Source organism: Periplaneta americana, chromosome 16 (genome assembly GCF_040183065.1).
Source record: "Periplaneta americana isolate PAMFEO1 chromosome 16, P.americana_PAMFEO1_priV1, whole genome shotgun sequence".
NCBI classification, from domain to species: domain Eukaryota; kingdom Metazoa; phylum Arthropoda; class Insecta; order Blattodea; family Blattidae; genus Periplaneta; species Periplaneta americana.
In genome coordinates, this window is record NC_091132.1 from 184,210,741 (window position 1) to 184,332,636 (window position 121,896).

A 121,896-nucleotide genomic window follows, 5' to 3' on the forward strand; every position below is an offset into this window, starting at 1 on the left:
ATCGGTAACACTGCTGCAATCCTAAAGGCCACCAGCGTAGCTCAGATGACGTTTGCCTGCTGATCTGGAGTTGCGCTTGGGCATGGGTTCTATTCCCACTTGGGCTGATTACCTGGTTGGATTTTTTTCAGGGTTTTCCCCAACCATAATGCAGAAAATAGAAAAGACTGGAGAATGCTGGGTTTGCAGTGAAAGATCTGCCCTTGGGCAGAACACTATGAATGAATGAAATGCAAATGTCAGGTGAACTATGGCGAATCTTTAGTCTCATATCTATACTATCTCACTATTACCAATCCCAACAATGCAGAATAAATTAGTAGTTAACACAACATCGATAAATAGCTTGCTTACTGGCTTTTAAGGAACCCGGAGGTTCATTGCCGCCCTCACATAAGCCCGCCATTGGTCCCTATCCTGAGCAAGATTAATCCATTCTCTATCATTATATCCCACCTCCCTCAAATCCTTTGCTGTGGTCATGCCGAGAATCAGTTCCATTCCAAGGCTTATTTTGAGGTTTCGTAACAAGCTGTTTTTTATGGTGATGGGATGTTAGCCCTTCGCCCAACCCCCAAGCTGAAGTATCACCCGTCATCGGCTGTCCGCGACTGCTTATTCAATATATTCACAGCTACCCTCCATATCTGGAGGCCGTCTCCTCTATCCGCAACCTGAGGGTGCGTCATGCCGTGGTGATAGGGACCCACAATACATGCATCGATAAATAGCTAACTAAAAAAATATAGTACTTTAAAATTCATATTTTCAATACAGGGCTCCCATAAAAGACCATGCCGGTTGCGAACAGATGTAACTTATGCTTAGGAAAAACTTGGATAATTAAAATTGATACCAATAGAAAGATAAACTCAGAACATTTTGTTTCAGTTCATCACATGTGACATGACTGCTGTGTAATAGCATTTGTTTTTTGTTGAGACGAAATGGCTGCTACTGAGAACAGAAAAGCTCTTTGTATCTTTGATTTTCAGTTAACCAATCAGTTATTAGTGTCCGAACATAGTTTGGTGCAAAGAGAAAATCAACCAGATGCCTGCCAGTAAATGAAGAAACAGTTGGTTGAGTGTGTCCGTAATGTTTCTCACGTAGTCCACGAAAAACTACCACAGGGAGCTGCAAATACCGAAGTCAGCTGTGTCAGAGAAGAGCTGAACAACTACCAGCTGGGTTGGGCTGGTCGCAATGACTGTCAACTTCTTTGTTGGCCTTCACGTTCTTCAGATCTGGTATCCCTTGATTTTTTTTCATGTGGGTGTTAAAATAGTCTGTTTGCCTCTCTTACCACAGACTGCTTGATCTACAAGGTGGGCCAGTCAAACGGAAAGATTTGATGGGAGTATGCTGTTTTTCTGGAGAGGGTAAGAATGAATTTAACTGTCTCTTCTCTACCTACTTACTTTACACTTTATGACTCCTTAGGCGGTGATGTCACTATCTCCGCGTTCCTAGTAACCAGGGGCGAATGCTAGTCACGAAAGTTAGGCTTGCTCTTTTATTCATAGGGGAAGATTGGAGGATATAATGATTCATAATTTATAAAAATAATCAGACCCACATAAATAATTTATTTTATAATTATGAAATCATTATGAGCCATGGATCGTATTCGCTTATCAGATGTAGAAGTTCGATATAATATAACAAACATGGCCAACAAAACAGTTTATTTAGTTTTTTTCGACCCTGTCAACCAATGCACATTGTTGTATTGAGCTGCACTGAACGAGCGCACATATTATCTATGTCTGTCTTCTCTTGAATAGTCCCTCGGGAAAATGTATTTAATAATGTTTCAATAACACACAATTCCGAACTCATTGCAATACTTCAAATTAATGTTTAAGAATTAATAATACATGCAGCAGCTAACACATGCATTCCGCTCACACAATTACATTGCACTCGCAAATCACAGCACATTCCCGCTGTCAGTACTGCTCTGTGTAACGTTAAATAGTCGTTGGTGTAGCTCTCAGACCAGAGCTTCAAACAACACATAACAGAAGCATGTGCGCCTAGGACGGACTAAGGAGGAAGGCACTTGTGCGCGCATCATATTCTCGCTGTTTCTACGTCTTTCCTGTAGCTCCGAGAAACGAGCGTTGCGATACTTGCGGTGTGCAACCTGCAGATGGTATTACGCCTATACAGTATTCCAAAAATCAAAATAAAATTTTAATGTACGTAACGCCATTTTGAGAAATACACATTCTACGAAAATATTGGGCTTGCGCAGCAAGTATAGCATGCCCGGAGAAATTGCCCCGGCTGTTCATATGGAGAGGGTGAGAATGAATATAACCGTCTCTTCTCTACCTACTTACTTTACAATTTATGACTCCTTAGGCGGTGACGTTACTATCTCTGCATTCCCTAGTAACCAAGTTGTTTGTCTCTACCATGTTTTGTTAAATGGTGCTCATCATTACTGCAAACTGCAATTAATTGATTTCACTTCATGAGAAACCCTTCCATGCCCAGAAGGTAACAGTATAGTGTATAATTCCATCAACTGTGATAATTGGCCCATTCTTTTTTGAGAATGAGGCCGGAAGTGCAGTGACTGTTAATTCAGTGATGATACAGCACCTTTTTACACCACAACTCGCCCATTTTCCAGTGAATGAAAACACACTGTTTCAACAGGATGGAGCAACAAGCTACATCGCAAGAATTTCGATGGATGCTGTGAATGCTTTGTTCCCGGGCTGCGTCATTTCTCGGAAAGGGGATATCGCTTGGCCACCTAGGTCACCTGATTTAACAGTATGTGATTTCTTCCTGTGGGGACACCTCAAAATTAAGGGGGCAATCTACCCAGAACAATTCCAGCCCTAAACCAACGTATACGAGAAGAGGTCACTGCGATACCTGTCAATATGCTGAGAGGAGTTATGCAACAGTTCGTGACCAGACTCGAAGAATGTGTGCGTTTCAATGGAGGTCACTTGGCTGACATAATTTTTAAGAAATAATTTTTTTTCTTGTTGCATACCTAATGGTTACTCATGTACTTGTCATTTCTACTCATTAAGTTGATATATAATAGTAACTTTTCATTCTTTTTCTGCGCCTTGAAATCTTTCCATTTGACTTGTCCATCTTTTACATGCATGCATCACAGTAGCCATTGCATCTATTGATCGTGATATGCTTGAATGTAGCTGGGAGGAACCTGACTACAGAGTTGATGTGTGCCATGTTGCCATGGGGCTCACATTGAACATCTTCGAGGTAAGGTACCGGTACTAAAAACATTTTGAGTATTTCTTTCTATTGGTACTGTAACATGGGATGTAAATCCGATCAAAATTTTCAGTTTTCTAAGCTTTAACTATGTAGGTCTAAGGTTACATCCTAGCGAAGCACCAGTTTAATTTTATAATCTTTTATTTTTTTTTTTAGAATTCTGTGTACCAAATGTAAAATTGAAGAGTTTGCGGGAAAAACGATGAATGTCACAGTTTTCTTAAGGTTGATGTCATTATCTAATTCAATGGATCACTACGAAATTTAATGTTGTTCTTATGAAAAATAGTAAAAAGGAGAATTATCACCACGAATACAGTAATCCTTTGCTTTATTTTCTATAGAAACAGCACTACATCTTGCAGTTATAGACTCAATCATTATCTAATCATTAACAGAAATGTGACATTCATAGTTTTTCCCGCGAACTCTTCGTTGTTTTCAACTGCATTTTTTAAAACTCTTGTTGTTGATTGGTGTCACTTCAATAGGAGGGGTGAATCCGATCACAGATTATTTTATTGCTTAAAATCGAATACATTCAACTGAATGTGTGAAAACGGTCACTAATTGAAGTTTTAAAAACGTTTTTAAAGAAAGTTTCAATTTATGACAAAATACGGGGTCACTCATAAGTCTGTGAAACATTTAAAAGTTTAATAACAAATAAAGTACGCAACATATCATGGTAATTGACATGCTGGTAGAGAGAGAAACTCTCCAAGTTTTTTAATGAGAAAAGCCCGTTCTTAGTTGCCATGATTTATCGCTAGGTGGCATTAGTTATCAATAATGGCAAAATGACGTTTACTAAACTTGAGCAATCGTTTTGTATGTTGGAATATACAAGAACCTCGTCAAAGATTTGAAGTAGACGGTTTCGCTGACTTGCTCATCGCGACGAAGCAACTTTTCATCTCTCAGGAAAAGTGAATCGGCACAATGTGCGCATATGGGGAACTGAAATTTCTCGCGCAGTCATAGAGCATGTGCGAGACTCTCCTAAGATGAATGTCTTCTGTGTGATTTCGAAAGAGACTGTGTATGTACCATTTTTCTTTGTAGAATCCACCGTCACTGGGATGATTTACTTTGACATGTTACAAAACTGGCTGATTACAATGATTACATCTCTCAGGAAGATGGATCTCCCTGTCACTATCACAACAACGTGCGAGAGTATCTTAATCAAAATTTTCCACCCAGGACGAGAAGATGACGCGTTAATGAAGTGGCCACCACGATCACCAGATTTAACTCCGTGTGACTTTTTCTTGTGGGGATTTGTAAGGATATTGTCTATGTGCCTCTGCTCACCGCTGATCTCCAGGAACTTCGCAACTGGATTACAGCTGCCGTGGCTCTGGTCAACCGTGACATGGTGGAGCGTGTATGGGGCGAGATGGATTACCGCATGAATGTATGCCGTATTAGCAAAGGTGGAAGCATCTATGAGGTATGTAACAAAACTTGGAGATTTTCATTTTGAAAAGGTGGTATAGACTGATAAGCAATTAAATTAGGTGAATATAGGTTAAACGGGTCCGTCTTCTTGCTTATCTAGTAATGTATAGTCTTAATTATTAACTATGTCACATTTATTGATTGGATTAACGTTTTCGGTAATTATTTGCCATAATCAGATCATCATAAGTATCATGTTATACATACTGAATACTAAATTACAAAATTAAGTGGAATGAAGTAATATTCGGACAAACAAACATGGTTACCACTAGACTAGATAAATGTTACATTATAATTAGACGTGCACTGACTCAGCTGTTTACATGAACAATATCATAATGTTAAGATTAGACACAAATGGAATTATGACGTGCAATAATTACATATGGTTGTCCGAATATTACTTCATTCCACTTAATTTCGTAATTCAGTATGTATAACATGATACTTATGATGATCTGTTGATGGCAAATAATTGCCGAAAACATTAATCCAATTCAATAAATGTGACATAGTTAATAATTAAGACTATACATTACTTGATAAGCAAGAAGACGGACCCACTTAACCTATATTCACCTAAAACTTGGAGGGTTTCTCTTTATTCTAGTGTAAAGTAATTTGTTATCTGTTTTGTAGTTTAGTAGTTATGAATTTTTAAAATGTTTCACGAACTTACGAATACCCCTGTATTAGGTGGTTACATATCAACATTTATGTTACGCATATCTCTGTGAAATCAGTTTTAGTAAAAGTCGATTTTTGCTCCAGTTACAAGACAATGAAAACTGCGATCTTTTGCAAAACTATATTCGCTCTCGATCGTTTAAAGCAACAGTCGATAAACGCAAATTACACATTTTATATAAGCAGAATAGCATACGCAACATACGACTGGATACCAATTTATATTTAGGTTAACAATGTAAAACGTATATTACAAGAAGAAGAATAAATTACTAGTTATTTACAGCACGGCAAGCTAATAAAGATTCTCGTGGACGGAGATTACAATGGAACATAAGTGGCGCGAATGAAGCAGAGTTTTAAATTGAAGAGTTCGCGGGAAAAACAATGAATGTCACATTTTTGTTAAGGATTAGATAATGATCTAATTGAGTCTATAACTGCAAGATGTAGTGCTGTTTCTATAGAAAATAAAGCAAAGGATTACTGTATTCGTGGTGATAATTCTCCTTTTTACCATTTTTCATAAGAACAACATTAAATTTCGTAGTGATCCATTGAATTGGATAACGACATCAACCTTAAGAAAACTGTGACATTCATCGTTTTTCCCGCGAACTCTTCAATTGTAATAATGAAACTAATTCAAATAAGATACTACAATGTTAAAAAAAAAGTGTAGCATTGAAATTAGTGCTAATATTTTAAGGAGAAATTTATTCATATTATTACTTTTAACTCCAGAGTATGCCATTAGGAAAGTCCAGGATAACACAGAGGGTTTGGAATTGAATGGGTTACATCAGCTGCTTGTCTATGCTGATGACGTGAATATGTTAGGAGAAAATCCACAAACGATTAGGGAATACACGAGAATTTTACTTAAAGCAAGTAAAGAGTTAGGTTTGGAAGTAAATCCCGAAAAGACAAAGTATATGATTATGTCTCGTGACGAGAAAATTATACGAAATAGAAATTTATCTTTTGAAGAGGTGGGAAAATTCAAATATCTTGGAACAACAGTAACAAATATAAATGATACTCGGGAGGAAATTAAACACAGAATAAATATGGGAAATGCGTGTTATTATTCGGTTGAGAAGCTTTTATCATCCAGTCTGCTGTCAAAAAAGCTGGAAGTTAGAATTTATAAAACAGTTATATTACCGGTTGTTCTTTATGGTTGTGAAACTTGGACTCTCACTTTGAGAGAGTAACATAGGTTGAGGGTGTTTGAGAATAAGGTGCTTAGGAAAATATTTGGGGCTAAGAGGGATGAAGTTACAGGAGAATGGAGGAAGTTACACAACACAGAACTGCACGCATTGTATTCTTCACCTGACATAATTAGGAACATTAAATCCAGACGTTTGAGATGGGCAGGGCATGTAGCACGTATGGGCGAATCCAGAAATGCGTATAGAGTGTTAGTTGGGAGGCCAGAGGGAAAAAGACCTTGAGGAGGCCGAGACATAGATGGAAAGATAATATTGAAATGGATTTGAGGGAGGTGGGATATGATGGTAGAGACTGGATTAATCTTGCTCAGGATAGGGACCAATGGCGGGCTTATGTGAGGGCTGCAATGAATCTCCGGTTCCTTAAAAGCCAATAAGTAAGTAAGTATTACTTTTAATGCCCTCCAATATTGCAGCTCAGCGAGTGATGACATACAGAAAATCAAACAACAAAGTAGGCCCACTGTTGTCAGTTGCTGACACATACACTGGAGATCCCGTTGAAATTGAGATATTAAATTCAGACCTGTATCCAGGAGATAATGAAAAGAGCTACATTGCGAAAGAAGATTATGGTCAGTAAGGAGAAGGACGTTTTGAACCTCATAAAGTATTTTAAAATACCACAGTTAGCGGAAGAATTTTTCAAAATCATTACTGGAGATTCATATTAAGGGAGGGCTCCACTGAAAATCATGAAAATTTTTTTTAGCTCATTCACTTATTCAGAATTTATATTTTCATACCCCAAATGGATTCAGCTCAATTCTGATTACAAATACTCGTATGTTTACACTTCTTAAATTAAGGCTGGAAGGGGGCGTGGAATTTAAAGAGCTGTCAAAATTGTTTTTCATCGAAGAATTCTTTTTTAAAATGTCTGATTACAAATCTAGTAACTTTTTGTTGGCTCCCTGAAGTTACTAGATGAATGTAGCGAGGAGAATATTAATTTACATAAATATTCATTTTATTTTCAAATCTATTTTTCTGTGTTCATTTTTGTTGATTCAACACCAACTTTCTTATGCCAAATATTAATCAATCTGGATGAAATTTTTACTGCAAGTATTTATGAGGTAGCTGCATGTTTCTGTGCATTTATTTTGTGAGAAATGCTGCTAGTTTATTTTATTAATATTTTTCTTAATGCTGCTAGTTTATTTTATTAATATTTTTTCTTAATGCTGCTAGTTTATTTTATTAATATTTTTTCTTAAGAAAAATATTAATAAAATAAACTAGCAGCATTTCTCACAAAATAAATGCATAGAAACATGCAGCTACCTCATAAATACTTGCAGTAAAAATTTCATCCAGATTGATTAATATTTGGCATACGAAAGTTGGTGTTGAATCAACAAAAATAAACACAGAAAAATAGATTTGAAAATAAAATGAATATTTATGTAAATTAATATTCTCCTCTGCTACATCCATCTAGCAACTTCAGGGAGCCAACAAAAAGTTACTAGATTTGTAATCAGACATTTTAAAAAAGAATTCTTCGATGAAAAACAATTTTGACAGCTCTTTAAATTCCACGCCCCCTTCCAGCCTTAATTTAAAAAGTGTAAACATACAAGTATTTGTAATCAGAATTGAGCTGAATCCATTTGGGGTATGAAAATATAAATTCTGAATAAGTGAATGAGCTAAAAAAAATTTGGAAAAATGTTCATGAGTTTCAGTGGAAAAGGTGGAATGTTCAGGTACATGTGTTTTGGGAAAATCTATAACAATTTTCCTTATTTTACACTATGAATGCTTCGTTGGTTGTCACTGTTACTTGGAAACTCTTAATATTTTATATATAAATCACTTAATGTCATCATTTCCTAATCTTTTTATAGCTTTGATAAATTTTCGCACATTACTAGTTAATGTAACACCAGCTGAATAACTTATTTGAGGACATCAAGTAAGATTTAATGATCTAGGATTGTTAGCTATAGAAAAGGAATTGTGTGAAAAGTTAAAATTATCTGATGTTACTGATGAATTGGCAAATGATGCAAGAAGAGCGTTGTTCTAACTTAATGGTTAACAGTTGCATCTGTTTCATAGAGTGCTTCGTACATTTCGGACTTTTTTTTTTTTTGTTTTATTAATAAAATTAAAATAAATATTGTGTATAAACTATTTTATGGATTTTCCTTTGCCAAATACATGGTTATGTCACTACCACAAAACCATACTAAGTCTCTCATATGTCCACTACTGTGGAGTAATGGTCAGCATATCTGACTGAAAACAATGGGCCTGGGTTCAAATCTTGGTTGGGACAAGTTACCTGGTTAGGATTTTTTTCCGGGATTTTACCTCAACCAATTCAAGCAGAATTGCTGGGTAACTTTCGGCATTGGACCTCGGACTCATTTTCAGCATCATCAGTTCACCTAACATCATTAGGCTTGCCAACTTTCGTAAGTAAAAATTAGGGACACAAACATTACTGACAATTTTATTGCACTAATTATTATTTCTATCTATCAATGTATGTATTCAACAGTAGTACTTTTATTATGTATATATATCTATATATATAGCGCGTCTGGCCGCGAAACCAGGTGGCCTAGGTTCGAATTTCGGTCGGGGCAAGTTACCTGGTTGAGGTTTTTTCCAGGGTTAGGCAAATGTTGGATAACTATCGGTGCTGGATCCCAGACTCATTTCACCGGCATTATCACCTTAATCTCATTAAGACGCTAAATAACCTAAGATGTTGACACAGTGTCGTAAAATAACCCACTAAAGTATATTTATTTATTTTAACAGAACCACCTTGATTCATATATAAAAAAATGACAGAACTTACCAAAATCACCACAAAACAAGTTGAAAAACAGTATAAATCTGCATTCTGTGTATAAAATTAGAATTAATATTATATGTTCTGAATTTATGAGAATATAGTTTCAAGTTTTATTAAAAAAAAACTGGGTATGATATGTGGGTGTACAGCGGTCAAGAGGTAAAAAAATATATTCCAATATAAATTAAATATTACATATGTACGATGCTGAAACTGATCAGAAAGAGGAGAAGGAATTATATTTTCGTTGGGTTTTACTTTGTTTATAGTTTGATTTTTCTATTACTTTATTTGTATTTCTGGCGGTGTGGAAGAGAAGGCCTAATGGCCTTAACTACACCAGAATAAATAAATAAATAAAAACAAGTAAATGAATAAATAAATAAATGTAAAACAACAGTTGATGAAATGTTTTCTTTTCGGTGCCTGATTTACAACTGTTTTAAATTGAGTTAACCCTGGCAGACATTTGGCTAAGGAGTTCATAAATTCATGTAAATGACGTTAAGTAAAGATTCATCTTTATGGCCAAGGGAAGCTTAGTAAAGACAATTCGTTTTGGTTGTGTATAGTTAGGTTTCCGAGATTTGCAAAAATATAATAACCAGTTTAATTAAAAATAGAAGCAGGAAGGAAAACCCGGGCAATGCCAGGTGCTTTCAGCTAGTTCCTTATAAAAGAAACTAGGAACCCATCATATTGATGTAAGTACTGTACTAACCAAATATAAACTTAACATAAACTGAACTAACACAAACTAACCTAACCTACCTACACAAAAGATTTCAGCCACTCTTGGAAAACACGGAGACGTTTACGTGATTTATCACCAGAGGTATCACATCCTATCACACTTGAAGGGGTTGCGGTATTTTACAAGTCTTTCTTGTTGTCCTCATTGATATCTATATTTATCGTAATAGTGGTTGTATAAATTTTTCTTAATTCCACTTTTCCTCCGAAATCATTGAATGACGCAGCAAGTGGAACAAAGTGGACATAATACTGAATGGCGCCAAACTGAAGTCATAAGTGCATAAGATGAGCACAGAAGATAGATGATTCAGTTAAGTATCCTGTGATCAAATCTACACTAACTTGTGTATTATGATCATTGCACCTGTCTCTCTGTTGACACATCAACGAGAATTAAATTTCTGCCTTGAACGTACTAGAGTCATTTCTCCATTTCGTCACATTACAAGCATGTCTGTATGGGACTGTGCGGAAATATCTTCAAATCTAGACTAAATCCAACAATATGATACGAACGAAAATCAGCTGTAAATGTCTAATATGCTATGAAATCGGGACATTTTGATGTGTATGCAAATTATTTAGTGATGCGGGACGCAATGCCCGAAATCGGGACTGTCCCAGGAAATACGGGACGGTTGGCAAGCCCATCATCCATATCGTAGCCCGGGTTCAGTTCACGGTGCGGTGTGCTGTACTTGTGCAAGAGAGCGACCATTAGGCTACCCAATCATTCACAGAATAAGAGTGGTAACCATAATAAGCTTCAGGCTGCAGTATAGCTGGCGCCAGCGTTTTTGGCGTATGTCCTAGAGTATAGTGCCTAGTTTGTGAGCATTTTGCTAGTGCAGCTGAGAATGGTACCACTTCATATACACGCCACATCAGCCATTTGTCAAACACAGTTGTCAGACTGACTACACTAAAGGTAAGACACTAGCACTTAACGTCCCATTACTTATTTCACATGCCAAAAACGGTGACGCAGACTATACAAGCCTTTGAGTCCCTCTTCATTAAAGAGCAAAATTAAAAAATAGTCTCTCATAGGATGCGATAGGTTATAAATTTACTCGTGATATGCATTGTTAAGTATTGCCAATTATCTGTAGCGTAGAGGCATCTGACAGCCCAAAACCGTTATAAGTAGACTTTTTCTGCAAGTATAAAAATTTGGGGGGAGGGGCTTTATAAAATAGTCTAATTTATTTTTCCATTCCAGGATCAGTAACGTATACACAGAATGGTAATTCTCCAGAAAGACTACACTGTAGGAGGCACCATTTTTTTTGTAGTATTAATAGGTAGGTACTCTATATACAGGGACATCATTTTATTTTTATTTCAATTTTTATTGTATCTGAGTTTTTGAATGTACTTCACTCCCACCCCTTCTACTAATGAAATTCAACCGTCCTCCACACAGATCCAAGACCGCATATATACAGTCGTAGTAGCCTTACGGTCATAGTAAACAGTATGTTCCAAAAATATGTTCTCGTTTTCCAGTGACGAAAGAGCTTTCAATATTGAATCATTTTCCATTTGCCTACGTCGCATCCCGGTTTCCCCCACCTGCTTCTATTCGCCTCTCTGTAAATGCTAGTGGCTGGGCTGTCTTAGCTCTTTTCTGAGAACATTAATTTCTGTTAGGAATTGGACGTCTACGTAATATTATACCCATACAATTGTTTAAATTAACTTAAATAAAAGGGCCTCATTAAGTAATTAACTGTCACGTGATTTCCTCCTTTTCTACTATGCTGCGACATAACCACTTGGAAGGACAGTAGATAGCATGTCTGAGTAATTTTATCTTTTCGGGTCGGGCAGAAGTGAAGACTGAATGTACAGTATGTAAGGTACTCTTTTATAGAGTAGGTACAGAATATTATTTCAACATGAGTTACTGATACGAAGTACGAACCTGGTAATTGGAATTACGTACAATAGTCTATAGTGCGATAATATGCACATTAGAACTGAAGCCTGTATCGAAATGAACGGCCACCATTTTCAAATATGTTTTTAAATATGCATATTATGATTATTTTTCAATTTAACTTCATTCTCTATATTGTACGCTAATGTGCTGTAGACAGTATAATATACACTGCATAATGAATACGTCCGCATGGATAGCTCAGTTCGTGAGTAAAAACACTCATTGTTAATACTGTATTGTATTTTGATTAAACAAAAACGTAATGAAAAAAACTCAAAATCGCGATATTTCCTAGTTTACGTAAATGGATGAACTACTTTTCTTCCCTCCTATACCTAGTAAAGTGATTTGTTTGTATATTATGCCAGTCATGGAAGGGGGTAGCAAACGGTGTTTCCTGTTCTTAAGCGTTGATCCAAAGGTATAGCCAGGTTAATATTAGAAATGTTAGTAAAAATAAAATAATGTCCCTGTATTTAGTACCTAGGTATAGCCTAGTAAGAAAGAAGATCATTTATAAGTGGTTCTGCTTAATATAGCTAAAATATGGAGGTCTGTGACAAGTGTTTGTGATAGTATTACGCAGTGTAATATTGCCGAGCCTTTTTTTTTTTTTTTTTTGTTTTAGTAAACGTTATAATGATTTTGACAATAGAATACATATCGTCAGGGTGCCAATTAAGATTTCTGATGGGGGGGGGGGTAGATTCCTAGGTAGAGAATACCATACATAAAATTATTATTATTATTATCCTCATTCAATATGGCTCAACGCTTCGTCGCATTGAGTTGCTTGTCTTGCATCTTGACCATAATGATAATTATACAGGGTGTAAGGGGTATATGTGCAGTTCTTTTCACAGTCGTCTGGGACGGTCTACAGAATCAAAAAATGTCCATACAACATAGGGTCAAAACTTGATAGTTTTCCCAGAAAAAAATATTTCTTCTCTTATTTTATTCACGTTATACTGCTTATATCGTTAGTAAAATTATGAAAACAATTACATCAGTAGGTTTATCTAGCAATGAGTTAATATTAGTTTAAATACATATTTGTGTGTTCTATTACGTTTTCGTGAAATTAAATAAAATTGCATGCTTAAATTTGTTAATATTCTGGCGTGAGAGACATGGCAACGTGTTCAGCAGGCAGTACTCTGCACAGACGTACATACATGTCAGGTGAATTCAAGCTCCCTATCCATAGGTCTACTGCCAAGTGGATGACAGTTCAGTACAGGTATTCGAAAAACAACTTACAATGTTATTCACAGTTTAGGAATATGTTATTAATTTATGGAGAAAGTCGTCGTAATTTAAGTGAGGCAAGAAGATATACCGTCAATGTTTTCCACAATGAAGGTTCCTAGTGGGCAATCTTGGAAACTAGAAGTCTCTTACCTCGTTCGAAAATCACACAAACAGAAATTTCTTAAAAAATGGTACTGCATTAAGGAAGCGGGAGAGATTAAAATGTTGCATTTTAAAAAAAGTTCGTGTGATTTTGTGCACTAAACTATTATTGTTTATTTTTTAGACGTAAGATAAAAAAAATGGACCAATATTGCCAATATTGTTAAATAAAATGGAAATTTACCATAAAGTTCTATTAATGAGATTTGAAAGTTTGTATATGCTACTTGTTTTATGTAGATAACGGTCCGCCCCTGCATTAGAACAGAGCATCTCTTTTGTACCGGTATGTCTGTATCCGCTTGAGCTGTACTGTGTATTTGTAAACTTCCTCCTCCCCATCTAGCAACATTGTCAAACGCCTGATATTGTAAACTTTAATAATTAGTTAAAATTAGAAAATAATTGTGAGGACATTTTTTCTTCCTCATGACATGAACAATCATGAGTTAAAATAATGGCACATACCCCTTACACTCTGTATTCGTGAGCAGACTTAAGATAAGATATATAATTCCTAAGTTATTGATTGTTGTCAGCTTGCCGGTGATGATAATACAGAAATATTATTTTCTTTGCTTACTTTATACTTTATAAAGTACATATACTCGTATTAAAACCATTATATTTTGTGAGGGGGGGATAGAAGTTATCCCTGGCAGGGATGTTAATATGAATTAATGAGAGGGGAATAACTTTCCAACGGGGGGGGTGCCCCCCCCCCGTTAATTCGCACCTTGCATACCGTATATTCGAATGAATTCGAGGCCTAACATAACCTAAAATAAAGAAGGGGAATGTTACAAAGATCGGTTGTACTTCTGATTGGACTAACGCAAAACTGATATTTCCAGCTGCCCTATTGTATTCACATCTATTAAATTACATACGGGTTGTAATAAACTTAATAATTTTTATTGTGAATGGCTCATCCTTTTAATCAAGATGTTTTCGTGATTTGTTATCTAAAAATTCGATCACGGCATGTAAGAGCGTACAAAGAAATCGCATTGATGAGCGTAGGTGTCAGGTAAAATCCTAATTTAACTTCAATTGAAGTTAATTATTATGATCATGTATACATCCATAGTAATGTTACAATACGCAGTTGAATATTTGTATCTTTTATTTTTTATAATTGTTTCGTTTTGTAGGTGTTTGGTACCATTATGACGGAGTTACGAAATACGTGTGTTCCTTGTGCCGTCTGTCAAACGTTCGCAAAAACGAACTTTGATTTTGATATTCAGCGAAATTTGTTTATCTAAGCATAATTAAATTTTAATTTAATGCAGGTGGGTAATTCTTCAAAACAAATTCAGTATTAATACGACATTGTGATGATAATATTAAGATTATTGAATTATTTTTATTTTAATTGGTAATTAAAAATTTGATTTAAGTGCAATATTCAATTAGAAATGCTAAAAAAATTAATCTTTCATTATTACTGACTGTATCGTACTATTGAGTCACTCTGACTGTCTAATCCAATTAAACTTCGGCAGGATGAGTAGAACCGCTTTAATGTTTTGGACATTAGAAGAAACGAATATATGTCACATCACCGGCGTGAACCAGTGATGCCTGGTTTAGGGCTGTGTGTATGCGTGCGTTTTTTTTTTTTCTTCACAGAATGGTGAATAAGACTGACGGGATTCCCCTAGGAGCATTTGCTGTAGTATTTTTCCATTTTTAATTCGTTGTACATCACGTTTGTATTTTTCTGTTCTCACATGCTCCTTAACATTAAATGTTTTCTCCATGGTTACTCTTACGTCGCACAGTTTACATTACAGTTTATTTCTTTCACTCGAGAACACTTTCTCACCATATCGAGACACTAACTTTTTTGAAGACAGGTTCCAGTAGCTACTTGCTTGTCGCAACAAAATAGGTTTACACAAAAATCTGTTCACTGGTACGTAAGGGTAAAGTCCATATTGTGAATATAAACGAAATAGGGAAAGAAGGTACATTTTACCATTTTCCAGGAAACTAAATGCGATATGTAATTCTAAGAAATTTAACATCTCAGATGAACGTGGAAGAAAAGAATTGTATGAGAAAAGTTCTTTACTTCTTGAAAGACTGAACATATGCCGAATATGACCATTAAATTACTAAAATATGCTCAATCACATAGAAATGATCAAATATGCATAAATGTGACTTAACGAAGTACTTTAAATCATTTAGCTTTTTCATAACAAGCATTTATATATAAATAATTGATTAAATGGCGATCTTATTCGTGTTAATTGTGTAAGCATGTGCGGCTTACAGCTGTTTCGGTGCTTCTTCACACCATCCTCAGAGCCTACTAGATCTCGGCGTCATCTCGAACTTCGCTGCCTGTTGTGTGGGTGTGTTCGATTGTTGAAAAGTGTTGAAATGTGGTGTGAAATAGTGTGTGTTCTGAAATTGATCTGTGTGTTGAGAATTTGATCAGGGTATGTTTTAGTGTGCCTGTATATTTCATATTGTTCTAGTGTGTTGAGTTTTTGGGTTATATGTGTAGGATTTCCATGTCTGTATTTATGTTATTGTGTGTGTGGTTAGCATTAGTTATGTGTTCGGCATATGTAGATGTATTGTGTCCTCTGGTTATTGCTTTAATGTGTTCTTTGTATTGCGTTTGGAATGATCTGTCTGTCCAGTGTAGAAACTGTCGCAATTATTGCATGTGAGTTTGTATACGCCTGTGTGGTTGTGTCACATGCAATAGTTGCGACAGTTTCTACATTGGACAGACAGGCAGATCATTCCAAACATGCTGCAAAGAACACATTAAAGCAATAACCAGAGGACACAATACATCTACATATGCCGAACACGTAACTAATGCTAACCACACATACAATAATATAAATACAGACATTGAAATCCTACACATACAACCCAAAAATCAAAAACTCAACACACTAGAACAATATGAAATATACAGACACACTAAAACACACCCTAATCAAATTCTCAGCAAACAGATCAATTTCAGAACACACGCACTATTTGACACCGCATTTCAACACTTTTCAACAATCGAACGCACCCACACAACAGGCAGCAAAGTTCGAGATGACGCCGAGATCTAGTAGGCTCTGAGGATGGTGTGAAGAAGCACCGAAACAGCTGTAAGCCGCACATGCTTACACAATTAACACGAGTAAGATCGCCATTTAATCAATTATTTATATTCAAGTGTTAAAAGTAGTGTACGAAAGATCAACATGGATTATCATTTATATATATTTAAGGAACATACTAGTCTTACCAAAAAATATATGCTACATCATAAAATGCCTAGCCCTAATCGTTATCCACATTATTATTATGGAAATATATTTCAAAAATTTTTATCTAAGATGAGGATTATGCAGCGGGGGGATGTTCTGATAACTTTGACAACCATTTTCCTAAATTTGTGTTTTTCTCTATAAAATGTACTACCATAATATCTTAGCTTCTAGTGGTTAGATTTATTTCAAATTTTCTATGTGTATTTAATTCGTATTGTAACATAAATTGAAACATGGTTTCTTTTTAAATAATAGTTTTATAACAGATTTCATGAAAAAATATAGCAAACAATTAGGTAAAAATTTACATATTCAGAAAAAGAAATTATTTTTGGAATCCATTCTGTCAGATTACTTATAACATTGTCAGACATAAGCTGTAAAAGTTACATTGTTCTACTCCCAACAGTTTTAGAGAAGAGATACAGTAAATATCAGTAATTGTATTGTATCTTATTCTATTTATTAACATTCCATGGTATTCATACATTGCTTCAAAGCTAGAATATGGAACAAGTCAAAAAACTTTATAAAGTCTGAAATTATAGGAATAGTAATAATTTAACATGTGTTAAGATAGGAGGTTCCTGGTCCTCTTAAGGGAGCATTCTCAGCATATAAATTAATTTTACTGATGAATAGAGGCACTTCACAACCTCGAAAAGACATTAATTGTATACTGCCGCAACTACTCTGCTTCAAAAGTTCAAGCGTGTTTCCTAAATAACTTATGTATGTATGTATGTATTTATTCACACTGCAATGGGTATATACCCGGTGGCAGTGGTAACTAATTACACTCAATAATGACAATAATAAACTTATTAATTAAAAATACAATTAATGATAATACTAATAATTAATACTAATAATAATAATAATAACAACAGGGAATATACTAAATTAAATGAAACGATCACTTAAAATAACATTTGAAATATTCTAATTTGTATCTTAAAACTAAGATCGAACTAAAACCCACGAGTATGATATGTTCATATCGGCACAAGTACCTTTCAACATTACACTCATTTCGCTGTCAACTCACTCACTGCACTGGAACTACGACACATTTCACTGATTCTATCCTGATTTCACTAACACTTCAAAAACATTTCACTGTTCAAATACTTTGCACTGCCACTATAACCTATACAGCTTCACTGACAGGAACACGTTTCACTTACACAGCACACTTCACTGACACGACATACTTCTTCACTGATACAACACACTTCACTGACACAACATAATTCTTCACTGATACAACACTTCAATAACAACATATCATTTACACCCTTTAAGTACTGTGTATAATTACCGTCTATTAGTAAGGTCCTTAAGCCTATTTTTAAATACATTTTTGGTTGTTGGTAAAGCCTTTAGTAAGTCTGCAGGTAAAGCATTCCAGTCCCTGATAGTACGATTGAGAAAAGAAAACTTTCCAGTGTCCAATACCTTACTATTGTTAGTATTTTTACTGTATATCTTTTTTTAATTTTCTGTACATATTTTAACAAATGTAAGTGCATAAACATATGCCTATTTTCCAACTTTTTAGTACATAAATATTCGCAGTCTAGTCATCAAAATAAAACGTTTATTACAGGCAAAGGTTTCCTGCTCGTCCGACGATGATGGATGTGATCAAAGTGGAACCTGAATGCTGTGAGGAGCCAGTCAGAAGCTCTGGACCTCTGAAGCGGGAACAAGATCCCCTGACAGTCATAAAGAGGGAGATTGAGGTAATACTACCAGGAAGTAACCAGCACAGTTCTCGCATACGATAAATTGAAAAAATAGTAGAGTATGCAGTGAAAATACGAAAGTGGAGCATAAGTCATGGCAACTATTTTTTCTTTTAAAGGTAAGGGTTGCTATCACAAAATGTCATACGTCGCACAGAAACCGTGCAATCATAGTGTGTGTCCACCAGTGGCGTAGCGTCCATGTAAGCTAAAAAGCTTAGCTTCCCCAGTTAATAATAATTTCATAATAAACCTGCAATTTATGAAGAAAATTATTTATTAATTTTAATAGAATTTATATTTACGCGTTAAATATTGTGATGCGGCAGCTCAGGATGATTTGTGATGCAGCAGTAAACAAGAAGCCTGCACACACCAGCTTCCAAGCAGACTGGTTTCTTCTGTGTAATCCACCCCGCAGATTTTCCATCCCTTTCTAAATAAACTACAAGGCTCGCAAGAAGCTAGCTTTAACATTTAAAATAAGTAGTTTCTGCGTTATCTCTTTTCGTCAGTTGTGTTCAGTTGAAGTGTTAGTGTGCATTGTGGCTAATATAATAAGTAATGAGCGAAATAACAGTTCCTGACACTAATTTACTTTAATTTTTTTAGGACAATTTTATTATCAAAACTGACTTACGAACAAAAGTGTGATTTAAAAAACAAATGACCCACTCCCTTGCCGTGAATGAAGGACACAACCAAAAGACAGACGCATACTTACGTAATGATACTAATATTGTGATTTCTCTAAGTATGACAGGGAGTATGACGTATACGTGTCTATTTGTTAAGAGATATGTGTAAACTGTGAAATCATATTTTATTACTTATCATTTGAGGTCATGCCTTATTGGTGTTACTTACTATGTTCCAACCAATCTTCGACTGCTGACTTGAAGTAGACTACTATTTCTTTTAAGACTGTATTTTTGTAATACGTTTTCTCATATTGCATGAAAGACAACTTGAGTTAGCTTCCCCTACTCAAAATTTCATGCTACGCCACTGGTGTCCACAACAAAAGATGGCTCTGTGCTTGTCTGTAATAGAACAGAGCAGAGTTGCCAGATGTGGCTACTTGTTGCCATTCTGGCGCCTTTTATGTTCCTTGTGGCGACGAAAATTTCCACTTGGCGACCTGGCTACTTTTCTGGCGTCTTTAATGTTAAAATTATGAAACAAATTCCCCCCCCACCCCACAAAACTGTGATCCCTTATACGTAATATTCTTCAGGACGTAAACATTCGACAGTTATTGTAGTCCTGTTAATTTTCAAAAGAAGGCAGAGTAACTTTCAAGATTCATACAAAACTTCCCCAGGCTCTGGCACGGGGATCTATAACGTGTAATGTCTATGATTTACAATAATGTTTAGTAACATAATTAAGTGGAATTAATGCATATAAATATATTACATTAATGGATTGAATAAGCGGATTTTATTGTCAATTAAACTTTCAGTTTAAAATATATGAAATTCATTTCTATGCTTTATTTCTAAATTTCGATAATTAATAGAAACGATGTTGAGCACTAAGTGTTAATTAATAATAGCGGGAATTGAGCGATTTACCGGGCCTCTTAGCAGATTGTTTCACTTGATTGCTTTCTTTAACTGTGATAACAATGTTTATGTAGAAGATGCCGAAATATGAGAGGTGCAGAAAGCACAACAAGGAGTGGGAGAAACTGCCCTGGGCTAAAAATAATTGTAGTTTAATTAAAATTATATATTCAAACCTCAAAATTTGGTACTGGTATTTAGTCATAATTCAAAATCACTACCATTTTAAAAAATACACCATTAGATTACAGACACACCTAATGCAGAAAATTAATATTTTCAGGCAGGCTTCAAGAGGCTACAGATTTTAAGAAAATTTCGAATGAACCAATTTGTAAAGTGTGTAATATCTCTAAACAACAGAATACAGGTTGAGCAAACAGCAAAATGCAAGTATCAGAGATACACATCATAACTGAATAATGCCATTTAATGATCATGTATCTTTGTATTAAATAATATTAACAATAAAATTGAATCGCACTTTTTAGAAAGGAACTAAGTCAAAATTTGTCATTTTTATTTCTTCTGATGAAATGATTAATACTTCCAAGACGCAAAGAAAAACAAAGGAAGGAACTTAAACAAACCTTTCCCTATATCTCTAACATCGAGTTGATGTTTATATTACGGCACTGGTACACTGGTATTTATTCGTGAAAGTAAGTTCTTTTGCTCTCCTGAAAAATATAACATTTTGACTTAGTTCCTTTCTAAAAAGTGCGATTCAATTACACTGTAGGTTTTTCTAAATTTGTTACTCCTTTCACTATTAACTTCAGAGATACCTAGCTACTTTCTGACGCCTTGTTGGTGTATAGTTGGCGACATTGATCCGGAATCATCTGGCAACCCTGGAACAGAGTAATGTTAAATCAGTTGTCAGTGTCGCTCCATGCAGGATGGATGTAACCCGTGTTGAACAACTCTCATATATCAAAATAGCCATTCTCTGTAAGAGGAATGCCAGAGAATTGGTAAAAGCTGTCGGGAATAATGCCCTTCCATACTGGAAGTTGCAAAGTGGTAGCTACTTTGAGGGCCTTTAGAACAGGTATGCGTGCTGTAATGATACTGATACAGGAACCCTGTAATGTTGTGGCAATGACCGTAATAAACATGAGGAGCAAAATGTTGGCGTGTTGTTAAATGTCCGTACATTTCGTCTATTTCTTTTCCTTTCATCTGTATATTTCATATTTTCCACCCACACTCGAATTCTCACAAAAAAAAAAATAGTTGCCATGACTTATGCCCCAACCCTCGTATTTGGAGCTAAGAGGGATGAAGTTACAGGAGAAAGGACAAAGATACACAATGCAGAACTGCATGCATTGTATTTTTCACCTGACATATTTATGAGCATTAAATCCAGACGTTTGAGATGGACAGGGCTTGTAGCACGTATGGGTGAAAGCAGAAATGCATATAGAGTGTTAGCTGGGAGATATGAGGGAAAAAGATCTTTGGGGATGCCAAGACATAGATGGGAGGATAATATTAAAATGTATTTGAGGGAGGTGAGATATGATGATAGAGACTGGATTAATCTTGCTCGAGATAAGGACTGATGATGGGCTTATGTGAGGGCGGAAATGAGCCTCCGTGTTCTCTGAAAGCCATTTGTAAGAGTTATTCATAGATTTCAAAAAGGCATATGACTCGGTTAAGAGGGAAGTATTATATGATATTCTTATTGAATTTGGTATTCCCAAGAAACTAGTTCGATTAATTAAAATGTGTCTCAGTGAAACATACAGCAGAGTCCGTATAGGTCAGTTTCTATCTGATGCTTTCCCAATTCACTGCGGGCTAAAGCAGGGAGATGCACTATCACCTTTACTTTTTAACTTCGCTCTAGAATATGCCATTAGGAAAGTTCAGGATAACAGGCAGGGTTTGGAATTGAACGGGTTACATCACCTTCTTGTCTATGCGGATGACGTGAACATGTTAGGAGAAAATACACAAACGATTAGGGAAAACACGGAAATTTTACTTGAAGCAAGTAAAGCGATCGGTTTGGAAGTAAATCCCGAAAAGACAAGGTATATGATTATGTCTCGTGACCAGAATATTGTACGAAATGGAAATATAAAAATTGGAGATTTATCCTTCGAAGAGATGGAAAAATTCAAATATCTTGGAGCAACAGTAACAAATATAAATGACACTCGGGAGGAAATTAACCGCAGAATAAATATGGGAAATGCGTGTTATTATTCGGTTGAGAAGCTCTTATCATCCAGTCTGCTGTCCAACAATCTGAAAGTTAGAATTTATAAAACAATTATATTACCGGTTGTTCTGTATGGTTGTGAAACTTGGACTCTGACTCTGAGAGAGGAATATAGGTTAAGGGTGTTTGAGAATAAGGTGCTTAGGAAAATATTTGTGGCTAAGCGGGATGAAGTTACAGGAGAATGGAGAAAGTTACACAACACAGAACTGCACACATTGTATTCTTCACGTGAAATAATTAGGAACATTAAATCCAGACATTTGAGATGGGCAGGGCATGTAGCACGTATGGGCGAATCCAGAAATGCATATAGAGTGTTAGTTGGGAGACCGGAGGGAAAAAGACCTTTAGGGAGGCCGAGACGTAGATGGGAGGATAATATTAAAATGGATTTGAGGGAGGTAGGGTATGATGATAGAGACTGGATTAATCTTGCACAGGATAGGGACCGCTGGCGGGCTTATGTGAGGGCGGCAATGAACCTTCGGGTTCCTTAAAAGCCATTTGTAAGTAAGTATGTAGCCAACTCCTCCTCGCCCCGTTCCGTGATCAATTGATCAATGTCAGCCCCCCTCGCGTATGTGGTACCTAAGAGGTTACGTCCAATTTCGGCTTCCCCTTCAAAATTTTCTAGAGCTCCTTCAGGGGAGCAGCGTAACCCGGAGTGAGATTAGTGGCCAACAGGCTTGGAGCTCACATATTTAGTTTTGTACAGCCCCCAACCCACTTGCAAGGACGCGTTTGCGTACCTTTTAAATTTTCCTCCCAATTCTCCTTCGATTTTTCGAGTAAGTATGTACATTGCTGGTATGTAAAACTTCTCTTCATTTCGTCGTCCTTAGTAACCTAAACAATGACTTTGTCCTTAGTAGTGAATTCTTAAAATTTTTAATCTCTCTCTCCTTGACAACTAACACATTATCAGCAGTAAATTTCACACAATCTTCATCATTATTCACAGACAGTATATATTACCAAGAATTGGTCTATAATTTAAAATTAAAGTAACATTTTCTGATAAGGGATTATTCATAAGTCCGTGAACGCAACATATCATGGTAATTGACATGCCAATAGAGGGAGAAACTCTCCAAGTTTTTTTTTTTTATAAAAAAGCCCGCTCTTAGTTGCTATGATTTATCGCTAGGTGGCAGTAGTTATCAATAATGGCAAAATGACGTTTACTAAACGTAAGCAATCGTTATGTATGTTGAAATATGCAAGGACCTCATCAAAGATTTGAAGTAGACGGTTTTGCTGACTTGCTCATTACGACGAAGCAACTTTTAATCTCTTTGGAAAAGTAAATTGGCACAATGTGCACATACGGGGAACTGAAATTTCCCCCGCAGTCATAAAGCATATGCGAGACTCACTTAAGGTGAATGTCTTCTGGGTGATTTCGAAAGAGAAGGTGTATGGGCCATTTTTCTTTGTACGAGTCCACCATCACTGGGATGATTTACTTGGACATGTTACAAAACTGGCTGATTACAATGATTACATCTCTAAGGAAGATGGACCTCACTGTCACTATTACAACAACGTGCGAGAGTATCTTAATCGAAATTTGACACACAGGACGAGAAGATGACGCGTTAATGAAGTGGCCACCACAATCACCGGATTTAACTCCGTGTGACTTTTTCTTGTGGGGGTTTGTGAAGGATATTGGCTATGTGCTTTTGCTCACCACTGATCTCCAAAAACTTCGCCACTGGATTACAACTGCCATTGCTCTGGTCAACTGTGACATGGAGCATGTATGGGACAAGATGCCATATTAGCGAAGTTGGAAACATTAGCATCTGTGAGTATGTAACAAAACTTGGAGAGCTTCTCTTTATTCTAATGTAAAGTAATTTGTTATTCGTTGTGTAGTTTAGTAGTTTAAAATGTTTCATGGACTTATGAATAGCCCTGTATAATCTGGGTTAGGTATCATTAATGCATAAAATATTGTATGCAATGCAAGAGTAAATCGATTTTATTCTCCTTTGGAAATAATTACTATTAGCTATGCCTCAGATGCTAAACTTTTCACTCATGAATACAATCCTACTGTACTCTCTTGTACTATAACGGTCTTACTAATAAAAACTCTATATACAGACGTTTAACTGTCTTATACTTATACGATGAGTAGCTCGTTTATACGTCGTGTGTAAATTCCTTATTAATGATCACTGCATACGTCGTGTATAGCAGTATAACTGTTACACAGCTACGTCATAGTTTCGTCATTACTTCGTTATGAAAGGTAATAGAATATCTGGGGTTCTCTATTGCATCCGGTAGGGCGCTCTAGTGTGGCGTGTTAAATATCGATAGTACAACTGGCTCTAATCGATTACCACACTACATTTTGGTCAAAGAGTACAAGCTACAGCATTATTATTCTAATAATTCTATGATCTTTGGTTTGTTCTTCTGTGGTTACAAGGTAACCATCATAATAAAATGACAGTCGATACGAACAGCTGTTACAGGGGCGGCCATTTTTTCCCTATATACAACGCTTAGACAAGGGGTTTCATGTATATAACTACTGCAAAGCAATTCCCATTGTATAGTTACAGACTGTTTATACGTCCATAGCTTATTCACGGTTTATTAGTAACGTTTTCTGTCTCAACTCTGCATAAGTCTCATATAAAAACTATACACAGCTTATTAGTAAGACTGTAAATCTCGAACTAGGATAGCTAGTAGTTTGTGTATATTCTCGAAGTAGCCTGCAACTTTATCTCCTGTGTTCTCCTACGAAGTCATAGGTTTCTGCTGTGTATCTTACTACATTTACATTGTCTCCAGATCACACAGTGGACTTACGAGGGTGGATCTTTTTGAAAATATCTGGCTAGTGTTCTCAGGACTCTGAGGAAGATGAGAGTGACTTGATGGCGCTGGATGACTGCCCAGAGTACTTCAAGCCTGAAGAAGAGTTTGAACGAGTGATGCTGCCAGCAGTTAAGACAGAGTTTGAGGTGAGATGATTATAGTCTAGGAGTGAGCAGAATTTTCTGCTTTGAAGCATAGGTACATCGTGAATCTTATCATATTGAACTGGTGTGAATTCAAAAAGCACCTTGTTAGAGGGGTTAATACAGTCGAACCTCGTACAACAATTTTCTGGGAGTAGGGTATGGATAAAATAAAAACACCGTAAAACATTTACTACTGAACTTTATTTGTTGAAACTTTGTGCATACAACACTGAAAGATGGGAGATTCCTCAGAGCTCAACATGACCCCCATTGCGCACCCTGCACAACTCATAACGGTGATGCAATTCAACCCATGTCCGTTGTAACATAAGAGGGGTGATTTGTTGAAAAGCTTGAGAAATTTGTACTCTCAGATCATCAATGTTCCTGGGTTTCTGTGAATAGACAATGTCTTTAACAAAACCCTACACAAAGAAGTCAGGAGTGGTTAGATCTGGGGTTTGGGGACCAAGCCAAGAGATAACTACTTCTTGTACTGGGTTTCGCCTGCGACATCCTGCGTGGTTTTTTTAACACAGAACCTGTTTCTACAAATGTTCCATACCACAATATTATGGAATCGTATATAGGTACATTATTTCCCTTTGAACTCTTTTAACACTCTCAAATTTAGCATACCAAAGAACACATTGTGCTCGCTGTTGATTTGTAGTAGCCATTTTATTCATTTACGATTTTCATTTGTCCTTTCAGACTATGCATTGTTGATTGTCATATATGGGAACTCTTATCTTTTAATCATAACATAACTAGCAAGAAATGTTTCCTACTATCATAATAATTAATGTTATCCATACCCAAATGGATCAGGCTGTAGTTGCTTTTAGCTTTTCCTTCCCATTTTATGTAAACCCCCTTTGAAGGAAATAAAAAAAGTAATCGCTCAAAGATTCGTTAAAAAGGGGTTCTACTGTATGTCATTTAAACAAAGAATGATAGTTCCTATTTAAATATGGCAGTTTCGTCAACATATGATAACCTCCAAAATATATGATGCTGATACGAGGCGTGTTCTTAAAGTAAGTAAGGGTGTAGTAAGTAAACGGGAAGATATTTACAACCCATTTTTGTTGCATTGTATTCCCCACACTTCAATTACTTCTCAACATAATCTCCACCATTATTGAGGCATTTATCGAGTCGTGGCACAAGTCTTTCTATCCCCTCATTGTAGAATTCGCCCGCCTGCGATGCGAACCACTCCCACACTGCTGTTTTCACTTCGCCACCATCAAAACGTTGACCACCGGGGAACTTCTTGAGGTGCAGGAAAAGATGAAAGTCACTCGGAGCCAAATCCGGGCTGTAGGGGGGGATGGTCAATTTGTTCCCAGCCAAATTTCGAGATGAGATTTTGGGTATCACGAGCTATGTGTGGCCGAGCGTTGTCATGAAGCAACACAACTCCATCGGTCAGCATCCCACGTCTCTTGTTCTGAATTGCACGACGGAGCATCTTCAAGGTCTGACAATAGGTTTCTCTAGTAATGGTTTCACTCCGGGGCGAGAATTCGATGAGTAGGACTCCTTTTCTATCCCAAAAAACAGTGCACTTAATCTTGCGTGTCGACATGGTTTGTTTGAATTTCTTTTTCCTTGGCGATGCAGTGTGCCTCCATTCCATGGACTGCTGCTTCGATTCAGGTGTCATGTGAGACACCCAAGTCTCATCACCTGTCACAATATGGTCAAGAAACTCATCACCGTGTTCACTGTAATGTGTGAGAAAGCTCAATGCACTGGAAGCTTTCCTCGGTGAGCATCTTGGGTACCCATTGTGAGCACAATTTTCGTATCGTAATCGATCTGTCACAATTTTGTAGAGAACACTCCGTGACATTTGTGGAAAATTCAAGGAAAGTGAAGAAATTGTCCTCATGAATTTTTTCATCGACACCAAATCGTCATTGATCAAAGATGGCCGACCGGTTTGCTGCTCGTCATGGACAGAGACGCGGCACTCATTGAACTTCCTAACCCATCTCCTGACCATTCCATCACTAATGGCATCATCACCATAACCTCACAAAGTTGACGATGAATGTCAGCTGGTTTGATGTTTCTCACATTCAAGAAACGGATAACAGACCGCATCTCACAGTCGGTGGGGTGCTCGATCACTTTAAACTTTTCAACTGATCACAACTAACCACACACACGGACTGAAGCTCTGAAACTGCATGCACAGCTTGCCTGAGGACTGAAGAAGAAAACACGCATGCGCAAAATGATTGCAGCGATGCGACGGCTATAATTGAAAACGGAACTTATTTTAAGAACACGCCTCGTATTTAAGAATAATTATCATGAGATAGGCAGTCCTGGTGAATGAAATGTGATATTTATGTAAACGCCTGCAGGACGAGTCCTGGGATGTGGACACTGTGAAGGTGGAACCGGAGGTGGAGATTGTAACACAGGACCATGCTGTCACCTTACAAGAGTGAGTATGGTGGGCACATTGCTGGGAGGATTGTTAATCTTGATACTTTGTGCTCTAAATCAAATTCTTTTTATATTCAACTAGATAGTACTCTCACAAGTTCATTAACAACTCCAACATTCACTGTATGTAATTGCAAAGTACAGTGCCATGTTGCAACCTTTGTTTACTATCCGCAATACTTTTCTTGATCCTTTTAACGGGACAAGGTCGGAGGGAACTACTTCACCTTTGCTTATGGCAGTAATCCAAACCAAAGGGAACTCAACACTGAACTAAATGGATAGTAACCTGTTTCGAATCGTTATTTGTCTGCCTCACGGTGAATAATTTGTTTCCAAGGAGTAGTTTGAAGGTGTTCCTGTGATGTGCCTGATATTTCCTCAGCCATTGTGACAAAAAAGTATTAGGCCTATGTTCGAAAACAAAATTTATTGAAATTATCAACGTATTACTTTACTGTGTATATCACCAACATTCCATTGTAAGATGTTTAGTTCATTCTGTACCATTAAAGTAGTCCCCGCCCAGAGATCTGATTGGGGGACTATTTTACCTCTGGATAATTTTACCTTAATGGTACTCATTTCATATTGGAGTGAAAAATGGCAAGTTGTAGCCAATTTAAGTGAACACCATATTTTAACGTTTTGGTGGCTACTTCATTCACACACAACCCCCAGAATGTCTGGAGGACCACACCTGCTGTTGGTCGACGGGTCCATTGGACCTAGCTGGGAGATCTTGTTGATCACCAGCTTTCCCTCCTTAAGCCACTGGAGGACGATTTTAGTGCCATAGCAGGTCAGCACTAGGAACAGAAAAGTAGAAAGAGGAGGAAGGAAAGGGAAATGAACCCCTAGGCCTCGAATGCTCTAATGCCGTCAGGGTCGAAGAAAGTAAGAGTTCAGTCAGAGGACTGGATAGGAAAGAGTAAAGAGGGAATTAGGTATTGGTTAGAGGAAAATTATACCAAGTTCAGTCATTAACTCATCAGTAAATTTAAGAATGCAGTTATATTGTCAGACTCCAAAGCAGCTATTCTATCAATAATCTCTAAACACACACCTTCATCTCAAACAGCAGAAATAACTAAAATGCTCTCTCAATTAATATCACTCAATAAAAGAATTGTATTCCAATGGATACCATCCCATTGCGGAATCCTGGGAAACGAGAATGCGGATGCTTTAGCAAAGAAGGGCAGCACTGCTACTTACAGACCTGTTACTAAATCTACATATTACTCTGTAAAAAGATTTATTAAATCTACATACTTAGACTTCAACAAACAAAATTTGATAACACAATCCCAAGGGAAAAAATGGAACTCTCTGCATCAAAATCCACAGTTAATTCCCGATTTACCACGAAAATCGTTTGTAGCTGCATTTAGATTGGCAACAGGCCATGATTGTTTGGCCAAACACCTGCATAGAATTGGAATATATCAGTCCCCTAACTGTCCGTTGTGCGACTCAAACCAAGAAATGGATTCGGAACACCTCAAAATCTATGCTTCAGTGGCTGGTCATGATAATATCTTTGAAAAATATTGGAGTGCAAGAGGTCAAATGACTTTATTGTCAAACGCCTGGCATTAGAAAACAACAACAACTTTACTGTGTATTAAACAACAATCTAGTAACCATAATATTCGAGGCTTTGCAATTATACCATCAGATGTCATGGAGTATGCGATTCAGTTTTAGATTTTAGTGGTTGCCAGTCCTTGTCATCAAAGATAACTGAACCTTACTGATTGAGTACTATGGAGCCCAAGGATCAAGAAACATTGCGCGCATAGTACTCCCTTCAAAAGGGTTCCTATTAACATGCACAAAGTTAAAGTTTCACATATTATCCCCTGCAAGGCAAAGTATCATAATTGCCACTTTTACCGAACATGAGTTATGGTGTTTAGAATAAATTTCCCAACACTGTATCGCGACTGTAAAAGTTCCGTGAGCTCCAACAGTTTTTTCCCCTGTGATAAGTTGGTTTAAACTTTGACTATTGTTGTTGTTTTCTAATGCCAGCCATTTGACAATAAAATCATTTGACCTCTTGCACTCCAATATTTTTCAAAGATATTGTCATGGCCAGCCACTGAAGCACAGATTTTGAGGTGTTCCGAATCCATTTCTTGGTTTGAGTTGCACAATGGGCAGTTAGGGGACTGATATATTCCAATTCTATGCAAGTGTTTAGCCAAACAATCATGGCCTGTTGCCAATCTAAATGCAGCTACAGACGATTTTCGTGGTAAATCGGGAATTAACTGTGGATTATGATGCAGAGAGTTCCATTTTTTTCCCTTGAGATTGTGTTATCAAATTTTGTTTGTTGAAGTCTAAGTATGTAGATTTAATAAATCCTTTAACGTAGATTTAGTAACAGGTTTGTAAGTAGCAGCACTGCCCTTCTTTGCTAAAGCATCCGCATTCTCGTTTTCCAGTATTCCACAAAGGGATAATATCCATTGCAATACAATTCTTTTATTGAGTGATATTAATCGAGAGAGCATTTTAGTTATTTCTGCTGTTTGAGATGAAGGTGTGTGTGTCGAGATTATTGATAGAATAGTTGCTTTGGAGTCTGACAATATAATCTTATCTCGAATGAGGAAGTAACTTGTTTTTCTGATATCCTCGATGATGTATGTAAAACATGTTAGAATTAGATCTTTCTTCTGTTTACCAGTGTCAACGATTTCTTGTTATATTATTGACTTGTGTTAACCTCTCCCTTTTTCCTTCGGTATTATACTGAGTGTCCCAGAAGTCCTTGTATTAAATGTAGTGAATGGTAGAAGAGGCCAAAACAACAAAAACATTTTTGTTTAGTTTGTATTTAGAATCAGGAATGTTGTTTGTTCGGCTTTTACGCTGGTTGGTCCTATTTTACTCCAGCCTGTCTCAGCAGGAAATCCTACCTGCACCTTCTCCAAGAATCCTCCCTCTTACTGGAGAAAGTTCTTTTGACAGTAAGGCAATGCTTGTGGTTGTAGTAGAATGACCACCCAACATATTTCACACACAATTTTCGGACTGTCTTTCCAGACAGGTGGATTGGCCACCAAGATGTATGTATGTATGTATGTATGTGTATGTATGTATTTATTCACACTGCAAATGGGTATATACCCGGTGCCAGTGGTAACCAATTGTATTCAATAATGACAATTAATAATAAACACAACTAATAAAAAACAATAATTAATAATAATAATAATAATAATAATAATAATAATAATAATAAAATAATAATAATAATAACAACAACAACAAGGAGCATCCTAAAATTAAAATGAAGCATGGTCACTTAAAATAACATTTAAAGTAAATCTAATTTGCATCTTAACCCTAAGCTCGAACTAAGACCCACGAGTCTGCAGGTTCATATCTGCACAAGTACCTTTCGGCACTACACTTATTTCGCTGTCAACTCACTCACTGCACTGATTCTACCTGATTTCACTAACACTTCTAACCATTTCACTGTTCGAATACTTTGCACAGCCACTTCACTGACACCAACACACTTCACTTACACAATAGACTTCACTGACACTACACACTTCACTGACACAACACACTTCCTCACTGATAGAACACTTCAAATAACAAGATATCAATTACACCCTTTAACTAGTGTGTATAATATACTACCGTCTATTAGTAAAGTCCTTAAGCCTATTTTTAAATACATTTTTGGTTATTGGTAAAGCCTTTAGTAAGTCTGCAGGTAAAGCATTCCACTCCTTGATAGTACGATTGAGAAAAGAAAACTTTCCAGTGTCCATCCTCTGTCTTCTTTCCCTCAATTTATATGAGTGGTCGTTCCTTGAAGAGTAATTTGGCGGCTGGAACCTATTTGTTATTTCTCTACAGGCAGACTCACCTCTGTTTTGAATATTGCGCATAATCGAATGAACATTGCGCATAATCTCCTGACCTCAATGGCATGGAGTTTCTCTTATGCGATCTCATGAATATGTTAGTGTATGCTACTCCAAAATGATTAGAAGGACCTAAGAAAGAGGATTTTGGTCATAGAGGACTCGATATTTCTATCTGTGGGTCCTTTGAGAGAGTCCAACAGGCAGTGGTTCAGTGCTGTGAGCTCTGTTCAGAGTTTCTTCTGTGCACAGGGTGGGCAGACAACAGAGTGACGTGTTTCAAACTCAAAGTTGTTCGATAAAAAGAAATTTGTTTTGACCTCTCCTACCATTCCTTGAATTTTATTCTCGGGAGTTTTGGGACACATTATATATACCAAACTTCTTTCATAGCACCTTAAATAAGAGGATTTTCTTTGCAGCAGCAGTGGAGAAATATTTGGTTCGAGTGAAAATCGCATCCAGTATCGAAAGAAAAATTTTTACTGTGCTATCTGCAAGAGAAACTTCACTAACGAGGCCTACATGCGACATATGCCAATGCACAAGCAGAACAATGTCCAACAGTTTAGATGCGAAATCTGTGGCAAAGACTTCGAAACCAAAGCAAAAATGACGGTGCATACCCGCATCCACACGGTCGAGAGGAGCTTCAAGTGCGAGAACTGCGACAAAGCCTTCGTGAGTCAGTCCCTGTTGATCAGGCACATGCGAACTCACACTGGAGAAAAACCGTTTAAGTGCGATCTGTGTGAAAAAGCTTTCGGCCAGCGGATAAGCTTGGTGAACCATCGTCTTATTCACACAGGCGAGAAACCTTTCAAGTGTATTACGTGTGACAAGGGTTTCATACAACGCGCTCAGTTGTTAAGCCATGAACGGATTCATACTGGGGAAAAACCATTTATGTGTGATATCTGCGGCAGAGATTTTGCGCAACGTTCAAACTTCGTTTCGCATTTGAGAATTCACACTGGGGAAAAACCGTACAAGTGTGGTATTTGTTCCAAAGAATTTGCGTCACGGGCAGGTTACATTACGCATGGACGTATACATGCAGGTGAAAGACCTTTTGACTGTGATCTGTGTGGGAAAGCTTTTCCAAGGAAAGTGTATCTTTTAAGACATATTCGTTCGCATACGGGCGAAAAGAATTTTAGATGCGATATTTGCGGAAGAATGTTTTCCCAGGGAAATCACTTGGCTACGCATAAACGTATTCACTCTGGTGAAAAACCCTTCCAATGTAATATCTGTGGAAGAGAAGTTTCAGACCGCGGAAATCTTGCTAAACATTTGCGTATTCATGGTGCAGATTAAAATAATGCTTTGTACTGACGTGTGTGCCATTTGATTTTAATAGAAACTGTTTGGCGTAGTCTTCATACATAACGAAATTTAATGAACTCTGAGTAACCTCGCATGCTGAAAGTGACTAAATTCCTTTTTTTTTTTTTTTTTTAATGGCTTCTGAATTTTGTGCGTTCTTTGGTAATTATCACGAGTGCTACCTGTCTATGTCAAAATTGATGACGTTATGAAATATTGATAACTCTCGCTAGAACTAGACCAAAGAAGACACCATTCGGGTCTACTGGAGAATACGATATGGAACTTCACGTTTTTTGGTAGATTTTAAATACATAATTATTATGGGGATTGTGAAGAACGTGTACCGGTAACTCGCGATTTTGAGATAGAAAAAGTTGTCGAAAAGTTGTTTTTTCATGAATGGAAGTTTGAAGAACGAGGATTGTAAAAATAGTTAAATTGATAAAGTTTCCGGAATTCATTTATTTTATTCCATAGATCTTACATGAGCAATGAAGTTTTAAGATGTGGAACAAGTCAAAATTTTACAATATTACAATTACAATTTTTTTAAATATTTACAGTTTTACAATTTAGTAATTTTCTACAATTTTTACAATTTTGTGCAATTTCTTACAAATTTTGGCGAGATGTAGTGAGATGAGGTGAGGTCTGAGGATTCACCAGAATATTACCTGGCATTTGCCTTTTGGTTGGGGAAACCTCGGAAAAACTCAACCAGGTAATCAAATGAAAGGGGTTGATGCCGAGGACTCGCCATAGAGTATCTGGCTTCAATCCCACGTCTGTGGAAAACCTCGGAAGAAACCAAAGACCAAAGGGGGATCCAACCCAAACCCGAACACAGCTCCGGATCAGCAGCCCAGCAAGTCTGCCGACTGAGCTACATCGATGGCTCTACTAAAAGTATACAATATATAGCCAATCAGATTATTAAATTGGGTCTATAATTAGCAATGGTACATTTATCTCCCTTTTTGTATATTGGTTTTACTATTGAATATTTGAGTCTTCTGGAAAAATACCACATCGCATTGACAAATTGCATAGATAACTTAACAGAGGGGATATTATTTCAGAACAGGCTTTCAGAACTTTACTTGGAATTTAATCATATCCAGAGGAATATTTTGTTTTTAGTTGTTTTATCACATGCATGATTTCTGCTGTGGGAATAAATTTGAGACCTAAAAACTCAGTGTTAAATGCATCAGTTAGGTAACCAAGTGCAGCTTTTTCTGCACAATCTTGAATGTTTAAGTTCTGAATAATATTTATATAGAAGTCGTTAAAATGATTTGCAATTGATTTTGGGTTATCTATTTTACTATCATTGATTGTAATGCAAGTAATATTTTCATTCTTTGAATATCGATTAGTTTCATTTTTAATAATATCCCAAATAGTTTTAATCTTATTATCTGAATTTGTTGAAATACTGCATGAAACCTGGTGATACAGATAACCTAAAACCCGTGAACATGTGAAATGAAGAGGTAGAACACTTCAAAATGAACGCGAAATGAACATTTCACTTCCTTAGTACATGCAAGGCGTACCAAAATCCTAAACTAACCTGTCAGATTCATATATGGAAGGCATACCAAAAGCCGCCAGTATTTTGGGTGACACTATGGCTGTATTGTATTCTTCAGTAATCCAACAATTTTTCTCTAACATTGCGTACTATTGCTGCCTCCATGGTCTAGTGGTCAGCATGCTGGCTTCCAGATCTGGAGGTCTCGGGTTCGATTCCCAGACTGGCTTCTCGGGGAATTTTTCTTGTTACCTTGAAGAAGAAAAGTTCCTTGGGTGTCTAGAGTCTGGGAGTTTGTATGAATGCGAGTGTGCGAATGTGTCGGGTTATTAATTAGCCAGTTTTCAAATAAAATACAAAATATTAGAAGACTCGCTGGGCAGAAACTTGAACACACGTTTTAACTTCACATTGTTCACAAGTAACATCATCATATGAGCTCAACCAGAAAGTACAAAGAGATGCTAGAGTTAACAACGAATTAGAAAAAAAAATCAATTGCGTACTGTGAATAATATAGAGTATAAAGCACGTAATTTAGTTAATACTTTCCACAGGATAACCTAGAACTATTAATCTATTGTATCGTCGCTTTATAAGTAAAACACATAAGTAAAATATGTTACTTCTGAGAGAAAGGCGTACCAGTTTATAATGTACATGTATAAACTTAGAATCTGAAAGTGAAATACACGTATAGAGAAACAACTTGCCAAAAATGCTTTGAGGAACCAGTTTTATGAAGAACTTTAAAACGCATTTTTCTCATATGTAATATTTTTTACTTACTGTGTTTTGCTTGTAAACCAACGGTATGTAATAATGAACTGATATATTGCCGCCATATTGTCGACATCAAACGTCATGAATAGAGCACAAATGTTTGGCAAAATGCCTTGTTTTTACTGGATGGAAGTAAATCATTATTTGCATAAATATAAATGTGAGTTGGGGTAAATCAAAGTGATAGGGCCAATTTCTATTTTGCCTTTTTAACCCTCTATGGCCCGAATTATTATTCTTTGAGGAAAAATTTTTTTTTCGTGCTATAGCAACTTATATGGGCTTAGTTAAGAATAAAATGAGATTTTTTGGAAATTTTCAATTTTGTATTTTTCAAAATCGGTTTGTGACTTTGAGGACACAGTGGGCTATAAGGTTATCATTTCGTACTCGCATTCCCAAAAAGAGTTTATTCCTTTTATTGTTTGTATACAAGTGAATTGACAATATTAATGTGGTAAATATTACAGTACAGATTAGAAGAAAAGTGATATGGATTTAAAAGAAAATCTGGATTGATTTGCAAACACGTAAAAGTTTTTTTCAGCATTCTGACAACTGCGTCTATGTGGTATGGAATTCCAAGAAACATTTGCTGGTTGGTGTGAAGCACAGGTGGACTTCGCACTTGGAACACATAACTTTCGGTGTTCTACCACACTTCGGCTTTTTGCAGCATGCCCTCTTTTCAGAGAAATGTGTCCAATGTGCTACTTCATCCGTTCTCACTACTTTATCCGGCAAAGTTGCACTTGATCCTCTTCTTTTCTTTACATCAATTTCGGCCTGAATGAGGAGAAATTTGATCTTCCTCGTTTCTTAGTCTTTCCTTTCTTCTCCTGACATAGGCAAGCTGCAACTGAAATTTTGAAGTCACGTAGACTGATCTGGTCCTTCGTGTTTACATTGCAGGATCTACAGCCTCTTCTATAAAGTAACCATGCGTTTACCACTGTCAGATGCAACAAGTGAAAGACAATGCGATGGTACCATTTCTTGGCTGTCCGATACGGGACTACAAGTGAATCCATAAGGTTGACACCTCCCATAATTTGTTGTAATATATTACAAGAGAGGGGCACTGAACATCGATTATTGTTTTTTCTTTCCTGTCTCATCTCTGGACAGTAGTAGTAAGATACATCCCAACAAAAGTGCTCAGCAAAAGAACTACTTTGTTGTCTTACCACTTTGTTGTCATGAGACTGATACCATCAATCTTCGTTATGACTTCTTCTACAGTTCCTCTTCCCTGTTACTTCATATCCTTATCAGAGGAGAACTTGCAGCACGAAATCTATTTGGTCTTACGGTACCAAGGGACAGAATACCAATCTTCGCTAGTTCCACTTGCAACTGAATACTGGTAAACCAGTTGTCAAAATAAACTTTATGAAAATGATTTCGTGGCACTATTTGAGTGAGACGAAGTATAACATTTCCTCTGATACCAAATCTGGTAAATTAGGATCATGCTCCACTGCACCACTATAAAGTTAGAAATTATGCACTATACCGAAGTAATCACACAATACAAAAGCTTTGTAGTCCCACTTTTTTTGTTTGTTCTTCATGTATTGTTTCAGCCTATGTCTTCCCTTGAACGCTATCATTTGCTCATCAACACAAAGATTTTCATTCATAGGAATGGAGTTGAGATTCTTCACTAAGGGATCTAGAAATGGTCTTATTTTGTATAATTTGTCATTACTCCTTTCTACGTTTTCATTATTATTGAAGTGAAGATTAGACTTTATTTTCTCCCACCTATTGCGCGGCATTGTATCAGCGACTGCTGGAACTTCAGTAGCTTCTTTCCAATACATTCTGGAACCCGGCAAGCCATATATTGCATATATTGACATATACAAGCAGCAACCAATGAACTGCTCAATCTCTTCTAGAGAAAGTTGTATTTGGTTCGTAGGATCAGGACTTGCTGCATAAAGGTTACTTTCATTCACCACATTGTTCAATATATTCTCATCCAATAGCTTTCTGAAATAATGTATAGGCTCATCAGGGCAGTTGGTTCCATCAGGAAGCCTCCCTTTCCATGGTTGAACTGGTTGTAATTGCCTACTTTGTTTCACTTTCCAAGTAAAATCAACTGTGCCACCACATCTTTCTGAATAATTTCCTACTTGGGCATTATCGTTTCCATCATCACTAGCATCATCCAAAACTAGGTGGTTACCGGCAACTTCCCCATTCTCATCTGTATCGCTTTCTGGAATAATTATATTTTCTTGGGTCCTAAGGTTCTGATGCACTTCCACATCTTCACTATCAGTTGCTAAATCAGGGTCATCAGATGCGTAACCTCCTACAGTTTTCACTTTAGTTTCGCTTCTCTTGTTATGTCCATAAAACCTCTTTGGGTTCATCCCCGAATAGGCTGTGTAAGAGAAATATTTACGGTGCTGTATTACATAGATACATTACAGTGGTAAGAAAATTACGCAAAATAAGGCTGAAAGTAAATATGTTATAACTATAAAATACCAATATTGTAAAATTTTACCAGTACCGTTATTAATTTGTTTCAGTAATCACGAAATGATCATAAAAGACAATATATTTTGTTTCAGTAATCACGAAATGATCATAAGAGACAATATAATATAATTATTGTTTAAAATTATAAAAATCAAATATATGACATATTGTAATATGAAGGCTCTGAATACAGTATAAATAGAAATAAAAAGAGGATTTTGACTGATCATTCTATATTTGCACTACCATGCTGCACATGCATATCCTCAAATGTAGTAGCCCAATGTTGCATGAAAGACACAAACGTATATTTATGAAATAATGCAAGATAAAATCGAGGAACTGAATTTTACATTGTATAAGTGTTAAATTTGATATTTACGAATACTGTGAATATTTTTTACCACTTAAATTCACAAAGAAATATCACAAAAAATAAATATAAAGTTCGTCGATTTCACAACCTTCCCTCTGTGAGCAAACGCTAGCTTTCCTATGCTATCTGGTGAGAACAAATTACACTACTTATACAAACAAGGCATGGATTCTTAGCTGCCATACTGTGGCTTCAAAGACACACTGGGATACAGTGGTACTTCATCAGAAACGTATACAAATTGAATAAAAAGGGATTGTTACTTTGAAGTCACATTGGGCCATAGAGGGTTAAGTTGTTTCTCACTAATTGAAAAAAATGGCCCCTTTTTTTTTTTTTTTTGTCATTTTAAAGCAATATTTCTTGTTTATTTGCAATTTTCTAATTAATTGTAATGTAATGTGTATGAAATTTTAATATATGAAACAGTGACTAACTTTACTAACAATAGTAAATAAAAGTAATTTATTTCGGTGTGCTTAATCTGCTAATAATCGTGCTTTAATACTCGAATTATGATCGATAATCCACAATTATAATTATAAATACCTATAATGTTATGTCTTCACGATACCAACAATCAGTTTTATAATTTTAAATATTAAGCCCGTTCTTGTAGAAGTTGTCACGTAGCATTTTCAATTGTTTGCTTTCATATTTTCTAATTTTACTGTTACAATTTTGTGCTACACGTGTTTATTATTGCAGGAGAAAGAAATTTGAGTGAGGAACAGTCAGTTATTGTCGGGTGACAGAAGGTATAAGATCGATTAGCTAGAATGCCTAAATTCAGTATACAATTGAAAAGTAAACTTCATGCTTACATTAGAGAATTTGGTACCCATGTGTTTTCAACTGATGGAACAGTTTTGTGATGTAATGTTTGTGAAAATACAATTAATCACGAAAAAAATATTTTATAATCAACATGTGTCAATTACAAAGTAAAAATGGGAGTTATATTGATATAATTTAAATTTATTCTCGGATATATTATGCTTTTTAAAATGTATAATGTCTTTTTCAAAGATTATTGTGCCTTTTTTTACGTTTTTATTGCCTTTTTTTTTTTGCCTGCAGATTTTAATTCTTATAAATGCCTAAACATCCGGGCTCTAGCCATGAGCTAATGGATCACCACTTAAATATAACGCACGATTATTAATTATTTCGAAATACGACCTTAGACAATAATTTCTATCTCCACTGTTAATACTTTCTTGTTGGTGCGATCCAGGTCTCAAAATACCCACTGTCCAGAAATCTATACCTGGATCTCTCGAGCAAACTTAAGTTTGTCTATTTATATTAAATGTCTCATCAGCACTTGCCATGTTGGCTGAATGTTAACACAACTCCCACTAGTTTCGTTTCAGAGGACGATGGATCGAGTCTATGTCAGAGAAATAATTTATAATAAACATTTGCAATTAAATGTATGTCGTGATTGTAGGAATATAACTCAGACACATAGAACATCAAAAGATAGTCCGAGAATTGGAGAGAAGAGAGATACAGACAGAGTCATTTAGTAATTAAATTTATATTCTAATCTGTCTTGATTTTGACATCTGATGTGGAAATTATGGCTGTGATACATCCATTCATTACCACGTACAACAGTTGAATATTTCTAGGTTATTCTGTGGAAATTGTTGGGTATTAAAAAGCAAACCCATAGGCTTGGTACTCTATACCAGACATGCTCACAAGCAAACAGTAGGGGAAGTATCTGGTGCCCCCAATCCCTCTTATACGCTTACTACTTGTACAAGACGATGTAGCTATCAGTGGCGGAACTTTGGCAATAAGTTTAACATGCACAGTTTTTCTTTTAAGGAAAATAAGTATAAATAGCTTCAAGACAACAAATAATAATTTTACTCTTTCAAACTCAAACAGATGGTGTCCCAGTTAGATAACGAGGCAAGCCTATGTGACGAAAATGAACTGTTTTTTTTTCTCTCGTAATCAGCTGTTTCAAAATGTGTAAGTTAAATCTGTTTACAAAATAAATTAATAATTAAACGTTTGTTTTTAAGAGCTCTATCAAATGGTATCCTATTTGACCTGACTCCCATTAGAAATTTTAAATGATACGCCACTGACCCTACTTCCTGTTCGACCTGATTGATGAAATCAAGTTCTAGTGAAAGTTACATGTGGTTTATTCATAAATATTTTCTCTCGAAAATTTTAATGCAATAGTTTCCGAAATAAATTACTTACGGGTGGTCCGAATCACCCATTGCTTCTCGTACATTTTCTCATTGAAAGAGTAGGAATTGATAAAAACGTTTCCTATGAAAGTTGTTTGTTTTGAAGAGCTCTATCAAATGATACCCTATTTGACCCCGACTCCCATTTGAAATTTTAAAGTGATACGCCACTGACTCTACTTCCTGTTAGAGCTGATTGATGAAATTAAGCTCAAGTGAAAGTTCACATATGGTTTAGTTATAAATATTTTTGTCTCGAAAATTTTCATGCACTAGTTTCCGAAATAAATTACTGTTACGTGTGGTCTGAATCACCCTGTATATAAAACTATCCTACAAAAACTATTGGCACAATTACAGTGATCCATTCTAACTTAAATTGTTCTACTAAAATATTTGACGCACAGTAAAATACTAATTTTTTTCTCCATTTGTATTATATTTTTGGTCCAGGGAAAATTCACTCCTACAAAAACACTCTTCTTTTATTTGCTGATTAATAGTATTACCGTAGATCACTAGCTTAGTGAAACTGTAATTAATAGACTAATTTTTTTAAATGTTACAATTAATACATTTACACGTAAAAATATTACATAATATTTATATGATTGTATGGGTCTCATAAATTGTGACATTACCAATTTCGTCATATACATGTAGCACTCATGATTATTTACCCATTATTCTTAAAAAGTTTGTTAAAAATAAAAATTCAAAAATCAAAATAGTAATAAGATACCGTGTAAACGTAAATGCAACGAAATGTATACATTTTATGAAGTCTAATTGTGTTTAATTTCCCCTTTTGTCCCGTGGTATCTTGAACCATAGTGTAGAAGGTTGCAGGTTTTCATCTTGAATGCAGAGGAAGCTCTTATACAGTCCAATGTGGTTATACAGGATTGGTGTTAGCATTCTTTGCTGGCAGACTGGAATATTCACGATGATGTTTTCTCATTGGATGTTCTTAAATCTTTTATTCAGTATCCATTGTTTGTCTTCTGAGTGTCCATTTTTTTCTTATCACTGGGAGATGCACCTTTACTTTTTAACTTCGCTCTAGAATATGCCATTAGGAAAGTTCAGGATAACAGGCAGGGTTTGGAATTGAACGGGTTACATCAGCTTCTTGTCTATGCAGATGACGTGAATATGTTAGGAGAAAATACACAAACGATTAGGGAAAACACGGAAATTTTACTTGAAGCAAGTAAAGCGATCGGTTTGGAAGTAAATCCCGAAAAGACCAAGTATATCATTATGTCTCGTGACCAGAATATTGTACGAAATGGAAATATAAAAATTGGAGATTTATCCTTCGAAGAGGTGGAAAAATTCAAATATCTTGGAGCAACAGTAACAAATATAAATGACACTTGGGAGGAAATTAAACGCAGAATAAATATGGGAAATGCGTGTTATTATTCGGTTGAGAAGCTCTTATCATCCAGTCTGCTGTCCAAAAATCTGAAAGTTAGAATTTATAAAACAGTTATATTACCGGTTCTTCTGTATGGTTGTGAAACTTGGACTCTCACTCTGAGAGAGGAACATAGGTTAAGGGTGTTTGAGAATAAGGTGCTTAGGAAAATATTTGGGGCTACGAGGGATGAAGTTACACAACACAGAACTGCACGCATTGTATTCTTCACCTAACATAATTAGGAACTTAAAATCCAGACGTTTGAGTTGGGCAGGGCATGTAGCACGTATGGGCGAATCCAGAAATGCATATAGAGTGTTAGTTGGGAGACCGAGGGAAAAAGACCTTTAGGGAGGCCAGACGTAGATGGGAGGATAATATTAAAATGGATTTGAGGGAGGTGGGATATGATGATAGAGACTGGATTAATCTTGCACAGGATAGGGACCGATGGCAGGCTTATGTGAGGGCGGCAATGAACCTCCGGGTTCCTTAAAAGCCATTTGTAAGTAAGTAAGTAAGTGATTAAAATAAGGCCAAGTGTGGTTAAAATTGTTTTTGTACTCAGTCCGTAAAGTAGTTGCTTTAGGCAGAGATAATAGCAAATACTTTACTATTATAATACCGGATAGCTAGCAGTTCTGCGCGCGAACGACGCTGGTGCTGCTACCTAGGCGGCCGGTGTGGAGATTCTCGCGAAACAAGCTGTAATCAACTGCAATGTATATTGTTGCTGGGTTAGTAAATAGTTTTATTAATTAGTGCTGTGTTAAAATATCAGGGTGTATATGTACTATTTATAATTGCTACAATTACAGCATTACAAATTGCTCCAAATCGTACTTTCGATTTCCAAGGGATCATAAAACGTGAGTCAACAACATTCTTTAGTAGGCCTAATTCCTTCGTCTTTGTGTTGATAGAAAAATACAAATTTGCTTTTTTATTTAGAACTAATAAATGAATAGAAGTTAAAATGTACGGTATTGGAAATATTAAGGTTTTATCAAATTAAGTTTTATTGTTGTCCACACCTCCACATATGCAGAACACATCACAGATGCTAACCACACCCAAAAGACATCAACACAGACATGGAAATGCTACACATCCAACCAAAAAGTCAGAAACTAAACACACTAGAACAATATGAAATATACAGACACACGAAAACACACACACTCTTTGACTCTACACTATACCACACGAACACACCCTCACAGAAAACAAAACGAGATGCCAAGACCAACAACGATCAGTTCTGAGGATGACCCATAAATAGGTCGAAACATGTAAACAAGATACGTTAGAATTTAACACAAGAAAGTCTTATCAATACATATTCCGAAGTAATAACAATAATAATAATAATAATAATAATAATAGCAAAATTTAAATGTGTTTAGTTACATGTAATTCCAAGAGTTAAACAATTACAATTTAGTGTTCAATAGGACAATTGATATTATAAGTAAAAATAAAAATCATATTCCACAAAAGTTATATTTGAAGAAAGATCATATTCTAGAGATGAAAAGCAATCTTTTTGTATGACTTGAGGCTTTCCCGGCGTTTGATATAGAATAACTCTTCTCGGGTTCTCAGCCAGGTGAGTTGGAGATTAGCTTCCAAGCTTTCGACGGCTAGCTCTGCCATCTTCAGGGACGAAGAAAGCTTGGAAGCTAATCTCCAACTCACCTGGCTGAGAATCCGAGAAGAGCTATTCTATATCAAACGCCGGGAAAGCCTGAAGTCATACATTATTCACCTTTACGGGGAGGAAATGCATCGCAGCACTTCGTCCCTGAAGAAGATGGCAGAGCTAGCCGTCAAAAGCTTGGAAGCTAATCTCCAACTCACCTGGCTGAGAACCCGAGAAGAGTTATTCAGCAGTCTTTTTGACAATCAGCTTTTGAAAGTAGTCAGTGTCTGCAGCCTCTTTATACACTATTTACAAATAAGTATGCTATAGTATTGTGAAATAAAATACCTTTCATTACAATATACAACACTACATAATAGTGTAAATAATGTTTGATCATTGTAGGCCTACATTCTTTATTATAGTGTAAAACAATAAATAGTGAAAATATCGTATTCTAGTGTACATAGATTAAACAATTTAAATAGTAAATATTAGTGTAATTGTTCAATCAATCAATCTTCTTAATGTATCCAGCTGTTTGCTGACAACATAAAGTCCACTGTAGTCTATTCAGTTGTTGAATAATTTCGAGGGAAAAATTGTTCTGGGGCTGGGCATCGAACCCGGGACCTTTGGTTAAACGTACCAATGCTCTACAAACTAAGCTACCCGGGAACTCTACCCGACACTGACCCAATTTTTCCCTCTATATCCACATACCTCAAAGTGGGCTGACAACACAATTTAAGTCACACAGAGTTAGTGTGCACTCAATGCTGGTTGCTTGACGGTTGTCAGCCCACTTTGAGGTGTGAGGATATAGAGGGAAAAATTGGATCGGTGTCGGGTAGAGTTCCCGGGTAGCTCAGTTGGTAAGTTTAACCAAAGGTCCCGGGTTCGATGCCAGGCCCCGGAACAATTTTTCCCTCGAAATTATTCAAATCAACTTTACAGGGAATTATACCTGAAAGCTTGATTTGCATAATACATGTCACTGTACGTTACAGAAAACCACAATTTAAGACACACAGAGTTAGTGTGTACTCAATGTTGGTTGCTTGACCATTGTCAGCCCACTTTGAGGTGTGTGGATATTGAGGGAAAAATTGGATCAGTGTCGGGTAGAGTTCCCGGGTAGCTCAGTTGGTAGAGGGTTGGTATGTTTAACCAAAGGTCCCGGGTTCGATGCCCGGCCCCGGAACAATTTTTGCCTCGAAATTATTCAAATCAACTTTACAGGGAGTTATACCTGAAAACTTAATTTGTATTCAGTTGTTTTTCACGAGAAATGAGGGGTATTTTGATCGGTGTTCATTATAGATGCCTGTTGCTAGTAGCCAGAGTCGGGGTGTAGTCAATATATACTGCAGGGCTGTGTCTTCTGCAACTGGTACCGATGACTTTAATTTACTTATTTTGTGGTTTATGTGTGGACAGTTAGAAGAATGTGTTCCAGATCATCATGATTATTACAATAGTGTAATTGTTAAAATGGTCTAATGTTTTGTTATGTCCAACTTGACCACATAGGAGACACTGAGTAAACACAAGTAGTACCCTTGCTACATGCATGCATCTTCATTCATTACGGTAAAAACTCCAGTAATACTTAACCTTGTAGCCTCCTGGGACAATGTGCGGTCCCTAGTTATTACGTTATAATATGGCAGTATATTGTGATCAATAACTGATATTTTGAGTCATGTGGTATATTGTTGCCATTTTGAGATTTGAAAGTTTGTTGGTTCGGAGTTGGACATGACATGTGATTGACCAATTTCTTGTTTCAGTTCAGCTCATAATTTGAGGAGCATGGAATGTTTTACTTTTTGAACTGAAGGCTTTATGTTTGTGCAGTGAAGTAGCCTATAAGGCATACATGGGCACAATTTTTGGTTACGTGAGGCACTCGATTTGAAATAATTTGTTTACTAGGAGAGGAGACTGCAGAGTAGGATGGGAAATATAAACTGCTGTGACCTGCGTCACCTTATCGTAATCGCTAAGGCGGTCAGTGGCGAATTATTAGGAAAGTGCTTGGTTAATGTGAGAGACTCGGAAACTTTTATTCAATTTGGCAAATTAATTCAGCGGCTTTAATCATAAACCTCTTTACTATTTCTCCATAATTGAATTTATTTAAATCACAGGCGATAAATTGCGTAACTAGCCAATAATATTCCATCACGTTGTCTACGTTTATTTTCTTGAATATTCTGGCGTCTATCAAGATTACTTAATAGATTTGCACGTTCTCGACCAAAAATAATTTCAGAAAATCATATTTCATTTTCTACGCACATTTGATATTTTTTTTCATAAATTTCTTTTGGAAATAATACGTACAGACAACATTTAATTCCTCGTAGCTTTTAATGCAGCGTGTTTAAGGTATAATGTCGTATTTAGTATACTATGCAAATGTTAAGATCATAAATTTTCTTCGGAATAGTACGAAAAATAACATTTAATTTGTCTTACCTTCTAATTCAGCATGTTCTTTATGACATAAGGAGTAATGTCGTTGTATATTAAATTTATTAATGCCTAATAGGATTTTCGAGCATAACATATATCGTATGTTCTCCCCTTCTAAACAGCAAAAAAAACTCTTCCTCCCATTTCTCATGAAATAATCATTTTCTAACGTGTACACACTGCTTTGATAATGCCATTATGCCACCACTGATATTGCTTATGAAACTGATATAGAACCTGCCCACACCTAGGAGCTGCGTGAGGGAGAAACGGGGACTGTGAAGATGATGTCACTCAGAGCAATAAGCTCTGTGAAGGTCAGTGAGGCATTATTTCTCAAGTGAGGCACGATGCCCATCTCTGCTATAAGGTAAGGATCTGTAAGCGATCTAAGATCTAATTCCTATCGATTCATTGTGTTGTTTGGTCACCCTGAGTGGCGCAGTCGATATAGCACTGGCCTTCTGTGCCCGAGGTTGCGGGTTCGATCCCTGCCCAGGTCGATGGCGTTTAAGTGTACTTAAATGCAACAGGCTCATGTCAGTAGATTTAGTGGCGTGTAAAAGAACTCCTGCAGGACAAAATTCCAGCACAGCAGCAATGCTGATATAACCTCGGCAATTGCGAACGTTGTTAAATAAACCATAAATTGTGTTGTCTGAGAAAAGATGACAGCTACTACGAAAAATACATTGATTTGGTTGTGGTTTTTTCTTTTATTCAAAAGAATAATGCATTGATTTATGCCCAGGTGCGTGGTTTAGTGTACATTGGAAGTCGCATGTTGTGAAATTGATTTAAATATTACAGTAATAAGGTCTATGATTTTGAATTTTGTTACTGTTGTCTAGTCAACTGTCCGAAAACAGGTCTGAACCTCACAAGTGATATCACTTATGAGGCAATTAAGCTAGGAAATAATGTGGTAGGGTGGCTATTTTCTTTCCCCCTCCATTGCATACATCGCTGACTAGCTACATATTACACGAGTCAGACTTCAGATGCATACAAACAAGTATTCTTCCTCTGACACACGTCATCAAATGAGATGAACTGCCTGATAATAGATGTATATAGCCTATCAGCTAGAACCTCAGTCATAGGTAATTTTTTATGGCTTAGTAATTTTTCTTAATTTCTTGTATACCATTATAATTTTTTGTGTTGTGTAAAATGGAGAACCATGACTGAATTGTTGACGTCACGAACATTTTTGTACCCTATACAGTGGTCAGATTGGATTAATTTGGTATAGTTTCCATTTTCGTAAGAATATTTGATATTACTTACTTACAAATGGCTTTTAAGGAACCCAGAGTTTCATTGCTGTCCTCATATAAGCCTGCCATTGATCCCTATCCAATCTCTACCATCATATCCCACCTCCCTCAAATCCATTTTTATATTATCCTCCCATCTACATCTCGGCCTCACCATACAGTAGTCTTTTCCCTTCAGCCTCCCAACTAACACTATACGCATTTCTGGATTTGTCCATACATGCTACATTCCCTACCCATTTGAAACATCAGGATTTAATATTTATAATTATGTCAGGTGAAGAATACAATGCGTGCAGTTTTAATTGTGTAACTTTCTCCATTCTCCTGTAACTTCATCCCTCAAGAAAATTTGATACACCGAAAATTTATGAAAACCACAGGATTTTTTTTTCCCGTTATGTTGTGGTATATCAGAAGTTTAGTTCATGCAGTGAGTATTTGGGGGTTTAGGGGTCGTAGTCCCCTACAATTTAGTACATTTGTATATTTTATATCCTGTGGTTTTCACAAAATTTATTACGAAAATAGCGACTATATTTAATCCAAAATGGCTGCCATACTGGTTACAAATACATTACCTTCCATTGTATCTTTAAAATTACTGCGTTTTTTTCTAACATGAATTCTGCAAAAAATTTAAGTTTATGGTGCTTATGGCTACTACTCATGAATGCTTCCAGATTTTTCTCTGAAGGGCATTCCCATTGTCCTTAAAAGGAGAAAAATAAAGGAACTTGAGATAAATGAATACTTCAAACATCTATCATCAACTTCTTTAAACTAATCATCATCATTTTCTTCTTCACATCACCACCACCACCACTTCATTTACTGCTTTTAAACATGACGCATAAGCAAGGAAGGTTGATATTAGGGACTGTCAGAAACATTCATAAGCTCTTTCAGATAAAATTTGTGGCACTGAAAAGAGCCATTGTACATTGTAATCATTGTGGACGTAGGTGTTTTATGGAATGATGACTAAACCTGAAAGGCTAATTTAGTTAAAATGGTGAACATCTGAAATGCAAGTCAAGAAAGCAGAGAATGAATCACTATGTCTGAAAGCATTTCTCCAAAGGAATTCGTGTAGATACGACGGAAAGAGTGCCTCTGATGTTCCATATTGCTTTCTGATCTTTGTCTTTATCCCCATCCATAAATTCTCTACATTCTCCATATGAATTTCAATATTATCCAAATCTACAAATTTTCTCTTCGCAACAATAACACGATGCTCATAAATGGCCCCATCTATTTGAGAAACATTCCTATATGCTGCCCGCCCATCCGAAACAATAATAGTCCCAGGCAGGATGAATCGTTGGATTACATCTGTCAAAGTAGTCTCTGTCTTGTCGGGTACTTCGACGAGAAAGCACTTCCCAGTCTCTCTTTCAATGCCACCAAATACCCAGTGACTCTCCCTCCACAGACCGCGATGGTATTTCCTGTGAAAAAATTTAGATTCGTCAATTTCCACGACTCTGGAAATACCATTGTCGTCCAATCCTCCAACAACGCAAGGATGGTCTTCGAGCCAATGCTCGCAAATTTCCCTGCAAAAGTTGGCCCAATCTACTGTGGTACGGGTACTAAAAGATCCTAACCCCGATTCCAAAGCACAGTCCTTCTGGGGCTTATCCCGTGCCCAACAGTATATGAATCGTATTAAAATGTGAAGGCCTAATTTGCTAACGGTGAAGTAAGAGCCGTCTCTCACACTTCTCCCAGTCTTGCAAACTTTGCAACGCCATTGGTATCCATCAGTGATACCTGTCCTTCGAATTAATGACATTGCATCTTTGCAATTCGGACATACAAACTCATTCCTTATTAAATTTCGAGCAGCCAACCATTCCAACACCTTAATCTTGTCTTTTTCTTCCCCAAGTGCTATCGTGAGGTTGTGCAGACTCCAATTCTCAGCTTGTACATCATTCCGGTCCATTACATGAGCGACAATTCTTGTTACTGCTGTTGATCGTCTTGTAGACATGGCTGTAAATAATATTTACCAGAGTCAAAGATAATATTCCATTAACAAATAACTGAAAAGTAAAAATAAACGGTAAATAATCTATTTCGCCACCTATCACATAAAAAAATCGAGTGTATCTCAGTTATCACGTATAGGCCTAACGGCGAAAATGACATTCCAATAAAAAATATAAATAATCTGTTTCATGACTTCAAACACAATAATAATATTCACATAAACACCTTAAATCTAGTTAGTACTTTCTCCTCTCGGCATACTATTTGTTTATAATTGACGACAGGATGACACTTTCCCGCCAAAACTTTTGACCCAAAATCGCTAAGCCAATAACATGTTACACAAGACATGATACTCGTAGAAACATTTACATTGACACCAGTGAAGACAATTACATTTAGTAGTATGTTCAGTAGATTTGTAATCTGATGTCAACAAATGCACGTCTTGTATATATATTTTTAAATACAGAATGGTTTTTGCCAATAAAAAAACGCCTCTTCCGCCTCTGGTGATAGAAAGAAGAAACGGAACAGGTAAACAAATGACTACCAAATAGCACAAAAACAGTGCTGTATTTCCTAATATAATCCTAGCGAATGTGCTTAAAATAATCAAAATTCGTCCAATCGTTTAAGAGAAATCTTTATATACAAATGGACAGAAGACGACAAAGACCAAAACGAATTTTGTGCGTTTTCTCAGTCGAAAACTTGAAAGTTGTCCTTTTTACGTTATCTGGGTGATTTTTAATTCGGCTTGTTATCTTTGGAAAAGAGTGTTGGCAGTGATCGGCCATCTGGCGTTTATGAACAGTTCTGGTGTTATTTTCTGGGAGGATAGAAATCCTCAAAGGTTATTTTCAATATTCATTTGTTCATAATCTTAACCTTTCTTCTGTACCACAAATTGGCGAATTTTTACCCTACTACTGTTTTGAATATGTGTCAACACTGCTCTGGTCAACACCCAAGCTATTTGGTCAACAGTATGGCAGGCTGCCAGTAGGCCTGTTTGAGAAATCTTAGTTCATCTAGAAAGTGACCATGACGTTCAACGTGATTTATGTGATGGAATGTTGATGCAATGTGATGAAATGGAGTAGCCGTATTTACAATGTGTGATCAAGACATTGTGAATATTTCGCGTTGATGATTTCGTTGTTTTGGAGTCGTATATTTTATTTACTAACGGTGTGATGTTTATTTGGATTTTAGCGTTAAAATGTCTGGCAAACACAAAAGTTTTGCAACTGGAATTATTTGGGCAACAGTCGGGTTAGGTGTAATGTATTTTGTTCGTAAATATAGTACTACCTTAATTCGAAATCTGAAAAGAATACGGACTTCCAGTTTAAGCAGTCGACATGAGAAAATAGTAATAGTAAATACTTCCGAAGAATGCCAACTCTCAACCGAAGAACTAAGAAGGTTAGTGGTTCTTTACATTGATTATTAAGTTTGAGGTTATAGTAGTTCCAAAATTAATTGCCATGTTAATAGTTACGAACACGTGGAGGCCGAGCCATTCTCATATACTTGCAGTATAATATGTAATGTAATGTATCTATGCAGTATATATTTAAAAGAGTAGTAAGCCTGCCTTAAGCTATTTAAAGATGCGGTTACATCTTACATTAAAAACAATGACGAAATTTATGTGGTATTGCTGTTAGTTTCTACGGTAAACCTATATCTATCATGTTAATAAAGCCTAATATTTGACAAAATTGCACTGTATTTTTCAGAAACTGCGCAGAATTTCGTGTTCTAGGATTCGACTGTGAGTGGGTGACAAAGGATGGGAAACGAAGACCTGTCGCTCTCATGCAGTTGGCGTCCAGGAATGGCTACTGCGCCCTCATTCGATTATGCTGTGTTAAGGAAATTCCACAAGATCTGAAAGTGGGTAGGCCAACTACTTAAATTCCAATTTGTGAATAGAATTCTGACGTTTCTATCACTGCTGCCATGCCATTCGGTACTTACAAGTCATTGTCTTGTTTTGATCAATATGGAGTATCCACCAGCCACTGAACGAATATTGCACACTTTTGTCACGTGCTGCCAGTGTGGCACTATAAACCAATTCTCAATACTTTTGTCACAACCACAGCACATTTCAATTCTTATTGTATTATAAGCCTATATAGGGGAAAATCTGAAAGAACTGATAGTAGAAGCTGTTGTGTTTTGTGTTATGCTAAACGCGTGAGTGTCACGTTTCATTAAGTATGGTGGACTTGGGAGTAAACCACCAGGATGGTGGAGGGTAGCCATGCAGCGAGAGTGGGGATAACTTCCCCTACTGGCGATGTTTTTTTTAGGTATATATATATATATATATATATATATATATATATGTATATATATATATATATATAATATAGAATTATGACTACATTAACACATTTAATATATCACAAAACATACATTGGACGAACTACATTGTAATTATTATGAAAGTTGCCATATTTCCTTCCTCGAATAACGATCCACTTCCACTAGATGGCTACCGACACGAAAAGCAGGGCTAGCAATACATGCAAACGAAATTATACTAAATGTGAGGAAAGTTACTACAGGTGTTTAGTATTATGTGACTGGTTAGGTGTGTAGGCTATTTTTTTTAAATGGGTTATTTTACGACGCTGTATCAACATCTAGGTTATTTAGCGTCTGAATGATATGAAGGTGATAATGCCGGTGAAATGAGTCCGGGGCCCAGCACGGAAAGTTACCCAGCATTTGCTCGTATTGGGTTGAGGGAAAACCCCGGAAAAAACCTCAACCAGGTAACTTGCCCCGACCGGGATTCGAACCCAGGCCACCTGGTTTCGCAGCCAGACGCGCTGACCGTTACTCCACAGGTGTGGACGTGTAGGCTATTGTGTGACAGATTAGGTTAGGTTTGATTAGGTGTGTAGTATTATGAAAGAGGTTAGGTTAGGTTAGGTTTGATTAGGTGTGTAGTATTGTTAGGCTACTATGTTGCCGACACTGAAACCCACTGTTACATTAAAGAAATATGACCGTATTCTCCATTCACGCGCGACAACTTTCGCATATAAGTAAGGTATGTATTTAAGGCGGATTGGATGGGCTTACAGCTCTCCTAGTGATCACATCAATTTCTACTAATCAATACCGGTACTATAAATTCAAGGTATTTTTATTAAGTTCCTATAGTGGCTGGGACATAAGTAATATTAGGTACTTCCCTTCGTTCTCCACTTATACACACCTTTATCTGTTTTCAGCTGTTTCTTCAGTCTTATCAACATAATCTACCATGACATTACGAAAGTTCCACGCTAGTGTACACTGGAATTTTTTACGTTATGTGTTTTGTTACTTTACGTTAGATTAGCTTTAGTTTAGGCTTTTCTTATCCCTTGCATATACGAATCTGTGACAGGTTAGGTTAGTTTAGGCTTTTGGCATGCCGTGTATGTACAAATCAGTGACAGGTCAGGTTAGGTTAGTTAGTTTAGATTTTTCAGTTTGCCTTGCATATACTCAAAATTGTCTAAGAAGGTGCCCTTTCTTGCTGTCCGCCATCCTTTGGTAAAGCTATTGTAAACATATACCCAAAGTTTATGTTATCTATGTATGTACATCTATTATCAGGCAGTACATCTCACTTGACTATATGTGTCAGAGAAAGAACAATTGTTTGTATGCATCTCAAATCTGATTAATGAAATATGTAGCTACTGATGGCAACTGGCCACCCTACGCCATGATCTCTTGGCCTATTTGCCTCATGAGTGATGCCCTATTGGTGTTACGAGGTTCAAACCTGTCTTCGGACAGTTGACTAAATAACAATAATAATAATAATAATGATAATAGTAATAATCATAATTATAACAAAATAGTAAAGTACAAAGCATACAATGAACAATATTTTTAGGTACATACAGCAAGGAAAATTATGATTATAAGTAGCTCAAGTGTCCCGCGCCGTGGCGTCGCGTTCTAAGGCATCCCGCCTAGGACTCGCGTTACGGAATGCGTACTGGTTCGAGTCCTCATGAGGGAAGAAATTTTCTCATGAAATTTCGGCCAGTGTATGGGACCGGTGCCCACCCAGCATCATGATGCACTTGAGCTACGATAGGTAGCGAAATCCAGTTGCGAATACCAGCTATAACGGCTGGGAGGATCATCGTGCTAACCACACGATACCTCCATTCTGGTTGGATGATCGTCCACCTCTGCTTCGGCATGTGGGCGTGAGGCCAGCAGCCGGCTGATCAGTCTAGTCCTTTCATGGGCTGTAGCGCCACGGATTATTATTATTATTATTATTATTATTATTATTATTATTGTTATTATAGTAGCTCAAGTTGTCACATTATAGATAGACTATACCATTATCGGGAAATATTAAACAAAAACAGATAAAATAAAATAAATGTCACTAGAATATAAAAAATGTAGTGAATATGTCGGAACATGCAATACAACATACATAAGTTAGTTTGGCAACTCGTCAGAAGATAATTTTCTAACTTGAATTTGAAAAATTCCAAGGTTCGGCAGTCCTTGACTTCAGTAGGATTTAATTTTAAGATGCTTTCAATTATATAGATTTTTTGGCATATTAGACGTCCTTAGGAAATAATAATTAATAACCAAATACAATAGAATTTCTGACATAGTCTCTTTCATTGACGCCATTTTCTAGCCTAGGCCAGTTTCCAAAACCCACACAGCCAGCAGTTCATTTGTCGCAAGCTGACAGTGTTAAGCTGTTGCGAGGCATTGTGAGACACTATAAAACAAAATGTCACATCGGGAAAAGACACGCCACATCTGATTCTTTGTTGTTGTTGTTTTCTAATGCCAGGTGTTTGACAATAAAATCATTTGACCTCTTGCACTCCAATATTTTTCAAAGATATTATCATGGTCAGCCACTGAACCACAGATTTTGAGATGTTCCGAATCCATTTCTTGGTTTGAGTTGCACAATGGGCAGTTAGGTGACTGATATATTCCAATACGTCATACTGCCAGCATTCCATTGTAAGGTGTTTAGTTGATTCTGTACCATTAAAGTAGTCCCCACCCGGAGATCCGATTGGGGGACTATTTTACCTCTGGATAATTTTACCTTAATGGTACTCATTTCATATTGGAGTGAAAATGGCAAGTTGTAGCCGATTTAAGTGAACACCATATTTTAACGTTTTGGTGGCTACTTCATTCACACACAACCCCCAGAATGTCTGGAGGGCCACACCTGCTGTTGGTCGACGGGTGCATTGCACCTAGCTGGGAGATCTTGTTGATCACCAGCTTTCCCTCCTTAAGCCACTGGAGGACGATTTTAGTGCCATAGCAGGTCAGCACCAGGAACAGAAAAGTAGAAAGAGGAGGAAGGAAAGTGAAATGAACCCCTAGGCCTCTAATGCTCTAATGCCGTCGGGGTCGAAGAAAGTAAGAGTTCAGTCAGAGGACGGATAGGAAAGGGTAAAGAGGGAATTAGGTATTGAATAGAGGAAAATTATACCAAATTCAGTCATTAACTCATCAAGCTGACCAGTGCTAATTGATGAGTAGCCCCTCCCTTTAGTTCAGCTTGTAAAGTTATGCTTACTAACAGCTGCACCACGGGAAGGTAGGGATGGGACATTGGGTATTTGTCCAGGTTGGTTCCTTAAAGCCTTCAATGGGAAGGATTAATGGGTCTCCCCCCTGTATCCAACAGATACCCTTGTGCACCTTGCCTTAGACTCTAATATTACGTAATGAAACTCACCTGTGAAATGTTCATGTTCTAAGAATATCCCAACGAAGGTCTTTAAAAAAAAAAACTTTCTAAGCACATCAACACAAGTTCATCTACTGAGTTCACACCAGGGGCGGTTTCCCAGGGCATGCTATGCTTGCTGCGCAGCCCAATATTTTCGTAGAATGTGTATTTCTCAAAAGGGATTACGTAAAAATTTATTTTGATTTTTGGAATACTGTATAGGCGTAATACCATCCACAGGTTGCACACTGCAAGTATCGCAACGCTTGCTCGTTTCTCTTAGCTACAGGAAAGACGTAGAAATAGCGAGAATATGATGCGCGCGCAAGTGCCTTCCTCCTTAGTCCGTCCTAGGTGCACATGCTTCTGTTATGTGTTGTTTGAAGCTCTGGTCCGAGAGCTACACCAACGACTATTTAACGTTACACAGAGCAGTATTGACAGCGGGAATGTGCTGTGATTTGCGAGTGCAATGTAATTGTATGAGCGGAATGCATGTGTTAGCTGCTGCATGTATTATTAATTCTTAAACATTAATTTGAAGTATTGCAATGAGTTCGGAATTGTGTGTTATTGAAACCTTATTATTAAATCCATTTTCCCGAAGGAGACGGACATTATAGAGAATATGTGTGCTCGTTCAGTGCAGCTCAATACAACAATGTGCATTGGTTGACAGGGTCGAAAAAAACTAAATAAACTGTTTTGTTGGCCATGTTTGTTATATCATATCGAACTTCTACATCTGATAAGCGAATATGATCCATGACTCATAATGATTTCATAATTATAAAATAAATTATTTAGGCTATGTTGGTCTGATTATTTTTATTAATTATGAATTATTATATCCTCCCATCCTCCCCTATGAATAAAAGAGCAAGCCTAACTTTTGTGACTAGCATTCGCCCCTGGTTCACACCAATAAACTGAATGGAAAGAAAATGACAGCCAGTACATCAGAAGGGCTGCCTTTTGCTGTCTGTACCATCAACTTAATGAAAATTATGTGTTGAGGTAGGAAATTCAATCTGTTCTAATGTGCCCCCTTGTCCCTTACATATAAATGCAAGGAAATTAATCTTTAAAATCAGAATGAACAAATTCTTCTTCTTCTTCTTCTTCGTCTTCTTCTAGCATGCAGCTCTTAAAGTTTAGCTAGTGCCTGCTTAACGATGACAGCCCATTCCTCTCTATTTTCTGCCTTCTTCCTCCATCTTCTAACGCCCATCCTTCGCAGGTCCTGCTCCAGTCAGTCCAACCACCTTAACTTCGGCCTTCCTCTGTATCTTCTCCCTCCTGGATTTCCATCAAAAATCTTTTTAATCAATCTGCCACCATCCATTCTGATGATATGTCCAGCCCATTCTATTCTTTTAACTTTCATCTCTGTTACTATATTAGGTCTCTTATACAATTGATTTATCTCCTTATTTGTCCTTATTCTCCATCTTTATCTTTTATTGGTCCATAAATTTTCCTCACTATCTTCCTTTCCCATCTTTCCAACTGGAGTTTTATTTCTTCCATCATAACCCAGGCTTCACATCCATATATAACTCTAGGTTTCATTACTGTGTTGTAGATCTGTAATTTGATTTCTTTTTACAGGTACCGTGTTTTTATTACTTTTGCCAAAGCAAAGAAACATCTATTACCTGCTGCAATTCTCTCTTTTATATCTTTGCTACAGTCATTATCATAGGTGACCAATGACCCTAAATACTTAAATGCTTCCACTTCCTTATAATTTACAGCATTTATTAATATTTCATTCAAGGTACCAGCCCTTGTTTTGGAGATGTTCATATACATTGTTAATGAACAACTTACTCAACAATAAATTTTCATCATAGTTAAAGTTACTTTGCGAAGGGCTAACAACCCATCACCGTAAAAAACAGCTTGTTACGAATCCTTCAAATGAAATCCACAAACGATTAGGGAAAACACGGGAATTTTACTGGAAGGAAGTAAAGAGTTAGATTTGGAAGTAAATCCCGAAAAGACAAAGTATATGATTATGTCTCATGACCAGAATATTGTAAAATATTGTACGAAATGGGAAAATAAAAATTGGAAATTTATCTTTTGAAGAGGTGGAGGAGTTCAAATATCTGGGAGCAACAGTAACAAATATAAATGATACTCGGGAGGAAATTAAGCACAGAATAAATATGGGAAATGCCTGTTATTATTCGGTTGAGAAGCTTTTATCATCCAGTCTGCTGTCAAGAAATCTGAAAGTTAGAATTTATAAAACAGTTATATTACCGGTTCTTCTTTATGGTTGTGAAACTTGGACTCTCACTTTGAGAGAGGAACATAGGTTAAGGGTGTTTGAGAATAAGGTGCTTAGGAAAATATTTGGGGCTAAAAGGGATGAAGTTACAGGAGAATGGAGAAAGTTACACAACACAGAACTGCATGCATTGTACAGTAGAACCCCAATTATCCATCACCCTATTAACCGATTGTCGGATTATCCGACTTCTTTTCCTAGTTTTTTTTTTTCTGCAGAAAAAATATGAAGTACTGTACAATATGTTTTAGGTAGTTTTCCGAAAGTACCTTTACCCTTATACAGTATATACTGTACGTACTTAGTAGGAATGCTTTGCTGTCGGCAATAGAAATAGTTACTTGTAAAATAGTCACTTCCTGCTTTCGAAGAAATTACCCCCAAGAACTTTTACAAACCCGTGTACCATTCAAACCTTATCCTTATTATTCGAGTGGCTGTAAATATAACATCTATGCAAAATGTTTTCCACAGTCTTCAAAAGAAAACGCATTCTGTTAACTATCGAAAAAATTACAATATTTGAGAGGATTGAGAAAGGAGAAACTGTGGTTAATGTTGCTTCAAAGCACGCGAGTATAACTGAAAGCAATTTAATAATAATAAAAAAGCGTAACGTGTATAAAATATGTAAATCTCCAACATGAGACTTCTACTATTCTTGTATTTCCACAATCAACCAACAACCCTTGGTTTTCAGAAGCCATCATTGACAACCGAACTTTTTGTGAACTCTTGATCCACTACAAAGCACGTTAAACACAAACGGTGTTACTAATAAAAACTCTATATACAGATGTTTAACTGTCTTATACTTATACAATGAGTAGCTCGTTTATAAGTCGTGTGTAAATTCCTTACTAATAATCACTACATACGTCGTGTATAACAGTACAACTGTTAACGCAGCTACGTCATAGTTTCGTCATTACTTCGTTACGAAAGATAATAGAATATCTGAGGTTCTCCATTGCATCCGGTAGAGTGCTCTACTGTGGAGTGTGAAATATCAATAGTACAACTAGCTCTAATCGATTACCACACTATATTTTGGCCAAAGAGTACAAGCTACAGCAATATTATTCTACTTATTCTGTGCTCTTTGGTTTGTTCTTCTGTGGTTACCAGGCATCCATCATCATAAAATGACAGTCGATATGAACAGCTGTTAGAGGGGCGGCCATTTTTTTCTCTATATACAACGCTTAAACAAGGGGTTTCGTATATATAACTACTGCAAAGCAATTCCCATTGTATAGTTACAGATTGTTTATACATCCGTCGCTTCTGCATGGTTTATTAGTAACGTTTTCTGTCTCAACGCTGCATAAGTCTCGTATAAAAACTATACACGGTTTATTAGTAAGACTGAAAACCATCAAGGACATCATAACGTTTTATTAAAATCTTTTATGATATGGATTATCCAATTTTTTCAATTAACCGTTCAGTCCACCCCCTTCATTACCACGGATAATAGAGGTTCTACTGTATTCTTCACCTGACATAATTAAGAACATTAAATCCAGACGTTTGAGATGGGCAGGGCATGTAGCACATATGGGCGAATCCAGAAATGCATATAGAGTGTTAGTTGGGAGGCCGGAGGGAAAAAGATCTTTAGGGAGGCCGAGATGTAGATGGGAAGATAATATTAAAATGGATTTGAGGGAGGTGGGATATGATGATAGAGACTGGATTAATCTTGCTCAGGATAGGGATCGATGGTTGGCTTATGTGAGGGCGGCAATGAACCTGCGGGTTCCTTAAAAGCCAGTAAGTAAGTTAAAGTTACTTTTATTTCATACCAGGTGAAAACGCGATGCAAGAATGTAGTTGTATTGTATTAGTTTTCCATATCTGTTTCCTCTCTCGGAAATTGTAACGTTTAACAGAAGCTGAGATAGTAGCTGACTTCACTGTAAGGACTTGTTCTTGCTGTACAGTTGCTGCTAGCAGACTCTTCAGTCCTGAAGGTGGGCGTAGCACCGTCTGACGATGCACAGTATCTGCTGCACGATCACGGCCTGGTGGTACGCGGCTGCCTGGACCTGCGCCACCTGCACACATCGTCCAGGGGACTGGGTGGCCTGGCTGACGATGTGCTGGGGGTGCAGCTCGACAAGAACTGGCGCGTGCGCTGCAGTGACTGGGAAGCCCCGGAGCTCAGCCCGCTGCAGCAGCACTACTCGTCCCAGGACGCGCTGGTCGCAGTACGGGTGTTTGAGCAGCTGGTGGTACAGAAGTTAGTGTCTTGGTGGCGTATGTGGGGCCCGGCTCTCCCGCAGTGGTCGCGCATCTTGCCTCTCTGTCAGCGTTACATCGATGTGAGGTACAAGGCAAAGCCTGGACCACCCCGTGTTGGCAGTGGTAGGCTTGTGCAGGCGCAGGGCAGGGCTGCCAACAAACCGACGTCACGTGCGTTCTCAACACGACAGAAGCCTCTGTACGACAACTGTATCTTGCAGGCTCCTGATGGCGAGGTGCTCAGTACCTGCGATGTTAAGAAGGCCGAGTGGTGAGTCAAAACAAAAAATATCACTTTTTTTTTTTTTCTTATTCTTCACTTAAATAAATTTTCCAGAAAAAAAAAAACACAAATTTAAAGTAAAATATAAACCAGTGTTAAGTATTATTTGCTGACCTTCAGAAGCCTTTAAATTCACTCCCATTGCTGTCATCGGAAGTCTCTTCTTTATTGGATCCATTGAACTTGTCATCAGAATAGAAATCTTCATCTTCAGGTTCATAGAGAAAATGATCGTCACTTCAATCTATACTATTTCCAACTAAAGATTGAAGTAGACATAAACAAAACTGAAATGTATTACTCCTCAATCGCAAGCTAGCTACCAAAGCAGCCACCAGGGTGCATTATTTTCAGCAAGTGAGCACGCAGGGCAGCCATCATCTGATATATTGCAGACAATATTTCAATACAGTCATTAAACTAACACGTAAAATGCTCACAGAGGGTTAATAACAAGACTTAGGCCTACATAATTTTAATAAAACTAAAATGTTATTAATATAATAATTAGGTTCTACTTACGTCAGTGTGTGAACTCGTATGCCATTAATCGGAACTTGATAGCGGCTCTATCCCCCCCCCCCCCATATCCAACACAACCACAACACTATAACACATGCTTCGTGTACTGACGGCTTTAACAATAGGTTACTACAATACAATACAATATAATAATCATTGTCTGCCACGAATAAACTATAACTGAGACACTGATCTCGACCTCAGATGGTGTGAGAAAGACGAAGTCGGGGATTCACAAAGGCATCTTTCACGCGATCAAGGCATGCATCTCTCACATGATCGTTCTCGGAATGCACACGCGCTAGAGGCAGAGGGGAGACGAATTTTGTGCTGACAGACACGGTGATTCAATAACAGGGATATCGAAGAATTTTCATTAGCTAGATATATGCGTGTTGATATCGAAGAGTTCATAATGTCTCTACTGGGAATAGTGGATTTTCTTTTTCTGTAGATTCGTGGTTAAATGTTATTCTTTGAAAAGCAGAGAATTTCTTTAATTCTACAGAAATTTCTTTGAGGTTGGCAACACTGAATCTTGCACTGTGTTATACCAGCTGTGCTGATGTGCTCTGTGAAGCTGCAGGTCACCTTGGGAGGAACTTAATGTCTATTACGCATGCGCATTGCCATAATATACGTTACAATGATTTATCATGCAATGTCTGAAACTACTAATATAAAAATATTGTTTAAATCGTAAGAAAGTGTTCTTTTAAGGATGTTTAATTTACCCGTATACCATGTATATTATACATTTTATTATTTTAGAAGTAACTATTTTAATGTGAGGAAGAAGATGACAAGCTTGAGCGTGGAGGCGTTGTGTGTTCAATAGCCAATCAGGAAACATTATGCCAAGTGCATTTATTTACATTTACTTCAATCTTTAGCTGGAAAGAGAGTAGGACGTTGCTGATACTACATTTCAAAAAAGACTTCACAACGATGTTCACACTGATCTTGGACTAGGATATTTTGACCCATTCACAAACTTGAGTTTAGACTGTTCAAGTGCTTCCTTCGGAGTCAGCTGATCCACTCCGCTATCCACCATCCACTTATTCCACTCTTCTCCTCTCTGTCTCGTTCATAGGTCGCATTGTTATCACTTGAATGCAGAGCATTCCAAATTCTTGGAAGGAAAAAACTGTAGTGCGAGCAACTATGAAAAATAACGGTACATGTAGGCTTACCTTCGATGTATAAGACGCAACCTAATTTTAAGGCCCATTTTGAGAACAAAAAAGTGCGTCTTATACACGACAAATATGGTATCTAATTTTCGTATTTCGCTTTTTTTCTCTGTCTGGTTTCCTTCTGCCTTCTCTTCATTTTCCTTTTCCTTCGTCTTTTTTGTTTTATATATTATATATATTATTTCAAAGTTTTAAAATACAGTCTGTCCACGGAAACATTCCGTGATTATAAACTGCTCTAATTTTGTAACTATCAGCGTATTCCGAATCTCACTGGACCGGTGTACAACAATGACGTCACGCTGCAGAAAAATAGGAACAAAACTGCTGGAAGGTTCAATGTCTATCATGACGGCTGTACAAGTTGTCTGTGGTACGCTAGCAAGATTTTGCGAAATTTCCGTACTGTCATCTCATTCAAAGAAAAGAGAGCTTAAACAATTTATTTCTTGAACCGGTAGTAATAACTGGTCCGTTGACATGTTCGCTCATAAGCCATTAACATATTGTTTTTCCGTTGTGCTCATTACAAACAATACAGCAGAACTAAAGCAGAACACACCGCCATGACACAACAGTGCACGATGTTATTCGTCTGCTAATTCCCGCCCTATACAAGAACCAGTCAGATTCACTGATGAAGACTGCCACTACCTCTGCAAGCTGATGGAATCAGTGCGACACCAGTGGAGCCTCAGTGATGTCATCATTGAAATTCGGAACACCATGATGCCATCAGATTGCTCAGCACTGAGATTCGGAATACGCTCTTATGCATATTATGAGATTCATACCAGTGTCATTAGAAAAAACGACTCAAAGATAATGGCATATATGGAGTTCCGTAGGAGGAAAATCATGCAATGTTTCCAACTTAATTTCGAATAAGCCACGCACCCGTATTTTTTACTTTCATATTTCGGAAAAAAAAAAGTGTGCAGTATATTCGAGAAAATACAGTATTTGGTAGCTACCAACTACTGTTTTATTAAATAGTTCTATAAAGCATTCTAATGATAATTCGTTTGCCAATCCACTGTCTAGAAAAAAACAACTCGAATGCTGCTTGCTCATTGCATAAAGTCGAATATTTCATTCATATTAATATTATAGGCCTATTCATAGAGAATTTTGCAGTGTTGCTAGAAAGTTTAGGCACACCTAATAATTTTTATAAAATGGTGCCCTGGCCTTAAATTATTAGAGAAACTAACAATGTTTTTAACTGCTGATTAACAATAGGAAAGACTAGTTACTAGTGCAATTTCGGTATTTATATAATGACTATTTAGGAATTTATACATTTTTCAAACAAAATTTAAAATTTTACATTTTCGGTATTAAAGTTGAAAACAAATGAGTAACTAATTGATGCACGATTCTCAACTCTTACTGGATGATGTAGGATATATTACTCTTTAAATTAGTAAAGATCAAATATTTGTAAAAAAATTTCTGTGTGAATGTCCTAGCAGTTTCTAAGGTTTGAAGTTTAAAAAAAAATGGGGAAATTTTGTTATTAGTCACTTCATCTGTAACTGTTCAGTGAAGCTGCATTCCTTGGGAACACAGTGATAGGGGGACGCAGTTGTGCAAACCTCACGGCTGTATACTTCACACGAAAACATGACGACCTTCCCTCATCCCCTTCACCAGTTAACTGGAGGCACGCGCAAGGGATAAACCCTTAGCCGAATTGCCAATTCTTGAAGTCATTGTGATTTGCGAACGTTTTTCAAACTGTGTTCCGTGAAACCGCGATTTTCAGCGAGACTGTATTATCTTTGTAAATATACCTTCATTTATAAATTACTAAAACAAAATTGGTATAAAAATGAACAAACTTATTTTAAAAACACTTTATATTTATATTTTCACTAACATGTTTTGCCTAAATAAACACACAAATGCAGAATTATATAATAAGTGTTAAATTCTCATGTTATTGAAGTTCCAGAATTTTATACTTAATTAAGGATGTTGCGCTGGTAAAATTTTCGGAAACTGTGATCATTGAATAGCAATTGATAGTACAAGAGAGTAAAATTAAATTTTACCCGCTTCGCCTTGGGTGTTAATTTCCACAAGCAATTAAAATGTTTACTCTAGTGTGCTATACAATATTTTATTCATTACCGTTATGTAAATTTAATTTTAAATTGTAGGTCTTTTCTTTGTAACGTGTTCTTGGCGAAGAAGTTCGTATATATTCATTTTAATTAATGCTAATATGTTGGTTGTCATGTAGAGAGTGATTTAAAAACATTTAATTCACTGCTGTAAGTTAGAAAACTTTTAAGCACTGCTGTGAATAATATTATTATTTAAGTTGCTAAGGACGGTGAAATAAAGACCAGTTTAGATACCAGTCATGGATAAATGTATTCCTTTTACATCATTTTTTCATAACACGAAAATCATATTAAAGCACAAAGAAGAATATATTTGTTTCTCTGCCAGTTTAGTTGCTGATTCGATGCAAATTTTCTGTAGGCCTAAGGAACGTTATAAGATACCAAATATGATTGAATTAATTAAGGGGGCATGTACACTTCTTATACTGTACCTTAAAATTCTGTTATGTAAAATATAGGCGTAATATAAAATTTAAATTTGTACACCAACTATTGAAGTTCATGGAGGTAAAACAACCTGTATTAGTTTTTTTTAGTTATTTAACGACACTGTATCAATTACTAAGTTATTTAGTGTCGATGGGATTGGTGATAGCAAAATGGTATTTGGCGAGATGAGGCCGAGGATTCGCTATAGATTATCTGACATTCGCCTTACTGTTGAGAAAAACCTCGAAAAAACCCCAATCAGATAAATCAGTCAGAGCGGGAACTCAACCCACGCCCGAGTGCAACTTCGGATCGGCAATCAACTCAGCCAACTGATCTACGCCAGTGGCTCTGTATTAGCTCTGAAGTTATGATTTTTAATGTAAAGTACGGCATTGGCTATAATAGCTGTTAAGTGGAAAACAGCATGAGGTTTTTTTTCTTCTTCGCAAACTATATTCCTTAAAAACCCTTTTCCTGGTAATTCCGAAAGTGCTGGATAGAATCGAATGAAATTTTTTAAACATAATGTACAAATCAGGCCAGAATATTTCCGTAAGTTTATTTGCTGTTGACGATATCTCTTTCACATACTGTTCGACGAAGTAAATAATGTATAAAATCATCTACCTTACCGAATTCTGTTTTAGTTTATTTTCTCTTCAGTGGTGAACTGTAATTCTTAATTTCTATGCCCCATATATAATTTTTTTACCAACTCCGCCGGTTGCGTCTGATGTTAAGTGATTAAGATTTGTACTTATCAAACTGCCTCAATTTTCGATTACTCTATGGATAGAATTTCTAACGTTAGAATAATTTTAACACTTCTTTTTCTTAGCTACGCTCCTCTACAAATAAGATATTCTGTTTTCTTCGACGGTGTTATTTGTTCTTGTCGTGATCTTCTGGTGAATCAGAAGGCCTGGCTGCGTATCATCTGCTCCAAAACTCATTAATCATGGCCGGAATAAATAGACATATTGAAGCGCACAACGGTATAAAACAACACGTCGACAAATGTCTAAAAAGATACTGAGAACGGGTGAAATCCAACAGGTAGAGGCAATGACTGCTAGATTTGGCAGTGCTGGGATCTATTGTATTTCTGCCACGCGGCTAGGGGTTGAGTAGAGGATGGGGGTTTATGAGGGATTACCAATTCCAAGAAGAGAGGCCGTCATGTTTTCGAGTCGAGTATAATTGCCTCCATTGAGCAGTTACAGATTAACCAACTGATAACAAAATTTCCCCATTTTTTTAAAACTTCAGACCATAGAAACAAAATGTTTTACAAATATTTGATCTTTACTAATTTAAAGAGTAATACATATCCTACATATCCAGCAACAGTTGAGAATCGTGCACCAACTAGTTATTCATTCATTTTCAACTTTAATACTGAAAATGTGAGATTTTTTATTTTGTTTGAAAAACTTATAAATTCTCTATAAGGACTAACAGTCATCATACAGGGTGATTCACGAGGATTTACCGTCACTTACTAAAGTTATTTCCGAAGACATTCTGAGCAAAAAAAAATAATATAAACATGTGTCCCAATTTCATTGTTTTCAGAGCTACACTAATTTGAAGTTTTATGTAAAAATACCATTATTCTCGAGTTTTAAGGTAAAAGAATATTACAGATAAAGAATGAACTATTCAGGAGTATCATTTCTTTAATTAGCTAGTATTCTGAAGTTAAAAATGTGTTGTGAATTCCATAGTTGCTTGGTACAAAATTTTTTTCCGATTTTTAACTACAAAATTACATTTTTTTTTTTTTTACGCATTTATCACAACAATTGTTACAAATCAAGCTTTTCTTTTAAATTCTTCAAGAAAGACTGTAGCCTACATTAGGATTCATAATTAAACTGTAAAGACTCAAGTTCCTAAAGTCTATGATTTGTAACAATTTTTGTTTAAGAATGATGCAATTTTTTTTTGGAAAACGTATTATGTCTTGCACGTGTTAAATTTTATGTTACCTTTTTAACATGTTTCGGCCTGCTATTGGCCATCATCAGAACTGGTTGTTGCTGGTCTTAGCACCTTTTGTTTTGTCTCCTGTGGGAGTGTGTTTGTGTAGTGTAATGTGGAGTCAAAGAGTGTGTGTTCTGAAATTGAGTTGTGCATTGAAAATTTCATTTGGATGTGTTTTTATGTGTTCGTATATTTCGTGTTCTTCTAGTGTGTTTAGTTTCTGGCTTTTTGATTGGATGTGTAGAATTTCCATGTCTGTGTTGATGTCTCTGTATGTGTGGTTAGCATTTGTGATGTATTCTACATATCGCTGGCTCAATATTACAAGGTTCTATGTCTATATCAGAAATATTACTACATACACCCTTGTAACATTTAGCCAGCGATATGTGGAGGTGTTTTGTAATTTTGTTATGACTGTGATGTGTTCTTTGTGACGTGTTTGAAATGATCTGCCTGTCTGTCCTATGTAGAAGTTGTTGCAGGTGTTACATTTGTGTTTGTATATGTCTTTGTTTGTGTTGTATGTGTGTTGAGATGTTCTTGTAGAGTATTATTTGTTCTGTATGCGATGTTGTAATTTAATTTCTTGAATGATGTTGCAATCTTGTGTGTGTTTTTGTTTTTGTATATTAGTGTGATGTATCTTTTGTTAAAAATTGAAAAACAAAATCTGTACAAAGCAATTAACAACACATTTTTAATTAATAATTTCGAGGGAAAAATTGTTCCGGGGCCGGATATCAAACCCGGGACCTTTGGTTAAACGTACCAACACTCGTAAGGGACAGAAAATTCTCATGAATCCCTCTGTATAAATACCGAAATTGCACTAGTAAATAGTCTTTTCTTTTGTTAATCAACAATTAAAAATATTGTTACTTTCTCTAATAATATAAAGCCAGGGCAGCATTTTGTACGAATTATAAGGTGTCCCTAAACTTTCTAGCAACACTGTATATCGCTTTGTCTTTCCCAATGCGGGCCTAATACTCAGCCTTGTTTAAATGTCTTTGGCCATAAACATAAAGTTCTTGTTGGCTGGCAGGTATGTGTTGAAGGAATTGGGTGTGAAGGTGAGTGATGACCCACTGACAGTGCGCCTCCTGTTCGAGCCATCAGGCAGGTCTGTGGATGAGGTGGGGCGTTACTACACATTGCAGAAAGAAAACCGCTGTGTTGTGTGTGGCAGCAGCAAATCCTACATCCGCAAGAATGTGGTGCCCCATGAGTATCGCAAGCATTTTCCAGGTATGCAACGAACTGCAAATATCTTGCTGGTTATATTATGATTAAAAGATGAGAGTTTCCAAATATGCGTCGACCTGGTTGGCGAGTTGGTATAGCGCTGGCCTTCTATGCCCAAGGTTGCGGATTCGATCCGGGCCAGGTCGATGGCATTTAAGCGTGCTTAAATGCGACAAGCTCATGTCACTAGATTTACTGCATGTCAGTAGATTTACTGACATGTGAAAGAACTCCTGCAGGACAAAATTCCAGCACCTCCGGCGACGCTGATATAACCTCTGTAGTTGCGAGCGTCGTTAAATAAAACATAACATTAACATCCGTATATGACAATCAATAATGCATAATCTGAAAGGACAAATGAAAATCGTAGATGATTAAAATAGCTACTACAAATCAACAGCGGGCACAATGTGTTCTTTGGTAAGCTAAATTTGAGATGTTAAAAGAGTTCAAAAGGAATTTCGATGTGTGTATGGTGTGCGTAATGTACCTGAATACGATTCCATAATGTTGTGGTATCGAACATTTGTAGAAACAGGTTCTATGTTAAAAAACATGCAGGAGGTCGCAGGTGAAAACGTACGTAGATCATATATGTAACAGATATGTCGGGGTTATAGCCTTTGAGGTTAACAACTTTTGTCAGGTTTACTATGCTGTCATCTAGTTGTTACGTAAGGAGTCACGTCATAATACCCATTTGAATTGCATTAGCGACTGTGCTGCCATCTCATGTTCGTTTACAGCGGATGGGTGGCGATCCTGGCGGTTGTTCTCTTCAAAGTGCTGCTGATTTTAACATAGTGAGGAGTTATCTGTTACATATATGAGCTAGGGTGAAACCCAGTATGAGAAGCAGCTATCTCTTGGTTTGGTCCCCAAACTCCCCAAATCTAACCCCTCCTGACTTCTTCGTGTGGGGTTATGTTAAAGACATTGTCTATTCACAAAAACCCAGGAACATTGATGATCTGAGAGTAAAAATTACTCAAGCTTTTCAACAAATGGCCCCTGTAATGTTACAACGGACATGGGCTGAATTGCATCACCGTTATGAGTTGTGCAGGGTGCGCAATTGGGGTCATGTTGAGCTCTGAGGAATCTCCCATCTTTCAGTGTTGTATGCACAAAGTTTCAACGAATAAAGTTCAGTAGTAAATTTTTATTTTATCCATACCCAAACAGATTACCCTGTATACTCAAGCATTATATCTTTATTTTTAGTTCTTGGATTTAAGTTACTATAGTCTATACAAAATTAGAAAAGTATTAACATTTCTCTCTCTCTCTCTCTCTCTCTCTCTCTCTCTCTCTCTCTCTGACATGCAGGAAGGGAGCAACGTTGTAAAGTTGTGCAGTGTACAGTAGCTCAAATTGCACTGCAGCTGATTGTGCTGCCTGTCTGTCATGTCGGAACTGAGTAGCTGACACGAATTTGTAAATTTGTGTTTTATAAGATACTCTTTGACTAAACTAATGTAATAATACAGTCGAACCTGTTCAAGACGGAAGTGACATGGTCCTAATTTTTTTTTCCATTGTGGACAGGTTTCCGTATTATTCAGGTGTGACATTAAAATGGAATATTTTGTCATTCATATACACGAAAAACAAAATGGCATGCCGCAAATTGCAAGAAGTACAAAATATTCCATTTAACACTAATCACATTAAATCAGCTTTCTGTCGCTTATTATGTTTGTGAATCATCTTGATTAAAATCTCATTTTCTGTATAAATATTATCGTAACTCACTCATTAGTCATTAAACATTACTAAAGTTTACTAATCTCATTATATTTAATATCTAACACTATACTCTAATACTGTACTGCATATCACTGCACATTATTAATTAATTGGACTAGGAGCCATCTATTAGAAGCCTTGAATTCTGGTTTATTTAATTTCTTTCCCAATTCAATAGCTTGCTTTGCAGAATAGATCCAGAAATTGACTTGTTCTTTGAAAGGTCATGAAGAACCCACTCCCACAACAGTTCATTTATTTTCACATAAACAGTTGCTTTCTGGTTCCTTTTGTGTCACCAATATTGGCCACACGGCACTCACTCATTATTATCTTTACTTTTTAAAGTGTCACACCTGAGTTTTCCACAACTATACTTCAATATTATTTCACATAGACTTTGTTTCTAATTTTCCTTTATCTCGATAATTTTTACTTCATCACTTAATGTTAATGCCACATTTTATGCAATTTTTTTTTTTTTTTTTACCTGTAAATCACTACACTTGCGCTCTGTTTAGCTACGACAGTTTACGGGTGTGAAGCATTGAACATCTTTGAAGGGACTCGTCTGCCTAGTTAATAGGGTAATAAAATTTATGACCGGCAGGCTAACACACCCTCGTACCCTCTAGAATTTTGCAAAGAAAACTTGTTTTTATCTTAGTGACCTACATTCTTTGAAATTACACGCTGTTTCAAAATATAGTGTGTCCAAAATACTGTTTCTGTTTTGAACAGTAGCAGACAGTTTCCATTTCTGCGTTGGACAGTTTCCGTTTCCGCATTGGACAGTTAACGTTTTATCCAGGAAAAATTACACATAATACATACAAATTTCGCTGGGACCAATAAATTGTTCCGAAATAGATAGGATTCCGGATTATTCAGGTTCCGATTTGAACAGGTTTCACTGTAATACCGTAATGTTGTAATAATAATAATAATAATAATAATAATAATAATAATAATCCGTCAATATAACTTGTGTACGTTTTTGATGACAATAATCCTTACCTCTGTGATAACAAGTCTGCCTCCAGACTAGCCAACCCGCATTTGATTCCCGGCAGAGTAAAAAATTTTCGTGTAATATTTCTACCTCAGGACTATGAGAGATGGTGGTGCACAACTTCTAGTCACTAGATTGTGCATCAATACGATGGGGTTAAATCGCAAATCTCTCTACAGTGCATATGAAGAGAAGACATGTTACTGTTGATAGTGATTCGTCTGTCAGACAGGGACGTTAAGCCTGGTGGCCCCCTTGGTGCTATTTGACAGGAGTAGGCGACATGCCAGCACCAGGTTTCCCCTTCTCCCTTCATAAATTTCATCATCATCCTCACCCATTCCCTACACTACACTTACACATGCACTCACCCTATTACACGACACAACTCTTCACAGATACACATCATGCATAGTTTGGTTTGCCAAAGTGGTGAGCAACTTGAAAATAGGTCACAGTCCTGCCATCTATCCGCAATATGTGGAACCCGAATCACACAAGTGAAGTGGGTAGACATTGGATACACACATATTAATGGTAATAATAATAAACGTTTCATGAATGTGAATGTGGTACACAGTGTGCAAGTAATATATACAGTATTAAATTTAAATTGTGTTTGATTTAACGATGCTCGCAACTGCAGAGGTTATATCAGCGTCGCCGGATGTGCCGGAATTTTGTCCCGCAGGAGTTCTTTTACATGCCAGTAAATCAACTGACATGAGTCTGTCGTATTTAAGCACATTTAAATGCCATCAACCTTGGCCGGGATCGGACCCGCAATCTCGGGCACAGAAGGCCAGCATTATACAGATTATGCCACCCAGGCCGACTATATACACAGTTTTTCGTTTGTATAGTGACAGTCTTGCGTTGTTACAGCTGTGATGAAGGACCACATGTCACACGACATTCAGCTTCTTTGCCTGGATTGCCACCTCAGGAGCAACAGCTTCGACCTGCTTCTACGTCAGCAGCTTGCAGTGGAGTGCAATGCTCCAATAGGCAGTGGAGAAGATGTCAAGGTACCTTCTTCTGCTTTCAGAAATACAACACAATGCTTTCTGCCCAGTCATGGTATTTTTACAGTGAAATTCAATGATAAAGAAGTCTCACTTTTGTTGGTAGTTCTAATCTTTGTAATGTATAATTTAGGGAAAACACGGAAATTTTACTTGAAGCAAGTAAAGCGATCGGTTTGGAAGTAAATCCCGAAAAGACAAAGTATATGATTATGTCTCATGACCAGAATATTGTACGAAATGGAAATATAAAAATTGGAGATTTTTTCCTTCGAAGAGGTGGAAAAATTCAAATATCTTGGAGCAACAGTAACAAATATAAATGACACTCGGGAGGAAATTAAACGCAGAATAAATATGGGAAATGCGTGTTATTATTCGGTTGAGAAGCTCTTATCATCCAGTCTGCTGTCCAAAAATCTGAAAGTTAGAATTTATAAAACAGTTCTATTACCGGTTCTTCTGTATGGTTGTGAAACTTGGACTCTCACTCTGAGAGAGGAACATAGGTTAAGGGTGTTTGAGAATAAGGTGCTTAGGAAAATATTTGGGGCTAAGCGGGATGAAGTTACAGGAGAATGGAGAAAGTTACACAACACAGAACTTCACGCATTGTATTCTTCACCTAACATAATTAGGAACTTAAAATCCAGACGTTTGAGATGGGCAGGACATGTAGCATGTATGGGCGAATCCAGAAATGCATATAGAGTATTAGTTGGGAGACCGGAGGGGAAAAAGACCTTTAGGGAGGCCGAGACGTAGATGGGAGGATAATATTAAAATGGATTTGAGGGATGTGGGGTGTGATGATAGAGACTGGATTAATCTTGCACAGGATAGGGACCGATGGCGGGCTTATGTGAGGGCGGCAATGAACCTTCGGGTTTCTTAAAAGCCATTTGTAAGTAAGTAAGTAAATAAGTAAGGGGCCTGTAGTTTATAACATGTTATGCCGTAGAAATGGGAAAATGTCCCATGCTATAGCATCGTGGTCTAAAGCAGTGTTTTCCAACCTTTCGAGTGTCACAGATCCCTTGAACCTAAAGGTGCATACACAGTTAGCGAACGAACGACAAACGAATGCATTCGGTGACTGAAATCGGAACGTATGTCGCAGCAAAGGCAAACCGGTTTGCCTTCGGAAGTGCTCCGTCGCTTGTCGGTACATCATTTGAGGAAGTTGGTATTCGTTGTGGGTGGGATTTGCCACTAGCTTGTAGTTCGTAGCAGAATGCAGCGCTTAGTTCAATTTCACCAACAGGATGTCGAAATTGGGCGCTGTTATAAATATTTTTTTTATTTTAGTAGGTTATTTTACGATGCTTTATCAACATCTTAGGTTATTTAGCATCTGAATGAGATGAAGGTGATAATGCCGGTGAAATGAGTCCGGGGTCCAGCACCGAAAGTTATCCCGCATTTGCTCATATTGGGCTGAGGGAAAACCCCAGAAAAAACCTCAACCAGGTAACTTGCCCCGACCGGGAATCGAACCCGGGCCACCTGCTTTCGCGGGCAGACGTGTTAACCATTACTCCACAGGTGTGTACGCTGTTATAAATCTTATTAATGCATATAGGGAGCAGGAAACTTATGGAATCCCAAACATCCTACTTACCACAATAAAGTAAGAAAACATGATGTTTGGAAAGCTATTGGAAAGATGTTCAGCTGCAAGGTAGGCGAGTCAAACACGTGCAAAATTTGAAAATTATTTTTGTTTATTTTCAGTGGATACATATTTGTTGTTTATTGTAGGGAGCAGAAGTCAAAAAGAAAATTGAGTCCCTACTGACATCATTCTGGAGGGAAAGACAGAAGTCCATAAAAAGATCTGGAATGGGGAGTGATGAAGTGTACGAGTCAACTTGGTTCGCGTATAAACATATGTCGTTCTTTTTGGACAAATTCATGCCCAGAAAAAACAAAGTTCCAAACTTGTGCACACAAAATAAATTATTGGCAGTGAAAAGTGCCTTTTCGTAAACATGATGCGCATTTGACAACAAACACAGACAAATCTCTCTTTTTAGTATTTTAAGATAATTATTGTCAGTGAGGTATCCGTATATTGAAACTTTCCCCTGTCTTGCAGTCATACCTTAATAAAATCGTCCAGTTCCTCAATTATAGCTGTACATACTTCAGGAACAATCCTGGTAATCATCCGTTTCGACACTTTAAATAAATACATTAAACTTGTATACAAATCTCCTGTAGTGAGATATAGAAGTGTTAATGCTAGTCTTTCCTGAATAGGTATTGCTTCTCGTCAGCCTGTGTCTTTCTCGGAAATTTTGGGCCCTATTTTGCACAGTAATATTTCGAAGTCTGTTTCTGAAATGCGACATAAGTTGTGAAACTGTCCCGATTCCATTTGACGTAAATCATGAAGTAAGTCAGTACCTCTATATTGATTGCGACTTTTGTAGAGTGGCGTCTGCCACCATCGCCTTTTGTTTTTTAACCTTCTTTTTGTTAAACTGCCTATAATAACAATGGTTGCACTTGCTATAATTATATTTTCGTCTGCCATTATTGCGGATAATCAGCGATCGTGAATGTTTTCTGACCATTTGCTGATGATTTGTACGTTGCTTCAAACAACGAAGTTTCGCTTCATCATTCGTTCATTGTTCATTCGCTAAGTGTGTACGCACCTTAATACATCATTTTGGCAGATCCTCAAATCGTTCTGTATAATTTAGGCTGGTAAATATCTTCAACCGAGTGGGCTAGCAGAGTGGTAGAAGACTAGCTTTGCATTCAAGAAGTTCGGGGTTCGATCCTAGGGATCGGCAATCCTAACTTGAGTTTTATCATGGTTTCCTCAGTTATTTCTAGGTAAATGCCAGGATTGTACTTCTTGTAACTCCGGCCATGGATGGCAGTCCTTCCCTTAATCCTTTGATATGTATGAGTGAATGCTGTGTAATGTCTTAAATGTTTGTGTTGTATCGGAGGTGGCCCTGGCATTGAGCTGATCCCTCATCCAGGGAAGCCCTCCATGTCCTTGTGTGGTTGGCATGTTTTGCTGGGTTTCACTTAAGTTTCAAATTTGCTGTGGATACAGGTGTATGATGTACCCGACTTGAAGCGTGTGCGATCAGCAGCACGAGCCCTGCTGTTACCAGAGGTAGACCTGATCCCCCCAGAGCGCAGAAAAGAGTTGCAGCAAGTCGTGCTGGATTATTTTAATGCTACAGAGCTGACAGCTGACATTCTCTATGAGGCCAGCACTATTCCTGTCAGGTGAGTGGACTGCAGCCTGTTTCATAAAAGGCCCGTAATTACCACAGTAGCTTACGCTGGTAAATACCAAATTTTTATGAACAATCTCACTAGAGGTTTTGATTTATCTAGGGAAAATCAAAACTCGAGTAGGATTTAATTGACTGTTACACGAGTAGAATCAATCAATCTTCTTAATGTATCCAGCTGTTTGCTGACAACATAGTCTACTATAGTCCACTGTAGTCTATTCAGTTGTTTTTCATGAGAAATGAGGGGTATTTTGATCGGTGTTCATTATAGATGCCTGTTGCTAGTAGCCAGAGGTGGGGGTAGTCATATATATACTGCAGGGCTGTGTCTTCTGCAACTGGTACTGATGATTTTAATTTACTTCTTTTGTGGTTTATGGATGGACAGTATAGAAGAATGTGTTCCAGATCTTCATCATGATTATTACACCACAAACAAGTAGGATCCATCAGAAATGTGAAATCGGTGTAGGTACAATTGAGTGACAATGTGACCTGTTCTGGCTCTTGTTAAAATCTTTGAACATATCTGGGCAAGTTTTTGTACATTTCCAGGTCATTTGGTTTCTTTTGTACAGACTGTAAATTTTTTCCTTTGTCAGAAGAGAGCCAATTGTTGATCCATAGGTTTGTAAAATGAGACTTTACTGAAGCAAAAGCATTGGATAGAGATATCACTTGAAGAGGTCTTGGTTGCAAATATGTTGCCTCTTTTGCAATATTATCGACTTTCTCGTTTCCAAGTATGCCACAATGACTAGGTAACCATTGAAATGTTATTTCCTTTTGGAGTTTTTTTAGTTTACTTAGTTGTTTCTGAATTGGAATAATTCTATGTGCATATAGGTTTGGTACATATTTAATTATATTAAATATAGCCCCCTTGGAGTCGGTAAGTATGCAAATAGATTTTTCATAAATTTGAGTAACACACTGAATAGCAGAATCAATAGCTAGCAATTCAGTGTCAAGACTGGAGGAGGATGAACATGGTATGAAATAACTTTCGTGATATATTTCTACACGAGTAGAAGAAAGTTATAAATATTAGAAGGAAAATGTACTCTAATACAATAAAATATTAATGGGCTTACTGAAATTCTATTTCACTAATGTTAGCTTCACCAAAACTTTTGAACGGAGCCACCATTTTCAGTTGCTGTCTATACTATAAACAAATGACGATCACAAAGCATGATTTATAGTACCGTAATGAATTTGCAGTTTTAAATGTTGGCAAACAAAGAAACAAATGCTAGGAAAGCGATAAAATTAAACAAATGCTAGGGAAGTGATAAAATTGTGCGATAAGCAGCCATAATTGATTGAAAGACGTCCTTTCGTACTGTATTATTGGTCAAGATTAGTATGACATAGTAAAAGTGTAATAGTCAGGTAAAATTTCTTATTTCATAAAACTTTCCTTACTGCAGTAAAAATATACCGCAGTAAACTGTGATTGTCACTTGTTATCTTCTTGAGAGAGAGAGAGAGTAGAATGGCTGTTTTATAATCTTTGTGATCACTATCGATTGTATCATAGTGATATGTTTCATATTGTTTTTGCATAACAATAAGAAAAATGGATTTATTCTTTATTGTTGGCAGCTATTTTCGGCATTTTGTTTTAGTCACTGAAAATGCAGTACACATTAAATCAGCGCCTCTTCCCTGTGAAGCAATAATGGATTACGAATTCAATTACAGCTACTCAAAGGTCATACCAGAGAGAATTTGGTGTTCGTAATACCCCCCCCCCCCCCCAAAGAAACACAATACTGAGAGTGGTAAACAAATTGGAAACAACTAGATCTCTAATAGTAATATGCGTTACAAGAGCGGTATGTTGAAGTTTTCATGTTCGAGGAAAAGTTTGAAAAAGCGAAACATAGTTGAGGTTTTTTAATTTCCGAGAATTGAAAGAAAACATACCGCTCGTGTATCGTACATTATTTTGTGCGACGATCGTTTATTACATACCTGAAAGAGGAATTTCTAATTAGTTGCAATGAAATCTCCATCTTGGTTTCTGTTCAATGACGGCAAATTTGCAAAACAAAAATATATCTATCTTAAACATTGTTGCTTTAAAATGTTTTCTGTGTTTACTATACTCCAGCAGGCTGTGATATACGTGTCTTTTTTTTCCCCAGTCTTTGAGTCTGGAATCTTGTTGATTTTTTCACGGCTTCCTTAATGTTACTTGCATCACGAATGCAGTAACTTTAGTGGAGTTGTAGAGTTTACTTAATTTTTGCAAATATTTAAAAACAATAATTAACAGTGCAATTTAGGTGAAATTGCAGTGGTAATTTTCCAATGTATAATTATTACTATATTGACATCTCTAAAAATAATATGTTAAAAGCCTAAAGCAGTAAAATCAATATGTCACTTAAGCGGTAAGAAGAGGGAAATTGTTATGTGTGTTAGGTTGGGAATACTGAATGTGGAATTTTAGGCTTTCCGCGGATTGGTTTTGTGCGGAAACCAAGCAAATACGCACGATCTCGCACAAAAGAATTATAATTTTGATGAGAATAAATACGAGGCGCGTCTATAAAGTAACTTTCCCACTCGTCCCACAGCTAGTAAACAATATGTTGCACGAAGCGATTGCGTGTACGTGATAGGGTAATGTCCTGGCATGGCTCATGCGCTAGCAGAACTTCCCGAGTGCTCTCAGTAGCTTCGTTTCATTGGTTGAAGATGGACGCTCCTATTCTAGCTCCAGCCGCGTGTGAAGTGCTGTCAGTGATAAAGTTTTTGAATGCACAGGGCATAGCGCCAATTGAAATTGATCGTCGGCTGTGCCAGGTCTATGGACCTAACATCATGAGCAAACAGATGGTGTGTTGCTCCACAAGGTCGTCTGTGATGATGGTTGGCCTCCCACTGCGCTCCTCGTCATACACATTTTGGCATCCTGCTGAAAATTGTCTAAAAATCATCAGTACCAGTTGCAGAAGACACAGCCCTGCAGTATATATTGACTACACCCCACCTCTGGCTACTAGCAACAGGCATCTATAATGAACACCGATCAAAATACCCCTCATTTCTCGTGAAAAACAACAACTGAATAGACTACAGTGGACTATAGTGGACTGTATGTTGTCAGCAAACAGCTGGATACATTAAGAAGGTTGATTTGATTTGAAAATTGTCTATAGCAGCAATGCACCATCTGCTTGCTCATGATGTTAAGGTACGGTCACACGTCGCTACTTTTGCAGCGATGCAGTACAAAAAACTGCGCAACTCTCGTACTGCTACATGTGAACAACGGTGCAACCCGAAAAGTAGCGGCTGCCGAACCTGCTGCCCGCTACGTTTTCAAGCTGCGCGCAAATTAAAAGTAGCGACGTGTGAACAGGGTTCTCAGGGTTGCAGCCGCAGCACTTTTGATATCGGTTTTGTTGAAACTTTTGCTGCAGTTGCGATCAGTGTTGCCACCCAAATGTGCCAATGACACTTTTATTGTTTGGATATATTTTAATGTGAGATGTGATGAAAATAAATGATTTGTAACAGTTACTAAATGTACAACACAGTCTGAGAATATTTGCTGACGTTATAATTCATTTTTTTAATTTTCCATAGCATAGTTTGAAACAGGAGGGTTGCCAACATTGATTACGTGAATATGCTGTTGGTTATCATTTAAGTATATAGGCGTTTTTAAAAGCTTTATAGTAAAAATAATGCCAATTTATGAATACTAGTTACGACAGAAAAGCAAATAATAGATAAGTAAGCTTTGGCACAAGTTTCTTAATAATGCGAACATAACCACAAAAATGTATATTGAGAAGTCAACATGGAGATGGAAACCTGCAGCATGACTGCGGCTGCAAAAGTAGCGCCTTGTGTGTGATCAGACTCGCAACCTTCAGTTGCAACTTTTGCAGCACTCAGGTTGCGCAGCACAAAAAGTAGCGTGCAGTGCGCTACTTTTGGTTCACGTGTGAACACGACACGCAACTTTTGCAGCTGCAATACAAAAGTTGCGCAGCAAAAGTAGCGACATGTGACCGTACCTTTAGGTCCATAGACCTGGCACAGCTGACGATCAATTTCAATCGGCGCTATGCCCTGTGCATTCAAAAACTTTATCACTGATTGCACTTCACATGCGGCGGGAGCTGGAATAGGAACGTCCATCTTCAACCAATGAAACGAAGCTACTGAGAGCACTCGGGAAGTTCCGCTAGTGCATGCGCCATGCCAGGACATTACTCTATCACGTACACGCAGTTGCAACATATGGTTTGCTAGCTGTGGGACGAGTGGGAAATTTACTTTGTGGATGTGCCTCGTACACAGAATAAAGAATAAACATCTGCACATCTCGTGACAGGGACTCAAAACTCCTGCTTAATTTGACGTTAAAAACTGGTCATTAAGTGAATTTCTAGCCGAATAAATAAAGAGTTTTCAACATTTGCTGTAGAGCAAATCTAGTCTTTCAGGTAAAGCTCCCTGTAAAGCAGATTTGAATAATTTCAAGGGAAAAATTGTTCCGGGGCCGGGTATCGATCCCGGGACCTCTGGTTGAACGTACCAGCGCTCTGCTAACTGAGCTACCCGGGAACTCCACCCAACACCGTCTCAACCTTTCCCTTTATATCCACACAACTCGAAACGCCAGAGACCCACATCGAGTGCACACAATCTCTGTGTGACTTAGAATTGTGGTTTTCTGTTAACGTACACAGTGACGTATATATTATGCAAATCTAGTCTTTCAGGTAAAGCTCCCTGTAAAGCGGATTTGAATAATTTCAAGGGAAAGGGAAAGGTTGAGATGGTGTCGGGTGGAGTTCCCGGGTAGCTCAGTTGGTAGAACGCTGGTACGTTCAACCAGAGGTCCCGGGATCGATATCCGGCCCCAGAACAATTTGCTGTAGAGATTAGTAGTACTCCACATTTGAGGTATAACAAATTGTGGCTAGCATCATCGTTTTGAAATAAAGAAAGAAAAAATGTATTTGTGGCTTGAGTTACTAGCAGAGTTGCTGACCCCATGCCTTTCCATATCTGCAGCGTGGCCAATGTTGGGTACGAGCCTCATGGGCAGCGTGTTGTGGCATACTTCTCGACCCCGGAAGCAGGTGGACTCACACAGCTGGAACAACGCTGGCGCGAGCACTTCTTGACTTCAATGAACCCTGAATACCTGCCTGCATTGTGGTCTGTGCAGCACAACCATCTGCGTCTACAACAGCGCGCTGCACAGGGCCGCATCCTGCCAGAGGATGTTGCTGTTTCAGGCATTGAACTGAATCTTTAGGCCTAGACACAGGCTGTCTGTGTTTTTAACCAGAAGTGAAATACAGACCTGTCACTACAGATGTTTTGCTAGGCATGAGGTGCACATTTACAGTGCGTACCACAGAACAATATAATTATAGAAGTGCAAGGTGCATATTTCGACAGGAGAGCAAAGAACATCTGATGCGCTCCTGGTGGCGTGGCTGTGAAGTTTAATATTTTAACATTTGAGCGCGAAATTGGTGGGTTTTTTTTTATCAAAAGTAATATTTTATTTATACTTGATTTCCAGAGAAGTTGCAGACTCTTAAAATATTTGTGAAATAATAATAATAATAATAATAATAATAATCAATCTTCTTAATGTATCCAGCTGTTTGCTGACAACATAAAGTCAACTATAGTCCACTGTAGTCTATTCAGTTGTTGTTTTTCACGAGAAATGAGGGATATTTTGATCGGTGTTCATTATAGATGCCTGTTGCTGCTCTAATTTCCGGCAGCCAATCGCGTTGCAGGTCAGCTACATTTAAACGTGTGCGTCTTGTGATTTGCTTATGAAGACATTATTCATTTCTTAAGGCTCGATAAATGCTTAATATAATCGCCCGCCATTTGGGCTCTTTCGTTGGCATTCGTAGAAAGCACACAAAGACGTTATTTGGCGCTCATTTATTTGCTCAGTTACAGTGCGTTTGATTTATTATCATTGGAGCTATGACATGATAATGTTTAACGGTGTGGCAAATAGATTCCTCATATGGTAGCTCGGCAACGAAAGAACAAAAATGGCGAACGATACTACCTACCTAGGCTTTATAGAGCCTTCACCTCCTAAGACGTAAGCAAAGAGGAGGAGTCACACTGGGAATAACAGCGTCGCGACTATAGTAGCCAGAGTTGGGGTGTAGTCAATATACAGGTCATGTCAAAAGTCCGGTAACACTTTCAATATTTTATTACACAAAAACTACTAGTGATAGCACTTTCAAACACACGTCAGTTAAAGTCAAACTCTCAAAGTTCGTTTTACACATTACAAAGATTCAATGTGTGAACCACGAGTGACTCAGCAGATGTCCAAACGATAATCAAACTCTTCCCATACCCTTTTCAACATATCCTCTGTGACCGTGGCGGCAGCTTCTCGAATTCTGGTTTTTAGTTCCTCTAAATCACGTGGCAAAGGTCACGGTCCTTTAGTTACCCCCATAGAAAAAAGTCACATGCAGTCGTATCGGGTGACCTTGGTGGCCATGTCATGAAACATCTGTCCCTTACTCCAGCACGTCCTATCCAACGATCAGACATCTCCGTATTCAGATAAGCACGAACTGCATTGTGGAAATGTGGCGGAGCCCCATCTTGCTGAAAGATGAAATCGTCATCGAGATCTTGTCTAAGTTGAGGCACCAACCATTGCTCCAACATGTCCAGATATGAATGTCCAGTCACAGTAGCCTCAATGAAGAAGAAAGGTCCTTACAGTTTTCTTTGTGACAACACACGAAAACATTCACCTTTGGTGAATCACGCTCATGTTCAACGATTCTGTGAGGTTTCTGTGTACCCAAACACGACAGTTGTGCTTGGTAATTTTCCCACTTGTATGGAATGTCGCTTCGTTGCTGAAAATTAAGCGGCTGAATAACTTTGAGAGTTTGACTTTAAACTGACGTGTGTTTGAAAGTGCTATCATTAGTAGTTTTTGTGTAATAAAATATTGAAAGTGTTACCGGACTTTTGATATGCCCTGTATACTGCAGGGCTGTGTCTTCTGCAACTGGTACTGATGATTTTAATTTACTTCTTTTGTGGTTTATGGATGGACAGTATAGAAGAATGTGTTCCAGATCTTCATCATGATTATTACACCACAGACAAGTAGGATTATCAGAAATGTGAAATCGGTGTAAGTACAATTGAGTGACAATGTGACCTGTTCTGGCTCTTGTTAAAAATGTTTGAACATGTCTGGGCAAGTTTTTGTACATTTCCAGGTCATTTGGTTTCTTTTGTACAGACTAAAATCTTTCCTTTGTCAGAAGAGAGCCAATTGTTGATCCATAGGTTTGTAAAATGAGACTTGACTGAAGCAAAAGCACTGGATAGAGATATCACTTGAAGAGGTCTTGGTTGCAAATATGTTGTCTGTTTTGCAATATTATCGACTTTCTCGCTTCCAGGTATACCACAATGACTAGGTATCCATTGAAATGTTATTTCCTTTTGGAATTCTTTTAGTTTACTTTCTTGTTTCTGAAGTGGAATAATTCTATGTGCGTATAGGTTTGGTACATATTTAATTATATTAAATATAGCCCCCTTGGAGTCAGTAAGTATGCAAATAGATTTTTCAGAAATTTGAGTAACAAATTTGAGTGCCAACCTAGATAAGTATGTTAAAATATTACACTTAACTGCTGAAAACTACGCCTGCCATCTACCGACATCTATGACAAACTTCTTGCTGAAAATCAGTCGGCTGTTCACAATCTAACGTACATAGGTACTGTATATTGATATTTTTTTAAATATTATTTTCAAAATATACTATCTTGAAAAAAAATACTGAACAACACGTTTGTGAAGTGCGTTATAAAATCTCGGGAATTGAAAAAAAAACTGCTAGTTTTTCAAACTGTTCCTCGATTTTATAAAAGCACTTCCCAAACTTGTATCGTATTATACTGTAATGTACGTAACAAGAGAATCTGCAATCGTGGCAAGGAGTTCTATTGGGTACGGTTTCCAAATTGTGGGATTCCAAATAGACTAATGTCCACTGCTGTGTACCAAATACTCAATCTCTTCATCCTTGGACCGAGGATTGTGAACCACAACATGATGTTTCCTTCATAATATGACATAACGTTGCTAAAAGTATTTCTACAGTTAAGAAAATGTTAACAATTGAGAGATTATTTTATTTTGTATGTATATTTCATTTCAATAAAAATTTAAATCTTTCGTGACAGTGTAGAAGTGAATGCCATTTTGTTTACAAGCCCTTTTATTTTGACAATTTTGATAACAATACCGTAAACATTAACCGAAATCCAGCTAATCAGTAATGTCGCAAAAAAAACAGCCTATGTTTTGTTTATCCCTGCAGTATTTTGTTCATCCCCTATAGCATGGCTACAAATTTAAGTGTCATTGTCCTCACAGCAATGCTACATCTGTTTTCCACCTCCATCCCCCAAACACTTGTTTTGCATAGTAACTGGGTGCGATCAGTCCTGTTAAGTAAGACATTCTTTTTGCCCTCCCCCCCTCCCACCTACCTGGGAATTACAGGATTATGGTGTATGCATTCGAGGTAAATTTCCAATTTTTTTTATTAATTTGTGTTGCAGTTATCGTGTTATCAGTATGTCTTATTTTTTAGTTACACGAGTGCGATATCGAGTAAAAGATTATTGGTTGTAAAATTGATGTGCAATTACAATATTAAATTCATTGAATTTTTGTCTATAATTTACATGCTTAACGATCTCTCTTCCTTCCCACTTTTACCAAAAATATTTCTCATCAATTATCCAAAAAAATCACATCCAAAATGGCTCCGCCACCTTTATTTCGGATAAACGGGTTCTACTGTACTTCAAATTATTTTGTTTTATTGCAGTCTGCCATACTTATGTGTTCGAAATTCGAACGTATCACAATACAAAGTAAGTAATGAATTTAATCCCATGTGTTAATATAAAAGGATGTTTGTGTTTGGATACACGTTAAATTATTTGATTACCTGTTACAGTACAAAGACCTTCATGGTGCGCCTGGACAGTAGACAACTCCCACAAACTCAGATCCTATGAATGGGACCTGAAATGTATTCTTTTCAGCCAATATCACATAAGACTTGCGGCATTTCAAGATATGTTTTGAATTACGGAGTCAATTTGGTAGTAGACTGAATGAACCTCAGGGTTGTTTTGGAAGTTTGGTCATGAGAAAATCCCATCATCACCCGAGATCCAACCCCGGACCTTCCCGTCCGTAACCAGCTGCTCTACCAACAAAGCTACCAAGCTGCATGCTAGTATAAATTTAGTAAAATTCAAAATTTAATTCCCTCTCGTGGGTACTCACCTTGTCGTGTTGAGGGGGCTTGAACTTGTTGTTTAAGCTAACAAGTAACAAAGAGGTACCCACATAAGCTGCATTAACACCAACGCAGTCCCACTATATTTTCCACTGCTTATGATTCATGGAGTTCCTCAGTGTAAAATTCTCCGGAGGTAAAATAGTCCCTCAATCGGATCTCCGGGTAGGGACTGCACTGAGAGATGTCAAGAACCGTACTAAAGTACTTATTTGGAACACCAAAGTCAAAATTTAATTATTATATATCCTGAATTAATTTTGTGCTGGAATTTGGAATAGTGATTAGTCAATATTTCTAGATTAATAAACAATTTTTAGAATCTAAAAACAATTTTAATGTTCAAGGATATTGTACCAGAACAACGGAAGGAGTCCATAATTGTACCTATTTTTAAGAAGGGGGAAGCCACCACCATAGCTCTGTCGGTTAAGGCTCTTGTCTGTCGATTCAGAGCTGCGTTCGGGCGCGGGTTCGATTCCCGCTTGGGCTGATTACCTGGTCGGGTTTTTCCGAGGTTTTTCCCAACCATAAGGCAAATGTCAGGTAATCTATGGCGAATCCTCGGCTTCATCTCGCCAAATACCATCTTGTGATCACCAATCCCATCGACGCTAAATAACCTCGTAGTTGATACAGCGTCGTTAAATAACGAAGTAAAAAAAAGAAAAAGAAGGGGGATGAGACTAACTGTAGTAACTTTCGAGGAATATCACTTTTGTTGACGTCCGTACAAAATTTTGTCCAATATCCTTTTGAGAAGATTAACTCCATATGTAGATGAAATTATTGGGGATCATCAGTGTGGTTTTAGGCTTAATAGATCGACTATTGATCAGATTTTTTTTTATTCGACAGATATTGGAGAAAAAATAGGAGTATAAGGGTACAGTACACAAGTTATTCATAGATTTCAAAAAGGCATATGACTCGGTTAAGAGAGAAGTATTATATAATATTCTTATTGAATTTGATATTCCGAAGAAACTAGTGTGTTTAATTAAAATATGTCTTAGTGAAACTTACAGCAGAGTCCATGTAGGCCAGTTTCTATCTGATGCTTTTCCAATTCACTGCGGGCTAAAGCAGGGAGATGCACTATCACCTTTGCTTTTTAAATTTGCTCTAGAATATGCCATTAGGAAAGTTCAGGGAAACGGGGAGGATTTGGAATTGAACAGGTTACATCAGCTTTTTGTCTATGCGGATGACGTGAATATGTTAGGAGAAAATCCACAAACGATTAGGGAAAACACGGAAATTCTACTTGAAGCAAGTAAAGTGATAGGTTTGGAAGTAAATCCCAAAAAGACAAAGTATATGATTATGTCTTGTGATCAGAATATTGTACGAAATGGAACTATAAAAATTGGAGATATATACTTAGAAGAGGTGGAAAAATTCAAATATCTTGGAGCAACAGTAACAAATATAAATGACACTCGGGAGGAAATTAAACGCAGAATAAGTATGGGAAATGCGTGTTATTATTAGATTGAGAAGCTTTTGTCATCTAGTCTGCTGTCAAAAAATCTGAAAGTTAGAATTTACAAAATAGTTATATTATCGGTTGTTCTGTATGGTTGTGAAACTTGGACTCTCACTTTGAGATAGGAACAGAGATTAAGGGTGTTTGAGAATAAGGTTCTTAGGAAAATATTTGGAGCTAAGTGGGATAAAGTTACAGGAGAATGGAGAAAGTTACACAATGCAGAACTGCACGCATTGTATTCTTCACCTGACATAATTAGGAACATAAAATCCAGACGTATGAGATGGGCAGGGCACGTAGCATGTATGAGCAACTCCAGAAATGCATATAGAATGTTAGTTGGGAGACCGAAGGGAATAAGACCAATGGGGAGGCTGAGACGTAGATGGGAAAGATAGTATTAAAATGGATTTGAGGGAGGTGGGATATGATTGTAGAGATTGTATTAATCTTGCTCAGGATAGGGACTGATGGTGGGCTTATGTGAGTACGGCAATGAATCTCCGGGTTCCTTAAAAGCTATAAATAAGTAAGGTTAATTATGTTTTTAAATTGTGCCTGGAAAATGATTTCTCTGATCTCATACAGTTGAATCAGTCAGAGCTGAAAGGCATTAAGTCAGTTTTTGCAACTTTTCAGGAGAAAAGAAGAAAACCAAGCAAATTTATTGAATATTTATGTTAAGCTGTAGAATAATTACCTAGCCTGTGTGTGCCACAATAGAAAGACAAATTCAATGTCTCATACACATTAAAAGAATAAATTGTCTTAATGACTATTAGCTCCATGGTTGGTACGTAAACTTCATAAATGCTTTACATATTTAAATACCACATATTTTAGTTATATTTGTAACATAAATACCACCTACATTCAATGAAAAACTGTTATAAATTATAATTTCTCTTTTTTTTTTCCTACTTGGTTATTTAACGACACTATATCAACTACGAGGTTACTTAGCGTCAATGGAATTCATGATAGTGAGATGGTATTTGACGAGATGAGGTCCGAGGATTTGCCATAGATTGTTTGACATTTGTCATATGGTTGGGGAAAACGTCGGAAAAAGCCCAAGCGAGAATCGAACCCATGCCTGATCGGCAGGCAAGCACCTTAGCCAACTGAGCTACGCCGGTGGTTTACAACCTATAACTTTGAAACTGGTGGAAAACCAAGTATGTTTGATAGTTCCATATAACAAGAATTTCCTTTCTAAAATTTGAAACTTAACTCTCATTTGTCCACAAGTTTTTCATTATTGGAAGTACACTGTTAACTGCAGAATTAGTAACAGGGATAGATTTCCACCACTGTGGAGTAACAGCTTGTCTGTTAAACGAGCAAGCCCGGGTTGAGATCCTGGTTGGACTTTTTTCAGAGGTTTTCCCTCGACCAGTTGAAGCAGAATTTTGGCATTGGAACTCAGACTCATTTCTCAGTCATTAATTCAAAATGTCATTGTCGTCATTACCATAGCCTGGGTTAAGTTCACTATGTACAAGAGCATGGTGACAAAATAACTCACAGAACAGGAGTGGTAAGAAGCAGAATTTCTGGGTAACTTTTGGCGTAGTAACCTGGACTCATTTCGTTATCATTAATTCATATATCATCATCCTTATCATAGCCTGGGTTAAGTTCATGCTGTACTTATACAAGAGCACGGCTGTTTGGCTACAAGTAGGCCTATTATTCACGGAACATGAATGGTAAGTACTTATATTATTATCGGGTCCCTTCAAAAAAGAGAAAAAAATAAACATTAGAAGTTACTCCAGACCTACATTCATTAGCAATAGCTTAATGACTTAATCGTAATCAATTTAGGTGGTTATAATTTTCTTAAAATCAAATTTCACATTACTATGTTTTATATTTTATTTATTCTAGGCAAGAGGGACTGCATTGAAGTAATTCAGGAAAATGTGGTTCTTATCATCAAAAAGATTCAAATACACTGCCAGATATTTGTAATTTTTTTTATTATGTAAGTAATGAATAAATGTTTATCATTGACTTAAGGGAACCAGGTAATGATTAGTGGCGAGCCAAAAATCCAATTTTTTATGTTGCGTTATAAAATAAAGTACAAAACTTGCTCTTTGAACAATATAAACATTTCTGCAGATAAGCCTTTTAAATGACCTCTTTAAATTTGGCGGTGCATGTAACTCATACATTATTCTTTTTTTAAATGCAGTTTTTCCATTTGTTGACATTTTTCAAACTTAAGTGCACTTTTCTCTGAAACTGTTGAATAAACTTAAATGAAATTTTTAGACTGTTTTCTGCAGCCAGTGTTCTACATAGTAGACCTATGGGTTTAAGAATATTACACACATAACATGAGAAAAAATATAGATGCATTGAGAAACTGTAAAAAAAAAAAATGTTAAACGAAGTTCAATATTTTTTCTGTTTCACTAGGGGTGAAATATTTAACTAAATTTTGCTTTAGAGTTTACAATATACATTACTATATAACTTAGAAAAATACAAGGTATATGAGTGAAGATTGTAGCAAGTAATGTGCACCCGAAGAATGAGGTACACTTAGCAAAGTGAGAAAAAGGTTTATTAGTTAGGGCGTTTATTTTAAACTTGGATACGAAACAAATCAGTTGTCTTTTATACCACTGAATTGAGAATGATTGATTGTATAAGCCTGGAAATATTTATTCCATTCTGAGCACTAGAAGCCTAGAAATATTGCACTAAACTTTTGTATTGAACTTTCTTAACCGCACAGGCATCACTACCCAGTTCCCTTAATTCAGGCAGTAGCGCATTTGCCTGCTGATCCAGAGTTACACTTGGACGTAGGTTCGATTCCCGCTTGGACTGATCATCTGGTTAGGTTTTTCCGAGATTTTCCTCAACTGTAAGGCCAGTATCAGATAATGTATGGTGAATCCTCGGCCTCCTCTAGCCTAATACCACCTTGTTATCACCATTTCCACTGATAAATAACCTAGTAGTTGATACAACATTGTTAAATAACCAAGTAAAAAAATAAATATTTAAAGTGTTTTGAATGTCGCTTTCATTTGTAAAATAAAACCTGACTGCTTTCTCTTGTCGCGGACCCCCGGGTATTTTTTCTTTGACTTATGAAGCCCCAGATGACCGCGGACCACAAGTTTGGAACCGCTCACTATGCCTGCTGCAATCTAGTGACAAAATTAGTAATTAAGCGACTTTCAAATGTAGCTGCATGTGATGTGATTTGTGCCTACTGTTGTTTTTTCTGTATATGTATATAAGCTAAGCTTTATATTATTGTTTTATTAATTGTAAATTTTATTTTTGTTCGAAATAGGTATAAATAATGCGTAAGAACTTACCTGTGATCTTATTTTGATTTCGTCGTTCAAGTTTAATGCCCTTCAAGAAGGAGAAGCAAGTGTTTACATTTCATAACCTCTATTTTGGTATCTGTTTATATTTTTCTGTGATTGTAATATCTAAACATTGTAGGCTGTCATTTGTACGATGAATAGTGAAAGTAATGCTCTGTTATTATAATATGTGATCTGTACATTTACTTAAGTTAGACATGGATGTTCCGAAGAGTGCATCTTGGTTACCTAAGGCTGTGAATGAAAGTAAACCGAAGAAAAGTTTTGCATCAGCAGCTTCGACAAATGAAGTTAAGCGAGACAGAAAATCTCAGGGCGTCGGAATACTAAGACATGCTCCAAAGCTAGTTCAAAAAGAAACAGCATCAAGTCAAAATAAACAGTCAGTCATACAGAATAAAATTGAAGATATATCAAAGATTTCATGGCCAGAATTACCAAAGCCCGGTTCATTCCATAAATATGGCAAGAAGTCTAAATCATCTACTGTACCAAGCCCTAAAATCGATTTGAAAAAAGATAACCTCGAATGTGTGGAAGAGGATAATCCTACAAGCAAAATAAATGAAACTAGTCAATCATTAACATCCAATAGAGATGTGCCAAAGAATGATGTCGAATGTAGCCCAGTTGTAGAGCGTCCAACTGAAAGTACGGAGAATTGCTCTATTAAAATAGTTAAACCTGACGAAAATGTTGCTCCTTCTGAATCACAAGAAAAGAATATGTGTAATTCGGAAGTAAATGTAATTAAACCAGAAGAAAAAGAGTCAGATACAGGTCATAATGTTAATAAGGATGTCAGTGCAGACAAGTCTCCGGATTGTGCTAGGGGTGCAATTTCGGACCAGAAAATCAAGAAGAAGACGAAGGCCGGGCGAGAGGAGAGGAGACGTGCACGTGAGGAAGAAACCCGGCGACGAATGTTGGCCCCCAAGGGACAGCGGGTTCGTTTGGTGAGTCAGCAGGTCCTGGACGCCTTAGTGCAAGGCTCTGAGAGCGAGTCCTGCGTTCGTGTGGCTCCCGCCCCAGCAATGAGCCCGTGGGACTTCCCCACCATGGAGGAGGCGCGACGTCAGCGACCAAAGCCCAACGAAGTGCCACGAGGAAGCGGGACAGAGGAAACCAGGGGCAAGAAGCGGCGTGACTCCATCCACATCGATTTGCTCAACCTCATAAAGGTAAGCCTGCAGAAGTGAATGTGAATTTGAGTACCGGTAGCCTTTACTTTTAGTCGTGAAATTTCGGCCAATGTATGTGACCGGTGCGGGTTGGGGACAACTCGTCATAGAAAATTGGCCACAGAGGCAACTCGCCACATAATTGAAATTCGTATCCAGGACAATTGAATGGGTGAGTGGAAAAGGGGTAACATTCCAAAAAATGCGAAAATAAACTGAGATAGCAAAATTGTTCATATATCATAGTCCTACCCATTGAGCAGAAAAAGAGTAATATTCCTATTATCCTAATGCCAATAGCATGACCCGTGTTTTGCAGTTGAGTAGAAGAACGGTAACATTCCAGGAATGTTACTTTTATTCCACTCAATAGTGGAGCACTATTGTGTTAGTTCTCATATAATTAGTATGCTTCGAGCGCTGGCAAGCACTGTAATAATCGTTTAGTTTCTTAACTGTTTTAGTGCTTTGTTATTACAGGTGCTGCAGGTTATGTTTGATCATTCTTTATTTAGGCCGTGTCTCAAAGCTACATTTTCAGCTGAAGTGAACTAGATTGTTAACTAAATAGCCGGATGTGACGTCAGAAGTTATGATCCAAAGTTACATAGTGCATAGCAATCAAGTCCGTAGTAGCTAGTAAACGAAAATGCTTGCTCGATTGTTGACTTGTTCACTAAACAAACATGGATACCTCATCAGCAATTGGGAGTTATGAAATCTGAAAATGCTTTGGAAGTGAAATAATGTAAATAGGCTATAATGTAGAATAACACGTTAACTTTGAACACTGACATTGTTAGTACCTTCTGCACAGGTTTTAAATATTTTTGTAATATATTATGCCCTCATCTTTTCCACATAATTCGTAATGATACTGCATTAGGACAATGCCTTCTTAATTTAGTTCTGCACCGTGATGTCATGCTTTTTAGAAAAATAGTCTATGAAGAAGGCCATGTTTCAAGCATACATGTCCAAAGCTCCCTAGTGTGTAGTTTACAAGTCACCTAGTTGCTAGTCACTAGTGTGTAGTATGGACTTGAGCTTTGAGACACGGCCTAAGTAGATAATTTTAGGACGCTTTATCAACAGCTAGGTTATTTAGCGTCTGAATGAGATGAAGGTGATAATGCTGGTGAAATGAGTCCGGGATCCAACACCGAAAGTTAACCAGCATTTGCTCATATTGGATTGAGGGAAAACCCCGGAAAAACCTCAACCAGGTAACTCGTCCCAACCGGGACTCGAACCCGGGCCACCTGGTTTTCCGGCCAGACGCACTAGCCGTTACTCCACAGGTGTGGACTGTTTGATCATCGTTATTCTGTCTGCAAGATTTGGAAAATAGTTTTTGAAGTTAGTGTCTTCGAGTAAAAAACAACAATGTCATAAGAGGAAGATGATGACCAAGAAGAAAGAAAGGAAAGGTGAACAAGAATACACATATAAAAGAAATGGAGAAAATAACTAGGAGTAGGGGAGAAGAGTTTGTAATCTACAAAGGTGTGTTAGTCGAGACCAAAGAAACAACATTGTAACACCGTTTTTATGATTGCTTCTTTTTCCACATTGGACAAAAGTATTTGTACACTTTTTTCGACAGTTACGCTATAAAGAAAACTTCATAGTTGTTCAAAATATTTCTGTTCATTTTAAGCAAAATTTAATTTGACTGGAAAAAGAGTAACATTTACAAACTTTAAACAAATAAATCTAACAAACAAATTTATATTTTAACAAACAAATATAAAGCCTGAGATACTTGTAACTAGTAGTAAATGTGACCCATTATAAGTTTTTTGATTAAATTAAAAATAAAGTCACAAAACAGTTTTCTTTTATTATCTCGAAAGCATGATTTTGGAATGTTACGACTTTTCCACTCACCGATTCAATTAGCCACACATTAAAATTCAAGGCAATACTCAAATTCGCATCAATTTATAATATATTTCTGTGGTAACACAAGACAAATCCAGAAGCTGTAAACTAATTCGGAACTATGGCGGAAGAAATTCGCTTCACAAAATCAGAAAGCGGTTCTGACAAATTAATATATCTTGGTTACATGTACACGAGACTTAGAGAAAAGAAGAATGGAGTTGTTTGGCGCTGTGACATGCGTGGCGGGTGTAATGCAACAGTCACGTTATCAGAAGATGGAAGCAGTGTCGTCAAAGAATCGTCTGAACACAAGAATCATTCTGCAGACTGGGGAAGGATTAAGGCAAAGGAATGTGTAGAGAACATGAAGGCAAGGGCGGGGACTTCCGAGAACCAACGTCTGTCATTATTCAAAATGAGTTACACCCTATTGCAAGTGACGCCAATGTGAATCTACTGAAGAAACCATCTATTAAAAAAACTGTGCGCCGTGCCAGGAAGCTGCACCTACCACCTGAACCAAGGAATATTGACGAACTGAACGTTATAGCCGACAGATACACTAAGACCGTACAAGGGGAAAGGTGGTTGTTGTATTTTGAACCGGAGGACAACGTGAAAGTTATCATATTTGCCACTAATTCACATTTAAATAAATTGTTACGGTCCCATTTTTAGATAATGGACAGTGTGGCAAATTGTCTATCTGTGGCAAATTGTCTGTTTGTGGCAAATTGTCTGTCTGTGGCGAATTGTCCCTATTACCAATTTTCTGTGGCCAATTGTCCGGAACCGGACTGGTGCCCACCCAGCATTGTGATGCATTTGGGGAGCTGCGATAGGTAGCGAAATCCGGATATGACAACCAGCTATAACTTAATGGCTCGGGGGATCATTGTGCTAACCACACGACATCTCCGGTCCGGTTGGATGATCGTTCATCTCTGTAGAAGCATGTGGATGTGAGGTCAGCAATCGACTGGTCAGCCCTGGCTCTTAATGGCTTCTTGTGCTGTGGATTTATTAATTTAATTCTTTCTGTTTTTTTCTTTGACAGCATTGTTTGCCTCTGAAGAAGTTGCCATTGTTCATGAAACGAAAGTTATAGCAAACGTTATTTCAAACTTGAAAGTAATTTATAATGTTAGTAATGAGTAATTTATTCATTTATTTAGTTTTCATAGTTTACCCAACAACAATAAGGGTAAACTACTTACAAATAACAAAAAGGTAGCAATTTAAAAAAATACTTATACAAATTAAACTAAACTAAATTGCATATAGATTGGGCTTTTTGTACTATGGCAGATATAAATGTACTTCTAGAACTAAAAATATCACAATTGTTAAAATTATTATTATTATTATTATTATTATTATTATTATTATTATTATTATTATAGTAACAACTTCTATATATGGTATTGTTTGTACTGTAATTTGTCCGGGACACCTTAAAAAAATGTTGTATTAATTCTATTACTATAATTAGGAACTTCAAATTCGACTAGAGTGATTAACTGATTACAATTACATTAATTTACAATTGAATGAAGGAACATGACGTCGTAAATAACCCTACGTAATTTTAAAGTATTGTACACTTTCATAAGCATAGTAGGCCTATATGGAACATAATTTTCATGTAGTGGATATTTGCCATTTTGTTTATAATAAAGTAACCTAAGAAATAAACAACAGACCAGAATAAATGGATAATTGAGACATTGCAGCAGTGTTGACTATGCATGCCACTAGTCGCCAGACCGCAACAAACCATGTCAAAAGATAATCGAATGTTGCTAGTATAGGGTGACCAGCGAATAGGGATTATAAAGAATGGACACTGAGCGAATTTTCCTGTGTTTTGTTTCTCTATGCGCCAGCGGTTAGTTCCACTTTCAAGCGCTAGAGGTAATGTAATCGAGCATATGCTAAGATAATAATTGAGAAAGAGTTGAGGCACAGGATCCAAACATCGCCTACCTTATTGCATAATCCAGTAACGCTTTGCTTCAAATAAATTCAAGTTAACAGCTTTTCCTTATTTCTCAGTGACAAACTAGTTGTAATAATAATATTTTATATTTCAGATATAATACATTATGTTATAAAATAATATAATACATTATAAAATTAAGTATCGAATTCGTTTAATATTTGTATATAATATAATATAGGTATATGGTTTTACTTCTCGTAAGAGTTTTGTTTTTCCATTTTCAGCGCTATCAAATCATTACATATTTTAATTGTTGTTGGGGTCAACGTCTCAACTCTCATTATAAAGGAACTCTAGAGTCTAGACATTGCAGTTAATGAAGGATTTATTATTTTATGGATCCAATTTATTTTGAGTACATAATGTACCTAGATGTATTAATTGTATGTGTTATATTTCTGCTGTGTCGACTGCTAGCTGGTGTGATGTCATCGCCATCTCTAGGAAGAAAGCAGAATCTGACGCTTTAGCTGGCTTGAAGGTCATTGAAATCAGTCCGGCTACATCAAAGGTACCGACGCAAAGTGTCCATTCTTTATAATCCCTATTCGCTGGGGTGACCAGACACCAAATGTCCCGGTTTTTTTTTTTATGGCGTCCCATTTCCCTAAATTATTCTTGAAATATTTCTTTTTCTTTTATTTTATTTAATAATCACGTAAAACACTGATTAATTGTATATTGTTTCCGTCAGATGTCACTGTAGGCTAATTATTTCAATAAAGGTCATGTTAATATAATTTCAAAAATGTGTCTTTCATGCACTTATACAGTTTCTTGAAGGAAAGGCCAACACTTCTAAAGCAAATTCACTCATCAAAGAAATATGATAGTGATTGTACAGTTCGTCATGGAGAATGTTAAAATAGTTAAAATATTTTGACTTAATTACTGTTTACATTTTATTGCACTTTTTTATTTCTTTATATAGGCTATGTTATACAATTTCATTGACTTATTGTTTACATTATATTATGATTATCTCTGTTAATTTTTTGTGTACTTATTATAGGCTTATTTGGTATATTTGTAATGTTCTTTATATCGAAGTTTTACTCCTAGTTGAGTGTTAGAGAAGGCTCTATGGTTTTAATTCTGCCTCGTAATTATTATTATTATTATTATTATTATTATTATTATTATTATTATTATTACTCGGGAGGAAATTAAACACAGAATAAATATGGGAAATGTCTGTTATTATTCGGTTGAAAAACTTTTATCATCCAGTCTGCTGTCAAAAAATCTGAAAGTTAGAATTTATAAAACAGTTATATTATTGGTTGTTCTGTATGGTTGTGAAACTTGGACTCTCACTTTGAGAGAGGAACAGAGATTAAGGGTGTTTGAAAGTAGTAGTTGTTGTTGTTTTCTAATGCCAGGCATTTGACAATGAAGTCATTTGACCTCTTGCACTCCAATATGAAATGGGTGTTTGAAAGTAAGGTGCCTAGGAAAATATTTGGGGCTAAGAGGGATGAAGTTACAGGAGAATGGAGAAAGTTACACAACGCAGAACTGCACGCATTGTATTCTTCACCTGACATAATTAGGAACATTAAATCTAGACGTTTGAGATGGGCAGGGCATGTAGCACGTATGGGCGAATTCAGAAATGCATATAGAGTGTTAGTTGGGAGGCCGGAGGGAAAAAGACCTTTAGGGAGGCCGAGACGTAGATGGGAGGATAATATTAAAATGGATTTGAGGGAGGTGGGGTATGATGATAGAGATGGATTAATCTTGCTCAGGATAGGGACCAATGGCGGGCTTATGTGAGGGCGGCAATGAACCTCCTGTTCCTTAAAAGCCAGTAAGTAAGTATTATTATTATTATTATTATTATTATTATTATTATTGAGTGGCCAGGTAGCTCAGTTCATAGAGCAGCTGGCTACGGACTGAAAGGTCCGGGGTTCAATCCCAGGTGGTGACAGGATTTTTTTCTCGTTGCCAAACTTTCAGAATGGCCCCGAGGTTCACTCAGCCTCCTATAAAATTGAGTACCGGGAGTAAAAGGCGGTCAGAGCGTGGTACCGACCACACTACCTCATTCTAGTGCCGAGGTCATGGAAAGCGTGGGGTTCTACTTCCATGCCCCCCTCCAAGTGCCTTCATGGCATGTTACGGGGATACCTTTACCTTTTTTTTTTTTTTTTAACGTTGCTTGTCTGTTGCAGACCCAACCTAGGCGCCCTCTGGAGCAGCGGGGCGTGTCCCACACGAGCAGTCGTGTGCAGAAGCGTGAGATTGTGAGATACACAGGCAACCAGCTTGACTCATCGAACCCAGAGCGCAAGAGGGGCAAGAAGAAGGAAGTGCCCAAGAAGAAGAAGCTGACAGTACTGAAGAGTGCCATCTTGGAGCAGCGGACCCTGCGACGCCGTCTCAAGGAGTTGCGGGACAACAACAACAATGACGGCGATGAAAAGGCTGACCGTGAAGTGCTGGTCCTCTCACAAAGCATGCAGAAATCAAAGCCTTCACCACACAGCCGTAGGTTCAGAGAGTGAGTACCAAGACTCCAAAATCTGGGTTGTGGATATTACCTATACACTAAAACCCCGATAAGACGCTGTTCAAGGGACTGGATGTGAACCACGTATTAACCGGGACTGCATATTAGGCGGGTATACTAATTTTGATTTATATATACAGTATCTATTAGCATTTTTCTTTATTGAAATACATGATTCATAAAAGATAATACAATATTACTCCATTATGTAATTACTGTACTGTACGTCAGAAACATTTACAATATGTACCGGGTCTTCATTCTTTCGAAAGAAAGTCATTTATAGTTGTTTGCTGTGTGCATGTTCTCAAAGTCCTCATGTTTACCACACTTCAGTTTCCTGCGATTACATCCTGCCAACATCGCAGCTGCAGTGATTAAGTCGCGATTTTTTATTATCGTTCTTAATGTCGATGATGGAATTCCTAATGAATCAGAGAGTTGTTTCTGAGTAAGAGTACTGTTCTCATCATACTTTCATAAGATTTCCAATTTTTCCAACACAGAAAGCACTTTTCATTTAACACTCATTGTAATCACATTCACAGACACTTCAATACACTAAGGACAACAAACTGCCCAGCAAAATCTCCAGAATTTTATTACAGCCGAGTGAGGAATGCTGTTTGAGAGAGAGGGTTAGCAAGAGGGTGAGGTATTGTAACTGTATGTAGGCTTTAACCACGCAGATAAGGAGTCGAATAAGAGAGCATAACAAGAGGGTGGGGTATACTAAGGTATGAAGTATGAAGGTTTAAATGCGCAGGTAAAGGGTCGAATACCAATACTTTTCAGGTTAATGGCACCAGAAGTTCAATGGTCAAAATGATTCATTGCTGTTACAGTACATTGTTGAAAATTACATCGAAAATATTCCACAAAAACAGCGTATTATGCGGGACTTGAGCGCAACAAATGGGATATTTTATAAAGGCGTTATATATGAAATGTGCAGTGACCGGACAAAAAAGAGTATTACACGGGATAGCGTAATAAGTGGGCGCGTCTTATCGAGGTTGTACTGTATTTCATAGTCTGGTTGGCTCAGTTGGTATAGCACTGGCCTTTTATGCCCGAGGTTGCGGGTTCGATCCCGGGCCAAGTCGATGGCATTTAAGTATGCTTAAATGCGACAGGGTGTCTGTAGATTTACTGGCATGTAAAAGAACTCCTGCGGGACAAAATTCTGGCACATTGGCGATGCTGATATAACCTCGGCAATTGCGAGCATAGTTAAATAAAACATAATATTTTCATAGTCTATATTTTATTATTTGTTGACGAATGAGAAAAATTTCGTCCGGCACCGAGGATCGAACCCGGGACCCCCAGTTCTACGCACTGGGTGCTCTACCACTGAGCTATGCCGTGGCTCAATCCACAGCACCAGATCGAATCTTTCTCCTTCAGTTTTTTTCCCTTTGTGGTCTTACTCATTGTTTGACATATGTGCGTTCGGGCCTCCACAATGTGTTTGCATTGTTAGATGAATAATTTATGTTATTAATTTTTGGGCCTACAGAATTATCTGTTATGGTTATTATTTGTTAATAGAGAAGAAGTCCTCCTGCGCTGAGGATCAAACCCAGGACCTCCAGTTCTACATACTGGGTGCTCTACCACTGAGCTATGCCAAGGTTCAGTTCACAGCACTGGATTGAATCTTTCTTCTTTGGTTTTTTCACTTTGTGGCCTTACTCATTGTTTGATATATACAGTACAGTCGGGACTGTATTTGCACTGTTAGGTGAATAATCTATGTAAAGATTATTAATTTTTTGGTCCTACGGAATTATCTGTTACGGTTATTATTTGTTGACGAATGAGAAAAATTCCCTCTGACACCGAGAATCAAACCCAGGACCCCCAGTTCTACGCACTGGGTGCTCTACCACTGAGCTATACCGAAGCTTAATCCATAGCACAGGATCGAATCTTTCTCCTTTGCGTTTTTTTCCTTTATGGCCTTACTCATTGTTTGACGTATATTATGTTTGCATTGTTAGACGATTAATCTATGTTATTAATTTATCTTTTGAAGAGGTGGAGAAGTTCAAATATCTTGAAGCAACAGTAACAAATATGAATGATACTCGGGAGGAAATTAAACACAGAATAAATATGGGAAATGCCTGTTATTATTCGGTTGAAAAGCTTTTATCATCCAGTCTGCTGTCCAAAAATCTGAAAGTTAGAATTTATAAAACAGTTATATTACCGGTTGTTCTGTATGGTTGTGAAACTTGGACTCTCACTTTGAGAGAGGAACATAGGTTAAGGGTGTTTGAGAATAAGGTGCTTAGGAAAATATTTGGGGCTAAGAGGGATGAAGTTACAGGAGAATGGAGAAAGTTACACAACACAGAACTGCACGCATTGTATTCTTCATCTGACATAATTAGGAACATTAAATCCAGACGTTTGAGATGGGCAGGTCATGTAGCACGTATGGGCGAATCCAGAAATGCATATAGAGTGTTAGTTGGGAGACCGGAGGGAAAAAGACCGAGATGTAGATGGAAGGATAATATTAAAATGGATTTGAGGGAGGTGGGATATGATGATAGAGACTGGATTAATCTTGCACAGGATAGGGACCGATGGCGGGCTTATGTGAGGGCGGTAATGAACCTTCGGGTTCCTTAAAAGCCATTTGTAAGTAAGTATTTATTTATGTAACCTGTTAGACATAAGGCCGTCAGGCCTTCTCTGCCCCTCTACCAGGGGATTACAACTGTAATATGAAGAATAAAATTACAATTAATATTAAATTTACACTTACAATAAAAATTAAAGTACGACAAGGTTATCTGATTAATGAAAGCTAGACATTTTATCAACAGTAATCTCACTAGACGTTTTGATTTACCTAGAGAAAATCAAAACTCGAGTGGGATTTAATTGACTATTACACTATTAGAAGAAAGTAGGGCCTATATAAAGATTAGAAGTAACGAAGTACTCCTATACAATAAAATATTAATTGACTTACGAAAATACAACTGTTTTCAAATGTATTATTGTACCATCTCAACATTACAAATATTACGCTAGATGCATGCTAGATGGCAGTAGTGAGCAATGCCTTCTCGTCGAGAATTTCTTGATCTATATACATGATGGCAATGTTACTAGTCAAGACGGCTTTGTTGATTCAGTTTCATTTTTATTAAAATGCAACATTCCACTTCAATTATCCGAATCCCAGTAATCAACGTCACTTGACAGATGATTTTCAATAAATCTTAATATTAAACAATCTCTGATACGTGACTATCCATAATAGCATATAGCAGAAGCTATAACATAACCTAACTAATATACACAAGTGTTAGAAAAGTTTTAATTAACGACGATGACATAAAAAAATAAACATGAATAATTTTAAAAGGAATAATTATTGAATGTACAATTTTCAAATTTGAATGTGGTTGGTGGTTCAATTGATGTTATATTGGACGTGTGCGTAATAGAAGTGGAACTCGTTGATTTAGGCCTACATGGTGTATTCAACTTATTCAGGATTTCCGAATGGTGCTCTTCATTTATTTGTAAATCAGATTTCAGAAGATGCATAGGTATGATCAGTGATTTTTATTAATTCTTGTTCTTGAATGCCAATGCGAGTCATATTTGAAACTGCTGTGCATCAACTGGAGTGGTTTGTAATTTTATATATATATATATATATATATATATATATATATTTTTTTTTCTTTCTTTTTACGTCCAGACCAGCGCAGTTTCAAATGTTGGCAAACAAAGAAACAAATGCTAGGGACGCGATAAAATTGTGCAATAAGCAGCCATGATTGGTTGAAATACGTCCTTTTGTACCGTTTTATTGGTCAAAAGTAGTATGACGTAGTAGGAGTGTAATAGTCATAGAAATTAACTACAAAGAATATTTTTGTATTTACTGAATTACAAATTAAACCTAGAATAACAAAATTCTATAGTAATGAAATTACCGGATATTGAAATATTTTGTGATAGATCAAGAGAACTATTTACAAGAAACCATGTCTGAACGAGTCTCAATTACTGACCAAGTGCCTAGTAAGTTTGCGTTTGAATTCAGTTTTATTTCTACAGTCCCTGATGCTAGCAGGTAACGAATTCCAGAGTCTTGGCAGGGCTATTGTGAAAGAGGATGAGTATGAGGAGGTGCGATGGGATGGTATTGTTAGTATTGTTTCATGGCGAGAGCGTGTGTTCAGATTATGGTGGGAAGAAAGGTAAGTGAAGTGAGACGACAGGTACGAAGGAATAGAAGAGTTCAAGATTTCGAAGAGAAGGAGAAGTGAATGTAAATTTCTTTTCTTATCTAGTTTAAGCCAACCTATTGCTTTCAAGGATGGAGTAATATGATCATATTTACGAACATTGCTTACAAAACGTACACACAAATTATGAGCACGTTGAAGTTTCGTTTTGTTGTCGCTGGAAAGGTCAGTAAAATAGCATAGTCAAAATAGGGAAATACCAAGCGTCTGCACAAGGGACTTTTTTAAGGAAGAGGGAAGATGAACATTTATCCTTTTTAGTATATGGATAATAGAATATAATTTTCTGTCGAATGTTCACTCTATCTGCTCCTTACAGTCAGTAGAGACACCCGGCAACAGGATGCATTTTGTAAACAATATATACAGAAATTATTTACTACCCTGATACCAATACTTTTCTTCAGCCCTAATGATGACATAGTGTCTGAATTATTAACAAAATTATTTTGAAAAATTTGCATACAGTAGAACTCCGACTATCTGTCACCCTATTAACCGATCTGCGGATTATCCGACTGTCATTCTGTTGCTTTTTTCTTTCTTTCTTTCTTTCTTTCTTTACTACGGAAATAAACACGTAAGAAACTTAGTGCTATACCTTATATTATAATCCTATTTTTTCTAGAGTGTTTTATTAAAAGCCTTTACCTTCACATAGTACTTCTACAAGCAATAAGAATGTTACTTGAAGGTGTTTTTCCCAACTTATAAAACAGTCACTACCTGCTTTCAAAGAAATAGTCCTAAGAACTTCCACACAATATACAGCAAACCTGTGCAGCATTCAGTCCTTGTCCTACTGCTCGAATGTCCATACTTTATATCTTCTATGCAATATATCTTCCACGGCAGGGGCGGCCCGTCCTTATGTGCTACAGTGCTACAGCACAATGATAATTTTTGCTCAAATAATGTATTTGCAATACCATAGTATTTGATCTGCCATTTGACAATTTCCCGTGGTTATGTTCATGACGCGTTATAGAGTGTTTAGTCTTCGCTCTTCGCTCTTTGGTGCCTCAGGGGGTTCGTTGTGCTACTCAAAACTTACATGAGAATGTAGGCAGTTAATGCGCATGTGCGAAGCTGAAATATCTGCTCTGATTGGCTATTTTTACGCGGGGAAGTGCTGTAGTCAGCTTCAGCACAACACAGCTTGGAGATTGCAAAAGTAAAGCATAAGGAAAGAATGCTTGTTTGTGGAGGAACTCGGAACTATGTACAATGTATTTGGTAATTCAAATGTTCGACTGCTGCTGCCATCTACCAGTTTTTTGACGTTCCTCCTGAATCAGTCAGCAAGCGACGGAAGATTGAGTCCCAGAAAATTGATGCCAAGGAGGTATGTAACCGTATAATTCAGGAAACTACTCATCGTTTCCAATCTTTAAGCTACCTAGATGCAACAAAATTGTTAAACAGCGAATTTTTTGACAATTTTTTGCATAATTTTCCTGAACGCGAACTTGAAGTTGCTGTCAACAGCTATACTGTACTGAACAAAAGAATTTTAAAGACACAACTAGGAGTTCTATACGGAAGATCCGACTTCCGAAATATAGATGGCTGTTCAATTGTTACAATACATAGTCTCCAACAATTCACGGGATCCATTCTGTGAAGTAACGAAGTTGTTAAATATTTTGGTTACAACACCAATGACCACTGCTGAGCCAGAAAGATGTTTTTCTTGCTTGAAACGCATAAAAACGTTTTTAAGGAACACTATGTCCCAGGATCGCCTCACTGCTCTTGCAGTACTGTCAATAGAAAAGAGTATGATGTCCAGGATGGAGGGATTTAACGTTTAACACCAGGGTAATTGACAAGTTCTGCAGTAGGAAGGAACTCCATATTTCGTCACTAGGCGAGTCTCAAATTAAGATAAATACATATAAGTGTATACAGTAGGCCGATATAGAGATTGTAGCACACTCATTATTTTGACCACCAGCCGCTACTGTTCCACGGGTGTTAAAAGTGTTTTGCTAAGTATCAAAATAAAAATGCAAATTGAGAGGTTTGGGAAAAGAAAAACCGTGGCTCATTTCGCATCAGAATACGTGATTGGCGTTACAATTGTGCGCGATTTAATGGAAAATAATGATAAAGGGTATAACGTATGTAGATCTAAAATAGGAGCACTCTGCTACCCCTATCCTTTCGCAAACAACCATCATGAGGAAGTTCCTTGGCCCTTATAAACCAGAATTAAATTAGTGAACTACTGATTCACTATCTAGCATGTTAAACACACTACAGAGGAATATTATGAGGCTGTAGTATGGACTTATGAAAATATTTTATGGTACGGATTATCCGATGTTTTCGATTAACCGTCCAGTCCACCCCCTTCATTACCACGGATAATAGAGGTTCTACTGTATTTCAAAATGAAATGTGTTGCTCAATTTTTCAGTAAAATATTTAAAATTTCTTTTGCAAGACCAGCGTCATACAGTATGCGCCAAAATATACAGTACTGGAACAATATGTTACTGTTATTTGTTGTTGTTAGTTATCGGGATGATAATATCAATGTTCAAAATGTGCTCCATTGCGCTGTAGACAGTGTTCATAACGATCACTCAGATTTTGAAATATATTCTGGAACATAGGTTGCTGCAGAGTCCTGAAAAACGAGACGATCTTCTGACGTAATGCAGGCACAGTTCTGGGTGGATCATTACAGTTGAAAATGTTCTCCTTTAACTTTCACCACACGTAAGCATCAGGTGGTGTAAGATCGGGGAATTTTTGCGATATTGTTGCGCCACTAACTTTAAACTTGGCCCGCGTTGATAACCATTTCCGTACGAACGAAAATAATACTCCACTATGAACACTTTTTCCTCCATCGCGAGACTCATTGTCAATTCCAACCACACAGCACAAAATTCGTTACACAACTAGCAATACATGCAACTACATGCAGACACACAGGCTTGCGCATGCGGGCTGTATGAAATCCAGTACTGTATATTTTGGCGCATACTGTATTTAGAAAAACATCACGTATTAGTTTTCCTATATCTTTACTACAAAAGGGACAGGGGGAAATTTTATAACCACTGCATAGCTACCTAAATATAGAAATTTTCCATTGCCACTATAAATATTTCATTTTTTATTTAAAAAAATATTAATTTAAATCATAAAACCCTTGCACTATTTTGTTAACCACAGTGTATAGACAATGCAGTAAAAATTTCATGTTCCTAGCATAAAAATTGTGAAAGTCTTTACACTTCGAACCTGATGAATTGTGCTGAAATAAAAGTGTGAAAAAAACAGCTGTAACCATAACAGATATATTCTGTAGAACCAAAAAAAAAAATATATATACGGTCTTACTAATAAAAACTCTATATACAGACGTTTAACTGTCTTATACTTATACAATGAGTAGCTCATTTATATCTCGTGTGTAAATTCGTTACTAATAATCACTACATACGTCGCGTATAACAGTACAACTGTTACACAGCTACGTCATAGTTTCGTCATTACTTCATTACGAAAGGTAATAGAATATCTGAGGTTCTCTATTGCATCCGGTAGAGCTGTCTAGTATAGCGTGTTAAGTATCGATAGTACAACTGGCTCTAATCGATTACCATACTATATTTTGGTCAAAGAGTACAAGCTACAGTAATATTATTCTAATTATTCTGTGCTCTTTGGTTTGTTCTTCTTTGGTTACTAGGCAACCATCATAATAAAATGACAGTCGATACGAACAGCTGTTAGAGGAGCGGCCATTTTTTCTCTATATACAACGCTTAAACAAGGGGTTTCGTGTATCTAACTACTGCAAAGCAATTCCCATTGTATAGTTACAGGCTGTTAATACTTCCATCGCTTCTGCATGGTTTATTAGTAAAGTTTTCTGTCTCAACTCTGCATAAGTCTAGTATAAAAACTATTCATGGTTTATTAGTAAGACTGATAATAAATAATAATAATCTTTAGTAAATTCTTCTATAGTCATGACACTGTAATTCCCGGCGTGACTCCTCCTCTTTGCTTACGTCTTAGGAAGTGAAGGCTCCATAAAGTCTAAGTAGGTAGTATCGTTCGCCATTTTTGTTCTTTCGTCGTCGAGCTACCATACGATGAATCTATTTGCCACACCGTTAAACATTATCATGTCGTAGCTACTATGATATTAAATGAAACGCACTGTAATTCAGCAAATAATTGTGCGGCAAATAACATCTTGGTGTGCTTTCTGCGAACGCCAACGAAAGAGCCAAAATAGCGGGCGATTATATTAAGTATTTATCGAGCCTTAAGAAATGAATAACGTCTTCATGAGCGAATCACAAGAAGCACACGTTTAAAGTAACCGACCTGCAACGCAATTGGTTGCCGGAAATTAGAGCGACAGGACTTTAGCAACAGCACATATTTCTGTACAGATTACTGTGCATATTACTGTGGAATCCCGGCCACCAAGTCACTCAACTGAGTGCGCTCCTTGTATAATAGCAGTTGACTTAATATAAAAATGTCAACATACATGCCTAACTTGGAGTCAGGCCACAAAGGGAAAAACACTGAAGGAGAGTGGTTCGATCTGGTGCTGTGGATTGAACTTCGGCATAGCTCAATGGTGAGAGCGCTTGGTACGTGGAACCAAGGACCCGGGTTCATGCAAGACCGTCTTCTCCATCCTTCGTTCATTAAATCGCCTGAAAAATTTTCTACCCTTTCAATTAAAAAGAATTCTCATACAAACATTGGTGCTGCCACATTTTGACTATTGCGACATTCTACTAACAGATTTAAATTCTAATTTAGCCCAAAGATTGCAGCGCATTCATAATGCCCGCGTACGTTTCATTTGCAACATCCGCAAATACGACCACATTACACCTTCCCTTGAAACGCTCCAATGGGTAAGATTACTGGACCAAAGACCATTCACTAATTTTCCTATATCGCATCATCAATACTTCTTCGCCTATCTCTCAATGCATTTTAATTTCTTGTCCTCTTATCACAGTCTGGGTAGTCATTCTAAAAATGACCCTTTATTATCTATGCCTTGCCATAAAACAGCTCACTATTCTTCCTCTTTCACAGCATCAGCAATTCGTTTCTGGAACTCCCTACCCAGCTCCCTAAGGAACTGTCGAAAACGATATTGCAATTTAAAAGTGAATTGTTTAAACACGTGACCAGTATTCAGGTTTAATTCTCCTTTGTGTGTATATGTGCATATATATGTAATTTTCCTCAGTGTTGTGTAGTTATAATTTACATTTGAATTTGTTATTCTTGTAATTTGTAATATTGCTTCACTTACCGCTTGCATATTCATTGAGTGTAACTTCTAGCCTTATATTATTTTGTAATTATTATTTAGTATGTTCGCATTATTTTACTTGACTTGTGCTTGTATAACTATATACATTTTTATTAGTGTTCTTTAAATATTAGTCTGTAAAATTGTATCAGCTTCTTTTGTTTCTGGCTAAGTGGAAGAGAAGGCCTGATGGCCTTAACTTCGCCAGAATAAATAAATAGATATTATTATTATTATTATTATTATTATTATTATTATTATTATTATTATTATTAATTAATTAAAATGTGTCTTAGTGCAACTTACAGCAGAGTCCGTATAGGCCAGTTTCTATCTTATACTTTTCCAATTCACTGTGAGCTAAAGCAAGGAGATGCACTATCACCTTTACTTTTTAACTTTGCTCTAGAATATGCCATTAGGAAAGTTCAGGATAACACAGAGGGTTTGGAATTGAACGGGTTACATCAGCTTCTTGTCTATGCGGATGACGTGAATATTTTAGGAGAGAATCCACAAACGATTAGGGAAAACGCGGAAATTCTAGTTGAAGCAAGTAAAGCAATAGGGTTGGAAATAAATCCCGAAAAGACTAAGTATATGATTATGTCTCGTGACCAGAATATTGTACGAAATGAAACTATAAAAATTGTAGATTTATCCTTTGAAGAGGTAGGAAAATTCAAATATCTTGGAGCAACAGTAACAAATATAAATGACACTCGGGAGGAAATTAAATGCAGAATGAATATGGGAAATGCCTGTTATTATTCGGTTGAGAAGCTTTTGTCATCTAGTCTTCTGTCAAAATATCTGAAAGTTAGAATTTATAAAACAGTTATATTACCGGTTGTTCTGTATAGTTGTGAAACTTCGACTCTCACTTTGAGAGAGGAACAGAGATTAAGGGTGTTTGAGAATAAGGTTCTTAGGAAAATATTTGGGGCTAAGAGGGATGAAGTTACAGAACAATGGAGAAAGTTACACAACACAGAGCTGCACGCATTGTATACTTCACCTGACATACTTAGGAACATAAAATCTAGACGTTTGAGATGGGCAGGACATGTAGCACGTATGGGCGAATCCAGAAATGCATATAGAGTGTTAGTTGGGAGACCAGAGGGAAAAAGACCTTTGGGGAGGCCGAGACGTAGATGGGTTAGATAATATTAAAATGGATTTGAGGGAGGTGGGATATGATGGTAGAGACTGGATTGATCTTGCTCAGGATAGGGACCGATGGCGGGCTTATGTGAGGGTGGCAATGAACACCAGAGCGAATTTTTCTCCTCTAATATTAATTATCATTATTTATGTTAAAGACGCAGCATTTTTTTAATGACTCAGGACAGCAAAAATATTAAATACAGTCCTGCGTGTTTCAAAGAAATTCCTGTGAAAACGATAAATCCTTGTGCTTCCTGCCTCACGTCCATTCCACTTTGTGTAGGTATTGCGACAACATGCTGACTCCAGCTCTCAACACCGCCACCAAGCAGCTGCTGAAGGACGTGGTGCGGTTCCAGGACCGCCAGTACCAGCGTGACCCCATCAAAGCATTCGCACGGCGTAGATACGTGTCAGGACTGCGGGAGGTCCGCAAGCTGCTGCAGCTGCACAGGCTGAAGTTGTTGGTGATCGCTCCAGACCTGGAGGCTGCGGAGGGAATCGACCATGCGGTCGCCGAGCTCAAGGCTCTGGCTGCAGACCAGGGCGTGACGCACGTGTTTGCGCTCTCCCGCAGAGAGCTGGGCTGCCTCAGCTTCAAGAAGGTCGGTGTCAGCTGCATCGGTGTCTGCAGTTACGAGGGCTCTGAGGTGCGCAGGCCACTCACCGGACCTTTTTACGAAGCTTGTCCACTATAATCTTTTCGCTGTGTGAAAAATCCTAATATAAACAATAGCACGTGACTGAAGTATGCGGATGACATGAATATGTTAGGAGAAAATCCACAAACGATTAGGGAAAACACGGGAATTTTACTGGAAGCAAGTAAAGAGATAGGTTTGGAAGTAAATCCCGAAAAGACAAAGTATATGATTATGTCTCGTGACGAGAATATTGTACGAAATGGAAATATAAAAATTGGAAATTTATCTTTTGAAGAGGTGGAGAAGTTCAAATATCTTGGAGCAACAGTAACAAATATAAATGATACTCAGGAGGAAATTAAACACAGAATAAATATGGGAAATGCCTGTTATTATTCGGTTGAGAAGCTTTTATCATCCAGTCTGCTGTCAAAAAATCTGAAAGTTGGAATTTATAAAACAGTTATATTACCGGTTGTTCTGTATGGTTGTGAAACTTGGACACTCACTTTGAGAGAGGAACATTGAGAATAAGGTGCTTAGGAAAATATTTGGGGCTAAGAGGGATGAAGTTACAGGAGAATGGAGAAAGTTACACAACACAGAACTGCACGCATTGTATTCTTCCCCTGACATAATTAGGAATATTAAATCCAGACGTTTGAGATGGGCAGGGCGTGTAGCACATATGGGCGAATCCTGAAATGCATATAGAGTGTTAGTTGGGAGGCCGGAGGGAAAAAGACCTTTAGGGAGGCCGAGACGTAGATGGAAAGATAATATTAAAATGGATTTGAGGGAGGTGGGATATGATGATAGGGAGTGGATTAATCTTGCTCAAGATAGAGACCAATGGCGGGCTTATGTGAGGGCGGCAATGAACCTCCAGGTTCCTTAAAAGCAAGTAAGTATAAGTACGTGACTGAAGTGAGGCTTCATTGGCCGCTGTTTGGCGCCATGGATTCTCAGTATGTGTTCCCGCCTACTGTTGTACATTCTATTTCATGTTAAACATTTCCCGTTACTCGTCAAGTAGGCCTAACCTCACTACTATGCACTCGTTTGCTTAGGAGACATTTAGTTTATAATTACTGTAATTAAAACTCACATAACTTATAATATACATTTAAGACTATTTGTTTTTCTCTGCTTTTGAGAGGGTTTCTACTCTTATGTTTAATAACCACACACACCGAGGATGCAGAAGCCATACTTTAGTACCACGTGCTTACATGAACAACTATGAGCTCAAGTGACGCCAGCTTGTTACAAGAACAGACTGCTTCAGTATTACTGTTGGTATTCATCCGTGTTCATAGTACATAACAAAATATAAAACTAGCTTTTCTTTTACATATCGTTTTATATATGAGTGAAGTTATATGTTTCATTGTATTTGACAACTAGAATTCAATTTTTTATTTTCAAATAATACAAGATGATAGTTTCCAAATACGAACTATATTTTCCTACGTCGTGTGAGTGTTTCGACTGCGAGCCAATCACGGGTATGACAGCCACATGTTTGTGTTTACATTAGGATTTTTCTTACAGCGAAAACAGTATAGTTACATTTGCCCGTTGTTATTCTGGCAAGTAGTGGCTGTACTACTCCCGCTACCTTTTTCACTGCATTGTCTTCCTTCACCAGCTCCAATCTAAGGTACTCTCCCCATTTCTCCACCTCCATTGTTCTTGATAGTGTAATGGTTATTGTACTTGTCTCAGGATCCATAACATGGAGGATCGATTTCTTCCAGACGCAATGGAAATATTCTTACGGTGATGTGCATCAACCTCAGTTAAAAACGTAGTAATCATGAGTCATGAAACTATAGTTAGAATGTAGTTTTGATGCATTATTTGTAATCACCGGTTACTTAAACATGATTAGCTGACATCTCATTTAACCAGCGTAAAGTCTCTGATGGTACACCAATGACTACGTGCATCCATGTCATTTAGAAATGTACAGAGAGAGGTAGTGAAAAGTCGGGGGACGTCAGGGAACAGATTGCCTGCAGTCCATTGCTGTAGCAGCGCTAGCGGACGTTCAGTTTCATTATGATAGGCCAAAATTATAAAATTATTGATAACACAGGGTTTGGAATTGAACGGGTTACATCAGCTTCTTGTCTATGCGGATGATATGAATATTTAGGAGAAAATTCATAAACGATTAGTGAAAACAGGGGAATTTTACTTGAAACAAGTAAAGTGATAGGTTTGGAAGTGAATCCCGAAAAGACAAAGTATATGATTATATCTCGTGACCAAAATATTGTACGAAATGGAAACATAAAAATTGGAGATTTATCCTTCGAAGAGGTGGAAAAATAAAAATATCTTGGAGTAACAGTAACAAATATAAATAACACTCGAGAGGAAATTAAAAGCAGAATAAATATGGGAAATGCCTGTTATTATTCGGTTGAGAAGCTTTTGTTATCTAGTCTGCTGTCAAAAAATGTCAACGTTAGAATTTATAAGACAGTTTATATTACCGGTAGTTCTGTATGGTTGTGAAACTTGGACTCTCACTTTGAGAGAGGAACAGAAATTAAGGGTGTTTGAGAATAAGGTTCTTAGGAAAATATTTGGGGCTAAGAGGGATGAAGTTACAGGAGAATGGAGAAAGTTACACAACGCAGAACTGCATGCATTGTATTTTTTCATCTGACATAATTAGGAACATTAAATCCAGACGTTTGAGATGGGCAGGGTATTTAGCACATATAGGCGAATCCAGAAATGCATATAGAGTGTTAGTTGAAAAGCCGGAGGGAAAAAGACCTTTGGGGAAGCCGAGACGTAGATGGGAGGATAATATTAAAATGGATTTGAGGGAGGTGGGATATGATGATAGAGACTGGATTAATCTTGCTCAGGATAGGAACCGATGGTGGGCTTATTTTTGGGCTACAATGAACCTGCAGGTTCCTTGAAAGCCATTCATTTATATTTCTTACTGTTGCTCCAAGATATTTGAATTTTTCCACCTTTTCAAAGAATAAATTTCCAATTTTCATATTTCGATTCTGTACTATGTTCTGATCACGGAACAATCATATTTTGTTTTTTTCGGGATTTACTTCCACTGCTAACAGTAAAATTGTTAATTTTTTTATTCTAATTGATGAACTAGTGGCTTCGTGGAACAGAGTCTGGAAAGCTTGAAAACTGTTTTCACGTGATGTCTTGTGCAGCACACATTGACTGTAAGCTCTTTCATTGAACTCAAAATTTGCTTTCTGCAGGTCAACTTTGCAGCAATGACAGAAGCCCTGATGGAGGCAAGGACTCTCTACCAGCAGGAAACTGGCTGTGCTGCGCCACTGGTGAGTTCTGAGTGAGTGTACTGTTCTTCAATAGTGGTGAGGCATTCAGGGGAACTATTGCTTGCAGGCAAATTCTAGATTTGTGATTGACTGAAGATAGGTTGACACGGCTTGCCTCTTTTTTTTTTTTTTTTTTTTTAAATGGTTAAATAAATAGTATAACCAGGACGAATAGAAGGAATAGTGTACGTACTCCTATGTTCTCTCATTGTCGGTGGCGGACCTGAGAACTAGTGGCGCTTCGATTGATAAAGTCCATCGTTTGTCTGAGGTCAGACACCTCGAAAATACAATTTCTCGCGCGTTTAATGGTGAAAATTATTAGGGATTGTTAGTATGCATTGTTGTTTGGGTTTGTGTAGAAGTCTTAAATTTGTTGTGCTTTGAATTAACCAGTGACAAAAGAATATTGTGCGGTGGTTTACAAAATAATTGCAAAAATGCCGTACTGTTATGCTCCAGGTTGTAGATTGGGATACGGTAGAAATAGTGACAAAAGACATTATTACGTAACAAGGCAGTTAAGAAGTCTGTAGAAACTTGTATAAAAGAAAAAATTGTTCTTTGTGAAGAAATGCATGGTCAAGGCTGGGAAAGTGCTGTGCCCGAGTTGGTAAATACCACTCCTGCCGTGTTGATTGACTGATTTTTAGTGCATCATGTGGCAGGTTATGTCGTAAATCATTCCTCTAAGTTTATTGCGTGTACCCTCTGTGTCCATTCCCTTCGACAGAAAAGTAATGTGTCTAAACATTGTGCAGCTCTCACCCAAATCAAGGACTACGGATCCGGTAGGAACGTCAGTTTTTTAACCCATCCCTCCCAAGCTATGTATGACATACTTCTTCAAACAGAAATGAAAATTAAAGAAAAGATTAGCTGAGCGAGTGTAATGTAGGGTGATATCTTCTATGACTGACTTGACACTATTGACTCTCTTACGATCCAGTCTTCGGGAGCAGGTTGTTGCAGAGAACACATCATGGATATTATTCCTAAATTGGTTTACCACTCCTTGAAGTGCCGATTCTTCTTCAGGACAAAGGAAATCTGAAGAGAATTACAAGCTCGTAAATCCGCAAGTCATCTCGCAAACTCTCGAAGATAGCAGGCAACTAATCATTCATATGGTGAGTAATTTAATTAATTTATAAGCACGTAAAATATCTTTCAACTCTGATTTTATTTAACATTTTGTAGAGTTTTCTGTCCCTGAATTCGCAACTTGTTAAATACTGAACTTATCGCTTTCATAGCGTTTCAGATTCCATTGTATTTTCTGTTACGAACGTTCATAATAGTATTAACTGAGAGAAGGCTATTAATTATGAATAAGGAACTATGCAGGTATTCCTAAAGTTACGAATAGACGGGTTAAATGGTAGAAATTTGCTTTTAAAAAGGACTATGTTTAGCGTAACAAGAACTGTGAACTTCCTCCAAGTCAGGAGCCTAGCGATAGAAGCGCCGCGTTGCTGCGGACCCGTGTAAACTCGCTGAGTGCATACACTATTCCTTCTATTCGTCCTGGTATAACTAATACTAAATAATAATCAGTATAAATAATCCTAAAGTAATTTACTTTTACCCTGCCGTCAAACGTACGATTAGGGTCCACAGTCTCATGGGTGAGGTGGTACAAATGAAACACTCAGCATAAGTGATAAACTAACTGTTTACATTTATTAGTTAACACTTCCGGTAATAAGAAAATAAACAAAATGGATGCAGGGGGAATCCATTACTCGTCACTCAACTGGCATTCCTCATTACACATAATAGTGACACAATCTGTAATAACAGATTATAAGTATAAGTTAATTGGTCGACAATACTATACTTCTTGAATGCTGCAGGAAGTACCAATATGAAGGTAATCACAACTACTATAAAATATACAATTGATGAAATGCCAGCTGATACTTTAAACCAAAGTGAATTACATAATCCCCGATATGAGAGGAAATATATATAATTTATTTCAAGAAATAGTCTGCCCAGGCATCCTGGGTTGCCAAAAACACAGAATAACACACATATAAGAATAGTAATGATTACAGTAAGATAGATGAGTCAAATTGAAATGTGAACTAGGAGCTTAAGTTTAAGAAGTAATAAATTTGTACATATATTTGTAACAATCACACACTAACGAATAGAAAAGGGGGGAGGGGATTATGATATTCCGTATAAATGATTTTTCAGAATTGCCACAGATCCTTTAATGGTTGAAGTAATTATTTTTGGAATGATGTCATGGATTCCAAATGTTTTGATAGTGTTTACAGTTGATCGTGGGATGGTGCCCCTCGCTCCGATCATTAAACCATGTACTTCCCAGGTGCCTTCCATCTGATATTTTTCTCGAAAATACGGAATAGTAGGCTCATAAATTTGTTGTTTTTCTTTGTTGACCTCGGATGGTTGGGTCTGGCTCATCTCAAATCTAACAGTTGGGTCCAGTATAAAGCCTCTACTATTAGTCTTGTCTAGAGCCACGATGTCCGCTCTTCTAATTCTGCCGCCTTCAGACGCAACACAGTGCACCTCTTCATGGACCTCGAAGGATTTGTTTCTAAGGGCTTGTGCTATTAGTTTTCGGATGTTATGATGGCGTGAATTTCTCAGGAGTTTTCCATGCTGACAGGATCCTAGGACGTGTGCTAAGGTTTCAATCTCGTTGCAGTATCTGCAATGGAAACCGTCCAAGGATCTCCCATGAAGACTTCTCACTGGTGCTACGTTAGCATTCATCTTAATTGCGTCCCGCCATTCAGAGGAAGACAGACCCTCCTTAGAAAATATCCATTTATTTCCGGGAGTATATTCTTGAAATAAAATAACACCTTTTCCTTTATGTGGAAGCTCACACCATTTACTTAAAAGAAACATACAATTACTGATGTTGAAAAACCTATTATGATCGTAGGCAGACCAGCCTCGAAACCAACCAACAATGGTCTCTCTCCAACTCTCACGCCACCATCATCACACAACTCTAACACTCCACAACCCGGCCACGTTCCACACGTAGTTAGAGACTATCCCAGATCGAGTCCCGACTACAGCAGATCTTTCATCACAGATCAACGCCAAACAAAAACCCCAGTTCTCAATGGCTGTCCCACAACCATTCTCTTCGAGCACCCACCGTCCACCATGCTTCACCGGCAAACTGACGCTAATAAATAATTAATGGGTACAGAGCCAATGAAATTCAAAAGCCCTTATCACGTGATAACTTACATTCACTCCTTATACGTGAGAAGTATCAGACCATGAATGGCGGAAAGAAGAACAGCCATCTATGAAAAGGAAGAATAAGACCTAAAATGGCAGATAGGATGCCATCTATGACAAGTAAGGGTAACTAACAACAGAAAAATGACATGAATAAGAAAGAAAAAAAGGAAAAGAAAGAAAGAAACACAGAGTGCCGAAACTAAAATGGCACAAGGTGAACCGCTCAGCTACGAGGCATGTTCTTAAAGTAAGTTCCAAAAGAGTGTAGTAAGTAAACGGGAAGATATTTAAAACCATTTGCTGTAATGATGAAAAACATACTATCATGCAAAAAAATCTATTTCTGAATATTAATTTCGTAATTTTAGCTTTCATCTGGCTCTTTGTATGCTCTGAAGTTTCAGGTGGGTTCGGTTAATACTTTTGAAAAGAATATTTGGCTCAAATGAGGTTTTAGTTCAGAACTCAATGGACTGGGCTTCAAAAATTTGGCCTGTGCAGATCTCTACTAGAAACATACATGATGACATATTTTCTGTACTGAACCAGCTGCTGATTTCTGTAGCTAGATATGAAAGGTAAAAAGTAAAGGTATCCCTGTAACATGCCATGAAGGCACTTGGGGGGGCATGGAGGTAGAACCCCATGCTTTCCATGTCCTCTGCGTGAGGTGGTGTGGTCAGCACCACGCTCTGACTGCCTTTTACCCCCGGGAAAGACCCGGTACTCAATTTTGTAGGAGGCTGAGTGAACCTCGGGGCTGTTCTGAAAGTTTGGCAACGAGAAAAAATCCTGTCACCACCTAGGATAGAACCCCAGACCTTCCAGTCTGTAGCCAGCTGCTCTACCAACTGAGCTACCCGGCCGCCCGTAGTCTAGATGTTTCCTGTATAATCTCGAATCTGCTGAAAACAAGTTGCTTTGTGTGCTTTTTTGCAGGATGTGAGCAATGAGACAAAGAAACCAAATGTCACAGATCAGGTGATTGCATCTCTTTTGTCCAAATTGACAGTTGAGACAGTGGACACCTCTCCCTTCCTATCTGCTATTGAGGGCACAAATACCTAAGTTCAGGTATGTTTATTGTCGGTAGTAGGTTGCTGAAAAGTTTTTGAATTGTTTTAGAGGAGAAATGAGAGTAGTAGGATGTATCGTAAAGGAGTATTTATTTATTTATTATTATTATTATTTTAGAAATTAAACTTAGAAAGTGGAGGTCTAAAAGTCTGAAAAGTAGTTTTAGTTAGATATTATGTACACCAAATTTGATCCTCAACGGATGATTTTTCACCGGCCCGCATTGGCCTTTTTTTTTTTCTCTCTTGTTTTCTTGTACAGAGGAGGGACCCGAAGGCTTGCACTATAGCCTGAGGCTTATTGTATTTACCACTCATATTCTGTGAATGATTGGGTAGCCGAACGGCCGGTCTTTTGTACAAGTACAGTACGCCGCACTGTGAACTTAACCTGGGCTATTGTGTGGATGATGATGATGATGATGATGATGATGATGATGATGATGATGATGATATGAGCCGTTCAGAGCAGAAGTGGTGTAAGTCAAGAATGGGTATAATGAGGGTTAAAGTAAACATTCTGTAAAATACAGCGCAAAATAGCAGTTAATTTATTCAATTTATTTAAACTGTTAGTAGTCAGTGGATAGCAAAAAGGACTTATTAATTGCTACTTTGCGCTGTATTTTACAGAAATTTTACCTTAAACCTCATTACCCAATTTTGACTTACATCACTTTTGCTCTGAACGACTCATAAGTGAATTAATGATGGCGAAATGAGTTCGAGGTTCAACGCCAAAACTTATCCAGCAGTTCTGCTTCATTGGTTGTGGGAAAAATCCCCAACCAGGATTCGAACCTGGGCCCGCTCATTTCATGGTTAGACATGCTAACAATTACTCCACTGCAGACTGCACTTTGGCCTTAAAATTTTCATATTTATCTAAAATATTTCTGAATTACTTTGCAGCTCTTCGTTTCCTACAGACTGTAATATTAATTCAATTTGCATATGTTAAAGAAAGCTGTATACAATAGTAATATACGTTACAAGAGCGGTATGTTGACGTTTTCATGGTCGAGGAAAAGATTGAAAAAGCGAAACGTAGTTGAGCTTTTTTAATTTCCAAGAACATGAAAACAAACATGCCGCTCGTGTATCGTACATTATTTTGTGCGAAGATCGTTTATTACATACCTGAAAGACGAATTTCTAATTAGTTGTAATGAAATCTCCATGTTGGTTTCTGTTTAATGACGCCAACTTCGGAACATCAAAATATCTTTCTTCAACATTGTTGCTATAAAATGTCTTCTGTGTTTACTATACTCCAGCAGGCCGTGATATACGTCTGTCTTTTTTTTTTTTCCCCAGTCTATAAATGCGAACTTAAAACAAACGGTAAGGTTATGTAATGATTTATTTTTCATTTTAATATTTTAACAATATTATTTATATAACATATTGCAGTAATAACATCGGCATCTGGAATCTCGTTGATTTTTTCACGGCTTCCTTAATGTTACTTGTATCAGGAATGCAATAAGTTTCGTGGAGTAGTAGACTTTACTTAATTTTTGCAAATATTTAAAAACAATAATTAACAGTGCAATGTAGGTGAAATTGCAGTGGTAAGTTTCCAATTTATAATTATTAGTATGTTAAACGTCTCTAAAAATAATATGTTAAAAGCCTAAAGCAGTAAAATGAATGTCGCGCTTAAGCGGTAAGAAGAGGGAAATTGTTATGTGTGTTACGTTGGGAATACTGAATGTGGAATTTTAGACTTTCCGCTGATTGGTTTTGTGCGGAAACCAAGCAAATACGCACGATCTCGCACAATAGTAATATACGTTACAAGAGCGGTATGTTGACGTTTTCATGGTCGAGGAAAAGATTGAAAAAGCCAAACGTAGTTGAGCTTTTTTAATTTCCGAGAACATGAAAACAAACATACCGCTCGTGTATCGTACATTATTTTGTGCGAAGATCGTTTATTACATACCTGAAAGACGAATTTCTAATTAGTTGCAATGAAATCTCCATGTTGGTTTCTGTTTAATGACAGCAACTTTGGAACACCAAAATATCTTTCTTCAACATTGTTGCTATAAAATGTTTTCTGTGTTTACTATACTCCAGCAGGCCGTGATATACGTCTGTCTTTTTTTTCCCCCCAGTCTGTAAATGCGAACGTAAAACAAACGGTAAGGTTATGTAATGATTTATTTTTCATTTTAATATTTTAACAATATTATTTATATAACATATTGCAGTAATAACATTGGCATCTGCAATCTTGTTGATTTTTTCACGGCTTCCTTAATGTTACTCGTATCAGGAATGCAATAAGTTTCGTGGAGTAGTAGACTTTACTTAATTTTTGCAAATATTTAAAAACAATAATTAACATTGCAATTTAGGTGAAATTGCAGTGGTAAGTTTCCAATTTATAATTATTACTATGTTAAACGTCTCTAAAAATAATATGTTAAAAGCCTAAAGCAGTAAAAGGAATGTCGCGCTTAAGCGGTAAGAAGAGGGAAATTGTTATGTGTGTTACGTTGGGAATACTGAATGTGGTATTTCACACTTACCGCGTATTGGTTCTGTGCGGAAAACAAGCAAATACGCACGATCTCGCACAAAAGATTAAATATTAGGTAAATAATAAAAAAATTGAACAGAATTATTTTACGAGGTGTGATTGGAAAGTTTTAAGACTGGGCTTGTAATTTCAAAATGGCAGTACTTACAGGCTATTGTGATGGCTCTCCTTCAAAATAGTCCCCTTCTGACTAAACACACTGACTTAACAGTTTCTACTTTTGGAAGCATTCACGTGCTCATGTGAATGCAGCGTCAGGACTCCGTCATATGCGCTATCAAGAGTGCACTCAAGTCTTTTTTGGAGCGACTGTACATAGTTTGTAGAGATATTTGCGTTATGTACAACCACGTATGAGCCAACTAGTCCAGGAGATAATGGGGTAGGGTGGTCAGTTCAATTGCATACATTGCCAACTAGCTACATATTACACTAGTCAGTATTCAGATGCATACAAATAATTTTTCTTCCTCTGACACATATTGTCAAGGGAGATGTACTGCCTGATAATAGATGTACATATCAGCCATAACCTCAATCAGTGGATTTCTTCTATTATCACACCATTATTATTAATTCTAACTCCTAAATAAGTGAAATTATTAACATTTTCAAAAGTATAGTTTCTCAATGTATTATTTGTATTAGCATTAGCATCATGACTTACTTCCATCTACATATATATTATGTTTCATATATGTTGATAACCAATCCAACTAGTTTTTCTGATGTTTCTATTTTTCTAACCAGTGCCACCAATTTGTTATTTGACATTTCTGGTCCCTCCTGGCAATGGCTTATTTGTAACCCACTTCTGAGGTTGGGGCACCTGGAAGGCGGAGTTACGCTGCCCCGATGATATTATAAAGTGCCAGGAGAGGTCTTAAACCTAAGCCTAACCTAATTTCCAGATCATGGACGAACACAGGAACATTCCCCTTTAAGGAATAATTTCTGTGTTCTAACTAGGAATCGAACCCAGGACCCCATGAACTGTAGTCAGAAGCTCTGACCACTAACCCATGAGGTGGTCCCAGCTGTTTCTATTATACCGTTTTTTGTAGAGCTGGGATATTTCCTGCTATCAATGCGATGTCATCTGCATAAACATAGAATTGCTTAGACTTGTATAATATCGTTCCAGACAAATTAAGTTCTTTCAATACTTTATCCATAGTTAGATTAAATAGTACTGCAGACAGACCATCTCCTTGTCTTACTCCAGTTGTCACTTCTAAATTTGACAAGGCTGGGTTAGAACATTTTAAACCAGACTGTCAGATTCAAGATGTAAGATTCTTCTCAGATGGCTTTGTAAACAATCATGTTGATTTTTATATTTCTCCAGTTTCTTTACTACTACTACTACTACTACTAGTGCTACTACTACTGGGTGTTCAGTTCAAAGTGTGTCATGGCTCACTGTATGCTGTCATGTGGCTAGTTGATGAGCCTAGAGAATTCAATCTTCCTACACTTCCGCAGAGGTGTATTACTTATGTGCCAGAAAAGTTGCCTAGCAAGTACAGCGTTCATTTAGAAGAGTACTTATCGATACGTACGGTAACGCCGGTAGTGGCAGAAATGTGAACTGTTTCGAAACATGTACTGAGGTGAGTTTTTTCTTACTGTCGGGGTATGTGGAGAGGGTTAAGACGATTACTTACGTATTTGTTGACATTAACTTCGACGGTCAACATGGACACGGAGCATTTGATTTGTATTGTGGAATGTTGCCGTACGTAACAGATGATAACAAATACCCTGCGTATGACAAGCCCGCGCAAAACAGTTCAAAAGAGGTTATGGTAGCACACAGACCATACAGACCGCCATCTGTTGCTACAATGTTCAAGTTATACCGTACACGTTCTCAAGTTCAGATTGAACACCTTGATTAATAGGCAACTTCTGTGACATAAAAGCTGAAACTCGCTTCAAATTGCTGACTCACAACAGTGACGTCATGACACACTTTGAAATGAACACCCAGTACTACTACTACTACTCTACTACTACTACTACTACTGCTACTGCTGCTGCTACTACTACTGCTGCTACTACTACTGCTGCTACTACTGCTACTACTACTGCTGCTACTACTGCTACTCCTACTACTACTCGTACTACTACTACTGCTACTACTACTGCTGCTACTACTGTTACTACTACTACTACTACTACTACTACTGCTACTGCTGCTACTACTGCTACTACTACTACTACTACTACTACTACTGCTGCTGCTACTACTGCTACTACTACTACTACTACTACTACTACTACTACTGCTGCTGCTGCTACTACTGCTACTACTACTACTGCTACTACTACTGCTGCTGCTACTACTACTGCTACTACTACTACTGCTGCTGCTACTACTACTACTGCTACTACTACTACTACTGCTGCTGCTATTACTACTACTACTATTACTATTGCTGCTGCTGCTGCTGCCACCACTTTTCACAATACTTTTTTTTTACTTCTTTTGCAGATTGTTACGGGATCCCACTTACAAGGCACTAAGATAAGAAGAAAGTGTCTGGACCAAAGAGCCCTCACAGCGCTGTTACGAGCCCAGATTTCCTACTCACTGCACTAAACTTGAATATTGGTGCCAAGATTTGGAATGGAGATTCATACTGGCTGTGCAGTAATTTTGTGCATGTTCCATAACATGGTTGTGAACTACAAATGTGATATATAGGGCCAGGATTTATATGCACAAAGTCTAAAATATTCATTATAATACGAGAGTGATTAAAAAAGTAAGGTTACAAGAGCTCTCATGGACGACATATTCCCCTCTTGTTCGAATTTTCCACCAGGGCAGCAGCAGCAGACCACAGCTTTATCACGCAGCCATTAGATGGCGCACATGTTGCGTCAGACCCTTGGTAACCCTGGTTCCCTAATGCAGCTAACAGTTTGTTTAGAGTCCTGTTTTCATACTCTGTTATCTACAAGGATATTTTTGAATGTTGAAAATGATCGTTCGTGTATGACTTGAGGCTTTCCCGGCGTTTGATGTGGAATAATTCTTCTCGGGTTCTCAGCCAGGTACTGTAGTACAACACAGCCTGGAAATGGGCCACAAAATCGATTTTGGTGCCACCACCATCTTGGACAAGACAGCAGATTATTGTGACCTGCCGTCAAGGAAGCCATCGAAATCCAACTAGATGACAATAATTTCAACAGAGACGGGGGCCTACAGCTGAGTGCAGCATGGAAACCTGTCATCAACATGCTTTGACCACCAGCACACGGCAGGCTGCCAGTACTAGGACCTAGCTGCTGATTGGCCATTACTTCGACCAACCAGAACATGGCAGGTATTCGGGTCTAGGGGCTAGCTCCTGATTGGCTTGCAGTAGGAAGCCCTACTGACTGCTTATTGGGTATATCGGCTAGACATGGTCCCACGACACTTTAATCCCCGAAGAAGATGACAGATCTATACTGTTTTCACTGTAAGAAAAATCCTAATGTAAACATAAACACGTTGCTGTCATACCCGTGATTGGCTCCCAGTCGAAACACTCGCATGACGCAGGAAAATATAGTTCGTATTTGGAAACCATAATCTTCTATTATATGAATTTAAAAAATTGAATTCTAGTTGCTAAATATCAGTGGCTGCTGGTGAAGTTTGAGTCTAGGTGTTGCACTTTCTGTGAATTAGTTACCTTTATCAGTACATGTTCATGAACATTTTAATCCAATGCTGGTACTTAAATGATTAATATCAGTAATGTCCGTTCTTGTCCACGACTATTCCCCATCAAACAAAATACACGGAAAACAAAACAGTGCGTTTTTCACTTCACAACCACAAAGCCAGTCATGATTATTGTAAATTTCCTTTCTAAAAATTCTCTTGAACTGT

The 121,896-nt window shown here is 37.3% G+C and overlaps 4 protein-coding genes across 9 annotated transcripts; 3 read left to right on the forward strand and 1 right to left on the reverse strand.

The window, feature by feature from the left end:
- The first annotated feature begins 14,474 nt into the window (after positions 1 to 14,474).
- LOC138692214 (zinc finger protein OZF-like) lies at positions 14,475 to 41,341 on the forward strand. Of its 6 annotated transcripts, XM_069815317.1 has the most exons (6): positions 14,475 to 14,627; positions 14,752 to 14,892; positions 18,506 to 18,641; positions 25,319 to 25,441; positions 27,823 to 27,905; positions 32,229 to 41,341. In XM_069815317.1, exons 3-6 carry the CDS (start codon positions 18,531 to 18,533, stop codon positions 33,124 to 33,126), a joined length of 1,215 nt encoding a protein of 404 aa, XP_069671418.1. In that variant the 5' UTR covers positions 14,475 to 14,627; positions 14,752 to 14,892; positions 18,506 to 18,530; the 3' UTR covers positions 33,127 to 41,341. The 6 variants fall into 6 exon arrangements, with proteins under 6 accessions (XP_069671418.1, XP_069671417.1, XP_069671419.1 ...); XM_069815316.1 differs by lacking the exon at positions 14,475 to 14,627 and having other exon boundaries at positions 14,642 to 14,892; XM_069815318.1 differs by lacking the exon at positions 14,475 to 14,627 and having other exon boundaries at positions 14,644 to 14,892; positions 32,232 to 41,341.
- Positions 41,342 to 44,331: 2,990 nt separating this feature from the next.
- On the reverse strand, positions 44,332 to 49,867 carry LOC138692216 (uncharacterized). The gene is made up of 2 exons (XM_069815323.1): positions 49,608 to 49,867; positions 44,332 to 49,385 (listed from the first exon to the last, which is right to left on the reverse strand). Exon 2 carries the CDS (start codon positions 49,381 to 49,383, stop codon positions 48,385 to 48,387), a length of 999 nt encoding a protein of 332 aa, XP_069671424.1. The 5' UTR covers positions 49,384 to 49,385; positions 49,608 to 49,867; the 3' UTR covers positions 44,332 to 48,384.
- An 86-nt stretch (positions 49,868 to 49,953) lies between these two features.
- Exd2 (Exonuclease 3'-5' domain-containing 2) lies at positions 49,954 to 82,799 on the forward strand. The gene is made up of 7 exons (XM_069815322.1): positions 49,954 to 50,813; positions 51,131 to 51,287; positions 59,395 to 59,966; positions 67,301 to 67,503; positions 71,150 to 71,292; positions 74,366 to 74,544; positions 79,602 to 82,799. Exons 1-7 carry the CDS (start codon positions 50,608 to 50,610, stop codon positions 79,846 to 79,848), a joined length of 1,707 nt encoding a protein of 568 aa, XP_069671423.1. The 5' UTR covers positions 49,954 to 50,607; the 3' UTR covers positions 79,849 to 82,799.
- A 6,040-nt stretch (positions 82,800 to 88,839) lies between these two features.
- Sbp2 (SECIS-binding protein 2) lies at positions 88,840 to 120,789 on the forward strand. The gene is made up of 6 exons (XM_069815325.1): positions 88,840 to 89,975; positions 96,045 to 96,373; positions 107,436 to 107,802; positions 111,054 to 111,134; positions 115,317 to 115,451; positions 120,502 to 120,789. Exons 1-5 carry the CDS (start codon positions 88,992 to 88,994, stop codon positions 115,443 to 115,445), a joined length of 1,890 nt encoding a protein of 629 aa, XP_069671426.1. The 5' UTR covers positions 88,840 to 88,991; the 3' UTR covers positions 115,446 to 115,451; positions 120,502 to 120,789.
- The last annotated feature ends 1,107 nt before the right edge of the window (positions 120,790 to 121,896 follow it).

What these genes read in the sequence shown, in the direction of transcription:
- LOC138692214 (XM_069815317.1), top strand. Translation starts at nt 18,531, where the DNA reads ATGATGGATGTGATCAAAGTGGAACCTGAATGCTGTGAGGAGCCAGTC. An exon ending in TCATAAAGAGGGAGATTGAG is followed by an intron (nt 18,642 to 25,318) that starts GTAATACTACCA and finishes ATATCTGGCTAG; the next exon opens with TGTTCTCAGGACTCTGAGGA. An exon ending in CATGCTGTCACCTTACAAGA is followed by an intron (nt 27,906 to 32,228) that starts GTGAGTATGGTG and finishes TTTTCTTTGCAG; the next exon opens with CAGCAGTGGAGAAATATTTG.
- LOC138692216 (XM_069815323.1), bottom strand. Translation starts at nt 49,383, where the DNA reads ATGTCTACAAGACGATCAACAGCAGTAACAAGAATTGTCGCTCATGTA.
- Exd2 (XM_069815322.1), top strand. Translation starts at nt 50,608, where the DNA reads ATGTCTGGCAAACACAAAAGTTTTGCAACTGGAATTATTTGGGCAACA. An exon ending in TCAACCGAAGAACTAAGAAG is followed by an intron (nt 50,814 to 51,130) that starts GTTAGTGGTTCT and finishes TGTATTTTTCAG; the next exon opens with AAACTGCGCAGAATTTCGTG. An exon ending in GTATCGCAAGCATTTTCCAG is followed by an intron (nt 67,504 to 71,149) that starts GTATGCAACGAA and finishes GCGTTGTTACAG; the next exon opens with CTGTGATGAAGGACCACATG.
- Sbp2 (XM_069815325.1), top strand. Translation starts at nt 88,992, where the DNA reads ATGGATGTTCCGAAGAGTGCATCTTGGTTACCTAAGGCTGTGAATGAA. An exon ending in ATTTGCTCAACCTCATAAAG is followed by an intron (nt 89,976 to 96,044) that starts GTAAGCCTGCAG and finishes TGTCTGTTGCAG; the next exon opens with ACCCAACCTAGGCGCCCTCT. An exon ending in CTGGCTGTGCTGCGCCACTG is followed by an intron (nt 111,135 to 115,316) that starts GTGAGTTCTGAG and finishes GCTTTTTTGCAG; the next exon opens with GATGTGAGCAATGAGACAAA.